The 113,393-nt window shown below is 35.5% G+C and overlaps 3 protein-coding genes across 5 annotated transcripts; 1 reads left to right on the plus strand and 2 right to left on the minus strand.

Annotated features, from left to right (window-relative positions):
• Nucleotides 1–32,506: 32,506 nt before the first annotated feature.
• LOC131158595 (transcription factor BHLH089-like) lies at nt 32,507–33,090 on the minus strand. Its single transcript, XM_058113462.1, has 3 exons — nt 32,848–33,090; nt 32,684–32,749; nt 32,507–32,563 (listed from the first exon to the last, which is right to left on the minus strand). Exons 1-3 carry the CDS (start codon nt 33,088–33,090, stop codon nt 32,507–32,509), a joined length of 366 nt encoding a protein of 121 aa, XP_057969445.1.
• Nucleotides 33,091–49,343: 16,253 nt separating this feature from the next.
• LOC131157136 (UPF0426 protein At1g28150, chloroplastic) lies at nt 49,344–60,553 on the plus strand. The gene is made up of 3 exons (XM_058111045.1): nt 49,344–49,535; nt 49,617–49,772; nt 60,102–60,553. Exons 1-3 carry the CDS (start codon nt 49,500–49,502, stop codon nt 60,273–60,275), a joined length of 366 nt encoding a protein of 121 aa, XP_057967028.1. The 5' UTR covers nt 49,344–49,499; the 3' UTR covers nt 60,276–60,553.
• A 10,825-nt stretch (nt 60,554–71,378) lies between these two features.
• Nucleotides 71,379–94,392, minus strand: LOC131157137 (uncharacterized). 3 transcript variants are annotated; one of them, XM_058111048.1, is made up of 5 exons: nt 93,950–94,392; nt 81,489–81,631; nt 73,894–74,078; nt 71,764–71,877; nt 71,379–71,670 (listed from the first exon to the last, which is right to left on the minus strand). In XM_058111048.1, exons 1-5 carry the CDS (start codon nt 94,214–94,216, stop codon nt 71,543–71,545), a joined length of 837 nt encoding a protein of 278 aa, XP_057967031.1. In that variant the 5' UTR covers nt 94,217–94,392; the 3' UTR covers nt 71,379–71,542. The 3 variants fall into 3 exon arrangements, with proteins under 3 accessions (XP_057967031.1, XP_057967032.1, XP_057967029.1); XM_058111049.1 differs by having other exon boundaries at nt 73,894–74,024; nt 93,950–94,317; XM_058111046.1 differs by having other exon boundaries at nt 71,379–71,877; nt 93,950–94,346.
• Nucleotides 94,393–113,393: the final 19,001 nt, after the last annotated feature.

Here is a 113,393-nt window from a genome sequence, read left to right on the forward strand (position 1 = left end):
AGGAGTCTCCATGTACCTACAAATAAGTCCAATTCCATAGAGTATGTCTGGTCTAGTGCACATCAAATACCCCAAGTTTCCAACCAGATTCTTGAAATATGTGAGGTCAACATCTCCTTGCTCATTTTTTTCTCAATTCCAATCCCATTTCAACTAGAGTTGTCACAGGATTGCATTTTCCCATCCCAAATTTCTTCAGTACTTCTTTTGCATAGTGGTTCTGGGAGATGAAGATTCCTTTCTTATTTTGCTCTACTTCTATGCCAAGGAAATGAGCCATCTAGCCAATATCTGTCATTTCGAATTCTTTGACCGTGCTCCTTCTGAAAGCAACAAACATCTCTAGATTGTTTTTGGTGAAAATTAAATCATCAATACGTAGGCAGGCAATCAACATGCTTCCATCTATCTCCATCTTCATGTATAGCGCATGCTCATAGGGACACTTCTCAAATCCATTTTTTCTGGAAATAGTCATCAATCCTCATGTTCCACGCATGAGGTGCCTACTTCAAACCATAGAGTGCTATCTTCAGCCTGTACACTCTACTTTCTTTTACCTTCTTCACATATCCAAGTGGTTGATCAATATAGATCTCTTCTTCCAGAAAATCATTCAAAAATGCTGATTTGACATCCATCTGGTAAATGTTCCATCCTTTTTGTATTGATAGTGAAATTAGTAATCTGATTGTTTCGAGCCTAGCAATCGGGGCAAAGATTTCTCCATAATCAATCCCTTCTTTTTGCCTGTAGCCCTTGGCGATAGGTCTTACTTTGTATCTATGAACTTCTCCTTGAGAGTTCTTCTTGGTCTTGTAGACCCATTTCACACCAATAGTTTTGTGGCCCTTCGGGAGATTTGTCAACTCCCAAGTCTAGTTCTTCTCGATGGATTGAATCTCCTCATCCATCATTTTTCTCCATTTTTCTTCTTCGTTAGCCTCCTTAAAGCTAACCGGGTCGCTGGTCAACAATAGACAATATAGTGTAACATACTCTTCTATTTGTTCATTAGTTTTATACAAATCAGCTAGATTACGAGCTCCTCTAGACCTCATGTCTGAGATTTCACTCTCAAGTGGTGATGGAGATTCATTCCTCTGTGGTGAACCATGTGGAGGTGTATGCAACTCGGGAACTTGTGACTCAATAGCCACTTCTCTTGTCTACGTGGGTTCTTCTCCTTTAAGCATCAATTTCGTATCTTTGGAAGATTCAGCTTGGTCCCACTTCCAAGATTTTTTTTTTTTTAAATGACATCCCTACTGTGAATAACTTTCTTTTTGATGAGATTGTATAGTCAATATCCCATGGTGCTGTCGTCGTATCCAACAAGGATATATTTCTCTCCTTTATCTTCCAACTTTGTCCTTTTTGCCTCTGGGATCTTGGCGTAGGCTATGGAGCCAAACACTCTAAGATGACTCACACTGGGCTTGTGAGTACTCTAGGCTTCATGTGGTGTCTTTGTATCAAGACTCTTCATAAGACACCTGTTAAGCAGATAAACTGCATATGATACTGCTTCTACCCAAAAACTCTTGGGCACATTCTTATCCTTTAACATGCTCCTGGCCATGTTAAGGATCATGCATTTCTTCCTCTCAGCTACACTGTTCAACTAGGGAGTGTAGGTCGATGTGAACTATTTTTGAATCCTTTGTTGCCTAAGGATTTCCAGGAAAGATTTGTTCTTGTACTCTCCTCCTTGGTCTGGTTAGAGTGACTTAATGTGATAGCCACTCTGTTTCTCCACAAGAGCTTTGAACTCTTTGAACTTGTCGAACACCTTTGACTTCCTTTTCACAAAGTAGACCCAAGTCTTCTTACTGTAATCATTAATGAAGGTGAGAAAGTATCGGTTCTGTCCATTTGAAAACGGCCTCAATGGACAACACACGTTTGTGTGTACTAGCTAAAGTAGCACGGTAGATCTCCAGTCGACTTGCTTTCCAAAGTTGTTTCTTTGTTGCTTACTCATAACACAGCTTTCACATATCATATTTGGGTGGTGGATGTTTGGTAAGCTTTTCACCATCTTCTTGCTTCCCAATTGTTTCAAACTTTCAAAATTTAGGTGTCTATACCTGAGATGCCATAGCCAGTCTTTTTCTTTGATGATAGCGCTCAAACACCTTAGCATATCATATTGAATGGCGAGCGGAAACATTCAATTCTTTTCCATTTGTACTCGAGTAACGAGCTTACCTTGAGCATCTGTTATCACCATCTGCTTATCTTTAAGGCTAATTCGGTAGCCTTTCTCCACAAGCTGTTTGAGGCTAAGTATGTTAGTCTTCATGACTGGCACATAGTACACGTTAGAGATAAAAACATGATCTCCAACCTTCTTCTTGATTAGGACATTCCCTTTCCTCGAACTAGGACTTTAGAGAGATCACCAAATGATATCTCTCCTTAAACTTTCTCATCAAGTTCATTAAATAGGTTCTTTCTACCAGTCATGTGATTGTTGGCTCCAGAGTCAAGGTACTAAACATTTTCGTCATGATGGGTTGAATTGTGTGTCATTAGCATAAATGATTCTCCTTCGGCTTTCTCCTTTTCTGCAAAGTTAGCATTTTCATTTACTTCGTGATTTTTGGGATTACCTATGCACTCATTGTTGTAGTGTCTATACTTATGGCAGTTGTAGCACTGAAAGTTTCTCTTGTCTACATTCGAACGGTTATTGTATCCCCCTCTTCTCCCTTGTCCTCTACCTTGTCGGACATAGTTCTGTTGATTGCGTCCTTCTCTAGTGGGACCTCTTCTGCCTCTGCCGCCTTCTATGGATTCAAAATTTTCATAATTTCTTCCACGAGATCTTTGGCCTCGTCCTTTTCCTCGCTGTGATGTACCCCCTTTGTTGTATCTATCTGTAGTGAAGGAAAATTTTGTTTGGAGGGCTTGCTCCAGTGCTTTATTATCACTCCTTCTGTTGACTTTAGCTCATGGGCTTAGAGTGAGCCCACAAGTTCTTCTACCTATATGGTTTCCAAATATTTTGTTTCTTCCATCGTCACAACTATATAATCAAATTTTGGATCCTAAGATTGCAAATTTTTTTCCAAAATTCTCTCGTCGTTGAGAGTCTCTCCATTTCTTCTCAATTGATTTGAAACTACCATAACTCGTGTATAATAATCAGCAATAGATTCAGCAGATTTCATTCTTAAAGATTCGAAATCACCTCACAATTTTTGAAGACGAATCTTCTTCACTTTGTAAACACCTTTGTGTGTTCGATGGAGAGAGTCTCAAACTTCTTTGGATGTCTTGGCGGAAGCGATGATTTTGAATGTGGTCTCATCAAGGCCCTAGTAGATTATTGTAACGACCTGCCTATTTTTCCTCATATAGATATTTTTTTCCATATAATAACATACATAATAATCCTACTAAACTATCATAGTTGTGATCAACCTGGACTCATGGGTACCAGGGATATACCTGTCATACAACTTTGATACCTAAGTAGCGGAAAACATAAAATCACATACATGTCATAAAATACCAAAAACCATACCAGAGTTCTACTAAATCTATTATATATATATATATATATATATATACATTCATCCACAAAAAAACCAAAAAGTATTCCTAGGATCTCAATCCAAAGGTCCATCTAACCTTAGCTCACCCACTTACCCTATAGACAGGGTAGCTCAGTCCACATCTACTGCTGCGGAGCTCTATCCACCCTCCTACCTAGATTTCCTGAAATGTTTGTATGGACAGGGTGAGACACCTCTTAGTAAGGGAGATAAATTAATATCAGTGTGTGGCAACATGAATATTTTTCGTGATATATACTTATAAACAGCACATAATTCATAACAGGTATAAACAGGTGTATCATATTTGAATAAAACATGATTTAACATGACACAGTTTAACATACTAAATTTCGGTACTGGAAAATCATCATATATAAACATATCATACTTAAATTATCGCCCAGGATAAATACATAGTTAGCTATCATCATGTCGTACCTCCCACATGATAGGGTTGTGCGGCCTGAAGGCTGGACCTAGGAATGGCTGGCCGACCATGCTAAGTCAATATTGGTACTAGTGTAAGTACGATGGGCCTGTTCTACCTGTGTTAGACTACCAGGGGAACTATGACACTCCCATAAAGCCACATCGACTATCATTTCCCGCACTCTACATAAGATATGTGGTAGCACTAACATAAATGTAAACGTACAACTATGGTACCATGCTTTATAAAACTAAACTAAGCTATCTGGGTTGTGATAACATATAATACATTTCATGATATTGAACATAAAAGTTTCATACTTCAGGGTAAACATAACATAAATATAAACATATTTTATAATTTCTTACATATCATACATAATCACGGAGTCAATGCCAACATAAATTCATAACGTAAAAATCACGGCATTTATGCTGGTATAATTCATAACGTAAAAATCACGGTATTTACACTGATATAATTAATAACGTAAAAATCATGAATTCATGCACTGTTTATCATAATTTTTAAAACCATAGTTTCGGTACTATTTTTAGGGTTTTCCTGAAATTGCCATAACATACTTATCTTGAAAAAATCATAATATTTAAATAATACATAAATTTCATGAAAATATTATACTCATGCCACACAAATGTACATAGCCTTATAAACTCATAATTTACTCTAAAATCATATTTCCATATAAAATGTGTTAAAATAACTTCCTTGTTCAACAACAGTATTCCCAAACATAGTTCTAAATCATATATATTTTCTTGAAAATAAATATTGTTTAATTCATAATAATTTTATGAAAAATGCTAACTTAATTTATCCCCTTACCTGGCTTACTAATAAGCCCACAAAATATTCCAAACCTACACTCGTGTGTTCCCCAACTCAACACCCTGAAATTGCATTTTTCCCAACTAAACTTCAGTATTATTCTATCTAAAGCATTTTCCTCAGTCAGAAACACTAAATACCTTATAAAACTCAAAATAACCAACTTACCTAGATTTTGGGATGGTGCCCAAGTTAGCCTAACCAATGAACTACTCCAATAAATTTGAAGAGAATCTTCCCAAGAGTAGCGTGGCGGCTTCCAATCGTCAAACCGGCGAAGGATGAAGCCAGAAACTTAGAGAGAATGAGGCTGAGGCGTTTTAAAGAGAGAGAGAGAGAGACAAACTTGCATGCAATTCCTTCGTTAAAACCCGAACTTAGGATATTTATAAAACAGAGATTCATCAATGAGACACGTCACCTCGTCGACGAGTCCATGAAGGGAGTTCATCGACGAACACTTATTCCTCATCGATGAGTTTCAGGCTCTGAAATCAGCCCTCTCGGTAATGTCTCATCGATGAGACACGCGTCCCCGTCGATGAGAGCAAGAGGCCTGCTTGTCGACGAGCACTTTGCACTCATCGACGAGACCCTGTTGAAACCCTTTTTGAAAAATTCTTTTCTCTCTTTTCTTTTATTATTTAATTACTATAATTCTTCAGGTCTCTACATTCTCCCCTTCTTATAAAATTTCGTCCTCGAAATTTACTATCTAAATTAAACACCATCCTTTGAGGAAAATTGGCTACTTATTTTATTACTTACCCTCACTTGTGGCGGAGGAATTTCGTGGTTACATTCAGGGTTCTGAGAGATTACAAATACATAAAAGAAAAAAAATTCTCTCAAACCAATATACTACCTACTAACAAAAAATTATTACATGTACTAACTAACCTGCACAAAGGAAGCTTAACATACTTACCTGCATCCCTTCCTGATTGTTGATCCCCACTAAATAGATGTGGGTATTTCTGTCGTATTTCTTCCTCAAGCTCCCATGTAGCTTCTTCCACTACATGATTCCTCCACAGGACTTTTACTAATGGAATTCTTTTATTACGCAATTCTTGTTCTTTCTTGTCTAAGATCTGCACTAGTATCTCCTCATAAGCTAGTGATTCTCTGAGTTCTATCCCTGCATAACTCACCACGTGGGAGGGATCTGGGACATATTTCTTCAGCATAGAAACATTAAACACATCATGTATTATGGATAAAACTGGAAGTAAAGTTAGTCGGTATGCAATTGACCCCACTTTCTTTAGTATCTCAAGAGGGCCAATAAACCTAGGGCTTAACTTACCCTTCCTCCCAAACCTCATAGTTTCTTTTAATGGCGCTATCATCAAAAATATATAGTCTCCCACTTTGAATTCCAATTTTCGGCGATGGTTATCTGCATAGCTTTTCTGCCGACTCTAAGCTATACTAATTTTTTCTCTAATAAGCCAGACTTTATCATATGCCTGCTGCACTATTTCTGGTCCCAAAACTTGTCTCTCACCTACCTTATCCTAATATAGAGGAGAACGACATCTCCTACCATATAATGCCTCATAAGGTGTCATGCCGATGCTGGTCTGATAACTATTATTGTATGCAAACTATACCAGCGGCAAATACTGGATCTAACTACCACCAAAATTCAGCACACATGCCCGTAACATATCCTATAATATCTAAATCATCCTCTCTGACTGCCCATCTATTAAGGATGAAATGTCATGCTAAATGACAACTGAGACCCTAGAGGCTCCTACAAGCTCCTCCAAAATTGTGACGTGAAACATGGGTCCCATTCTAATACTATAGATATTGGCACACCATGTGATCATACTATTTCTTGAATATATATTTCTGCCAGTCTGTCCATGGAGTAGTTAATTCTAATAGGGATAAAGTGAGCAGTCTTCGCCAGTCGATCTACAACCACCCAAATAGCATTCTGTCCTTATCGTACTGGCGGTAAACTCGTCACAAAGTCCATAGAAATGTGATCTCATTTCCACTCCGAAATGTAAAGTTGCTATAGTTGGCCCGCTGGCCTCAGGTGCTCAGCCTTAACTAGCTGACACGTCAAACACTGCCGCACAAACTTAGCAATCTCTCTCTTCATACCACTCTACTAGAAATACTCTCGCATATCTCTATTCATTTTAGTATTGCCTAGATGTACCGTGTATAGGGACCTATGAGCCTCCTTAAGGATCGCCTTTCTGATATCCTCATCTATAGGCACACACAACCTGGTACGAAACCTCAGAGCTCTATCATCATAAATACTAAACTCCTCTCTCTGTCTGTCCTACACCTTCTCTATCAAGTTCGTCAACTCTATGTCATTCTATTGGGCTGTTTTAATCCTTTCATATAGCATAGGTTACACCACCAGGTTGGCAATAAATGTCTGGTGATCACTCTCTACTAACTCCACGCCAAACCTCTCCAAATCCATCTAGATCAGGTGTTCAATTTCTGCTGCTAACTGTGCTGCTTCCCCTAATTTTTTACTTAGAGCATCAACCACCATATTTGCTTTACCTGGATGGTAATTGATGGTACAATCATAATCCTTGATGAGCTCTAACCATCTTCTTTGCTGCATATTCAACTCCTTCGGCATGAAGAAGTACTTTAAACTTTTATGGTCTGAAAATATTTCATATCCTTCACCGTACAGATAATGCCTCCAAATTTTCAGTGCATTAACCATTGTAGCCAATTCCAGATCATGAGTGAGATAATTCTTTTCATATTATTTTAATTGTCTAGAAACATAGGTTACTACTCCGCCCTACTACATCAATACACAACCAAACCCCCTCAAAGATGTGTCACAGTAGATCAAGTAACCATCACTTCTTGATGGAATAGTCAATATTGGTGTTGTGACAAGCCTCTGCTTCAACTCCTGGAGGCTCTGCTCATAACTGTCATCCCATTCAAACCTGACATTCTTTCTGGTTAGTCATGTCAGAGGCCCTGATAATGCTGAGAATCCTTCTACAAAACATCGGTAATAACCTACCAGTCCTAAGAAACTCCTGACTACCTGTACGTTCCTCAGCCTGACCCAGTTCACCACTGCCTCTATCTTGATAGGATCTACAAAAATTCCATCCCCTGATATAACATGCCCTAGAAATGCAACTTTCTCCAACCAGAATTCACATTTTCTAAACTTAGCATACAATTTCTTTTCCTTGAGCATCTGAAGTACTAGGTTTAAGTGTGTCTCATGCTCCTCAAAACTCCTTGAGTAGTCCAATATTTCATCAATGAAAACCACAACGAACTGGTCTAAATACAGGTGAAAGATTCTATTCATCAAATCCATGAACACAGTAGAAGCATTTGACAAACCAAATGGCATAACTAGAAATTCATAATGCCCATACTTGGTCCTCAAAGTTGTCTTTGAAATATCTTCAGTTTTAACTTTCACCTGGTGATAACCTGACTAGAGGTCAATCTTGGAATAGATATGTATACCCTGAAGCTGGTCAAATAAGTCATCTATACGGGGTAGAGGATATTTGTTCTTAATTGTTACTTTGTTTATTTCCTTGTAACCTATGCACATCCTCATAGACCCGTCCTTCTTCTTCACAAATAAAACTGGGACTCCCCAGGGCGATACACTAGGTCTGATAGACCTTTTATTCAATAAATCCAGCAGCTGATCCTTTAACTCTTTCAGTTCATCAAGGGCCATTCTGTAGGCACTTTAGATATTGGTGTCGGGTAGTTTCTCTAAAAACACATGGAAATCCACTAACTACCGGAATATCAGCTTATTTCAATTCTTCCTTTGACCTCTACTAGATATACGCAACATACTTCTAGAAACCAGTCCATATCAACCTTTCCACTTGGATAACCAACACTGACTATGGCGAGGCGCACACACACGTGATCCTACGAATTCGAATTCCTACTCACTTAGAGGTCTAAATATTACTTCTAACTCACTTCTAAAAATGAGTAGCTCAGAAGTTATCCCAAGTATAGGAGTACGTCATGTAATACTTAGCCTAAAAAGGCTAGATCGTCTCCTCATGAAATGCAGTTTGGTTTTAAACTTGTGTAAAAATTAAAAAATAAAAAATAAGAAAACAATTTCACTGAACATGATTCAGATTCAAAATCTTGGATTTTTTGAGATTTTATGATGAAATTAAATGACGCAAAACCTAAAATGTGAATCTAACACGCATAAACCAATCAACAACTCACTAATTAAACACTCAAATAGTAAACCAAAAGCAAGAACCTCTCTAATCAGAATTAAATGAAGACAAGTTAAACCTAAACCTCAACTATAACGTAAGAATAATAAGCTGACTCAACACAATGCTATGAATAAACTAAATGAGCGTAAACTATGACTCAACAATTACTTAACTAGATGAATGAAAACTAACTTAAACAATAGATAAAGCTCAACTGAATAAATAAACTATAACTAACAATAGATTAACTCAAACAACTCTTAAATAAAAATGACTAAATGTAAACTAATGAAAGACTCCAACAAGATATTTAAAATGACTTAGAGTAAAATAATAAATTAAACACAAGCTAATAGGAAACTCCAACAAAATTTTTAAAATGATATTAAAGTGAAAAAGAAATTAAACAGCAAGGTTCCAAAAGAATATTTAAAAATGATATTAAACTAAAAAAACAATGCAACTAAAATAACAGAAAAGTATTTTAAAAAACGACAATGAAGTAAACTAATACAACTAAATGATAACAAAGGAGAGAGAGAGAAAAAAAAAACTCAACAATACTTATTCAATGGATTAATCAACTTGAACTCAACATTAAACTATTCATTAATATAACAATAAAGTGCACAAGTAACTAAACAAATTAAAATAGAGAGAGAGAGAGAGAGAGAGAGAGAGAGAGAGAGAGAGAGAGAGAGAGGAAGGGGAGGATGGCAGTCATGAGGAGAGACACAGTTGTGGCGCAGCCCCCAATGTTGCCTGCTCCAAACATCCACACGCAACACCCTCTCCCGAGAAACCCTCTTCCTTCTAAGTAACCCTAGCTTCCCATCCTTTTCTCCTTTCTTTCTTTTTTCTTTTCCTTTTTCCTCTCTTGCCCTCCTGCCAACGTGCCTTCTTGTCTCCAGCTGCCAACCACAAAAACCTACACGCACATACAATGTTTGTTTTTAGTTTGCATGGTCAGGTCGCATCAAGGACCCGGCCCTCACTTTTTTTCTTTCATTCGGCTCTTTTGCTTGCTGCCAGCCCATCTCACCAGCCCACAAATTGCATGGCCTCACTTCATGGCCAGCCCACTGCCATGCACCTTCATAAACCCACACGCATGCACACACGAGCCAACTCTCCAACATCACTCTTAGAAATAGCAGTTCCTAAACAAAGTCCGTCAAGCAAGACCATGAACACGCCATGCAAGAATGCAGATTTCGACTCTAAACACTTCTCACTCAAATTAATAAAATCCATCCATGAAAATAGATCCTTCACATTTAGAACTCTCCCAACTTGTAACTAATTGAACTACCCCCAGAAGTGTAGCATAGGATCCACAAGGCATAATAGCTATGGTCTTAGAAATCCCTACTGAGTAATGCTTCATAATTCTCCAAATAGATAAATTGTCTTTATGGTCTTGATTTGGACTCCGACTCACATACACGGCTCTCCATGAACATGGATCGGCTTCTGAAAATTATCCTCAAACATGCGCACTTTGACGTAGACACGAGTTTGATCACGCGACCTCAACAAGTACATGTATCGCTCACTGTCATGTGCATGGCTTTACGTACATTTTTAATTTAAATTGTAATTTCCTGCAATGTTAAAACACAAATGGTCATAAATTTCTCAACAAAATAGGATAATTATTTCAAGATTATAAAAAGAGCTCAACATTAAAATATTAGACATAATTAGGCATTTAATTAAAATTATAATCTTGAATACACGATTTTAAACGCCTAGTTACGCAACATTCACGCGTAATCACACCCCCAACTAATGTTTTACTAGTCTCTAGCAAATAATGTGAATGCATTCAAACCAGAGGAGAAGAAACTAAAATTCCAATACTAATGAAAATTTCATACCATGGAATATTTTTAATCAGTTTAGGAACATAGGACATAGATTAACCCAAGCTACGCCTCAACTAAAAGATTTATACACCATTTAGTAAAACAACCAAGATAATGGAGTGTAACAAAGTTCACGTGTACAAGAGAGGATCAAAATTCCAAGATTGACCACCAGCAAACATTAATGATTTCAAACGCACCAATTAATCTGAGACAACCACACGATCTTACTCTAATTCAAAACCATTGTACTAACGGCTTTCACACTATTACACTTTAAAAGGTACCCACTTTTTTGATTAGTTAGGACCTCGAGCATATGTAGTCGTTTCTAGTGCATTAATGAACAAAGGTGGCTTCCACACTATGACACTTTAAAAGGTACTCATTTTTTTTTTTTTTTTGTTTAGTTAGGACCCCAGCAATAGGTAGCCCTTTCCAATATACAATTGTTCCCCTCTTTTTATTCCTTTTTTTTTTTTCTCTTTTTCTTCTTTTTGCAATTGATCCCTGGCTTGTTTTTTGTTTCCATTTGCTTCAAACCTTTTTTTTTTTCCAAGCCATTACGAAATGGTTTATTAGAGTCCCAAACAATTGAAGTGTATATCAACCAAAAATGGTCTAAGGTAGTCTTTCTAAGTCTTCTAACTTGTGTAGTGTGTGTATCAAGACTTTCAACATCCTTCTCTTGGTTACAACTAAATGAAATGAATAAAGCTCTCTTTTGATTCAAACTTTGATTGCACTACATCCTACACGTTTCATATCCTCAAAAAGAGAAAGAAAAAAAATTTGGCATGTAATGTTCACAAATAAGAAATTCAGCATGCTTTGAGCTCAATACCAGTATTTCTCAAAAGGTGGACCTAACCAACATGAAAACATCACATGCAGTTTTCACATTGAAATTCTATCACATGGAAGCACACAATTGCACACAATATCACATACAAATGCTCTCCCCCCAACTAAAATATAGCATTGTCCTCAATGTTTGAAAAGAGAAGCAAAAGAATGATAATGAGGGAAGTAAAAGAGTACCTGGGTGAAGCAGTAAAGGAAAAGAAAAACTGAAACTAAAGAAAAATGTACCTACTAATAAACTAAAATAAGACAAATTAAAAAAAAATAAAAAACAAAGGAAAGAAAAAAATCACAGTATGCCTAGTGGAGGCTCTGGATGAATTTTGTCTGGTGGGTGCAGGTCTATAAATTGAACCAGCGAGTCTCCAAATTTGAGTCGCCCTAATGAGTCAGTCTTGTTATTTGCATAAAAGTTAGCCTCAATTAAATCAATGCTCTATAAGGTACCAGACAAAAGATGTGCAGACTGTTTTCCTTGTTTTAACAAGAAAGGATCTTTATTCAGTTTATTTTTCAGGAAATTCACTTCTTTAAGAACTGGTCTTTGAGGCAAAGTTGTCAGAGCAGTTACCTTTGGTTATTCAGAAGCATCAACATTAAAAATTTTACCGAGTTCCTTTAAACGTTCACCATTCTTCTTACCCTCTTTATCAAGTGTACCCATCAACTTACCACTACAAGAATTCAGTTCAGATAAGTTTGCAAATTTATCAAGCAAGATCCCAACATTCAAGATAGGCTTGAAAGAAGAAGAACCGACTTTAATCCATGTGATAGAAGCTACAGAGGGGGGCGGATAGCCTAGTTGTTTAGTGTAGACTTTTTATTTCAATAAGTATAGGCATGTGGGCCTATTTCATGTTTCTATGGTGGTAGGCGTTTGGGCCTATCTAATTTATTAGGTGGGCTTCTTTTATTAGATATAGGCATGTAGTTTAGGGTGTTTTGGGCTTGAGATGTTCACCCCATGTCTTTTAATTGTTGTAGGCCTTAGTTGGCCTGAAGGTTTCATAGAGGGGTTTAAAAACAGACTTGTAGCCGCATTCTCCACATGTTGAACGTAAATGAAGTTTACTACATAAAGAATTTTCAATTTTCCCTACTTATTCTTGAATGAACTAAGAACTTATTAAAGGCCAACCTTTGTGGAGTTCTCACCGAATCTAGGTTATTGAAACAAGATTTCAACGGGTCTAGATCATCTTGACTTGATTCTTGGCGTTCTTGGGTAAGTTTTCAATTTTTTCGTGGGTTCAAAGGATTCCAATCTCACTGGTTCACATCACTTTGTATTTGTGTGTGTAAGGAATTGAAGAATGTGTTTGAGATGTTTTCCTTTAGTTGATTTCTTTCATTCTGTTTGTATGTGTATGGATTTCGAACTGTTTATGTATGGGAATGTCTCTTTCATTCTATTTGTTTGCATGTGAAATTGAATATTATCTTCATCTACATTGGAAGGATTTTTCTTGTCTACCATGGCCTCCCCAACAAAATATGACTAGCATGCATAGGAACTACATCACAAAGCACCTCATCACTATACCTCCCAATGGTAAAAGCTACCAAAACCTGCTCATTGACCTTGACCTCCCCACATTCATTCAACCACTGCAACTTATAAGGTCAAGGATTCTTTAGTAAAGGTAAGCTCAACTTCTTAACTAGGGTAGTACTAGCTACATTGGTGCAACTTCCCCGGTCTATAATCATACAACAAACATCTAGTATGAAATATGTTCTCTCTCTGCTACTCCATTTCATCTACCTTAATGTGCATATTGAGAACACGCCAGGCAACAAGAGATTCAGCTTCTATGGGATATTCCACTCCATCATCATCACTTGCATCGACCAACTCGAGCATCTCATTACTATCGTCCTCACTCTCAGTTTTCACCACTCCATTGTCACGCATAACCATCACCTGCTTATTTGTACATTGAGACACGATGTGTCCTAAACCCAAACATTTAAAACATTTAATATCTTGATTCCTTGAAGGTTGGAAATCTACCTTAGGTTTGTTCTTGCTAGTTCCCTCATCTTTTCCCTTAGGTGGTTCGGCCTTCCCCTTTACTATAGCTCAGTCATTTCTATCCCACTTTGGTTTCCAAGGAGTGTTAGAAACTGAAGTATACCTTGCGGCCCCCTTTCTCTTTAACTGCCTCTCCACTTTCATAACCATGTGCACCATGCCTTCCACCTCCACATAATGCTGCAACTCAACTACATTGGCTATGTCCCTATTCAAACCACTTAAAAATCTTGCCATTGTGGCCTCCCGATCCTCTTCTACATTAGCCCAAATCATAGCCACCTCCATCTCCTTATGGTAATCCTCTACACTCCTAAACTCTTGTGTAAGGTTTTGTAATTTTTTGTAAAGGTCTCTATAGTAGTGTCTATGTACAAATCTCCGCCTCATAAGAGCTTTCAACTCACCCCATGTTTCTACAGGTCTCTTATGATTCCTCCTCCTATTGGTCACTAATTGATCCCACAAAATAATTGTATAATCAGTGAACTCAATTACCACCAGCTTCACCATATTCTCCTTTGAATAATTGCAACAAGCAAAAATCAACTATATTTTCTTCTCCCACTCTAAATAGACTTCAGGGTTAGTCTTACCTTGGAAAAATGGTATTTTCATTTTGATGCTCCCAAGGTTCCTGTCTACCCCATCTTGGCCCCTTGGATTTCTCCTAGGTCCTCTTCCACTCCTACCTCTTCTAGGTCTGCCCATTCCACCCATTCAAACTTCAGATGCTATGCCCTCCTCATCCTCTTCTTCGTTCTCATACTCATTTTCAACGCTAGGCTCACGTATCCTCCTATCTCACCCACCTTGCAGATTTCTAATTGCTACCTCTTGCTGATCCATCCTATCCCTCACCTCCCCCAACACCAAATTCAACCATTCAAATTGTTGTTGCATAGCCGGCAACACAAAGAACGAGTTATCCGCCTCCTCCTTAGGTATTGAGTCACTCTTATGAGATAGTTTTAATATGCTGCAAAACAAGAATGTTAGTGGTAAAACCTCACACACTCCCTTACATGTTTACGCTCAAATATTGTCACTCCACTCATGTTTCACTCTTTTGGCCTTCCAATACTATTCTCACTCACTCTTGCCTTTTACCTCACCTATTTCCCCTTTCAAGTTCTTTAAGAACTAGTTGAGCTAAATTAAGATACAACCGTGTATTATTCCAACCAGTAATAGATTCAAGAAACAAGAAAGGAATAAAATGACATGGGTCCCAAGGAATTTTATGGTTACAAATTCAAATTCAATTAACGTAATAAGAAGATTAGAGCTATTAGATTGCAAATTTAATTTGTACAAGGAGAAAGAGCAATTAGGAAACAACATACTAAAGATGATATATACGACCCCTTTGAAGATGAAGATCAATCAACACCACCAAATCACTTCAATTTTTAGATTGCAAGGTATATCAAATAGCCATTTCTGAAATTTCTCTTCTTTTTTTTTTTAACTATGCAATAACCTTTGAATACACTACCCTTTTTTTTATACATATTTCAAAATTTTCTGAAAAAGCTTGCAATTTCAGCAACAATGATTGCAATTTCCAAAAAGATCGATCTAATCTCAACAACAAGAAATGAAAATAGAAGAAATCAAAGCAAAGATTATAGATCTAGAAATTTCATATCCAAATATTAAAGCAAAGATTCGTGTAATCAAGTAAAGAATTCACATGTCTAAATTCTTTAATCAAGGACACGAGTAATCAATTGTGAAAATCACATATATGAATTCAAACATACAAAATTAGAAAAAATGAAGAAGGAATCGCAGATCAAAATAGAAAACCCTAGAACATGCCTAAGACCAAAAAAAAAAAACAAATGTAAGAATCAAAAAGGATAAATCAAACGTGATTTGGAACCTAGCTCTAATATCAAATGATGTGAATCCGAGGGATTGGAATCCATTGAACCTACAAACAAATTGAAAACTTACCCAAGAGAACCAAGAATCAAGTCATGATGATCTAAACCCGTTGAAATCTTGTTTCAAGAACCTAGATTCGTTAAGAATGCCATAAAGGTTTGGCATTTGATAAGTTCTTAGTTCATTCAAGAACAAGTAGAGAAAACTAAAAATTCTCTATATAGAAAATGTCATTCACATTCGACTTGAAGAGAATGCAACTACAATTCTATTTTTAAACCCCTTCATGAAACCCTTGGGTCAAATAAGGCCTACAGCAATTAAAAGACATGGGTTGAACATCTCAAGGCCAAAACATGACCCTAAACTACACAACTATAACTAATAAAAGAAGCCCACCTAATAAATTAAATGGGCCCAAACGCCTACAACCATAGAAACATAAAATAGGCCCACACACATATACTTACTGAAATAAATAGTCTACACTAAACCACTAGGCTCCCCCCCCCCCCCCTTGTAGCTTGTATCACATAGATTAAAGTTGGTTCTTCTTCTTTCAAGCCCATCTTGAATGTTGGGGTCTTGCTTGATAAATTTGCAAACTCGGCCCACGTAGATTGCACCAATCCTTGTATTGCTTCCTCGATCTTCTTAGCTCTTGACCTTGGGATTGGCCCATCAAGAACTTGCAAGGGATCTTTAAGACTCGATCTACCATGGTGCCAATCACAAAGTGTTGGCTTTTTGAGTCTGGTCCCTATTTTAATGCTGACAAAGCATTTATATCTTATGTGTGCACATAGTGTCTCAACAGGTTTACATTTCAGCATGGACATAAGATATGAGAAAATGGAAGCCTAATGGACTTAAAGATTATGCATTTCACGCGAATTCCACGCAGAAAAGCAAAGAAGAAAGAAGACATTTGTTCATTTCAAATTGTAAATTGCATTTAGGTTTTTATATTTTGGTCTATAATAACTACATACATCCTGCATGATATGACTTAATGCTTAGATAGGCCATAGACAGACCTCAGGGCAAACTTTGGTTGACCGTGGATTTTTAGGGTACTTTAATAGCCCCAATCGACCGACCCATTTCAATTATAAACACATCAGTCGACCGAACACTCTGTTGGCCAAAAATTCAAAATATTGCCTAAGCCTTGAGCAATCGAACAAAAATGAACAAATCTTCCACAATCAACCGAACCCTAGTCATTGACTTTTTCACTATCCCCGACTGCTCGAACTTATAGTTCAAAATCTCCCTGAGCGACCAAATTGTGAGGCTCTATAGACCAAACCATTCAACAGGCAACCGAAACCACAAAGGTTTGGAAAATTGTTTGGCTCAGCTAAATTTCCCACAGTCAACCAAACTCAAAAAATTCATTTTTTTCTTTGTGTCTGTTCAGGCGACCGACCCTAAGGACTGGGCAACCAATACTCTCGGGTCGCTAATAATTAACTACGGTAACTATGGTTAAAATTTAATTAAAGAAATCTAATAATACCCAGTGTGTCCTAACGGTTATATTTTTGAGAAAAACTATAAATACCCCTTTCATTTGTTTAATTTTCAACTTTGATTAACTAATTTTTCTCTGAAAATTATTTTCTTAATCAAAGTTCCCCCACTCATATTTTTATTGTAAAATCATTTTTGGGGTAAATGTTTTCACTCTCCAAACTCTCTTTGATTCTTTCCTTGAAACATTTTTAAGAGAGTATTTTGTTTGGGCATTCATTTTGATTACGTTTATTGTAAAAAAAAAAAATTTGAGCATAAATCTTAATTTCTCCAAATACTTTTTATTACTAATCTTTGTTGGAGAAATATTTACTTTATTTTGATCTTTGAAGCATGTATTGCATATTTCCCTCAACATCAAAGATCACACATGTAGAGACCCGAAAAATTATAGCAAATAAATAATAAAAGAAAGGAGAGAAAAGGGGATTTAGCAGGGCCTCGTCGACAAGTGCAAAGTGCTCATCGATGAACAAGCTTACTGGGCTCATTGACGTGGACACGTGTCTCGTCAACGAGAACTTACCGAGGGTTATTTAGGGGAGCCTGAATTTCGTTGACGAGGGTTATGAGTTTGTCGACGAACTTCCTTCATGGACTCGTCGTCGAGGTGATGTGTCACGTCGATGAATCCGAGCCTTATAAATGCACCAACCTCGAGATTTCAACGAGAAAATTTCATGCAACTGGTCTCTCTCTCTCTCTCTCTCTCTCTCTCTCTCTCTCTCTCTCTCTCTATCTATCTAAACTCGTCCGTCTCCCCTTATTTCTAGAATTTTGTCTTTGTTAAAGCCTGGATCGACGATCGGATGGTACCATGCTACTCCTAGGAAGATTCTCTTCAAGTCTACTGGAGTAGTTCGTTGGTTAGGCCAACTTTAGTACCATCCCAAAATCAGGGTAAGAGATTTAAGGGTATTATGAGTTGCTTGGAGTATTTGAAATGTAGGTAGTTATACTAAAATTTTTTTTGGGAAATGAGGTGATTAATTTGGTAAAAAAAAATGATTTTTAGGCTTTTGAGTTGGGAATGCCGAGGAGCGTCAAATTGGGTATTATTGTGAGCATCTCAGTAAGCCAGGTAAAGGGAATAAATTATAGCAGTATTTTTATGTAAATTATGGGTTGAGAAATATGTGAAATGATATATGATATTTTACATGAAATTTATTTATAATATAAATATCATATGAAATTTGTGTGGCATATGAATTATGTTGGAAAATGTTTAAAGTGGGATAAATGAATTATCCGGTGGAATATGTGATATTGAAATGTGTTATAATATGAGAATTGAATTGTGGAAAAAAGATGAAAGTGAAATATGCAGGAAATGTATTTTCTGAGAAAATGAGGAAATGTGAAATATGTGAATGTGTTTGAGAAACACTAAATATTTGTGAAAAGAGATATTTATATGATAAATGTGGTGAAATGAATCATGAACTGAGAAAGTATTATTGAAATGATAAATGTGTTGAGAATCCTGGTTTTGAAATGTATATATTGGAATGTAAAACTCTGTAGTATGAATATGAGGAATGTGAACATATGAAACATGCTGATAAGAAATATGGAAAAGGGAAATTTGAATATTGCATGTTAATTCTGTAATATGTATTCTAAATTGTGAAAAATGAAATGGGGAATTCCGCACGGGGAGTACAGACATGAAATGGATGAAATGCCAATACCACATAATGAAGGTTGGTATGTGGCAGAGACATCCTGATGAATGGATATGGAAACCCTAATAATGAGTTATGATATTGAGAGCACGGTACCATTGCTAGTGGAGCAGTGCAACTACACGGGCTCGTGGAGCGTGTGGTGTGGCAATAGGCTGAGCTGGTGATAGAGCTCCTAGATAGAGCGAAGCTGGTACCCTAACTTATAGTGTGTATGTATAAACTAGGGGTGGATGATTCCTGTAGAGTTTTGTTATTTTGGGATGTATTTTGATATATAATCCTTTGGTTGGTTGACACTCAGGTATGTGTATTCGCTGTAGGATGTATATATGCTGTTAGGATTATGTATGTGTGTATGATGTATACCCGATACCCACTTGCAAGTCGGGTTATGTATTATGGTATCAATGGTTGACGTGGCCGATATGTGTAGTTTATATGAAAAAAAAATGGTATGAAAAATTAGGGTGTCATAGTTTGGTTTCAAAGTCTAGGTTTGCTAGGTTCTACAGACTTTAGTAAACAGCGGAATACAATACCAAAGTATAGGAATGAATATTGAAGAGATATAAGTAAGTTGTTGTTAGAGGATGAGATTAGAATTTAGGGTTTTGTCTTGCAACTTGGAAGCAAGGGGTTTCATGGTTGTTTCTGTGTTTTTCCTAGGGTGACGATTTCAGGAAAACCATTGATACTATCGTTGAGTTTTGTTTTAGGTGGTAGGATTGAATTCTAAATGGGAGTTGTGGATAATAAGATAGCTGATTTTAGAAGGATGTTTTATAAGTTATAGTCTGATGAATATATTGATTGTGTGATAATGATGGAATTCTGAGATCGGCGGTTTCCTTTTCAAGATGGACCCTAGGAACAGTGATATGAATACTAGGGGTGATGGAGCAGGACCTACCAGTTTGGGGGGGCAAAGATTCCGACGCAGTATTACACAGTGTCACTTTGCAAGTGATGGCTGAGATGGTTAGAGGTTCAGAGGAGCAGATCTGCATGATCAAGCAGTTCATGTGGATGAGACCCATGTCATTTGCTGGAGGAGTTGATCCACAGGTAGCATAGAAGTGGCTTTAGCACATAGAGGATATGCTAGCAATGTTGCAATGTACGGATGCGCAGAAAGTCTTATTTGCAACATTTAAGCTGACAATGGGAGGCAAAGCACTGGTGCAGGTCAGCGAGGTTGTTGGAGGAACAGAGATCGGACCCTGTGGTGGTGACATGGAGCTACTTCAGGGAGATGTTTTTCGAGAGGTATTTTCCCACTACGGTTATGAGTGCAAAGGCGATGGAGCTTCTACATCTAATGCAAGGACCGATGACAGTACAGCAGTATGCGGCGAGGTTTGTCAAAATATCTCGGTTTGCTTCGTATTTGGTACCTAATGAGGAGGAGAAGGTGAGGAAATTTAAGGAGGATCTGAGGTAGAATCTATTTGTGTAGGTTATAGGTTTTCGAGCTCAGAAATTTGCAGAGGTGGTAGATAGAGCTTCCGTCATTGAGGATGGCCTTCAGAGAGGCACCGCAGCATAGAGTCAGGGGAATAGGCTTGCATCTTCAAATATTTAGGTAGGGTCCAGTTAGGGACTATAGAGGAGGCAGGACAGCAGAGGTGGATGGAGACAGATAGTGAGAGATTGAGTTGTACAGGGCAGTCAGGTGCCCCCTCCTTGTCCTACATATTATAGGAGGCACTCGGGTGAATGTCGGCTTAGGGAGACAATTTGCTATCGGTGTTATCAGTCGGTACATATGGCGAGGGATTTTCATGCACCGCTAACGACAATGCCTATTTTGAGACCGTACAAAGGAGGACATTAGGCACCTCTATGTGGTCAGCAAAGGAATACTGCCCCGGCATGAGTTTATGCATTGACACCCAAAGATGCGGAGGTGACCGGAGATGTCGTGACATGTACCATTTCAATTCTGTCATTTAAAGCTACTACATTGTTTGATTTAGGGGCAACTCATTCTTTCATCGCCCAAGAATTCGTGAAATTGTGTGGGTTTGAAACTCAGCGGTTGGGGGTTAGTTTATCAATAGCTACGCTGGCAGGGGCCGTGGAAACATGTGATAAAGTACTTAGCAATTATCCAGCGTGTATTCAGGGGGGATTTTAACGGTTGATCTAGTTGTCTTGGATATGTATGGATTCGAAGTGATATTGGATATGGACTGGCTAGCCGCTCACTATGCCAATATAGATTGTCATCAGAAAGAGGTTGTGTTCAGACCCCTAGGGGGACAGGAGTACAGGTTTGCGAGATCTTGTGTGTGTACCCCACCACAGTTGTTATCTACCATTCAGGCGAGGCGATTGTTGTTAAATAGTTGTCAAGATTTTGTGGCCTCTGTAAAGTTGGTACCAAAGAGTGAGTTAAGGATGGATGATATCCCAACAGTAAGGGATTTTCTTGATGTTTTTGTTGAAGATTTTTTGGGACTTCCACCTGATTGTGAGGTGGAGTTTTCTATTGATTTAGTGCCGAGGACAGTACCGATTTCAAAAGCACTGTATAGGATGGCACCAGAAAAATTAAAAGAATTGAAGGATCGGTTGCAAAAACTATTGGATAGGGGATTTATTTGGCCTAGCGTGTCGCCCTGGGGAGCGCTAATATTATTAGTGAAAAAGAAAGATGGGTCGATGAGGATGTGCATCGACTAGTGTGAAATTAACAAAGTGACTGTCAAGAATAAATAGCCACTTCCCCGTATCGATGATTTGTTTGATCAGCTACAAGGGACACATGTTTTCTCAAAGATAGATTTACGATCTAGGTATCATCAAGTAAATTTCAGAGAAGAGGATGTTTCTAAGACGGCATTCAAGACTCGATATGGCCATTACAAATTCTTGGTTATGCCGTTTGGGTTGACAAATGCTCTTGCAGTGTTCATGGATTTGATGAATAGGGTATTTCACTAGTATCTACATCAGTTTGTGGTGGTATTTATTGACGATATATTGGTCTACTCAAAGAGCCCAGAGTAGCATGAAGAAAATCTGAGAATAGTACTTCAGATATTGAGGGAAAAAAAAGTGTTTGCGAAATTTAAGAAGTGCGAATTCTAGCTAGAGCAGGTTACCTTCCTTGGACATGTGATCTCCAGGGTGGTATCTCAGTAGACTCGAGTAAGATCGAGGTGATAGTAGATTTGGTATGACCAAAGAATGTGCAGGAAATTAGAATTTTTCTAGGATTAGTTGGATACTACCGCAGGTTCATTGAGGGTTTCTCTAAATTGTTGGGTTCATTGATGAGGTTAACCAAGAAAGGGATAAAATTTGAATGGTTAGATGAATGTGAGCAGAGCTTCCAAAAGCTGAAGCAGTGACTCATCACTGCATCAGTGTTGACAATTCCTTCGAGTGAGGAGGGTTTCGTGATTTATAGTGATGCATCGCATAAAGGGCTTGGTTGTGTTCTAATGCAGCAGGGGAGAGTTATAGTATATGTCTCACATCAGTTGAAAGATTATGAGAAGAATTACCCTACCCATGATTTGGAGCTGGCAGCGGTAGTGTACGCACTAAAGATTTGGCGGCATTATCTTTATGGGGGTAAGTGCAAAATTTTTACTGACCATAAGAGTTTGAAATACTTTTTCACGCAGAAAAAGTTGAACATGAGGCAAAGATGATGGGTAGAGCTGATAAAGGATTACGATTGCACCATCAGTTACCACTCGAGGAAGGCAAATGTGGTGGCTGATGCCTTAAGTCGGAAATCAGTGGTGCATCAATATCTGCAGTAGAGATCTAGCATTCGACTCAGATGGATCTAGAGGGACTGGGAAAAGAACTAGTAGAGGGTGACCATCAGGTCTTTATTGCCAATATGGTGTTACAACCAATGCTACAAGAAAGAATTAAAATGGCACAAAGGAGTGAAATAGAATTGGTAAAGTTGATAGAGAAAGTGTAGGATGGTCTGGAGGAGGATTTTAGTATCTCAAATGATGGGGCCTTGAGGTTCCATACTAGGTTGTGTGTACCTGCCGATCCTGAGATTAAGAAAATGATTTTGGAGGAAGCGCACCGATCCTTGTATACGGTACATCCTAGTAGCACTAAAATATATAGGGATCTTCGAGATTCATTATGGTGGAGCAGAATGAAAAGAGAGATTGCTGAGTTTGTAACACAGTGTTTGACATGCCAGCAGGTGAAAGCTGAGCATCAGAGACCGGAGGAGTCATTGTAGCCGCTGTATATTCCTAAGTGTAAGTGGGAGCATATAGCGATGGATTTTGTCAGTGGGTTACTGCCGGTACTTCATGGACAGGACGTCATATGGGTAGTGGTGGATCGACTTACGAAGACTGCTCATTTTCTTCCTATCAGAGTTAACTACTCCTTAAACAGATTGGCAGAGATATATATACAAGAGATATAAGAATGCATGGCATGCCTATGTCCATAGTTTCAGACCGAGACCCACGGTTCACATCCCGTTTTTGGAGGAGTTTGCAAGAGGCCATGGTTTCTTAGTTGTCATTCAACACTGCATTTCATCCTTAGATAGATGGATATACGGAGAGGATGATACAGATATTGGAGGATATGATACGTACATGCGTGCTGGATTTTGGGGGCAGTTGGTTACAATTTATATCGTTAGTCGAGTTTGCATATAATAACAATTATCAGGCCAACATAGGGATGGGACCATTTGAGGCATTGTATAGTAGGAGGTGCTGATCCCCATTATATTGGGATGATATTGGCAAAAGAAAGATATTGGGGCCAAAGCTAATAGAGCAGACTCAGGAAAAAGTTAGACTCGTCAGAGAATTGACAGAAGAGTTACACTGATACTCACCGGCGAGAATTGGAGTTTGACACAGGGGATCATGTGTTCTTAAAAGTGGCACCGTTGAAGGGTGTTATGAGATTTGGGAGGAAGGGTAAACTGAGCCCTAAATATATTGGGCCACTTGAGATTTTAGAGAGAGTGGGTTTAGTTGCTTACAGGTTTGCTCTGCCACCTGCTTTGTCTAAAATCCATGATGTATTTCACATTTTGATGTTGAGGAAATACATCCCGGGCCCCTCCCATGTGATCAAGTATAAGGAACTAGAGCTCAATGATGCTTTGTCTTATAAAAGAAGTGCTAGCGCAGATTTTGCATTGGAAAGAACAGGAGCTGCGTACGAAAAGTATATCGTTGGTAAAAGTTATGTGGCACAACCATGTAGTGAGGAGGCTTCTTGGGAGTTAGAGGAGCAGATGCGCCAGAGATATCTGCACCTTCTTGGTAGAAATTAGAGTTAAGGTATGTAATTTAATTTGTATAATGTAGGTTAGGTAGTATTTAGATTTTAATGGTTTTGGGGAGAATTTTATTTCAATGGTTGTAATCTCCCAGGACCCTTTGTAACCACAATATTCTTCTGCCATAAGTGAAGGTAAATAATAAAATAAGTAGCTAATTTTCCTCATTCGATGGTGTAAAGTACAGATAATAAATTTCAATGATGAAATTTTATAAGGGGAGAATGTAGAGACCCGAAGAATTATAGCAAATAAATAATAAAAGAAAGGAGAGAAAGGGGATTCAGCAGGGCCTCGTCGACGAGTGCAGAGTGCTCGTCAACGAATAGGCTTACTGGGCTCGTCAATGTGGACGTGTGTCTCGTCGACGAGAACATACCAAGGGTTATTCAGGGGAGCCTGAATTTCTTCGACGAGGGTTATGAGTTTGTCGATGAACTTCCTTCATGTACTCGTCGACGAGGTGACGTGTCTCGTTGATGAATCCGTACCTTATAAAAGCACCAACCTCGGGATTTCAATGAGAAAATTGTATGCAACTGGTCTCTCTCTCTCTAAACTTGTCCTTCTCCCCTTCTCTTTAGAATTACGGCTTTGTTAAAGCCTAGATCGACGATCGGAAGGTACCACGCTACTCCTGGGAAGATTCTCTTCAAGTCTGCTGGAGTAGTTTGTTGGTTAGGCCAACTTAGGCACCATCCCAAAATCAGGGTGAGTAAGAGATTTAAGGGTATTATGAGTTTCTTGGAGTATTTGAAATGTAGGTAGTATTATACTAATATTTTTTGTGGAAATGAGGTGATTAATTTGGTAAAAAAATAATTTTTTGGCTTTTGAGTTGGGAATGCCGAGGAGCGTCAAATTGGGTATTATTGTGAGCATCTTAGTAAGCCAAGTAAGGGGAATAAATTATAGAAGTATTTTTATGTAAATTATGAGTTGAGAAATATGTGAAATGGTATATGATATTTTACTTAAAATTTATTTATAATATAAATATCAGATGAAATTTGCGTAGCATATGAATTATGTTGGAAAATGTTTAAAGTAGGATAAATGAATTATCCTATGGAATATGTGATATTGAAATGTGTTATGATATGAGAATTGAATTGTGGAAAAATGATGAAAGTGAAATATGCAGGAAATGTATTTTCTGAGAAAATGAGGAAATGTGAAATATGTGAATGTGTTTGAGAAACACTGAATATTTGTGAAAAAAGATATTTATATGATAAATGTGATGAAATGAATCTTGAACTGAGAAAGTATTATTGAAATGATAAATGTGTTAAGAATACTGGTTTTGAAATATGTTTATTGCAATGTAAAATTCTGCAATATGAATATGAGGAATGTGAACATATGACACATGCTGATAAGAAATATGGAAAAGGGAAATGTGAATATTGCATGTTAATTCTGCAATATGTATTCTAAATTATGAAAAATGAAATGAGAAATTCCACACGGGGAATAAAGACATGAAATGGATGAAATGTCAATACCACATAATGAATGTTGGTATGGGGTAGTGACACCCTGATGGATGGATATGGAAACCCTAATGATGGGTTATGATATTGAGAGCACGGTACTATTGCAAGTGGAGCAGTGCAACCACATGGGCTCATGGAGCGTGTGGCATGGCAGTAGGCTGAGCATTGTAGAGTTGTTATGCCCCCTAAGTCCAGATCAGGGCTTTGGTCGGCCAGTCGTACTACAGATATGAGATATGTGATGAAATTTGACTTAACCGGGTCAGCCAGCTGCGGTTAAGTCCAACCTTCATGCCGCACAACCCTGACCATGGGGGGGAGCATAGCATGGAGAAAAATCCTTTGGGTAGCCATGAGTTACAGACACGACAGTGTGGGTTATCGGGGATACTCATGTGCTAGAAATGGAAATGGAAAAGGGAAAGAATTAGAAATGGAAATGAACATAAAAAGGGAAAAAGGAATGAAATGGAAAATGAATAGCGTGAGTTAATAAAATAATTAAAGAGAGGTAAAACACACTAACTGAGGGCTTACTAAGTAAGATGAGTGCTCTAATAAGTATCAATTCACTAAAAAAAAACTAGTTTTTAGTGACGAAATTATTAGTGAAGGTTTCAAATTTGTCACTAATAGCAAGGTATTAGTGACGGTTTTAGTAACCGTTACTAATACGACACTATTAGTGACGAAATTGAATTCGTCACTAATATGTTCGCCACTAAAAATTGAAAAATATCACGTGAAAACATTTTTCGCGCATAAATTATCCTGGGAAAATATTAGCGACGATTTTTGTGGTATTAGTGACGAATTAAATCTGTCACTAAAAGATAAACATTAGTGACGATTAAATAACCGTCACTACTATTATTTAAAGAAAATTAAAAATTTTAAACTCAGAGTATTAGTGACGAATTAGTAAATTCTTCACTATTGGTCCCTTATTAGTGACAGATTTGAGAACTGTCAATAATACTTCCTTTTTAAAAAAAATAAAAAAAAAATTTAAGTTCAGAGTATTAGTGATGAATTTGTAAATTTGTCACTATTGGTCCCTTATTAGTGACGGATTCGAGAACCGTCACTAATACTTCCCTTTTTATAAAAAATAAAAAATTTTAAGTTCAAAGTATTAGTGACGAATTTGTAAATTCGTCACTATTGGTCCCTTTTTAGTGACGGATTTGAGAACCATCACTAATACTTCCTTTTTAAAATAATAAATAAAAAAATTTACGTTCAGAGTTGTTGACCTTATAGGTCACGCCTGGTTTTGATAATGACAAATATTCATGTATTTAATGAATATCTAGTTCATGTGCAGGTCTATATTAGTAGATACATTAATGGCACGTGAAAGCTTAAGGCTTGAAGACCAGTTCATGTTTTTCAATTGTAATATATATTAAGTGGTGAAATTGGTCTGTAATAGTAATTAGGATATTTGGTTTGTAATAAGCACACACAACACATGCATGGTTTATTATGTAAGCTCAAACCAAATACGAACTAAAAGTGACCATAGAAAGACCCTAGGATTTACCTTTCGGTTGATCGAAGGTCAACCAACACCTAACTTTTTCAGGGTCTTCAAAATTAAACCCCAAGTGACCTTAGGACACTCACCTTTGCACTTGCATGTATTAGGAACTTGAACAGGGTGAATGAGTATTAAAACGGGACCGAAATGCACACTCTATACACTTTCGGTCGACCGGCCAAGGCAGTTCATTCTGGCCCGGTCGACCGAAACAGGTCTGGGTCAACAGTTGACCAAGGCCCTGGTCGACCAAACTAGTATAGTTCAAAACCCCCGGTCGACAGAAACTCCCTGAGGTCAACAAATTGACCAAGGTCAACAAATTAACCATCTGGTCGACCGAGCCAAATTTGTACACCAACTACCTGGTCGACCAAGGGTCCTCGGGAGAAATCCCAACGGTCTGGTCGATCGAACCAGCCAATTCAAAATGGCCCGGTCGACCGAACCTCGGAGAAATGGAAAATCGCCCACTTTCAGTCGACCGAGCCTTCAGTTCAAAAACCTCCTAGTCAACCGAACCATATAAACTCTTGTCGACCGAAACTGTTCTAGTCGACCGAACCTCTCGGGTTGCCCTGATTTTTACCGCAGTTAAATATTTCTTAAACAGGGTTAAAATATTTAAAATGTCATTAAACTTTTCTAATAATTCCTAATAGGTCCCCAACGGTCAAAAATCATAGGGTGTCTATATATACCCCTTCATTTGGGAAAAGTAGTGTGTTGATTAAGCAAACAAATTCAAATTTTTCTCTCAAGCAAAATACCTTATACTACTCATATTCTTTCTACAAACACTCTAGCTTACCTTCAAAAGTTACTAAATCATCTGTAAGTGTTCTTGAGTGTTTAAATAGAAAGGTTTACTCTCTTATTGTTGTGAGATTGATTCATTTTTATTGAGAGCCAAACCAAAAGGATTCTTAGGTGACTTTGATAATAAGTTCATCCTAAGAAGATTTTATTAGATCTTCTGAGATTGCACATTCGTTGCAAAATCTTGAGAAGCTCTTATTTGCTTTTGGTTGCGAAATATTTTCAAAATCATTTACAAATATCTATTGTGCTTTATCTTGAAAACCTTTTGAAGAGATATTTGTTTTTTAGGTGAAACATCTTTGTTGCAATATTTATTCACTCACATACTATTTGCTGAATACAAAGATTATCTATTTTGCAATCCAAGCATATACATATTCACGTGATTGAGATATTTTACTGATTGATATTCTTGAGGCTTGCTTGATATTCTATGTGAACACATTTGATTGAATTTTTTGAAATACACAAATTGTTATTGACACTCTCGCATACTCACTACACTGATAGAAAATACCTTTGAGAGTTGAACTATCTAGACCACACTAAGCTTACATTTTAAATCATTTGTGGTGTATGTGATTGAGTGCATTTGGGAACAAATTTGCTTTACGTGAAGGCACTTTTATATTGTACCATTTGATTGTATATCTGAGTGATTCTAGGCATGGCCTGAGGGGGCGATAATCCAGGCCGGTAAGGATTGGTGTAAAGGTTGAGGTCAGCCCTGTGCTGATTGACTTGGTTTGTATAGGTGCCGCTCCACCCATTTAAATGAGCAAGTTATTGTGCTAATCCTTGTGCTAGTTAGCCAAGGCGGGGACGTAGGTAGTTGGCCGAACCTCGATAACATATCTGCGTGTCACCCTCTCTTTACTGCTTTCTGGTGCTTGTGTGATTGATTAAACTACTTTATTTAATTTCTGGTATATTGATATTATTTGCACTAGATTGATCATAGGGTTATAAACATACTGCTGTTAGGAGGAATACCTAGGGGTTAAATTTTAAAAATACCAATTCACCATCTCTTGGGATCACGATAAAGCTAACAAGAGTATTAATGACAAATTTCTAAATTCATCACTATTGGCCCCTTATTAGTGACAGATTTAAGAACCATCACTAATACTTCCTTTTTTTTAAAAAAAAATGTGAGTTCAGAGTATTAGTGACGAATTTATAAATTCGTCACTATTGGTCCCTTATTAGTGACAAATTTACAACATCGTCACTAATACTTTAAAAAAAAAAAAATTAAGTTCAAAGTATTAGTGACAATGTTATAAATTCATCACTAAAAAGGGACTAATAGTTACGAATTTGTAAATTCGTCACTAATACTTCCTTTTTAAAAAAATTAAAAATTTTAAGTTCAGAGTATTAGTGACAAATTTATAAATTCGTCACTATTGATCCCTTATTAGTGACGGATTTGAGAACCGTCACTAATACTTCCTTTTAAAAAAAAAATTTAAGTTTAGAGTATTAGTGACGATGTTGTAAATTCGTCACTAATAAGGGACCAATAGTGACGAATTTGTAAATTCGTCCTTTTATAAAAATAAAATAAAAAATTTTAAGTTCAGAGTATTAGTGACGAATTTACAAATTCGTCACTATTGGTCCGTTATTAGTGACGAATTTCTAGATTTGTTATTACTAGGCCATTATTAGTGACGAATTGTGGACCGTCACTAATGCTATGTTTTTAAAAAAAAAAAATTAGAAGGAGAGTAGTAGTGACAATTTTGAAACCGTCACTAATGCCCAAAAACACTAATCCCTTTCTGCGGCATATTTTCCCACACTTTCCCCTCCTTGCTTCTCCCTCCTGCTCTAACTGGCTCCTCGTCCTCCCCTTTTGCTCCTGTCGAACCTCTCTCCTAGTCTCCCACTACTCCCGGCATTGTACGCCCTATTCGCCGAACATCTTAGGCTTCATCAGAGCCCTAGCGGACTCGCGACCCCCGTCAAACCTCTTTCCCAGTCTCCCGCTGTTCCCAGCCTTCTTCGCCCTTCTCACCAGACATCTTAAGTTTCATCGGAGCCCTAGCCGACTCACGACCCCTGTCAAACCCCTCTCCCAGTCTCTTGCTGCTCCCAAGTATCTCTTGAGACCTATACGCCTATTTTGTATTCCAGAAATATTTTGCATTCTGGTGGTGCTTTAGGGTATCTGTTTCTGTCTTGTTTTTGCTTTTGCTGCTACGTTTTTTATTTGTTATTTTTGAACTTTTGTGCGTAAAATAGTAGGAAATCATTTCATTCAAATGCTTTATTTGAGATTTTTTTTTTTTTAATTTTTGAAGTGTCCAAAATTGTAACACTTTGGAAGTAAAAAAATTTCACTTTGTTGGAATTGTTTTAGGAAATGGTCTGCAATGTTGTTCCTTTCGGTGTTCATAATTGGAAAGAAAATTAATAAAAGTTTTTGTGTCCAAAAGAGAAAACACTATACAATAGACATTTTGTTTTTTGGTTTTTATTTTTATTTTCACTTAATTTTTAATGCAAGGCCATGGTCTTTGAGTTTTGAATTTGGAGTTATAGGAAATACAAGAAAATCTAATACAATTTTATTGTGTGTGGATCCAAATTCACAACAATTCTAAATCGGTGGTTGGAATTTGATGATCCCAAATGCAGCATAAGCATTTGGTTTTATAATTTTTCAGCAGTTAAGAAAGTGCTTATTCATACTGACAATTTACCTGTGCTATACATTCTTAGAAACCTTTTGAGATTTGTAATGTTAACAACGTGGATGACAAAATGAGTAGTTCATCAACTACACTCACATTCAAAGTGACCATTTCCACATTAGTTCATGCTACATAAGGAGTTATTTTATTATGGTATGAAGCAATGTATTTGGGTTCCCATAAAACCCTAGACTCCACCAAAAAGGAAGTTCGTGTTCATCATCATTGCCCATTAGAGTGGCTAGTATCGAGTTTCCTAAAATAAAATTCTAAAAAATAGATTAGGGATTGAACTTCAATTTGTCATAAATGACCAGTCAATAGCCCTCTGAACTTTATTTACTGTGTGATGACTTAGGTTTCTAAGAATTATAACTGTAGTGACCAAATTGAGGATTTCTTGCCTTTCTTAGTTTGTAATCTCTCTTTTTGCTTCCTTAATATATTTCTTTTTCCATAAAGAAGTGGAATAATCTTAAGTACTCTTAAATCTTTGAAATGATAACATTCAATCCATTATGATAATCATGAAAGTCATAAATCTAAGATGTATAACTATTCTTCCATTTTAATTGAGAATTAAAATTAAATGAGTGCCATGTAATTGAGCAATTTGAATTATTCATTGTACATGTCATGTGCCTTGCATGTGACTCCAAATTATTCATTTTTATGATATGCCCTAATCTAATCTAATCTCATCTCATCTCATCTCACCAACAAGTAGTTTTCTTTCTTAAGTATTTGGGAATTTAATTAGCAGGCGGTGGGGGATAATTGGATCTCAAATTCCATAGATTGTGCCAATGAATTGAAATGACCCCCTATTCTATTCTATTCTATTCTATTCTATTTTATTCTATTCCTTCCTGCCTTTCTAACCACAGAAAGTGTGCTGGAAGATGTTCTTCCATTTTAATGGTGGGGCTCATCTTTGTCCATTCAACAGATCATGCACTGTACCCTTATCTTTTTCCCTCTGTTTTCTTTTTGCAGTACTGAAGGTGAAGGCTGCCTTCTGGAGTTTTTTCCCATTTTATTATTATTTTATAATAAAATATTTAAAAATACTTTGTTTGGGAAAAATTTTCCCGTTTTAATACATAATCTCGCAGGATGGTTCTGCAAGATTTAAACGGATAAGGACATTGGTGGGGTGGCACGTAGCAACCAAATCTTGCAGGACCATCCTGCGAGATTTAAATGGATGGGACACTTGTGTGTTGGCAAGCAAATCTCGCAGGTCCATCCTGGGAGATTTGCATGGGCGTGTTTTTGCAGGGAGCGGTCACGAGGGTGGTGCCGTTGTTGATAGTGTGGAGTTTGGGGCGTCGAAGTAATCGAGGAGGACATAGAGGCTGAGCATGATTTTTATGACCGCAAGGGAACATTGCTGGCCGGTAATGTTGGGCATGGGGGCATTGTTGAGGGCGAGGACGATGATGGGGACAAAAAAAATTTTCAGGAGCTTTGATTGTCAATCTACTTCGGAGAATGCAGAGGAACAATGGCAAGTGGAAACATTTCTCTGCAATGGCTCTCTGTTCCACCTCCGACGGCGTCTTCGGGCTCCCTCCGGCTCCCATAATACAGTATTTTACAAATTGTTTTTTGTCCCCTTTAATCTTGTACATCCACAGTCTCCCTTTCTCTCTGTGTTTTCTGCTAAGTGGTGGTTGCAGCAGTGACGATGATGGTAGCGGTAGGTGCTTTCCCGGTGACCTGCAAAGGAAAAATCCAGGCTAATTTGGTGAAATGCAGCATGCTCACCTTTTAATCTCCCCATTGTCAAATTCAACATAGCATTTTTTTTTTTTCTCTTTTTCCCCCAACTTCCCATACCTTATTGCAACCTAGTACTAGATCTTGTAGAAGTTTCATTCTTTCGCTAATCTTTTCCCTATGAACCTGCGGTAATTAATGACAAGATGAAAATGTTAAGGCTAATAATGCAAGTTGGAGTTGCAGCAATATGATAATTCAGAGTGTAACTTCATAGTTCTTACTCTTTCTACAAGACTATGGCTATCAGTAGCTTGACCCCTTCTCGCTCTAACATGAATGTAGTCTTTTGGGGGCTCGGGAGGCTTGGGAACAGGCTTGGCTTGCTTCTGATCCCATTCCTCTGCAGCAGAAGTGCATCCCTTCTTTGTTTCTTCCCCTGTTTTAACCGTTCCACTTTCATTTCCTTCGGTATTTTCAGCCCTCCTGCATCGTTTTGCATTTGCATCCTCGCTGGGTGGCTCCATCCAAGTCACTGCTCTTTATCAAAACACGCCCATGCAAATCTCGCAGGATGGTCCTGCGAGATTTGCCCGCCCTCCATGCCACGCGTCAACTTCCCGTTGGTTGCTCTTGTTAGCCTAACAAGGCTTAAAATCTTGTTATCTTATTTTGATGCTAACAAACAAGTGAAATTTAATGTAATTGTGTGAGTAATGATATTTCAGGATTCATATATGTGAAAGTAAGGTCAAAGTGCCCACAAGGATCAAATATGATGGAAGCAAGGTCAAAGTGCTCACAAGGATCAAATGAAGCTTAAATGAGCCAAGACATGAATTACTTGTTGAAGAACATGAGGACATGAATAAGCTGTTGAAAGCCAAGGCATATTAAAGTCAAAAGATTCAAAGAAAGGAAAAGTAAGAAAGCTTAAAGAATATGGAAGTTTGAAGAAAAGATGGATTCAATCAAAGGACAAAGCATGAAGACTCAAAAACTTAGAATGTTAATATTTTAGAAGTCTCATGTAAGTGTTTTAATGTTTAAAATATCATTTGAAATATTTTGAAGCTCTTAGGTTAACTTCTTAGACCTAGATACTTTTTAAAATACCTGAATAATATTTTTATATGGTCAAAAATTATTTTAAGAAGGTTAAAATCATTTTTGGAATAAAGAGCCTCAAAAAGAATTTTTTTTCCCAAATGCTGTCAGTTTTTATACAGCCGCATTGAGGTGAATTTTTCTCTATCAAAAAATCATTATTTTAAATAGTGATAAACACTAAAGTTGTAGGATTTTCTCTTAGCTTTCGTTTAACACCAATATCACCTAATTTGCAGTTATATAGAAAAAGTTATAACTAAAACACTGAAACGAGGTCACTGCTGTCAGACATTTAAAAATTGTTCAACGGGCAAATTTTTAAAATTCGAATGTTTTAAATTATAGCTGTTTGAACCTTAAATATTCTAATAAATAGGGAAATTCTTTAAGGAAACTTTTGCAAGTTTGAAAGCCTATAAATACATGGTTTTGCAAAACAAATAAAAAAAACTAAGAATTGAAAATTCTGTTTTGAGAAGCTGAAAGTATTCTTGTTCTTCCTAAGTTCTCTTGCTCACTCATTGGAAAATTCTTTTGCTGAGAACTTTGAAGTGTTGATCCTTCTTCCTTTGAATTCCTACTGCTAATCCTCTTCTAAGAAGGATACTGGTGAATTCTACACTTGAGCTTCATTCTATTTCCTATTGATATTTTACATTTAAGTATATAGTGCTGAAATTGTACTAACTTGCTCTTTGAGAGAGTATACTTGTACGTAGATTTTATCTTATGTTTCTTGTAGTTCATTGACGTTCCAAGGTGTTTGGATCGTTGGCTAAGCAAGGGGATATTGCTTAGAGAGGCAGACTCTAGCCTATGTAAAGAGTGACCGAACGAGGGAATATCGTTTGGAGAAGGCAGGCTCTAGCCTTAACCAAGGAGTGTTGTAATCGGTTTTGTTCCACCCGTCAACGGAACAGGTTTAGTGAATCCTTTGGTGGTTTGCCAAAGGTGAGGACGTAGGCTGGGTATAAGCCGAACCTCGTAAAAATCTCCGTCTCACTCTCTTTTTCCCTATTCTTTATTTTCAGTTCATATACAACTGCGTGGATGATTTAAATATCTAAATTATATATGCTATGCATATTTGGAAATTAAGTAAACTTAAAATTCAATTTTGATTTGGGTTGCGGAAACCGAAAGGGAGTACGTTGGTTACACCATATCTTGCGGAAACCATACGGGAGTACGTTACTTGGTTAACACCCCAAAGATAAATTTACCAAGAGTTTATTTGAATTCTAAATATTTGGAAAGAGTGATTGGATTTATTTATACAGGGCTTTACTTCAGTAAGCATAAATTATAATTCATAATCACAGGGCTTATATAAACAAATAAACTATCTCAAGATCTTATATTACCAAATTGCTGAATACTTTATATCTTGGTTTGGTTGTTTGTTGTTTAACTTGTACTTGGCAAATAAATTGATTGTTTGCTTTGAAGATTGTGTTTAATTGATTGGATAAAAGAACTAGGTTCTTGATTGATTAAGGAATTAAAAAATAAGTCAAGAATTGGTTAAAATAAATAAAAGAAGTTTAAGGTATTTTAAAAGGAATTAAAAGAAACTTTTAGAATCCAATTCACTCCCCCTCTTGGGAAGCTATTCCTAATTTCAGCTCTCTTTAAATCTCGCAGCTTGATTTGGTTCTCTCCTTGCCACGCGTCGTCTTTCTAGCGGCCCATCAGTTTAAATCTCACAGCTTGATGCTGCGAGATTACGTGAGCATTAGTTTGGGAAAATTTTTGCCAATCAGAGTATTATTTAATATTTTATTTATTTTTAATAATAAAATGGGAAAAAACTCCTGCCTTCAGCCCCTCACAAGAGTCCTAATTATAAGCACTGGGTGTCCGTGGGAGGTGCGCCAACCAATTGCCACCCATGGCTGAAACACACTCACTCATCTTTGACTTCATAAAATATTAGATATACCAAAATTATTTACCTTCTACAGCAGTTTCCCAAGATCAAATTTGTTTCATTCACAGTGAAAGTTACATTTATTTCATCACATGTGTGTATTTATTTCATCAGTGACTATAATGTTTGCGCTTTTAAGAGGGACTTTTGATTATTTATATTGAGTCTTAGGTCTTTAATTAATCTACATAATCATTAGGTGTTGCATCATTTTGAATGTTCATTTGTATAACTTTATTAGTAAGAAATATGTCAGCCAGTTTTATTTATCATGTGTTATTAAAGTGAATAGGAAAACAGTTTTTTAATTTAGCTTTTTTCATACATAATTGATTTCTTCTAAATCCTAGGATAGTGTAATAATATTTAATGTATAAATTTTTTACTTCCAAAAATTAATACATCAAAATTTTAAACTTTTAAGTATTTCACTTATAAAACAGAATGCAAAGGTAGCAGAAAGAATTTGACAAAGTTTTGGATTGTGTTTCTTAATGGGTTACCTCTAATTTATCTTTTATTGGCACCTATTACGGGTTCGATTAATTCACCTTGATTTATAACGAGGTAAAGGCCTGAAGGGTCCCAGTCACTTGAGTTTTCGCGTTTAAAAAATATTATTTTTAAATAAAAGTATTAATAACAAATAGTGACAAATCTATACATGTGCTAGATATACAAAAATATATTTAACAGTAGAAAAGACAAAAAATGCAATATTTATAAATATAGAGAATGCTAATATTAATATATATATATATATATATATATATATATATATATATTCATATTCACATTTAAAGGGAGTTTGTCTTCTTTAGCAGCTTTCAAAATATTGTCAGATCTTTTATATATATATAACAATATAAATGAATGGTTACAACCTTCCATAAAAAAGAAAAAGAAAAGATCTAACAATATTTTGAAAGCTACTAAAGAAGACAAACTCACTTTAAATGTGAATATATATATATATATATATATATATATATATATATATATATATTATGGTATGAATTAGTTTGAAGGCAATGAATTGTATATGAAATCAAGGCCTGATTCAAGTTAAAAGTAGTTAAATGACAATGAAAACAAAAAAATATCAAATCAAATTAGATAATTAATATAGTAGATTGGTTTATGTTTTTAAATGTCTAATAAATCAATTATAATATATATATATAATATATAAAATTAGAAAGAAAATGAGGCTAATATATGAGTTTTGAAGAGATTGTTCGAGTTCATTTCGAGTTTTATTTTATTTTAATTAAAATTATTTAAAAACAGTTCGGATGGAGCTTTATTTTCCAAATTGATCTACTCAAATACATGCTTGTGTTGAATGCCAACTGCATGGCTGATGCAGTACATTGTGAATTACATGCTGGTAGTGGATTTAGGTTCTCGCATACTAAAACTTACTAGTATCTGCATGATGCGTATTATTGTGATTTATTTGCTTGAATCTATCAAGTTTTAGTGCAGGAATTTTTTGGAAAATGTCCAATTTATAGACGGCATGCTGCCAAAATTTCGCTAAAGTTTTTCCATAATAAAACTATATACAAAGAAATGTATGCATGATCAGTTAAAACTTAAAGTCATTTTAACTTGCGCCTCTCGCGTATTGAAATTCGTAAGAAAAGATGCGATCTTAGGCTTATCATTGAAAATCTAAAACACTTGGCTAAGAACAACAATCTTAAGTGTATAGTGAAAGGTCAAGAACTAAATGTCATATGAAGTAAAATGCCAAATTAATTACTGTCATTTCATGTATTCATTGAAGCTTAGACCCGTTCAAGAACATTTACTATACATTCATACCTAATCATACATGTGAGACAAATCAATTGTTATAATTCAATTAATTATTAGTCATACTATGTTGACTAATAATCAATTGAACATGTTAATTATTTGTTACACTTGCGATTAGTAATGTTTGTATTTCAACCATTCTTGGATTGTCCAATGTGGACAGTTCAAAAAGTTGTATTTACATTGTTGTCATTGTTCACACTTTGTCAATTGTCATTATATATTTCGAGCGCGTCTCTACTTGTGTTCTCTGGGTGTATAGTGGGTGTCGTGACAATTTGTTGGTGATGAAAAACTAGCAACATGTTTACTTCCCCCATCTTGTGTACTTAGAGAGCCATACGGAGATGCTGCCAAAATTTATAATGAATATGATGAAGGAATTTGAGCGATTGATCACAAGTAAATGCAACATTCCTGAATGGGATAGGATCCATACCCTTTAAAGTATGATGGTTGATTATAGGATTCACGATGCATGCGTTATAAACATTATGAGAATGTAATGAACACCATTTACTTAAACATTTTATAGGGTAATTAATGAACATGGATAAGAGTTGGATGAACGCTCGGGGTAGGTTTTTTCCAGAATACATAAAAGGGGTACATGATTTCATAGAGTTCGTGCGTCCTCATGCAGACAAAGCCAGTAGAATAAGGTGTCCTTGCAAGAAATGCCAGAACATAACATTCAAACACATTGATTTGGTCTATTCACATTTATTAGACTTTGGAATGGAGAAAAGGTACACAACATGGGTGTTCCATGATGAAGATTACGCAATTCAGAGTGATGATGATAATGATGAAGATGAGGGGGCAAATATAGTAGGTGGTGATACATGTTTGGAAGGGGTAATTGAAATGTTAGGTGACTTGCAAAGGGGGATTGCAATGGACATGGACGATATTAGTTTGTCGCGTACTGGTGATGAATCTACTTCAGTAGGTACCATACCTTACGATGCTAGTACGTTGAATCGACTTAGTAAACCATTTGCTAATCTCATGAGGGATGCACGGTTGCCCCTATATCCAAACTGTAAAAAGTTCTCAAAATTAGAGTTTTTGATAAAGTTGCTTCATGCAAGGACAATGCATGGGTTATCTTAGAGCACATTCAACATGCATTTAAGCCTTATTAAGACGGCACTGTCTAATGGTGAAACACTTCCGAAGTCTTTTTATGAGGCGAAGACATACATGTGTGAATTGGGTCTCAGTTACATACATGCGTGTAGGTATAATTGTGCACTCTTTTATGGTGAACATGAAAATGCGAACGAGTGCCCAGAATGTGGTGAACCGAGGTATACAACTAATTAGAAGAAGGGTAAAAAGATCCCCAAAAAGGTTTTGCGATATTGTCCATTAATCCCGCGACTACAACGATTGTATATGTGCAAAAAAAACTGCTACTGATATGAGATAGCATCAAGAGAAACGTCTTCAAGATGTAAATACCCTTAGCCATCCAGTGGACTCCGAAGCTTGGGCCACTTTTGATAAAATGCATCCGTGGTTTGCTAGTGATCCTCGCAACATCATACTTGGCCTTGCTTTAGATAGGTTCAATCCTTTCGCTAACATGAACAACCCATATAGCATGTGGCCAGTTATGATGATGTCATACAATATGCCACTGTGGCTGAAAGAACCGTTCATTTATATGTTTCTGCTTATTCTTGGATCAAGGGCACCTAGTAATGATATTGATGTTTACCTGCGTTCGTTAATTGACGAGTTGAAAGAACTATGGGAAAAAAAAGTGGAGACATTCAATGTGGAAATCAAGACAACATTTCGGATCCATGCTGCAGTCTTGTGGACAATTAATGATTTCTCCGCTTACAGCAACCTGTCAGGTTGGAGGACAAAAGATTACTTAGCATGCCCAGTATGTAATAAGGATGCTGGGTCTTTATCCTTGAAGCATGGCCACAAGTTATGCTTTATGTGTCATCGTCATTTTCTATGAACTGGACATCCTTGGAGGACTCATGGCGTCAAAAGCTTCAATGGAAAACCTGAACGAAGGTCGCAACCAAAGCAACTAAGTGGGGAAGAGATATTAAACCAGCTAAGGTTGATTGGAGAAGTGAAATTTGGGAAACCACCAACTAGTAGAAAAAGAAAACGCGCTGAGTAGGAGTTGAATTGGACAAAGAGAAGCGTCTTCTTCGAGTTGCCATACTGGAAAGATCTTCCACTACGCCACAACTTGGATGTCATGCACATCGAAAAGAACATTTGTGAGAATGTCATTGGTACATTGTTGGATATAAATGGGAAGACAAAGGATATCGCAAATGCTCGTCGAGATATGGAAGATATGGGAATACGGCCTGAGTTGCTCCTGTTTTGAAATCAGTGAATTTCCCTGATGGATATGCATCGAACATAGCTCCATGCATAAACACGAAGGAAGGGAAGATGCTAGGAATGAAAAGTCATGACTGTCACGTCCTTCTACAATGGGTTCTACCCTTTTTCCTTCGTGGACACTTGATTGAATATGTTCGCTCGGTGCTGATTGAGCTGGGGATCTTTTTTCGACAATTGTGCTCCAAAAAATTGAGTGTAAACGTACTTGAACGGCTAGAGGATGACATCATGATCATACTATCCAAGCTGGAGAAAATATTTTCGCCAACATTCTTCGATGTGATGGTCCACCTAACCGTCCATTTACCAAGAGAGGCCATAATTGGAGGACCGATTCAATATCGTTGGATGTATCCCATTGAGAGGTAAATTATGAAATCCTTGTATAATGGTTGCGTGATTTCCTTCTTCTTTTTTTGTGTCTACAAGTCTATAATGCTATGTAAAATGCACAGGTTCTTGTCCACTTTGAAGGGGTATGTGGGCAATAAGGCACGGCCAGAAGGTTTAATCATTGAGACATACATTGATAGTGAATGTCTAGCATTTTGCTCAATGTGTCTACATGATATTGAAACAGGTTCACTCGTGAGGAGCGAAATGCAGATGTTCATGCTATTATTGTTGAAGAAGAAGAACCAAGGAGCTCTATATTTAGAGAAAATGTTCGGCCTCTCGGTGCACGAGTTTACGATTTCATTGATATGGACAACCTAAAAAAGGCTTATTTTTACGTCCTCAATAATTGTCATGAAACTGTTCCATATATCGAGTACGTGATTCAAAACTCCTTACCTTGCATTGTATTTACATATGCATATTTATATACTTAGGTGACATTAACATGTACTACTATTGCATATAGCGAACATAAAGCTGAACTTCTGGCCCAAAATGAACGGAATGTTGACGAAAGACATAAGAAGGAATTTATCAATTGGTTTGGGAATCGTAAAAGTAACAAATACTACTTAAGTGAGAAGCAATGTATGTTTTCACTATTGACGATTTATTCTTCTAAACTCATGTTTATTTAATAGATGAAAGTCATGTATTACAATAAAGAACCAAAGACAAGTAAAGATTTGTACGCATTGGCATGTGGCCCCGATTAACGAGTTAACAGCTACAATGGTTGCATTGTCAACGGGTTACAATTTTATACAAAGTCCCTCGAACTGCATAGAAGAACCCAAAATTGTGGGGTTGCGGTGCTAGGCACAGAAGGAGATGAAGAAATTGACTACTTTGGTGTGTTTGATGACATTATAGAGCTTAGCTATGGAGCCAACAGACTCGTCCACCTGTTCAAGTGTACTTGGTGGGACATTGGCAATAAAAAGACTGGGATAAACACAGATGTCTACTTTACCAGTGTCAATTTTAGAAAGACATGGTATCAAAATAACCTTTTTGTGTGGCAAAACAAGTGTTTTACCTTAAAGACACCAAATTGAAGGGTGAATAGCAAGTGGCCCAAAAGATTCCTCCCCGAAGTTTGTATGCTGTTACAGAAGTTACAGATAGGGAGAATAGTGCCAGTGAGGCTGCATTCCAAGAAGATGAGTCATCTGTCAATGCAGCAGTGCAATTTTCTTTCAATGTTGTTGAAGAAGGAGTCGATCATTTACCATTGAATAGGGATGGTGCCACGGCAGAACATGTAGGGACGACTAACTTTACAATTGAACCTTCTGTAGACGTTCACTTCATCGACGATGAGGAAACTGATGGGGAAAGTGAAACAAGGGTCGAGTATTGTAATGAAGAGGAAGTCACTTTAGAAAGTGAGGATGATACCGATATTGAGGACGTATAAGGGGGGTAAGCATGTTATGTTTGTCACTATGTATCTGACATGTGTAAATAACTAAAAATATATTCATACTTTTTATATTTACTTGTCTAATAATTTGCAGAAATGGCACTAGGAAGTCGAAGTGGTCGACTTCCTTCCAAGCACTCAACTACATCACATGAGGATGATTGACATCCTTGAGATCGGCGGAGGCCATCGGTCTTAATGCGGCGGCACCATTGTCTGAGCCATCAGCACCTTGGCCAAACATGGATGTGACTGATACGCAGGTTGAGTTGCCGACCATGATGAGCAGTGTTTTTAAGGATATGATTAATTTATTTACATTTCAACTATTGATGTTAGTTATTCATGTGTATGATTATAATGTTGTTCTTAATTTAACTCTGCTTTCAGCATCTACATCCACGGTGAGGTCAAGGCATGGTGCAGTGAAGAACATGTCATTGAAGAAGCACCTAGAGAGGACTAAGCAACGGATTCATATTGACATTCCTCCAAGCTACACCACCCTGCTTAATGATTGGTGCACCTTGTGGACTTGGGAGCTCGGCATTATATGCCGATAGTATGCTCTAGTCACGGCCTTCAGTTGGCCGCAGGAGACTCAGGAGCAACGCATGGCTCTTTACATGTGCATTTTGGTAAGTAATCTAGAACCTTTTTTTCTTATTTTTTTTTTAACTTTTAATATACTAGCCAAATAACAACTGTCTAACATTCTACTTGTATTACCTATGCAGGAAGAGTTCGATATGGACATCCTCGAGGCTGACCATGTGAAGAGGGCGGTGGACGTCCAATTGTGCAGTAAATTTAAGAGCTATTGCTCAAAAATGTGCGAGCATTTTCGGGTGATAGGAGATCAAGCAGAAGCGCGGCCATACGATAAGATATCCCAAGAGGATTAGGAGGTGGTGTGTCGCCATTTCCATGACCCACACTATCAGGTGATGTATTTGTATTATAATCACTAATTTTTCACATTGATGTCGCTAATAAATCGTCATTACAACTTCCTTGTAGGCCATATATGAAACAAATGCTGTGAACCACAGCAAATTCCCTACGACGCATTGCGGTGGGTCAAGGTTATTCATAAATCATTGACGGGTAATTACTATATATAAAACTATTTGACCATTACATGACTTAATACTAATGGTGTCTTATATGATAATGTAGCGTGATCCCAAGACTAGCACAGAGGAGCCACTGCCGGATCTTTATCAGAGAACACACCAACGGCGATCGAGAGAGTGGTACGAGGGTGCGCAGGGCAAACATGTAAGTGAAACAAAATATTTAATTTATTACTTGATTCAAAACATCAAAGTTGTATTCTTACTTATTCATTTTTATCATTTTCATGACTGAAATTAGGCACGGATGGTCAAACTGAGGGATGCACCTGTTTCAGAGGGGAGTCAGAAAATGAGAGATTTCCAGATAACTTCCTAGGTGCTTGGGGAACGAGCGAGGGGCTAGGTGAAAGGTCTTGGAAGTGGATACATCGCCCCAACAACATCATCATCCACGGGTGCGGCGGCTCGTGCAGACATGGAACGAGAGCGCCAAGATGCCGAGTCTCGTGCGGAGGAGATGGCTCGACGGATGCAGATGGTGGAAATGGAGAACTAGCAATTGAAAGACACGGTGTCCACCTTTCAAGCCCAGCTGCAAGACATGATGAATAGGCAAGTGCAGCTCAAGCAAATGATGTGTCAATCTCGACCAGATGATGCAGGTGGCTCCTCTCATTAGAAGGTATGTATGGTACTTATGGCTTAACAGAGTATTTGTGCAAAACTATTTTATGATTTTGTTTGTTTTATATATAGCAATATATGCATGTAATTTGGAATCAAATTTTGAAACTTGTACTGAATCTTTAAGACTTAATTCTTGATTCCCAAAATTGGGATTTCAATTCACATTTTGAATCTCGAGTTGATAATGATAAAAATAAATAAACTTGATGCTAGGTGCCATAATACCCATCTAATATACATTCCAATACAAGCCAATTTAAGAGTCAACTTGTAAACTAAATGCAGCACATGGTAAGAGAATAAGGCCAACAGTGTCTTTGACTAATATGATACAGATAACTGAATATGAGCTACAAATGATAACAAGCGCATTTATCCTTATATGATAAGCATATTGGCACTTGAACTCTTCAGTATGAATAGTGCCACTTAGCAATTTTCAAATTTTGAATCAATTTTGGATGTTTTTGCATTGTTTGCAGCAGAGTTTGGGAGTTATAGTTTTCAAAATCACAGGAAAGATATAGAATTATAGCCAAAAGGGATGGAAGTAATTTATCCAAAATAGATACATGTATAAATATGGTTTTAAATTTCAGCAAGTCAAAATTTCTACTACAGTTTCCGGTTTTCACCATCATCAAACAAAAAAGGTCATATCTGTCTTACAAAATTGCCTTCCAGATGTCCACAGATCATTTAAATTTTATCAAAATCTTGAAGCATTAGTAAAAATTATCAAAATTTCAATCACAATTTTGAATATGAGACAATATTTCATAAAAATGGGAATTTTGAGTAGAAATGCTCTCTGACGTTAAAACTCAATGTAGTAAATGTCATGTTTGATATCTTCCAATTATATAGAAGCTTCAATAATGTATATGTAAATTTAACATATTCAAAGAATTTCATTGAAAATGATAGCTTGAATTAGATGAAATTTTGCAATGTTTCAAAAAAATAAACTTGATTTTACAAGATTCCATGTCTCAAAAAAGCATTGAGACTTTTGACAATAAATAAATGCCAGCTTTAGGTTTTGGGTTCTTTGAAATTGCTTTACTCATCGAACAGCTTGCCCATATTGAATTACAATTTCACCAATTCAATGACATGATGCATATATTTTCAATTCAAGTTTATAATTTTTTTTCATCGAATAATATTATTTTTTGATCTTTGTTGTTTTAGAAAGCTCCATCAATGTTGCACTTTTTGGATGCATCATCTTTGTGAAAGCATCCTCCTTGTGGATGTGCCTATGCATCCTCTCTGCGGATTCAACCTCCTTTTGGATGCATCCTCCTTGTGGATGCATGCATCTTCGTTTTGGATGCGGCTTCGTTTTGAATGCGTCTTCGTTTTGGATGTGTCCTCCTTCTAAATGCATCATCCTTATGGATTCATCCTGCTTTTGGATGTTGTTATCTCTAATTATTTGATATGGTTGCATAATGCATACATGTTTTTTTTTTTAATTGTTATCATAATTGTATATCTTGTTTAGTTGGGAAATTTTCATATGATAAATATTCATCTTGTACGGATGATAGCTTTACTTGTTGGCATTTCTACATTAAGCGGTGGTTAGGAAAGCTGGAATTTGGCACTTGTTTGAGATAAAAATGTGCACTTAGTTGGGATAACACTGCTATATTCGGAAAGAAAAAGTGTAAATGATTGTTATTTGAATGTTATGTGATGGTCACTTTAGATGAATAAATTGCATAAAATTAAGAGTGTGTTCATGCATATTGTTTTGAATAAAGAATGTGTTCGTGCACCTTATGATCATGCATACATGTAAGACAACATGTGTTAAGTATTTAAATCCTTATTTGAATAAGGATGTGTACTGAGCTTTTGGTTCCTCATTCATGTCCACATGCCTAGATTAATAACAATACTACACTGAACTCAATGCTATCCACTATTTTCTACTATTTAAATTCCTAATTTGATGGATATATTATATATTGTGATTTGTTGATTGCTACCTAATTGCATGCTAGTCTAGAATGCCTCTTACATGGCGGATGCAATTGATGTTTATTGCATGTTGGTAGTGGAAATAGGTTCTCATGTGTCTTGAACTGAATTATAAATGACTTATTTGAACCTATCAGGTACAAGTTGTATGGGAAAATGTCCAATTTACGGACGGTATGCTGCCGAAATTTCGTTAAAATTTTTCCAAAATAAAACCATGTACAATGATAATTATGATAAAATGAATGTTAAAATATTTTTGAAAGGATGAGTGAAACTTAGGAATCATAAAAAAGGAGATAATGTAGGCTTAGTTCATTTAAAGAAGCATTCATTTATATATTTTTGGTCTAGTAAGCCTAAATCATTCATTGCCGAGTCTAAATCATTGAAAATATTAAAAACACTTGGCTAAGGATTTGAAAATTAGAAAAAGGCATAAGTTGAATATATACATAACTCAGAGGGAGCATCATTGTAGCGACCTGCTTAATTAAATGGGTTTTTTTTTTTTTTCCATACTATAATATTTTACATGTTCTGATACCATACTGGGGAAAAACTCAATCATAAACCTAAACAGCAAAAAGCATAAACTGAATAAACATGTCCATATCATACAATATCAATACCAGAGTGCTACCATGTTTTTCCCAAATATACACATATCTGTTTTCCCCAAAATTCCCGCAACTATACTGGGATGTACAAAAAAAAAAACACTCCCAAAAACATACCCACTCTCTAGCAGGGTACTACTGAAGTCCTTCTATTTGCAAGTCTGGTCTGCTCGCCTACCTGGATCACCTGAAAAATATATCAACACTGGGATGAGCCAACGCTCAGTAAGGAGAAATATGCTATTGCTAGTGTGTGGCAAATGAGCTTCTATATATCATGAAATCTATTTTCATATACACATGAATAACTGAGTACAAAAGTACAATACAAATAATAGAATACACCACCCATTTTTCCTATTGTTTAACATGACAGTATTATGATTATAATTCAAATACTCCTAAAGTACCTAAGTATAGTCCCTGTTACTGTAAATCCATATGTATGTAATAGTAACTGAAACTATTCCCTGTGGCTATCTATGTGTCATGACTTGCCCCCCCTCATGACAGGGTTGTGCGGCCTGTAAGCTGGATTTACCCTGGCTGGCCAACCAAGAATAAATCACTAAACTCTGTCAGTCGACCTATCCACCTCAACCCATATCTGGATGGGGAGCCTAACCTCTTCAAGGGCCTAGGTGGTCGACCTTACCACGTAATATCTGAATAGGTAGTTGCACTAAACAAATAACATAGTATCTGTAGCAACGGTACCGTGCTCTGGAGCTGCAAGTCCAACAGGGTCTGATATCATATAATATATTTCTAGATATATCTATATCTATTTGATTTGTCATGATTCTGAAGTACTGAAATGATCATGATGCTGCATAAACTGTAACTATAATTCATACGTAATACTGAGAACTGAATAATCATAATACTGAAGCTACATGATTATAATACTGAAATTCATGTAATCATGGTACTGAGATCCGTATAATCATGATACTAAAATCCATAAAATCATGGTACTAAAATTCGCATAATCATAATACTAAAATTCATAAAATTATGAAACTAAATTCGTAAAACATATCCCCGTACCATATACATATTCACAAGCCACACCATACTAAATACATAATTTTCATAATTAAATAAATTGTATCATATTTTAAGAAATGCCTAGCATAGCATATTTCCCTTACCTGACTACTGGAAAGCCCCTAGGGAATACAAGCCTAACACCCGCAGGGCCTCCTACAAAACACCCTGAAACCAACATATGCCAGAAAAAAATATCAGTATTCTTCCATCTATATCATTTCCTATAATTTCCAGAAAACCAAAAACTAGCTAAAAGGTCTTACCTTGAATTTGGGATGAAATCCAACTCTGTTTTCCCGACGATCCGTTCTGGAAGATATGCAGAGAACTCCACCAAGAGTGTCGTGGTAGCTTCGGATTGTTGATCCGGCGAATGGTGGGGCCGAAATCGAAGAGAGAAGGGAGAGGGAGACATAGAGAGAGAGAGAGAGAGAGAGAGAGAGAGAGAAGAGAGAGAGCTCGGTGAAAAATGATAAAAATCCAGGGTTTCCACTATTTATAGGGCCAGGTTCGTTGACGAGACACGTCACCTCGTTGACGAGCCCTTCATAAAATTCATCGACGAGACCCTGTGTTCGTCGACAAAATTCAGAGTAGTCCGAACCGTCTCTCGGTATTTTCTCGTCGACGAAGCCCTATGTTCGTCGACGAAATCCTTTATACCTTCGTCGACGAAACCCGGTGTTGGAAATTTTCTGAAATTTTTATTTCCCTCAAAATGCAATGTCGTCGATGAAGTCTACGGCCTCCTTCCGTTTCTGTATCCATTTTCTCTCCCTCTTATTATTATTAAAATGCTATTATTCTTCGGGTCACTACAATCATCTTCATAATTCTTTAAATTAAATGCTCTCATCATCTCATAACATTCATGTCCATATGCCTAGATGAATAACAATACTACACTGAACTCAATACCATCCACTGTTTATCTACTATTTATATTCCTAATTTAATGGATATATTATAAAAATTGTGATTTGTTGATTGCTACCTGATTGCATGCTAGTCTAAAATGCCTCATGTATGGCGGATGCAGTTGATGTACATTGCATGCTAGTAGTGGATATAAGTTCTCGTGTGCCTTGAACTGAACTATAAATGACTTATTTGAACCTATCAGGTACAGGTTTTATGGGAAAATGTCCAATTTATAGACGGCATGCTACCGAAATTTCGTTATAATTTTTTCAAAAAAAAAAATCATGTACAATGATAATTATGATAAAATGAATGTTAAAATATTTTTGAAAGGATGAGTGAAAGTTAGGAATCATAAGAAAGGAGACAATTTAGGCTTAGTTTATTTAAAGAAGCATTCATTTATATATTTTTGGTCCGGTAAGCCTAAATTATTTATTGCCGAGCCTAAATCATTGAAAATATTAAAAACACTTGGCTAATGATTTGAAAATTAGAAGAAAAAAAAAGGCATAAGTTGAATATATACATAACTCAGAGGGAGCATCATTTTCATAATTCTTTAAATTAAATGTTCTTATCATCTCATAACATTCATGTCCATATACCTAAATGAATAACAACACTACACTGAACTCAATACTATTCACTGTTCTCTACTATTTATATTCTTAATTTAATGGATAGATTATATATTGTGATTTGTTGATTACTACCTGATTGCATGGTAGTCTAGAATGTCTCCTATATGAGAGATGTAGTTGATGTGTATTGCATGCTGGTAGTGGATATAGGTTTTTGTGTGCGTTGAACTGAATTATAAATGACTTATTTGAACCTATCAGGTACAGGTTTTATGGGAAAATGTCCAATTTACAGACGGCATCTTGTCGAAATTTCGTTAAAATTTTTTCGAAAAAAAAAAAATCATGTACAATGATAATTATGATAAAATGAATGTTAAAATATTTTTGAGATGATGAGTGAATATTAGGAATCATAAAAAAATGAGGCAATATAGGATTAATTCATTTAAAGAAGCATTCATGATCAAACATGCCTAAAAGACTTTAAACACTATCACAAAAAAAAAAATAGTGATAGGTCCCTTTGAATTAAAAAAAAAAAAATTGTTTGAAAATGGGAAAAAAAAAAATAAATTTTACTTCTTAATTTATATTTCTTTATATCAAATGTTATTAAAAATAAAAATTCATTTTTAGTGTGATAAAAAAATTTATTTTTAATGTGATACAAAAATATTAGTTATGCTAAAAATTTAATTTGATCTTTACTAAATTATTTAACATAAAATAATTTCTTATATATATATATTTCTTGAATTTTCAACAGGCCTTCATAAATTTATTCTTTCCTCTGGACCAAACGCACAAGAGCATTCTTCTTCGGTTTCACCATCGAGAGGATAGAACGGGCGCGAGGTTGCGGGGGAACACGCTGGCTTTAGCTTCTCAGTTGTGCTTCCTGCAGACCCGGAAGAAGCTCCATGTCTCTCTCACCCTTGCGTCCAGCATCTGCACTGGTAATCCCCCTGCCTCTCTCTCTCTCGCCACTCTTGTGACTAGTTTTCTTGGAATTATTGCTAATAGTAGTAATGTGGCAGCCATGGCAATCACGGAAGGCAGTAAAGACAGTATGGTTCTCGCCGGCACGAGCTCGTTTGAGCGGTTTTGGTGTTAAGGCGCGTTCGGGCAGTCTTGCTGTTAAAGCGTTTATCTTCAACCCCATGGATGAACCCATCCTCAAGGAAGCTCTCAAGGTTATGATTTCATACTTGTATTTCTCTAAATCCTGTGATCCCAATCTATGCATTAAATTTACAGGATATATTTTCTATTAATTTCTTACTATGCATTCTAAACAATCAGATTTGTTTGGGTTTATCTGTTTATAGGTTTGCTAACAATTAACAGCTTCTTGAGTTTATCCTTCAATTCTATCCCTCTTCGCAACAATGTTTTTTTTTTGGAAAATGTTCGTCATCCAGAAACGAAGTAATTTTAGAAAACACAGTTGTTAACCGAGTGGATTTATTTTTGGCCATTTTCAAGTCTTTCATGAAACTCGCCTCCTCTTGACCAGTCTCATATCTTCCTCAACCTCTCCAGCTTCATCTCCCTTGAAACCCTATTAGTTGGTGGATTCCTGGTGGCCCAAATAGATTGAAATAAATGATGATATGGTGCTCAAACCAATCAATGCTTGTAGAGTGTGTTTCTCGAGACCACTCTGGTTTTGTAGAGGAATGATACTGCCTTACGTTGGGGAAGCAGTGGCAGCTCCTCCAGATGTAGTAAAGGCTTCAGTATGAAGTGTCAGAAAGTAATCTTCAATGGAGATGGATGAGAAATGGTTCAGTGCTACCAAATGAGCAAATTCTTCGTTGGATCTCTGGATGATCAGGCTTTACATAGATAATATTCTTAATTCCCCCAACTGGCCTCTTCTCCTACCCCCCACCCCACTCCTTCCCTTCTTTTGGGAAGTTTTGGAGTTGCATCTTTCTTATTCTCTGGCTTTTTCTTTCTCTTTCTTTCCTGGGTGGAAAATGAAGTGGAATAGTGGATCATGAGCTCATCTGGTCAGCAATATATTCTCTGGAACTATCCTTCATCCATTTCCTCATTGCTCAGGTAAATAGGGGAAAATTAGGGAAATAGATTTAGGGTTTGGGTTTGTGAAAGAAACCAAGGAATAGGTGAAATTAGGGCTAGAAAATTTGGGATTCTAATCCAATTTGGAGGTTATTAATCAAAATAATAGAGATGATAAGGTGTAAAACTTGTAGCATCACACTAATGAGTTCTAGAAATCACACCTAGAGCTAGAAGAAAGCTTAAAACTGTATAGGGTTTAAGAAATAAATCACAGCAAAAGTTGATGATTCTTGATTGACTATTTCTACAGAAAATCGGGACAAGGTTGTATATTCCTCTTGCCAGCTTAAATTAACAATATCAATCTCTATGGTGGAAAGTAAACTAATCTTGCCCATAAAAAACAGACTAGATTGTTGTGAAATAAGCCCTAGGGTCATGTGCCAGCACAAAAGCAAACTGCTTTAAGGTTTCAATCCTTGGTTAAGCATGTGGTTATATACATATATATAGTGCCCTATGTGAAAAGCCCCAAAATGCTCCATAGAACAATATAATGATACTACATACTAAATCAAAATACCATATTCACACATTGCAACCCCCCCTCCCTTCACCGAAAAAAAAAAGGCACAGGCCTTATTGGGAGGTTTTGCATATTTGAGCTGAGCCCTCCATGCCACCTTCCACTTATTTACAAACTTCAACTGAACCACCCTTCTAAACATGAGACACAACTCGCAATCAAAGATAAACCTCAAATTAACTCAAAATAAAGATTTAAAACACCCTTAACATAGGACCATAGTGAAATAAAAATAATCTAAAATTACCTCGTGCTAGAGTTCTCATTAATAATGCTTGCATTACTGTACTGTGAACTGTACTCGACTTCAAATTGTAATACCAGTCAGAGGTCAACCCCTTCTCACCATCGCCCTGCCAAATCTATCCCCATGGTGGATAAATTTGCCTCATTTTGTTTCTTTTTGCTGTTTGCTTTATTCTCAATTTGGAGAAAAACCCATCCTCGAGTTTTGTATTGGGAGGTTTTGCATATTTGGGCTGAGCCCTCCATGCCACCTTCCACTTATTTACAAACTTCAACTGAACCACCCTTCTAAACATGAGACACTACTCGCAATCAAAGATAAACCTCAAATTAACTCAAAATAAAGATTTAAAACACCCTTAACATAGGACCATAGTGAAATAGAAATAATCTAAAATTACCTCGTGCTAGAGTTCTCATTAATAATGCTTGCATTACTGTACTGTGAACTGTACTCGACTTCAAATTGTAATACCAGTCAGAGGTCAACCCCTTCTCACCATCGCCCTGCCAAATCTATCCCCATGGTGGATAAATTTGCCTCATTTTGTTTCTTTTTGCTGTTTGCTTTATTCTCAATTTGGAGAAAAACCCATCCTCGAGTTTTGAAGCGCACTGCAATTTAATTCCTTAATTTCTTGATTGCATACTTAGCACAAGATGATAGGCCGAGTTTGATTCCATTTCGCATTTGCTGTAAAAGTTGGAATGATGACTCTGAATAGTACGTGTCAATGATGCTATTGCATTGGTCAAGGTTTGCAAAATCAATGGTAGGGATTTTCATTTAGGAACTACTTTGGCTGTACCCTGTAAGATTTGTATCATCAGCAGTACCAATGAACTCATTAACTTATGTCTCTTGAAAATTCTCAGCAAACAATCTTCCATTGCTCTGGATTTTTCCTCTTTTAGGGCAGTGAATGTAGCTCGCTGAGGAATATATGGAACAGTAACTTGCTGGTCATCACCGAATCTTAACTTCTTCTCCCCCGCACCAACAGTGTCCTTAACTTCAATTTTGACTTCAAGTTTTTAATTGCCCCCATATTAAATTCTTGAAGATTTTCCATGGGAGAAACAACTACTTTTGACTTTACATATGCTGTTTGGAATGATTCACTTCTGGTACAGGTGATTCAGGGAGCAGCTCAAACTCCGCTAATTGATTTTCTTGCTGCCTAGGCTTTAATGCATGCTGTTTTATCGGTTTTGGCTTCTCTATATGCTGCTTTTGCGATGCAGTCACATGTCTGAGCTCTCAACTTCCTGGTTGGGCTCTTTGGCTTGTTTCTTGACTTCTTTGTCAGATCTGATGAACCTTATAAATCTTTCCCGCATGACAGCAACTTCATAGCCCCTCACCAGTCAACTAATTGTGCCTCAGATATTCATGCATTCACCACATCCATTCCCATATGAAGGATTGAAGCGGGTTTCTATTTTTGAGGATGATGATTTGGTTAATAAACGAAAGTGTAAGGACGGAATTCTGCCTACACTCATGGTGTTTACCTAGGAAGGGTTTAGAAGCTCAAGAATTAATGGATAAAATGGAATTAAAGCTACGTGATGGTGGGGGAAACAAAGTGTGTCTTGATGGTGGTAAAAATAAAGTGAAGAAGGGTTAGAGGGAATTAGCTAATTTGAAGTGCTCAGTAAATTAAGAAAGGAAAAGGATTGAAGAGGGGATTTCATGGTTGATTTTATTTAGTGTTTATTTTTCTGTTTTTACTTTTTTTTCGTTCTTTTTGAACTTTTTTTTTTTTTGGACTTCTGGTCCCCACTTAGGTCATAACTTCTCTTTTTCTCTATCTAATACATCTTTTTTTTAATCACATTTTTTTTAAAAAAAATTTTTGATTTTTGGGCAAAATCAATCCCATTGAAGCTACTAAGTTGAAAATTACAAAACTTTCCTCAGTAACAGTGAATTCCTTTTTTCCTCTTTTTTTTTGTCATTTAGATGGAAAAAAAAAACCATTTCTGAATCGAACGACTGTCTTTTCCTTACTTGAGGACTAAACCAAACTGATTTTACTGGTTTAACTGAACCATATTGGCTGAATATGAATGGTTGGGTTGGTTTACTCGGTTAGTTTACATCAATTAATGTACATCCCTGCTCCTGATAAAGTATCTTTTTTTTCTGTACATATCTTCAACTTCTCCTAACATGTTGTTAGGTGCAAAGAATCTCCCACGACTTGAGAACATCATGGTGGAACCAGCTCAAACACCAAATTGATGCAAGATGACTAAGGGGAAATTAGGGAAATTGATTTGTGGTTTGGAATTGCAAAGTGATTAGTGAATAGATGAAATATATCGAGAAAAATATTAGAGTCAAATTTTCTTTGGATGTAATTAATCAAAAGGCAAAAGACACTCACCTTTCCTAAGGTTAGACACTTTCCCCCCCTGAGAGTTCAAAAATTCCAGAGACCTTCCCTAAGGTTTCAAGAATTTCAAGGACCTCCCCTAAGGTTCACCAAAAAGACACAAACCTCCCCTTGGATTTTGTAAAAAGATAAGTCAAAGAGAGGTTTGTGTCTTTTTGACAAACCTCAAAGCGGCTCTGTGGAATTTTTGAAAAGATAATAGAATTTTTAAAACCTCAGGGGAGCCTCTGCCGTTTTGCTAAACCTCAGAAGAGGTGAGTGTCTTTTGCCCTTAATCAAAATAACAAAGACAGAAGGCATAAAACTATAAGCATCACAGTAATAGTTAAAGGAATCACCCTCTGATGGGGATTGACATGCACCTCGAGTATCTTTCGTGGATATTGTGACACGTGGATGACCACCCGAAGTCCACCATTGGATGTGAACTTTATTTGCATCAATTGAAGTTTTTCTTGGAAGCTAGCTTGGAGAGAGGATGACAACTTGCAAGTCAAAGAGTCTTGGTGTTTCAAGAAGTATTTATTTCATTTTAAATTCCTAGACTCCACTATCATAATTATTCTAGTTCCTAGGCACCTATTTCCTATGACAAACTATTTCCTATGAACCTCATTACCTATGTTTTAAATGTTTTATTTTAGTTTTGTATTTTCTTTAATATCTTAAGAAGTCATGTGCAAGTCATGTGCATGCTCATGTAAGGCTATAAATATGTCATCACTTGTATTGTAAAAAGGATCTTTGCATTATCAATTAAAAGAAGCCTTTGCTTGAGTTTGTGAAACTTGTTCCTCTCCTTGTGAGGGAGTAGTGTGAGGCTACGTTCCATCTCCCCGGAGATTGGGTGGTGAGAGACCACGACAACATCAACACTACACGCCCACTCCTCTTTCATAGCTCACAACCACAACCTTTCTCAAGCTTCATTCTTGTCTATAGACTCCTAAGGATCAACAAGCTTGTTTGTGGTGTGATCGAGTACTCGTGTGCCTTGGTGTTTGTCATTCTGAACCTTTTGGTAAGCTCGTTTCAATTCTTTGTTTGTGACCATCTAAAACTGCCCCTAAAAGTAGCGTGTAAGCCTTAAAACCCTACCTGAATCCTTGATTGAAAAACCTTGTTCATTCTCTGTGACTCTTCCTAGATTTTCAATATGAACATGCTTGCTAGTACCGTGCTTAAAGATATTTGATTTGTATGCTAGGACTTGTGATCTAAGACTTCTAATATAACATCTTTTAAAGTGAACTTGATTACTTGAATGAAATGATCAACTAAGGGCTTTTAAACCGAATCATATACATTTTCAAAATTTTAACAACTTGTGATCATTAGAATATGTTTGTGATGTTCATGCTTGGTTAATTCAATTCTTCCCATAGATTGTGATATTGTGTGTGTGCTACAAAGAGGGTCAACCGTAGGATTAGGGCTACGTAGAACCATCCTACATCACTCTCAAGGATTAGAAAGTCTCACAATTTCTCGAATTTAGGATATCTGCTTGCAACAAATGTAGATGATTCTTTATTGAAAATTTGTAACAAAAATCAGTACAAAGCTTATCATGCCCTGCTAGCTTAAAGAAAAAAAGGGAAAACAAACTTGCACTTGCTAAACTATATCATGATATTTTTAATTTTAAAAAATAAAAAAAAAAAAAGAAAAAAAAAAGGGACAAATCATCCACAAGCTTTCATTTAAGTTATGGTATTTTGAATTTAACAAACATTTTTTTAAAAAAAACTACTAATTTAAGGCATTTTTAGTTTCACATAAAAAATTGTTCACATGCTTTGAGTTAAACTTGCTATTCTAGACACAAAAGGATGAGAAAGAGATGTATATAAACTTGCTTGACGTAGAAAAAGAAAAAGTAAGAACTTGGGTAATGTAAAATGTATAAAAAATGAGGATGATACTGTCTTGGTTATGGAAGAAGACATAAAAGAAAGATGACAAAATCACTTTAATAAGCTATTTAATGAAAACTAAGTAGAAGACACGTAAAATTGAAAAAGGCTAAAAATATGAGATTTATTCACAAAATTAGAGTTAAAAAGGTTAAATTTTCAATAAAAAGGATAAAAAAAAAGGAAAAGTTATATGGCTGAATGACATCCAATTGAAGTTTAGAAAGTCCTAAGTGAAAATGGAATTATATGGTTCATTAATTTATTTAATACAATTATAAAAACTAACAAAATGTTAGACGAAAGGGAGAAAACACTTTAATACCCATATACAAAAATAAATGAGATATACAAAAATTGTAATAACTATCTTGGAATTAAACTTATGAGTTAGACAATAAAATTGTTGGAAAGGATAATTGAACAAAGATTAAGATTAGATACTGTTAGTCTACCACTTTATCTAAAAGGTTAAGCTATTAGGTAATGGACCAATTATCAACTTTAGCACTCCCCTGCACATGCAACCTAACGGAACATGGAGAGATAAACACACTAAATAAAACTCATGATAGGGAACTCTACTTTTTTTGAAACACCGCATGATAAATGCGGGCAACAAGACTAGATACAAGGACCTCTTGGTAATCACCTCTAATACCATGTTAGATTACCACTTTAGCTAAAAAGTTAAGTTATAAGGTTATGGGCCAACAATGAATATCAAGTTTTAATAGAAACGAAGATTTTTTAAAATCAATTTGGTTTTATGCCTCAGAAGCTTTATATCTTTTAAGAAGATTAATAGAAAATTTTAGAGAAAAGAAGAGGGACTTGCATTGATTTTTATTGACTTAGAGAAAGCTTATAATAGAATACTTAGGGAAGTTCTATGGTATATTTTAGAAGAGACAAAAGAAAAAAGAAAAAAGGAGTATGTAGTAGGTGTACTTTTTTCATTAAGGATGTATAACGATGGAGTTATGACTAGGGTTAGACTATAGGTGAGAGTTTAGGGAATTTCCAATCACAATAGGAGTATTTCTAGTGTCTGCTTTGAGCCCTTATCTTTTGCGCCAGTGATGGATGAGCTTACTAGGCGTATCAAAAATGAGGTTCAATGGTGTATATTGCTTGCAAATGATATTGTCTAGATTGATAAAATTAGGGGTAGAGTAGAACCTAAATTAAAACTATGGAGAGAATCTTTGGAATCTAGAGGCTTTAGCATAATTAGAATTAAGATAGAATATTTGAAATGTAATTTCAGTCACATATTAAAAGGAATATTGGAGAAAAGATTAAGCTTGATGGTCAAGAAATTAATAGCAGTAGTAGATTCCAATATCTTGGATCTATTATGCAAGCTAAAGGAGAAATTGAAGATGCAATATATAGAGTTAAAGCAGGTTGGGTAAAAAAGAGAAGTGCTTTGGATTTGTTTGTGTGATCATAGAATACCCTTAAACTTAAAAAGGAAAATTTTATAGGATGGCTATAAGACCAAATTTGCTTTATGGATAAAAATGTTGGGCAACTGAGAAATAACACATCCAAAATGTAATAGTCGTCAAATGGTACTGGGTTAAAAGATAAACTAAAGAATGAACATATTCGCATAGTTTTCAAATCAAGATTCAAATCGTGAATCGAAATTCTAATTTTGGGAATTGTGAATTGAGGATAGAATCGAATCATATGATTCAACACAAATTTCCAAAATTAATTCTAAATGACATGCATATATTGATATATAAACAAGCAAAATGGCATAATACATTTACATTTTGACAACAAAAAAAATCACATTTCATGTGTATCCTTTCCCTAAACAAATAAGAAGGGAATGAGTCAAGAAATATTAATTAATTAATTGAACATGCATATTGTTGTTTAAGGGAAGGAATCAAGAAAAAAATAATTAAAAACTGAACTTTTGGTGTTTATCAACAATTAAAAAAACACATTTCATGCATATTCTTTCTTGATTAAAAAGAAAAAAATAATTAACTTTAAAAACATAATAATTTAACAAAATACTAAAAAAAACAACTTGAATCTTAACGACATCACAAATTATGACTAACACCTTAACCGATGTGTCTGCCCCTACTTCTCAATGGCAAAGCACTATACTCTAAGAGTGAAGAATGGTTTTGTCAAAGCAACATAAGACCTAAAATGCTATTTTCTCATCTTCTTTAGCAGAAAAACTGACATAGAAAAAGAATGGAAGCTAATCGTGTTTTTGATTAAAAAAAAAAAAAACAATTAAAAAAATGGGGTTTTAAATCAGTCAAGCTTGTTAGGATACAATAGGTCTAGAATCCTGTGAATATTGAGATTTGGATCAATTTGCTAGATTCACGAGGTGAATTGATAGATTCAATAGTAATTCAATTGATTTTAGATTCGCTAGTAAGATTCAAATCGTTTTGGTGCAGAATTGATACAAATCATATTAATCGAATTGTGAATCGTAAGATTCTAACAACGCATATTTGTGATAATTTAAGTGTAGCTCCTATAGAAGGTAAGATAAGGGAGGGGCGGCTTATATGGTTTGGATGGTTGCAGTGTAGGCCAAGTAGTTCACCAGTGAGAAGGGAGCTAGTTACTCTTGGGGAGGGATGGGGGGAGTAGGAGTAGGATAGACCTAAAATAACTAGTAATGAAATAGTATGGATTTAATTCCCTAAAATTGTTGGAAGAAATTGTTCAAGATTGTGTAACTTGGCAGAAAATGATTCATATGGCGGACCCCACCTAGTGGGACTTAGTTTTGGTATGTCGTTTTGTTTTCAATTACATTTTGGCATTTTTAATATGGTAAAATTAGACAGTTAAGAAATAATTGTTTCTTGTACCCAGTTATCACAACACAATCTGTTTATAAGAGTGTAATAGTTTTTCCTATAAAAAAAATTAGCTAGAAAAATTTTAAATATATAAGTTCTTGTTTTCCCCGAAAAGGAAAAACTCAAATAATAAAATAATATATATTGATCTCCACTATTAGTTAAATAAAAGGAAGTAGTTTTCAATCGACATTTTTCTTATTATTCTTAGCCACTTGCCTTACAAGTTATCATTTGTTTGCAAGATTATGAATACATAAGTAATTTGATTTTTAAATTTTCAAGTAGTTTTATTACTCTCCCATTATCTGCATTAACACTCCCATTATTTACATATCTTCCACTCTCCCAATAAAGGGGGATGTGGAGCAGACAATAGTATGTCCCACAGCTAGTACATGTAGTCATTGAAGGGACCTAGGTTTGTACATTTGGGATAAATAATTTCATTTGATGGGGGTAGGTTTTGAATCTCACATTATACAAATTGCCTAATGTAACTGAAAATCTATTTTTATGCATGCTAATCATTAGAATAATGGGACTTGCAAATCTGTTCCCACTCGATTAATGTAAAAGAATCTCATCAAATAAATCGTTGATACAATTATATTTTCTTTTTCTTATGATTTTTTCACTTTTGAAAGAATCTTACCAAATCAAAATAGGAAAATAAGGGAAATCTTTTTAAAATAGAAGTAGGAGATATATAAAGAAAGCCTTGTTGGTCCGAGTATTATTGAACAGGAAACTTCAAAACATAGAAAGTTATGGATGAGTCTTTTGGAACCTTCTCGTGCCTTGTCATATAGAATTACTTTTCTATAGTATTTAAATTAGCAAACTAAATTCTTCTAGTAAGTTGTGTTCCATCTACCAATTTTTCAATATCCATTTTTTCTTGTTTGCATATTGTAAACAAGTATTCAGGCATTCATTCACATTGGTTATGGAGTTGACCACCTCTCATTGAGAGAAAAGACAATGATCTTTTCTATAATTTAGTCTCGAACAAATGAAAAAGAGCGATCATGTTGTTTGTGTTGTGGTTCAGTAGTATGTAGCACCTCATAGATTGTGTGAGGCTGCAGCAAAAGATGTGCTAATACTGTACTTCCACCCAAGTTTCTTGTAGCAGAAACCCATCAGATGTCACAGGGCTTGCGTGGAATTTATTCTTTATTTGAGATAGTTTAGAACTATTTTTCCTTTAATTTGAGGGATAGCACATGACACTTGACAGAGTCTACAAGTGCTTCTTAATGTCTCAACAATCAGACAAGCTTTATTTGATTCACTTATGACCCTTACACTTTGGCGAATATGTTTGAGACTACATTACTTTAGTTCAGCTGTTGGCTAGCCTTTACCTGCAGCAAAATGATTTCCTAACTTGATAAAATCATGGGGAGATAAGTGTAGTTTGACATGCAAAAATATTTGTGTTGTTTCCTCTGCAATCTGCATTTTGCTTATATTGTAGGAACCAGTTGCCTTCACGGGTGGTATGTTTGCTGGGCTTCTAAGGCTTGATTTGAATGAAGATCCGCTAAAGGAATGGATCACAAGGACTGTGGAAGCATCTGGTATTACAGAGGTAGAAGTGGATGCTGAAGGCTCACAAGAAGAAGCCCCACAACAGATTGAGATTGAATGACAGTTTATTACGTTCCTGTTATATATGGGGGAGAAGATATGTATTCTGTCTCTACTCTAATCCCATGTAGATGGTAATGATCGGATAAATAGGCCACCTTGATGATGATTTAGATTTAAGTGGCATAATTACAACACAAGATAGCCGCCAATACACGTTGAAGTCCATTCAGGATCTAATGTTGTCCAGTCAACCATTCACCCTCAAAAATTGTATAGGTAAAATCATAGGCATTCTTTTGCTTTTGAAATTCCAATCTCAGGACTTGTTTGGTTTCATTGCTTTTTTTCTTTTTTCCTTTTTCTTCTTTCTTTTTTCTTTTATGCACAATGAAAAAACATATTATAAAAAACTGTTGTTAGTTTTCTATTTCTATTGTCGGTTTTTAGCTACTTACAAAAACACTAAAAATCATATTTTATGATTTTCAATTATTTTGATAACATATTGTCAAATATTTTAATATCCAAAAAATTTGTTTTATTAAATCATTCATTTTATACACTTTTTAATTTAAAAATTAAAATAAAATTGTGATATAAATATTTTTATTATTTTTCAATTATCATGTATAGTAAGATTGTTATTATAAAGTTAATTTTTTTTAAAAAAATATAATAATTATATAAAATAATTATAAAAGTTTTTATTTTTATTTTTATATTTTTAGATTTATATTATTTTACAATTTTAATTATTTTAATCATTTTTTTGTAATATTATTTATTAAAGACAAAAAAATGAACATTTTTTAATTAAATATTTTAATTTATTTTAGTTTTAGAAATATTAGCTAAACAAGTTGTTGGTTTTGGGTTTTAGTTTCTATTTTTGATTTTTGGTTTTTGGTTTTTGTTTTCGTAATTTTTTTACAATGATACCAACTTAATTTTTGACAATCTTGAATTAAAAAAATTTACAAATGATTGCCTTGTATATTGCTTTCTACAAAAATTTAATGGAAGGAGTTCACATATATTTTAACATATCTCATGTTATTAATGTGGTAAGATTTTTTTTAACTAAAAAAAAGAAAGAAACAAATGAAAGTATTATCTATTATAATCTTTAATGTCCACACTATTCAATGGTTTTTTAAAAAATAAAAAAAAAAATTAGAAGCAAATGTTTATATATTGTACACACTAATACTATCTTTTAACCAACGTTAAGAGATTATTCTACCTCATCATTTATTAATAATTTTTTCTTTTTCACTCTTTTCAATGTGGGATAAACTCACATAGTCTTAAATGCTTCCCATGATTATTTTAGAAAATATTTCAACAATTCACACCTTCCCCCTCACCCCAAAGGTTTTTTTTTTTCTCACATTCAATATAATAGTATTTCCTTATAATTAATAGGTAAAAACCCCAAAAATACAAACATGAACACACAAACATAGTCATGAAAAAACAAACTAAAGGCGAAGTAAAAGAAATAAAAAGAGAAGGCATGTGCTAGGAAACAATAGAAGCCGAGACAAAGATTAGCTCCTTCCCAAACATATTTTTTGAAAAACAAAGAAAAGCCTTACTCTTTTTGAAGGAGACTCTGTTTTGCATCCCTACCAAATAATGTCTTCATCCCAGCTAGAAGATTCTTCTTGGCCAATATTGTCAAGCCTTTCTCACTATGTGGGCAAGTCTCTTATGCCATAACTCTATTGAAACCTCATTATCTATTACATTAATAATATCTTTGGAGAGTTTTGCCTACAGCATGTGCAAAGTAGAAAACTTCTGGGCTCAAGCAACAACCATAACACCTTCAGTGAGCTTCCACTAACCATTGCAAAAGGTGCTGTAATACCCATCATCATCAAGTTTACCTACAAAAATCAAGTTGCTTCACATCTCTAAGAACTAACTTCATGCCATTACTCATCTGCAAGCACATATCTCCAAAACCAACGATTTTGGCTAAGCCACCATTGACCATCTTCACTGTCCCAAAGTCACCAGCTGTATAGGACGTGAAGAAATCACGTAGAGATGTAACATGAGTTAAGGCACCACTATCAATCACTCTATTGGCATCATGGCATGCAAAATTATTGACATCATCATCATTAACAACGAAGAAGTCTCTAGAAGTAGTGATGGCAACTTGATCATCATTCTTGCCATCGTCATTCTTCGTATCCTTCCCTTTCTCTTTGTTCTCTTTCTTCAACTATCTGCAATATTTTCTTATATTCCCTTTCATGCCACAATGATGACACTCAACATCAGCAAACCTGTTGGACTTGTTTCTGCTTTTATATCTATTCTTCGGACCTTTAGTCTTCCTCCTCCCCCTTCTTTCCATAACCAAAACTTCTGACTGTGAAGAGGATCCCTGTGATTTTCTTCTCATCTCTTCATTCAATACACTGCTTTTAGCCAAATCCATATTGATTATACCATTTGGAGCTGAGTTAAATAATGACATTCTAAATGTCTCCCAAGAGTTTGACAATGTACCAAGTAAACACAAACCCTGAACCTCATCATCAAACTTGATACCCATCCCAGCCAGCTAATTAATAATTCCTTGAAAAGTGTTCAAGTGATCTATTAAGAGAGTTCCATCTTGGTATCTCAAATATATCAATTGTTTCATCAGAAACATTTTATTATTTCTGGTATTGCGAGCATACAACGCCTCAAGTTTTTGCCAAAGTGTGTGTGCGTGTGTCTCACTATCAATATGATTCAAAACATTATCATCTACCCACTATCTAAGATATCAACAAACTTGTCAATGCAACAAAGTCCATTCTTCATCAGATTTATTTTTTGGCTTCTCAGAAGCAAACACAGGTAAATGGACTTGTTTCACAAAAAGTAGGTCTTCCACTTTTCCTTTTCATATATGATAACTTGAACCATTCAAAGACACCATTCTACTTAGATTAGTCTCCATAATTCAACACAAGATATTTAACAGAATAATAACCACTTAAGGGGGCTCAATCAAACCTTGCTCTGATACTACTTTATTGTTAGCACTTGAGGAGCCCATGGGTGGGCTTGATACACATGAGTGAACACCAACTTGACCCAAAAGCTTAAATCTATTGGATCTTGTGCCCAATCATGTATGTGAGCATCCATCATCTATTCAAATTTTCCAATGTGGAACAAACTCACAAGTGAAATTCTCAATATATTTGAAGCATGACTAAAAATGCAAGAAAGAAACTGATGTTAGGTCCAGGAGCTACAAAAAAGAACACTAATAAATTTAATGGAGGAAATATGTTAAACAAAAACAAAGCAAAAAGTTTGAAACATGAATAATATGATCTTATTAGCATACATTATTGTTGTTTGATTGGCTGTGCAAATATGAACAATAGGAATCACAAAACATCAAAACATCCTTGTCATCATTCCAATATTAAAAACATTTAAGTAGGTGTGCTTGATTACATCCCTTGTCATTTAAAATACCCAACCAAAAAGGGGAAAAAGAAATTATATGTGGGCGTATGAAAAAGATGAAACCCAATTTTGTTTTCCTGTGTTTTTTTTTTTTTTTCCTTTGCCTTTGAAAACACCAATTCTACCCCTTCTAAAAAGCTCAGCTCATTCATCCAAACAAAGCCAAAACATTTAATGGTTACAATTGATAAGCAACAAAAAGCAACCACCTAAAATAACCCAAACACAAACTCAAAAAAATCCACCCAATGTCACGAGTCATGGAAACTTTGCAACTAAGGTTTTTTTACATGCCTGAAATTCCAACAATTGTATAACGTTCTCATTTCAACAACTCCCTCCGTTTTCTTGACATTGCATTTTCTTTGGAACCTCTACTTCATATATCGAATTCCAACTATTATGTTAAGTCTTCATCAAAATTTACATTTTTCTTGGGAATTTCAGAATTCATTCTCCACTGTCCATATATATATATAAGCGTGCGCACACACGCACACATAGAAGTAGACTTGTCTTGTAATTCATAGAATAGTCACAAAGAATAACAAAGAACAATACTAAGGATGGACTTCACATGAACCTGTTTAAAATCAAAACAACAGGCAGAGACAGAGGTATTTTCTTCAAAACATTTAAAGCCTTACCTAAAAGAATAAAGGCAAAATATATTAAATAGTAAATCGGGAAATTGTATATGCATAAACAAGGACAAATATATTTGTATTTCCCTATTTAGAAATGAGGTCGCTTTAAATGGTTGATCAGTAGCACATGCAATACAAAAAATAAGCTTTTGAAAAAGCTTAGGGGTTATACAATCCCAGCCATACTATATATTGACAAATATAAAATTTTATAATAAATTACCATAGATCAATTTTTGGAGTGCAAACTGTTGTTTTATATCCGTAGCTACATCTAGACATGTATAGTTTAAATATTGTCAAATGCGTGGACCGAGATCTCACACCTCAACAAGAATGGCTATTCAAAATGTATTCTTTGATTTGTTCTTACATTTTTCTTGTTCTACGAAGTCGTCACCAAATTTTTTTATTTAGGTATGATTAAATTCACCTAATTACTATTAATTATTTGGTCTCTAACTTATCATAGGGCTAAAAGAACTGATAGTCCATAGATTGTGTACCAAAACTAAACTTGGGAGTTCAATTATGTGAGCGGACGGTATTAGCAACCCTTACACATGTATCCATTCAAATAGTACCATGATAAACTCAGGATGTTTAAACATTAATCAAACACAGTCTTTGATCCTTCACTCTAACAAACCTTCATAATAGTCCACCCTACAATCATCAAGTACTCCATTAGAGTCATAAGATTTTCCTCACCTTGAGAATCTTAAGAAAAATGTTATCACACCACTTTCAACTTCATGGTCGGGTTGATTAGTTTGTACTTTTTTTTCACTCAATTTGATTCACTCCTAATTCTCTAAAAGAATTTCAAAACATGCTATATATGTCACAACTTATTTAAGATACAACTCATCACCAAGATCCAAATCCATGCACAAGTACATCCATAATAAACATAAAATGATACATCACCAAGTTGCAAAATGAAATAAATCAAGCACACATACTTGCCATCTAATCCAAACAACCAAATCTTGCAATCATACATCATCCATATGAGTCAAATTGAATTAATAAACATCTCTAATCTCTCACGCTCATGAAATAAGATGAAGCTAGCAACCTCTTATCTACCAAATGTAAAGCTAATTTGCCCTTAAGCCTCCCTTTTAACTTTTTTTTTTTTTTTTTTTAACCTTTTGAACATATCCTAAGACTGTATCTATGCCTTAAAAAACTCCTGAACTCTGAATAAAGTACTGTAAAACAACTTGAAATTTTTAAGTCGTCTATATAAATATTTTTCAATTTTTTGGTTTTTAATCAATTAATAATAAATAAAAAATGAACCAAAACTCAATAGATAAATTAAGCTAACTAATAAAAAAAAAAGGCTGAAGGACAGTAATAAATTCTAAATTTAAGAAAAAAAATTAAAACATTTTTTTATTTAGAAGTAACACAATTTCAAAATTTAAAATAACAACCTTTTAATTAAAAAACTAAAGAAGAGGAAAATAAAATAAATAATAAATTTTATTAAAGTTTTCCTAAAATTTAAAAAATGATTTTTTTTGGGGATTTTTCGCCATTTTTTGGGAATTTTTTTTACAAAGAAAAACTATTCTAAATGATTTTTGAATTTTTAAAATAGAATAATAAATAAGCACATAAATGAAAATAAAAAATAAAAAATAAAAAATAAAAACTAGTTGACCTATTAAAGTGGATCAGTCAACTGATAGGGGTCATCTTCTCCGCAAGACCTCATCAAAACCCTAGCGCACCCTAAGCCACTACACCCCTTTTCTACCCTCTCTAACACCATAAACACCATATTTAAATTTTGCAACATTTAAAGATGAAAAAATTGATTGTTGCTAAAGTTAAGTTTTAGGGACAATATAAAATTTTTATCCTCAATAAACGAACAGTTTGGGATGAAATTGCATTCGTAGATAAAAAAAATTATCCCAAAAAATTAGATTTGTTGTTGTGTTCTTTATATTTCTTTATTCTAGATTCATAAAAAAATTTCATTTTATCATTTATTTTATAGTAACAATATAATTTTTTATATAACTAATTATAATTAACATATTATAACTAATATATTATTAGGACGTTCTGTAAACTTAAAAAGAAGGCTATGGTCAAAGTTTTCAAAATCAATTGGTTGGATCAAGAGCCAGTTGCTCCCCATGTCCAATTGAACAGTTAAAAAAAAAAAAAAAAGGCATATGAATGGTCAAAATTCGACTTGAACTAATGATTCAATCGACTCAAGGTGACCCAAAAAAAAAAACCATGTTGTTTGCATCCTAAATTTAACGTGATACTTTTTGAGTCCCACAAATTAAGGGCATGTTTAATATCGTTGTTATTTTCTATTTTCTGCTTTCGTTTTTGCATAATGAATAAACAAATTATAAAAAAACGTTTGTTTATATTGTCAGTTTATATTTCTATTGTTGGTTTTAAGTTGTTTGCAAAAAAATCAAAAACCATATTTTATTGTTTTCAATTGTTTTAGTAACTTTATGTTAGAAAATTTTAATATTTAGAAATGGATTTTTTTTAATTAAATCATTCATTTTATATGCATTTTTTTAATTAAAGTTAGAATAAAATGATCACATGAATATAAATAAAATTAAAATAAAAATATCTATAAATTTTTAAAAATTTTAAAAATTACAAAATATTTATACTATTTTTCAATAATCATATTATGTCGTAAGATTATTATTATTATTATAAAGTGAATTTTGAAAATATAACAATCAAGTAAAAATAGGTCACCATGATATTGAAACTAAAGCCTTCCAAAAGCTTTCACCATTGCCCACCTAAGACCTCCAAATAGGTCGCCGACTTTTTCAAGGTATAATTACGAAAAGAGGCTACAATGAGGAAATTGCTCGTTCAGACAAGGAAATAGCATTACAAAAAATATACATAATATTAGAGAGAGAGAGAGAGAGAGAGAGAGAGAGAGAGAGAGAGAGAGAGAGAGAGAGAGAGATCTTCCTCTGTCTATACTGACGGATTTCTCGTCATTCATCAATATCTCGGCTATGGTTCCATATTGGTCAGCCTAACACAAGAAAATGAAGTACCCTCTCCTCGTCGGGGTGGTAGAGGAGAAGGTAAATAAGTGGATAGGGATGGAGGAGAGGTAGGCAGTGAAGAAAAAGATGGTGACGAAGATGGAATTTCTGTGATGTGGTCAAGAGAGGGAATAGGACAAGGTAGGACGGATTTTATGGGCTCAAGAGTAGATGATGCAAAAGGGAAGAAATCTTCATGAAAGAGAACATCTCGAGACACAAAGACTTTACATGCTGCAAGAAAAGGACATCAAGCTGCTCTTGGATTGAACTTAGATGGGTTTTTCGAGTGAGTGGAAGCAAAGCATAAGCATCCAAAAACTCGCAGGTAGCTTGTATGCAGGTTTGACATTATGCAATCTTTCATAAGAAGACAAACCACCTAAAAAGGATAAGGGGTTCAATTAATGAGATAAGTTGCAGTAACATCCCCCCCTCCCCCCAAAAGTGTTTAGGCATATTGGCTTGAAAATTAATGCAAGGGCACCATTAAGAAGGTGGCAGTATTTGAGTTCAACTACTCCATTTTGTTGGGGAGTGTTGACGCAACTAGTTTGATGTACGATGCCTTTGGGAGCATAAAATGAGGGCATGTCAAACTCAGATCCATTATTACTTGGGACGCTTCTTAGTGGTGGAGAATTGGTTTTCAACAAGGTGAATGAAGGATTGCAAGAGAGAGCGGGTGTCAGATTTGTAGCGCATTAAGTAAACCCAGGTACAACGGGTATAATCATCAACAATGGTGAGAAAATAGCATGCACCAATAGTGGAAGGGACACGATGACTCCCTTGAATATCAACATGCAATAGGTCAAAAAAGGAAGGGAGAAAATGGCTCCCCCAAATATCAACAGGCAATAGGTCAAAAGGTTTAAAATAAAAAATGGAACTAGACGGAAAAGGTGCACAAGTATGTTTAGCCAATGGACAAATTAAACAAGATTGCGAATTGGAACTACAAATTTTTGGGAATTTATTGGAAAGAAAAGAAAGATTTTAATTTGATAGATGACCCAAACGATGATGCCAAAGTTAGGAAGTGGATGTGGATGCAGCCACCTGACAACAAGCATTCCTGGTGTTGGTGAAGTGGTATAAGTCGTCCCGCTCAATTCTCATACCAATCATCTTTATCAAGCGTGGGTCCTGAATGAAACAAAAATCTAAAGAAAAAATAATGAGACAAGGGAGGGTTTCACACAATTTACGGATACAATTTAAGTTGAAATGAAAAATTGGGATGCAAATGACATTGTCTAAAATAAGATTGGAAGAAAAGTACACTGATCCAATATGAGTAACGGTGGCATGAGAGTCATCCGGTAATTGAGCAGTACGACCATGTACTGGGAAAGATTGGGTTAGAGCAGTGGGTGAGCAAACCATATGATCGGTTGTGCCACTGCCAAGAATCCATAAAAGATCATTATTAGACTTACCTAACAATGAAGATTCGACACTACCTACTTAGTGTTCCATGGATTGAGGGGGGACGGAGTTCCTGAGAATGGCCAGAAGTTGTTGGCACTGTTCAAGTGTGAAAGGAAGGTTGTTGGTAGATGGATTGGAAAAAGCTTGATGAGCACTATGCTTCGAACCCTAATTGGGCTTAGAGTTACAAGGTCCTGGAGGGAAGCCATGGATGCGGTAGCATTGATCCAAAGTGTGGCCCTCTTTGCCACAATGAGTACATTTAAGAGACTTCCTAGGTGGACCGAGGCATCCTTCCATTCGTGGGTGATAGTTGGTGGTAGCCAAAGCAATACCTTCAATGGATGGTGGAGACAGAATGCTATAAGAACGTTTTTCTTGAAGCACAAGGGCACAGGTGCGACTAAGGGTGGGAAGTGGATCAATCATAAGTATCTGCCCACAGATCATAGTGTAGGAATTGTTGAGCCCATCAAAAACTTCAAGACATGATCTAGTTCTTGCTGCGTGAGAGTCTCCTTGCGTGCCCTACAGCTGCAGGTAGACATCCCTTGAACTGCACGTAACTCGTCCCAAAAACTCTTTAGTTTGGCAAAGTATGCACTAAATGATAAAGATCCTTGAACAAGATTATTAATATATTGTTGAAGCTTGTATAAGCAGCGGCCATTGACTTGGGAGTATCAATCTTTCATTTCGTCCCATATGGCGTGGGCAGTTCACAATAGATTACAAAATTAGAAATCTCTTTCAAAATGGAATTGAGAAGTTAAGAAACTATCATAACGTTGCATCGTCTCCATTGTGAGTGTTCTAAGGATTCGGAAGATGGTGAAGGTAGCGTGTCATCAATGAAGCAGATTTTATTCTTCGCTTAGAGTGCGGGAATCATTGCACGGTTCCATGTGGAATAATTGTCCTCCATGAGTGGTGGAGAAACGAAAATCAATCCAGGGTGATCTGATTGTTGGAGGCATAAGTGATGATTAGGATTGTCATATTTTTCCACCTTGGTTGCCTTTTCAGCCAAGAGAAGTGAACCTTTTTTTTTTTTGAAAATACTGACTAGGTTAGACTGAATCAGGGTGAGATCTGAACCAGGGCGCAATCTGGATCTGGGGCGCAGGTCTGTTCTGTGGCATGGGCTAGGCTCAAATCAGAGTCTATTGGCTAAAATAAAATGTGCGGCCCAAAGAGAAATGGAATGGAGTGACTGTGTGCGTGGACTAGGCTTTAGCCGGGCTTTAGCCTAGGAAAAACAACCCAAAACCCACCTTCTTCAACCTTAAACGGAAAGGCAATATGCAAGTTGTGCACCCCAACTGTTCGATAAAATGCTCAATGAAAACAAAAATCAAATTGGATTGATTGATTAAACCAAGTGAAAAATAGAGAGCTTCATAATAATCCCACAATCAAGAGTAGTGGAATTCTGAAAAATAAAACTCACACTCAACATTTGACACTAACGTTAATGTGAGAAGATATGAGAAATACAACCTTTGTTTTGTGGTATTCAAAAATTAAAAAATAGAGGAACGAAACTGAGGAGAATTATCCTCAAACAAAAGTTTTACCTCTTAAGGATCAATTTGCTCTGATACCATGATATAACTAGAGCAAAAAGAAACGAGAGGGAAATAAAGAACTAAAGAGAGCAAAGAATGAATTGCTATTGATATTTATTTTACAAGCTCTATACAACCCTTATCTATACATGTAAATGGAGAATATAAAATTAAATGTGATTAATCTACACGATCCTATCCATACTTAGATGATTCGCTGACTCCTCTTAAATAGGAAGCTCACGTAATATCAGTCCCCAATTTGCTTGATAGTTGTCATGATGTTAGGCAAGATTGTTGCCATGAAGTACGGCCTTCCTCAACATCTTATATAGTTTGATACAAAGCATGTGTATTATTCATTCGAAGTATGACTATTTTGCTCCTTGTTTGCAGGAATCAAATGTGCACATTTGAATATTTTATGCTTCTCATTTAGGGTAAGTGTATGCTTACAATTGTTATATATTTAGGATAGAGTAAGGAATTTTCAGTTACCAATTTTTCGAAAAAAATATTGAAAGAGCAAATTCGACGCTTAAGTAACCTCTCAAACCTTCCTAGTTTATAAAGTAGTTCTCAAACAAACCCTTAGGACTATTCTTTCCAAATTTTGGAGTCAAAATTTATTTTTCAAAGATCGTTTATGATAAGAATTCCTTCTACCTAAAGTAGGGGTAGTGACCCTTACAAATCAATGCATTGATTAGTGCAATGGTTTAATTAATTTGAGCATGTTGTGCCGCAAACAGACAAAACAAGGCGGTGAATAAACAAATATCTTCACGAGAAATGGAAAACTTGCCACACCAGTCTCCGGCGCTGATCCAATTACTTGCTGCAGGGAGCTTTCCGAGCGTGGGGCACAAAGCATTTGGCAAGGCTGAAACTCTCTTCTATCTTCAAAACTTTCTTGGTCATAAAAAGTTTCCCAGCTTCAATCATTATAAGTACATTTGAAAACATAAATGTCAAGCTTAGATTTAGATTTATGTATACTTAAAAAATATTAATATAATTTTTTACTTTGTTCATTCAAATTCATACAAATCAGAAGTCAAGATCTTAACATCAGGCTGCCAAACGCATGATCAGTAACTTTTTAACTTTTCCCTCCTTTCACTTCTTCACCAATACATACATAACAACTCGTTGGCTGTGATAATCTGGATGCCACTCGCCCTGATCCACACGGCCAACCATGAAGTCCTTCATTGCAGCTTCTAAGAAATATTCAAGGACAGCATCTACCACAAAATATATATATATATATATATCAATAACAATAATGTTGAGATATTTGTAAGATGAATGGAATACAACAGAACGGCATTTATTACCATTTCGGAGTTCACCAGCCAGAAATACTGTTGTCTGAGCCCCACAAAGTTGCAACAGTGTAGCTAACAAATCCACTACAGCTCCCTCATTGTAGATTACATCTGAACCCAGCACTGAAATTTTTCAACAAGAAAAGAATCTATAAATAAATTGAGAATGAATGAAGTAGAAAAGGTAAGCACTGGAAGTTGCATAACTGGCCCAAAATGTGTAGGATGGGTCAAATAGAACTCTTTAAAATGGATGGACAAACAAAGCAGCAGAAAATCTGAATCAGGTCAAGAATAGTACAACAAAATATAAGCCGTCAGCCTATCACTTTGTGATCCTCAAACTTCAAACCAACCCAAGGTGTATAATGTTGAAATATTTTCTAAAATATATAATTTTATGGATTTTGAAAGTCTTCTATTTATGAATTTTCTAAAGCATTCATGAGAAGTATTTAATGTTATGTGGGTTTGTCCCACATTGAAAAAAGTGGAAAAGGAAATATCATTAATAAATGATAAGAGATGGAATAATTCCTTAAAGTTGGTTTAGAGAAAGTGTTAGTGTGTACTATAGTGCTCGCATTGTCCCATACACGCACTCGCGCGCATGGCGTGAGCTGTAGGGCGTTAGTGGTGCACAAGCACTTAGCACGCTTGCATCGTTGCGAGATCGTGACCGTTGATCATGATTGGATGACTTAAAATTAATCTTATATTTTTTAAGATCAAGTGGCGCGACTAGGAGACCAAGTGCGAACTGGTCGATGGTACCATCAACTAAACATGAATGAATAATTGATTTTCTAGAATATCTCAACCAAGGCTCGACCAAGTCAACCCCTGGTGCGAGCAAGTCAAATTTGCTTTGCGATTTGAACAGATGCAACCTTTTGAAAAAGGCATAATTCTATCTATTTAAAGAGAAAATTAACTCCACGAAATATACAGAAAATTCATCATTCTCTCCTTTTTCTTACATAAAACTTCCAAAATTAAATCTTTTTCAAATCTGAATTCTATGTTCTGCAGAAATAGAATTCCATAAAATTTATTCAAATTATTCCAAGGGTGTTTGTGATCAGTTTTCGTTCGTGTATAACGAAAATTGATATCAGATTATATTTTGCGCTTCATTGTATCCTGGAAACGTATTTGCTGACTCAAATACACACTGATCTGGTGGGGGCAAATGACGTTTTAGGGAAAATGACATTATAATGTGTCTTGAAGCATTTTCTAATCTGTAATATTTTCCTATCTTATTCTTACATATAAAACCCTACTACCAACGAGTGCCTAAATTATGTAACACAAATCCTAGTTTGGTTAACGGAGAAGCATATATAGATCCATTCTTGAATTCCAAGGGGCACCTTCATTTTGGTGCTTGAGAAATGCACTGCTCTTTACTGTTGATCACCTTATTGAAAAATCATATCACTAGGCAGGACCAAAACATTCGAGTACAAGTGTCAAAGAAATTTCCCAAGTCACTGAAATGTGGCAATTCCATTCTATGATATCAAACATTCCCATCAGCAAGCCTGTTTCCACACAACACGCAAGGTTGGCCCAGCGCACAAGGCTTTTAGCAGGGTCTGGGAAATAAAGCATGGCATACAGCATTACCCATTTATAGGGCGGCTGATTCCCAGTCCCAGGATTCAAACCCTTCCCATTCCCACTGCATTACGCAGAAGATAATTCACCATCACGCCAAATCCAAACTTATTTGCAATAAGAAACCAACCAAAGCAAGCATGACAGAATGGAATCTATCCTTGTAATATGATGATTACATGACCATTTTAACATTCGAAATGCAACACAAAGGTCTATTTACTTGTTAAAGACATTTTTCATATTCTGTTTCCACTTTCCAAATAATTACAAAAATTGCTACATTTTGTTCTCCAGTTTTCCAACATTTATATATATGACTTGGGAAACAATAAAAAGGCTGTTTCCAATTTTTCTCTACAAATGTTGAAAAGCTACAAAACAAGGTGGCACTCTCAGGATTATTTTAAAACTAGATATGGAAAACAAAACTGTTTTCTAGAATTAAAAAGGCCCTAAATACCAATCATTTTTTTTTTTTTTTTTTGTGAACAGGAGACAATGGAGGATTATTACCATAATCAGGCATTGGATCAATCAATGCTGGGTCAGGATCATCTCCCCATATGAGCTCACACACTGTTCCAGAACCTCGCATGTGTCCACATCCCAGATTAGCATCAACATTCTTCTTCAAAAGTCTTACTCTGTCAGGCATATCGGTAAGGACTACTTGAGCACCCAGAAGAGCTGCAATGCAACTGGAGTGAAAAAAAAAGAATAAAATACTTTTTAAGTAAGAAATCATGGACCTGGTCAACAAGTAAATCAGACCAGGGTTCCACACTAGCAGGATTCTAGAAGATTTATCTCATAGAATAATTTTGAGTTCTTCCATGTTGAAGGGCAAGCCCAGTAAAACTGTTAAGATTTGATTAAAAATGAACGACCTAACTTGAATATAGGTCTCTCCCTCTATTTATAATACAAATTTAAATGCATTCTAATGACAATAATACCCTCACTAGCTCTCACTTATTAACATACTAACAAATCAGCAAGCTGCATGTCCGACTTCACATAAGCGGCAGTTGTAATGAGCTTTTACCCAAGTTTCTTCCAAACAAAGTGGCAATCAACTCCAATGTGCTTCGTCCGCTCATGAAAGACCGGGTTGGAGGCAATATGAAGGGCAGCTTCATTATCACACATCAACTTCATAGGCTGAGAATGTAGAAAACCCAATTCTTCCAACATGTTCTTCAACCAAACAAGTTCACAGGTAGTGTGAGCCATAACTCTATATTCTGATTTAGCACTTGACCTTGTCACCACAGTTTGTTTCTTACTTTTCCAAGAAACCAAATTACCACCAACCAAAATACAGTAGTCGGCGGTGGATCTCCAATCGGAAGGTGATCCAGCCCAATCTGCATCTGTATATCCATGTATATAAGCGTGACCCTGATCATGAAATAAAAGACCTCTCCTAGGTACACCTTTGAGATATCTCAAAATGCGAATTACAGCGTCCCAATGACTTGTCCTCGGAGAGTCTAGAAATTGACTCATAACACTTGTTGGAAAAGATATATCCAACCGAGTAACTGTGAGATAATTCAACTTTCCAACAAGTCTTCGGTATTGTCCAAGATTAGGTAGCAAATCACCCATATTCGGCATTAATTTGCTGTTAGGATCCATGGGTGTAACAACCGATTTAGATCCCAACAAGATAGTTTCATCTAACAAATTAAGAACATACTTCCTTTGTGACAAAGCATTTCCGATTCGAGATCTCGATACTTCTATACCCAAGAAGTATTTCAATGGTCTAAAATCTTAGGTCTGAAACTAAGTAGAAAAAGTTTGAGACTCTAGATACCTTTATCATCATCACTTGTAATAATAATATTATCCACATAAACAACAATAAGAATCCTACCTAATGAAGTATGACAATAAAACACAAACTAGTCCACAACACATCGTCGAAGACCAAACTCAAGTACTACAGCCCTGAAACGACCAAACCATGCTCTGGAAGACTCTAAACTAGACACACTAAACCTGACTCCCTCTGAGCAACAAACACAAGTGGTTGCTCCATATAAACCTCCTCCTCAAGGTCACCATGCAAGAAGGCATTTTTTACATCTAACTGATGCAAAGGCCAGTGACAAGTAGTTGCCAAGGAGAAGAACAAACGTATTGATGTAAGTTTGGCAACTAGAGAAAACGTATCACAATAATCCAGACCATATACCAAAGTGTATCCCTTAGCAACAAGACAAGCCTTTAAACAAGTCACAGAACCATCAGGGTTGACTTTCATAGTGTAAACCCAACGACAACCAACCACAGACTTGTCAAAAGGAAGAGGTACCAAGTCCCAAGTACCACTATCATGTAAAGCATTCATCTCTTCAACCATAGCATCCCTCCACCCTAAATGAGCTAAAGCTTCCGAAATAGATTTAGGAAGGACAGTAGATGACAAAGTAGTGACAAAACAATAATAGGAGGGTGATAAGGAGTTATAAGAAACATAGTTGGAAATGGGGGTTGAGTACATATGCGTTTACCTTTACGAACAGCAATAATAGGATCAACATCATAGGAAGTATGGTCATTAGATGAGGAAACCAAAGGCATGGTAGTAAAAGCTAGAGGGAACTCTCTTCCTTGGAACAGCCATCGTGATTACACCTGCAAATTAGGATGATCAAGGTGATGAGAAGGACTCGAACCACATGGAGACTCAGATGGTTGGTTGGACAAGGACAACAACATAGAATATGGAAGATTAGGCAAAAGAAGAGACACATTGAGCTCGGAAGCACTCAATGACTGGGTGCAATAAGGTGTGGACTCAAAGAAGGTAACATTGGCAAAAACAAAGAAGCGATGTAGCACAGGATTATAACAACGATATCCCTTTTAAGTATACGAGTAGCCTAGAGAGACAAATTTTATATTATGAGGATCCAACTTATCCACCCCAGGAGTTAGTTGATGAACAAAGTTCACACACCCAAATATACGAGGAGTAAGTACAACATTACTCCAAAACACTTTAGGTACATGCATTTAATAATGTAAAGTGCGAGTGATTTCAAGGAGATGTCTATTTTTCCATTCTGCAACCCCATTTTGTTGAGGAGTGTGGGCACAGGATGATTGATGAACAAAATCAAACTAAGTCATACAAGTAGTGAATTGTGCACCAAAAAACTCTTTAGCATTATCACTTCAAAGTATTCAAAATGGCAAACCAAATTGAGTCTTTATTTCAGAACAACAACAACAAAACCAAGCCTTAAATCCCACTAGGTGGGGTCGGTTGTATGAATCCTTTTCCGCCAATTTATACGATCATGGACCATTTCTTTTAACAAATTCAGAGCTATTAAATTCTTACTCACTATCTCATTCCAAGTTATTTTAGGTCTACCCCTACCTATTCTACTACCCACCACAGTAACTAACTCACCCTTCCTCACGGGCGCACTATGTGGCATATGTTGCAAGTGCCCAAACCATCTGAGTCGTCCCTCCTTTAACTTATCTTCTATAGGAGCTACACCTAACTTACCGCGAATATGTTCATCCTTAATTTATCTTTCAGTGTTATACCACTCATTCATTTAAGCATTATCATCTCTGCAACTTTTACTTTTTGGATATTCTGTTTTTTCGTCGCCCAACATTCTGATCCAAATAGCATAGCTGGTCTTATAGCCGTCCTATAAAACTTCCTTTTTAATTTTAAAGGTACTCTACAATTACAAAGCACACTTGAAATACTTCTCCGTTTTATCCAACCTGCTTTAACTCTATGTATTACATCATCTTCAATTTCTCTTTCAACTTGCATGATAGATCCAAGGTATCGAAATCTACAAGTGTTATTTATTTCTTCATCATCAAGTTTAGCTTTGTCTCAAATATTTCTCCTCCCATCACTGAAATTACATTTTATATATTCTGTCTTATATCTAATTATCCTAAAATCTCTAGATTCCAAAACTTCTCTCTATAATTCTAACTTAGCCTCTACTCCGCCCCTAATTTCATTAAATCAATACAATATCATTTGCAAACACCATACACCATGGAACCTCATTTTGAATGCTCTTAGTCAGTTGGTCCATCACTAAAGCAAAAAGATAAGAGCTCAAAGCAGATCTTTGATGTACACCTATGGTGATTGGAAATTCTCTAGTTTCTTTATCCATAGTCCTTACACTAGTCATTACTCCATCGTACATATCCTTAATGACATCTAATATACCTATTACCTACTAATATAACTTCCCTAGACACCCTATCATATGCTTTCTCTAAGTCAACAAATGCCATATGCAAGTCACTCTTCTTTTCCCTAAACTTTTCCATTAATCTTCTTAAAAGATATATAGTTTTTGTGGTAGATCTCCTAAACATAAAACCAAATTGATTTTCTAAGACCTTCGTTTCTAGCCTTAATCTTTGTTCAACTACTCTTTCCTACAATTTCATCGTATGATTCATAAGTTTAATTCCACGATAGTTATTACAATTTTGAATCTCCGTTATTTTTGTATATAGGTATTAAAGTGTTTTTCCTCCATTCATCTGGCATTTTCTTAGTTTTTATAATTGTATTAGATAAATTAGTTAACCATATAATTCCGTTATCACCTAAGCATTTCCAAACTTCAATTGGGATGTTATCCGATCCTATAACTTTTTTCATTTTTCATTTTTTTAGTGCAAACTTAACTCGCTAAGTCTAATTTTGCGAAAAAATCTTATATTTTTTAGTCTTTTCCTCATTTGTCAATTCTAAGTTAAGCCTTCTATTTGATTTTCATTAAACAACTTATTAAAGTAACTTCGCCATCTATCTTTTATATCTTTGTCCTTGACCAAGACAATATCATCCACACTTTTTATACATTTTACATTTCCTAAGTCCTTACTCTTCCTTTCTTTAACTTTCTCAAGTTTAAATATATCTCTTTTCCTTCTTTTATATCTAATCTATCATACAAACTATTAAATGATCAATGTTTAGCTTCACTAACGGCCCTTTTTGCATTTTTTCTCACCTCTTTATACTTTTCAAAGTTATCCATGTTTCTAAATTTTTGCCACGTTTTAAACCAAATTTTTTGTCTTTACAGTTTTTTGGACATCTTTATCCCACCACCAACTTTCTTTGCTATTCGAGAATTTCCCCTTGATTCACCTAAAATCTCTTTTGCTATATTAATTTATTTCAGAACAAAAGGCACAAAATACATGAAATAACTCAGAACGATCTTGTATTAAATATAACCAAGTCACTCTTGAATAATCATCCACAAAGGTTACAGAGTACCGAAAACCCAACTTGGACACAACCCTACTAAGACCCCATACATCTGAATGAACATAAAAAGACTTGCAGCCCATTATTGACTCGGGAAGCAAAAGAAACACGATGGTGCTTTCCTAACTGACAAGACTCACAATCAAGACTAGACACAGAACTCTAACTAGGAACAAGACATTTTAACTTTTCCAATGAAGGATGACCTAAGCGACCATGGATTTGGAAAAGGTGTGGCAGCAGTAGTGTAGGCGGTAGAAGGAGATAGTGGCTCAAAGTGATAAGAGTCCACCAACTTCACACCCTCTGCCAATCGTCTTCCTCATCTTCAAATCCTAAATAACCACAAAATCAAGGAAGAATGTCATGGAACAATTCATGGATTTAGTAATTTTGTTAACGGACATAAGAGTGAAAGGAAATTTGGGAATATATAAAACCGACGAAAAAGAAATGGAAGAAGTGGGATTTACAATCCCAATTCCCTTGACTGCAGCAGTGGATCCATCAGCAAGAGTAACACAGGGTAAATTTGCAGGATATTGAAGTGTAGAGAGAAAGCTAGGTATACCAGTGATATAAACAATGGCAGCAAAGTCTATGACCCAAGGACTAGGACGAGAAGTGCTAGATGACAAGCATACAGTGTGCTTACCTGATTGGGCAAAAGATGCAATGGGAAGAGAAGCTTATTGTGACGCTTGATACTAATGGAACTTGAAATACTCTTCCTCTGACATAAAGACCATATGTTGCCCCCCACTCAACCCCAAAGGTGAGGAGTCGGTGGTAGCTGCATTGATTGCCCCCAAAGGTGTGAAGTTAGTGGTGGCTACAATGGTAACACGTGAAGGTTTGCCGTGAGGATCCCAACACTACTCAATACTATGATTATTCCATACACAATGAGTGCACTTGTGATAAGTACCTTTACCTCGTCCGTCTCTACTACCACAACTACTTGAACCACCACGATAACTTTCGAGGTTATATGGTAGAGAACTAGAATCACTCTGTGTAGCAAAGGTTGTCCTCTCAAAGCTAAATGCAAGAATAGGAGAATGCATGCTAAAGGGAGCACGAAGGACATGAGAATAAACATCAACAAATGATGGTAGCTCGGCACTACTAAGTATCTGGGACCGAACTGCCTCAAACTCAGGTCTCAAGCCCGCTAGAACATGAAGAACTATCACCTGCTCCCTCAGCTTGTGCATCTCACAAACATCGGCAGTTATAGCTTGCACGACATTAAGCTCCTCATGAATACGCTTCGTATCTCCAAAATAATCTGCAATGCTCTTATCTCCTTGTTGTAATTGAAATTACTCCTGGGATAAATCATAAATATGCGTAATGTTATTGGAGTAAAGAAGTTTGACAGAATCCCAAACCTCCTTGGACGTATCTAGATGCATACACATCGATGCAAACTGTGGCTCCATCGAATTCCATAAAAGGGAAACAATCAATGCATCTTCCTGAACCGACACGTCTTTTCTCTTCTCATCAGAAGACTCGGATGGGAGCAAGTGGTCAGATTTCCCTAATCCTGCTAAATAAATCCAAATAGCTTTAGACCATTAAACATAGTTCTTTCCATCCAACTTTTGAGTCGTTATTTGCGGTAGTGATGTAGAAAACAAATTTTTGGGATTCATAGATTCCATCCCAAGAAGGTGAGCTTAGTCGCAATGGTAAGGTTATTCAAGGCGTGGAAACGACCTCTTACAAAAATGCAAGGTAAGGCTGCGTACTATAGATCCATTGTGGTCCGCCCCTTCCCCGGACCCCGCATACGCGGGAGCTTTATGCATCAGGCTGCCCTTTTTTTCTTTTTTATAGATTCCATCCCAGCACTCACAAATCAGCAATCACACCAAGAAGAACAATCAAAACTAATCGGGACAATCACAAACTATGTAAAACACCGACAAAACGACGAACAAGGTGAACAACTCACCGATGGATATAGCGCTGCCACAGCACTCACAAATAGCAACCACACCAAAAACAAGAAGAACAATCAATAATCGGAACAATCACAAACCATGTGAAGCACTGACGCAACCACGGACAAGGTGAACAACTCACCAACAGATATAGCACTGCCACAGCCTCACAACTGAACATACAAACGCTGCCACGGCTCTTAAAAACTCACAAGGAAGCCTTCAAAAACCCTGAACAGAAATTAACGGAATACCGCAAGTGCATGGTCAAAAAAGGATGAATTTTTTAGCAAACAACTGGCCTAACAGCTTGATAATATAGTCTAAAGAAGGAATCGGAGCATGGCAGAAGGAAAAAAAAAAAAGTGGCCAGAACTGCTCTCACGCACTGGCGTGTGGGATCAGCCTTGCCAGCATTTGGCCAGCGCATGGGAGGCCCTCCGGCGATGGGGTTTTTTGGGGTGGGTCGTCTTAGGTGGGGGGCGGGAGGTTGATTATGGGTATATGGTTGGTTTGTGATTTAGAATGGAAGAACAGCCGCGGGAATGGTGTTTTCCGGCAATGGCAGAGGGAAATAAGGTTTAGATAGGATCATGCTCTAATACCATGTTAAGATTTGATTAACAATTAATGACCTAACTTGAAGATAGGTCTCTCCCTCTATTTATAATACAAATTTAAATACATTCTAATGACAATAATACCCTCACTAACTCTCACTAATTAACATACTAACACACTCAATAATAATAACACTAAAAGTCATATACAACCTCTAACAAAAACAAAATGATCGATAAATTTCATTAACAAACCATACTAAAATTAAGCAAAGTTAAGATGGACAATGTTCTTGTTATTACCCAACTAATCCACAGCCAGAGCCCAATTCAATGACCTTCCTTCCTTGGAGAAGCAGCATACCAGTGTCCGCAGCATGCTCCAAGAACTTCCCCAGTACAACTCCACTGTCCCACATCACTGCTCCAGTTACTCCAGGTGTGCTCTGCAGTTAAAATAAGTGAAAAAACTATAATAGTAATTGTAATAGTAATAACTCAAAAAATATTCTAATCAACAAAGAGAAAGAAACATCCCCATAGATTCAAAATAATAATAATAATAATATGACCTGTATCCATCCAGACTATACCACAAGAAAAACTTCCCCAATAAAACTGGAAGCTACATGTATTGAAATAGAGAGAGAGAGAGAGAGAGAGAGAGAGAGAGAGAGAGAGAGAGTAAAGAAGAGACGAAGAGGGTAAATAGAAGAGAGACAAGAAGGATCTGGAACAGAGAAATACAGAACAAGAGAGAAGGAAGAAGGAAAGGAGAGGGAGAGTCTACACGAGAGAGAGAGAGAGAGAGTAAAGAAGAGAAGAAGAGGGGAAAATAGATGAGAGACAAGAAAAGACAGAACAGAAGGATCTGGAACAGAGAACGACGGAACAAGAGAGGAGGAAGAAGAAGAAGGAAGAAGGAGAAGAAGCTGGAAAGGGAAGGGAGAGTCTGCAAGAGAAAAGAAGAGGAACTGAACAGGAGATTTGGATTCACTTCTAGAAATGTACTTTTCTGGAAAAAGTACTTATCTAAAAGTAGTGTAAGATTATTTTTATTATAAGTATTTTTCCAAACAAGTACTTTTTTCAAATAAGTACTTATTTAAGTGTAAACCAAACACTAGTTATTAAAATAAGTGCGTAATTTAAGTACTTTTCATAATAAGTACTTATTTTTTTAGACATTCCAAAAAGGGGCTCAATTTGGTAACTGACTAACACATTACAAAAATACTTATACGGCAAAATTACAACTAAAAGCATATAGTTACAAAAGTACTGCAACTAAAACATAAAATTACAAAATAACCTCAAAGTACTTAAAAGTTAAAATACTGAAAATAAACTTAAATTAACTAATTTCTAAAATAATCAGAATTTTTCTCAAACTAAAATAAAAATCCTAGCTACAGTATAAATATCTAAAGTTCTCCTTCAGAGTTCAGTGGTTCTGCATCACTAAGCTTATAAATTCTGATACAAAATCTTTCTTTGTTAAAATTCTGCATTATAATCAATGAATCCATGCCCAGCTACACAAGGTCATCATCAAATCCTTAACTGTGGCACATACTAGATATTCCAATATATCCAGCCGCACAAGGTCACAGGTACACCTGACACAAGGTGCAAGACATATGAAGCAAGCACTTTATCAAAAATCTTATCAATATTAAAATCTACACGTGCACACAAATTACTTAATTAGAAGTCATTTATCCTTTTAATTCATTTACTTAAGATTTCACATCTAAATAAAAAAACACACCTTCCATTTGAATACAATAAAAATTCTTTAAAAATATAGTTTCCAATGACTGAGAAGTCAACTCTCCCTTCCAAGAACAAAATTGAAAATTTTAAAAATAGTCTAATCTACCCCTTTAAGTTTGGCGACATTTTCTCATATGAAAGATCAAGAAAATTAACTAAAAATGACTATAGTTTTAAATGCCAAGAAAAAATTATATCAAACATGGTCTTTAAGAACTCACTTGAATTTCGATCAAACATAAAAGTCTCACTTAATCAACAACACATTCACTTGCCCTAAGGCCCCTAACCTGATTTGATATGTTCCCAAATACGTAAAGCCATGAACTAAGGCAAACCAACTAAGAAAATCATATTTCACACTAAGATAACAAGAAATAAAATCCTAAATTAAAAAAACTTGCATATTTTTAAAATTACTTTTTTTAAAAAAATTATGCTACAATAGTCATAGTCACAAGATATAGCCATGCAGATAATTGTGCCTTTTTCTTTTCTTTTTTCCTCCCTAGATGAGTAATTGAAATAGAAATCAAACAAAAATTGGAAATGCAAGGGGATCTAGTCCTCTACCACTCTGTAACTCTTTATACAATTATTTTAACAAAACGAGCCATTGGATCAATTTTTCTATCCATCAGGATCACACACGCATTTTAACAAGACAAGCCACTAGATCAAATTTTCTATCCATCAGGATCAACACGTCCACAGTAGTCGCAAAGGGTACTTGGAGCCTAGGCACAAGGTGCAAGGCAAGGGCGAGGTGCAATCTATAAACACTTCAGCAGTACAAAAACAACAAACCAAGCTTAAAGTCCCACTAGGTGGATTCTGCTACATGAATCCTTTTACGTCAATTTATACGATCATGGACAATTTCCTTCAACAAATTCAGGGCTATTAAATCCTTACTCATTATCTCATTCCAAGTTATCTTAGGTCTATCCCTACCCCTTCTACTGCCCCTCGCAGTAACTCACTCTTCCTCACTGGGGCACTATGTGGCCTACGTTGCAAGCGCTCAAACCATCTGAGTCATCCCTCCCTTATATTCTACAGGAGCTACGCCTAACTTACCACGAATATGTTCATTTCTTAATTTATCTTTTAACGTTACACCACTTATCCATCTAAGCATTCTCATTCCGACAACTTTTACTTTTTTGATATGCTGTTTCTTAGTAGTCCAACATTCTGATCCATATAGCATAGCTGGTCTTACAATCACTCTATAAATTTTCCTTTCAATTTTAAGAGTGTTTTACAATCACAAAGTATACTTGAAGCACTTTTTCATTTTACCCAACCTACTTTAACTCTATGCATTACACTCTTTACAATTTCACCCTCAACTTGCATAATAGATCCAAGGTATCGAAATCTACTAGTGCTATTGATTTCTTCATCATCAAGTTTAACTTTATCTCCAATATTCCTCCTACTATTACTAGAATTATATTTCATATATTCTGTTTTATTTCTACTTATCCTAAAGTCTCTATATTCTAAAGCTTCTCTCCACAATTCTAACTTAGCATTCGCTCTATTTCACCACCTAGTAGTTATGGAGCCGGGAAATCGATTTGGGTGAGTTGGTCCATTGCGAATTAACCTCAGTGAGTCCACTCCATCTCTAGTTTCATCAATCAAGACAATATCATCTACAAACAACATACACCATGGAATGTCATTTTGGATACTCCTAGTCAATTTATCCATCACTAAAGCAAAAAGATAGGGGCTCAAAGCATATCATTGATGTACACCTATTGTCATTGGAATTTTCTAGTCTCTCCACCTATAGTCCTAACACGTCATTACTCCATCGTACATATCCTTAATAACATCAATCTACCTACTACCTACACCCTTTTTGTCTAAAACCTACCATAGAACTTCCCTAAGTACCCTATCATATGCTTTTCTTTAAGTCAATAAATACCATATGCAAGTCCCTCTTCTTTTCCCCAAACTTTTCCATTAATCTTCTTAAAAGATATATAGCTTCTGTAGTAGATCTCAGAGGCATAAAACCAAATTAATTTTCTGAGACCTTCTTTTCTAGTCTTAAACTTTGTTCAACTACCCTTTTCCACAGTTTCATTGTAACTCATAAGTTTAATTCCATGATAGTTAATACAATTTTGAATATCTACTTTATTTTTATATATAGGTATTAAAATGTTTTTCCTCCATTTGTTTGACATTTTCTTAGTTTTTATAATTGTGTTAAATAAATTAGTTAACCATATAATTTTATTATCACCTAAGCATTTCCAAACTTCAATTGAGATGTTATCCGGCCTTATAGCTTTTCCATTTGTCATCTGTTTTAGTGCAAACTTAACTTCGTTAACTCTGTTCTTGAGAATAAATCTCATATTTTTAGTCTTATTCTCATTTGTCAATTTTAAGTTTAAGTCTTTTGCTTGGTTCTCATTAAGTCTCTAACTAACGTAACTTCGCCATCTTTCTTTTATATCTCTTCCTTAACCAAGACAATAACATCCTCACTTTTTATACACTTTACATTACCTAAGTCCTTACTCTTTCTTTCTCAGCACTAGCAAGTTTAAATATATCTCTTTCCCTTTCTTTTGTTTCTAATCTAACATACAAATTAATAAATAATCTATGTTTAGCTTCAATAACAGCCTTTTTTGCATCTTTTCTCGTCTCTTTATACTTTTCAAAGTTATCTAGGTTTCAACATCTTTGCCATGTTTTATACCAAATTATTTTTTTCTTTGTGGCTTTTTGGACATCTTACTCCCACCACCTTTGATCATTCTATCTTTAAATTTTATTATAATTTCTCCCTTTAGATTCCACCATCTAGTTCTCTTCCACTAGTTTATATTATCCTTTCTCTTCCATATTTTAATACATATATCTAACACTAAAACTATATGTTATGTGGTTAAGCTTTCACCTAGGATAACTTTACAACCCTTACACGATAAACAATCTACCCTTTTAGTTAAGAAAAAATCTATTTAACTTTTATTTTGTCCACTTTTGAATGTTATTAAGTGTTCTTCTCTTTTCCTAAAGCAAGTATTCATTGTAATAAAATCATGACGCAACGAAGTCTAAGATTATCTCTCTAGGCTCATTTTTGTCTCCATATTCATATCCTCCATGTATCCTCTCATAACCTTTATTATCCCTTCCAACGTGTCCATTCAAATCTGCTCCTATGAATATTTTCGCAACTCCTGATATGCCTTGTATAATACTATCCATATCTTCCCAAAATTGTCTCTTATGGTTTTCTGCTAAGCCTACTTGAGGAGCATAAGCACTAATGATACTTATTATCTCTTGTCCTAAGACCATCTTGATTTTTATAATCCTATACCCTACTCTTTTGACATCTACAATGTAATCTTTTAAATTTTTGTCAACAATAATTCCTACCCCATTCTTATGTTTTTCTTTTCTAGCATACCAAAGTTTAAATCCTTATTTATCCATTTCTCTAGCTTTCTCCCCCACCCACTTCGGCAATAATATTTGAATTTAAAATACCAAATAAATGCATAAAAATTATAAGTACCAAGTTCCAAAAGAAACAAGCATAGTTCAATATAAGCACACAAGAGTTCAAGATTCAAACTACCAAAGAAAATGAAATTGCCAAACCTATAGTCCAAAAGCATCAAAACATAGTTCAATATCAAAAGATAAAAGTACAATAAAAGATTTCAAAGTCTAAAATCTATTTGTCCGCATCTATCATCATCAACTAAGTCTACAAAGAGATTATCATAATCTTCTTCTTCATCAAAATTGTCTTCTTAAACATCTTCCTCCTCTTCGTCCTACTCTACACCAGCCTCTTGGATCTCATTCTCATCTATAAGTTCCAATGTTGTAGCCCTAGTAGTGCTAGATGAAGCTCTTCCTCTAGAAGATGATGACACATTTGCACTTATTCTTGACCAAGTACAATGCAAGGGCTCATTTACTCCAACACATATAGCAATAGCACCCCAAGCCAAAGAATCATCTTCAAACATACATTCATCGTTCTCATCGGACTTGTCATCTATCTTACAAATCAACCACTCATTATTATCATCAATATCCTTTAGAATGATGAGATCAATGGTATCACACCTATTGTACCAACGCCTCAAAGTTTGATCATATTTCACAAACTCCAAATCATTCAAGCATGTTTGGGCTAGCGTATTCCTGCTTTTTCTATGAAGCTGCAAGAAGTAAAAAATAACATAGTAAATAATGATTCTAAAAAGTAGTAGTAAACCAAATATTATGTTCTTTAACCCATGATATCCTAGTAAATCACATGTTGGAATATGCTCAAATTTCTTTCACAGCCAATATTCACAGCAAAATTTTGCAAATTGGAGTTGACAATCCAAATGACATCCACCATTTTTCTGTTATTAAATAAACTTCAAATGAATTCCTACTAGCTAAGTAGCTAAAATTGTTTTAAAGAGAAGGAGGTAGTAAAAATGCACGTAAAGACTACCTTACTAGCTAAAACCAAAATAAGTAAAAGTCATGTGCTTTTGTCTTCATGTGCCTCACAGCCATATCAATTCCAAAGAGGCCTTTAGCAGTAGTGTAATTTGCCAATTCATTTTGAAATTTTATCTTGCAATTCAGTCGATTGAACCAACCTTGCAATGCATCTGTACAAACCGGTCATGATTTCTTCATATTGCACAATGTTGGAGTTTGAATAATAAAAACTCTAGGTTCAAGAAGTGTGCAACTGCAAGCAAAAGTTAATGAAGTCGGCATCCCCATCTCCTGTCAATAATTTCAAATGCCTCCAAAAATTTATCCTCTCTCTTGTTGAAAACCCAGCAATTTCAAATGCCTCCAAGAATTTATCTTCTCTCTCATTGAAAACCCTAGCTATGGATTCCTTAGACATATCCATAGCCTCATAATACATCCCATTGCAGGTTTATTTTACCCATCAAGCAAATGAAGTACACAAACAAGTCGGTCTATCAATTTAAGGGTGTAAACAATTGTACTCCAAAAAGGTATGCATCAAAAAATACTAGTTGCTCTTTTGCTAGCCACTTTGTTTGCCCATTTACTAATATTCTAGTCTTCAGAAGTAAACATCTCGCTCAAGTGTATCTAAATGAAGAATGATTATGGTTGCTGCAGATCTTGTCACCGCATGCCTTAATAACTCCTTTCCTCCTATGAATTGCCTCATGAAGTTCACCACACCAATATAGTCATAAATATAACCGTTCAAAAATATTGCCCTTCTCAATGTTGCATGAATTGCAGGTATCTTCCCAATATCAAACCGAGGCAATGGGCAGCACATGATGTCCAATAGCAATGCTTTCAAATGCATTTTCAATGTGCGCCCTAGGGCGCATTTTTTGCCCAAAGCACATCAAGGCGCAAATCCTAAACGGTGCACACATTTTTCGAAGGCATTTTCAATGCGCGTCCTAGGGCGCATTTCTTGGCCGAAGTGCATCAAGGCGCATTTATAAGGCACAAATCCTAAAAGGCACACGATTTTTCCTATGACATGTATGGCCAATAGAAAAAGGTGCACCTTTCATGCCTCGCTGGAAAAAGTGTATGCATAATAGGAATAGTGAAACACGACTTCTCCAGCAACATAAAATGAAAAAAGGAAAATTGATTAGGGCTTGAAGCCCCATTGCTCGTAAATTCAAGACCAAAAACTCAAGGTGGGTTGAGGTACATGCTATTGGATTGATGGGAACTTCAACCTCAACAACTATCAGCCATGAGAGTCAATTTCCTAAGCTTCGTCCTCTTCATCGTCACCATAACAATCTATGTCATCAAAATCAGGCAATAACTCATTTTCCCCCTCTGCTTCTTTGCTCAACATATACTCCTTAATCTACACACTAGCATGAGATGGGCAATTAAGCATTCTTTTACATTTCAGAATCCTCCAAAAATATGGCTTTTTGCCTGGAACACTCCTCCCTTCGTTACTTTACCACAAAAGTTGCAAGTCACATTATTTCTATTTTTTTTATCATCCTAATATGCATAATTCCATGCAAGATCATTCTTCGCAAAGCCTTCTGAATCCATTTAAAGTTTTAAACCATGTTACCCCCTAGCTACAAGGAAAGTATATACTGTACTTTAGAAATAACATAAATAAATTTGAGAAAACGAATACTATAGTTCCAAAAAAATAAAAACTCAATAAAATATGTATATTGCGGTGTAGTTCCAAAAAGTGAATTATATATTCTCTATTGCAATCTCTATCTACCTATCATAAGAAGTACGATTAAAGTCTCTCATTAGTGACCTATTATGAAACCTGGACTGAGAGAGAGGAAGGAAGAAGCTGCAATATCCAAAACCTGCTTGGCTGTTTTTGGTCTCTAATCTTTCACCATTTGACCTAGTAGAGATAGAGATTCGAAGAAGAAGAAGAAGAACTAAGCAGTGAGCACTCAAAAATACTAGTTGTGACTTGAGACCAAGTTTCGAATAAGAAGAAGAAGAAGAAGAAGAACTGAGCAATGAGTACTCGAACATACTAGTCAAGACTTAAGACCGAGTTCAAAGAAGAAGAAGAAGGCTTACCTACTTGAAAAAGCCTCACGTTGGTTTCAACATGTAGAGAGCTCACGCTCAATGAAGACAAAGGCTCTCTAGCTAGCTCAAGTATGCAAAGAACTCAGCCCAGGGCACAAAGTGAAAAACTAAAAATGAGATATTTTTTAAGGCAAAAAAAAGAGTAAAAAGTCAGTACGCTCAAGGAGCACCTCACTGCACCTCTCACCCCCATGCGCCTTTGTGCACTTCGTGCAGGTCACCTTGCCTCAACACTCGAGGTGTCAACCTTGTTGCCTCTTTGCACCTTGCACCTAGGTACACCTCAGGCGCGCTTTTGACTACTATGCACATGCCCAAATATGAGGGGCTTGGATATCGATAAACATTCCATCTTAAGAGATCTCTATAACAAACTTTAAATTTATGCTCTAATAGATTTAATTATTTCCAGTACAATAGGATACAACAACAACAACAAGCCTTAAGTCCCACTAAATGGGGTCGGCTATATGAATCCTTTTCCACCAATTCACATGATCAAGGGCATTTTCCTCATCTAACTTAAGAGCTGTTAAATCCTTCCTCACAACCTCATTCCAAGTTATTTTACATCTATTCCTACCTCTTCTAGTACCATTAACAATAGCTAGCTCACTCCTCCTCACAGGTGTACTACTTGGCCTTCATTTTAAATGTCCAAACCATCTAAGCCGCCCCTCCCTAATCTTATTTTCTATCAGTGCTATTCCTAGCTTGTTGCAAATATGTTCATTCCTTAATTTATCCTTTTAATGTTTTACCACTTATCCATCTTAGTATTCACATTTTGGAAACTTTTACTTTTTAAATATGTTGTTTCCAGTACGATAGGATGACTAAAGAAATTAATTAAAGTGAAACTTGACGTGCATGACCTACATGCAACGAACACTAATCCAAAAGTATGATGAAATTGATAGCACAAACAGTCATGGAGTGGAGTAAAAATATCTAATTTTACACAAGGGGTCAGGAGTGTATGTTTGTATTGCACTTTGGTTCACTTAAGTCAGCAATTTTCCTGATCTCGTGCGATAAATAAGCCTATCGCCTAGCCCTTTTATGCTAGCTAACCCATGTGACACATAATGTAACTAAAGTCAACAAACTGTCTCATTAGCAAAATATGCAGCATTGTCACACCAAAGATGTAGTCTTTGGCAGATGAATCCATTCACTCGTGCCATTGTTTCCCTTGATTGTCAAAAACATAACAAGCAAAACCCCAAGGAAAACTTCACATGCTTGCTGGAAGGTCACTTGAGCATTTTCTAAGCTACCATAAATTTGCTAAATAGTGGCATCTTATTTTCGAATGCACAAAGACTTGTTTGGTACACGAGTGGAAAGGAATAGAATGGAATTGGATTTGTCATATAGTTTTTCATTTCATTCTCCTCCAATCACTTTATTCCAGCATACTGAAAATGGAATAGGATGGGAATAAAATAAAATGAAAATTTGAACGGAGAACGCAAAGAAATAAACAACAACAAAACCAAACCTTAGTCCCACTAGGTGGGGTCGTCTATATGAATCCTTTTTCCGCCAATTTATGCGATCATGGACCATTTCTTTTGATAGATTCAAGGATATTAAATCCATACTCACTATCTCCTCCCAAGTTATTTTAGGTCTACCCCTACCCTTTTTATTGCCCCCCATAGTAACTAAGTCACTCTTCCTCACATGTGCACTGTGTGGCCTATATTGCAAGTGTCCATACCATCTGAGTCGTCCCTCCCTTATCTTATCTTTTATAGAAGCTACACCTAACTTACCACAAATATGTTCATTCCTTAATTTATCTTTCAATGTTATACCACTCATCCATCGAAGCATTCTCATCTCAGCAACTTTTATTTTTTTGGATATTATGTTTCTTCGTCACCCAACATTCTGATCCATATAGCATAGCTAGTCTTATGGCTGTCCTATAAAACTTCCCTTTCAATTTTAATGGTATTCTACGATCACAGAGCACAATTGAAGCACTTCTTCATTTTACACAACCTGCTTTAACTCTATGCATTACATCATGTTCAATTTCTCCTTCAACTTGCATAATAGATCCAAGGTATCGAAATCTACAAGTGCTATTTATTTCTTCATCATCAAGTTTAACTTTATCTCCAACATTCCTCCTATCATTACTAAAATTACATTTCATATATTCTGTCTTATTTCTACTTATCCTAAAGCCTCTAGATTCCAAAACTTCTCTCCATAATTTTAACTCAGCCTCTACTTCGTCCCTAGTTTCATCAATTAATACAATATCATCTACAAACAACATACACCATGGAACCTCCTTTTGAATACTCTTAGTCAATTGGTCCATCACTAAAGCAAAAAGATAAGGACTCAAAGCAAATCCTTGATGTACACCTATGGTGATAGGAAATTCTCTGGTTTCTCCATCTATAGTCCTTACACTAGTCATTACTCCATCATACATATCCTTAATAACATCAGAATACCTACTACATACAGCTTTGTTTTTCTAAAACCCACCATAGGACTTCCCTACGCATCCCATCATATGCTTTTTCAAGGTCAATAAATATCATATGCAAGTCCCTCTTCTTTTCCCTAAATTTTTCCATTAATATTCTTAAAAGATAAATAGCTTATGTGGTAGATCTCCCAAACATAAAACCAAATTGATTTTCTAAGACCTTTGTTTCTAACCTTAATCTTTGTTCAACTACCCTTTCCCATGGTTTCATCGTATGACTCATAAGTTTAATTCTACGATAGTTATTACAATTTTGAATATCTCCTTTATTTTTGTATATAGATATTAAAGTGTTTTTCCTCCATTCATCTGGCATTTTCTTAATTTTTACAATTATATTAAATAAATTAGTTAACCATATAATTTTATTATCACCTAAGCATTTCCAAACTTCAATTGGAATGTTATCTGGTCCCATAGCTTTCCCATTTTTCATCTTTTTTAGTGCAAACTTAACTTCGTTAACTCTAATTTTGCGAATAAATCTCATATTTTTAGTCTTTTCCTTATTTGACAATTTTAAGTTTAAACCTTCTATTTGGTTTTCATTAAACAACTTACTAAAGTAACTTCGCCATTTTTCTTTAATGTCTTTGTCCTTAATGAAGACAATATTATTCTCACTTTTCATACATTTTACATTTCGTAAGTCCTTGCTTTTCCTTTCTCTAGCTTTAGCAAGTTTAAATATATATTTTTCCCCTTCTTTTGTACATAATCTATCATGCAAACTATTAAATGATCTATATTTAGCTTCACTAACGGCCTTTTTTGCATCTTTTCTTGCCTCCTTATATTTTTCAAAGTTATCTCCGTTTCTACATTTTTGCCACGTTTTATACCAAATTCTTTGTCTTTATGATTTTTTGTACATCTTTATCCCACCACCAACTCTCTTTACTATTTGAGAATCTTACCCTTGATTCACCTAAAATCTCTTTTCCTATCTTTATAATAGAGCTAGCTAATCTATTCCAAAAAATATTTGTATCTATCCCATCCTTTACGCTCCAATCCCCATCTTTGATCATTTTATCTTTAAATTTTATTATATTTTCTCCTTTTAGGTTCCACCACTAATTCTTTTACACTGGCTTATTTTATCATTTTTCTTCCATTTTTTAATACATATATCTAACACTAAGACTCTATGTTGTGTGGTTAGGCTTTCACCTGAAATAACTTTACAATCCTTGCATGATAAACGATCTACCCTCCTAGTTAAAAAAAAAAATCTATTTGACTTCTATTTTGTCCACTTTTAAAGGTTATTAAGTGTTCTTCTCTCATCTTAAAGCAAGTATTCATTATACTAAAATCATATGACATAGCGAAGTCTAAAATCATCTCCTCAGACTCAATTTTGTCTCCATATTTATATCCTTTACATATCCTCTCATAATTTTTATTATCTCTTCCAACGTGGTCATTCAGATCTTCTCTTATAAATATTTTCTCAGTCTCTGGTACGCAAAGAAATCAAGTGATAAATTAGATTCCCTTCCATTCGATTCAATTCCATTTCTATGAGCCAACTTGTGGTTAAGAGAATCCTTTCTTCAAATATTTAATCAGTAACTTAAATTAATCTTTATGGTCTAGATCTTTCTTCAAATTTTAAGTGAAGACAGTGCATTTACGGTTGAGTAAGCTCAAATTTTGTAGAATCAATCCTATGCCTTGTCAGGGGAAACACCCAGCAAAACTACACATGGGTTATTTAGCCCAATCAAAGAACCGGTAAAAATCAATTAAGGAAACCAAATCGCCCGCCCACGCATACAAGAGGAAAAACAAAGGATTTAAAAATACTCAATAATAATGAAAGACGAAGATTAAGCTGAAGACTGGAAGTACGTACCAAGGAAGAAGGGGATTGAAGGATGGAGAGGGAATGGCCGCAGGCGTCGAGGTGCAGATGAATGGAGGATTGGCGGGCGAAAGCGTTGGGTTTTGAGAGAGTGGGCTGCTGAATCCCCCACAGCAGCATCGTCTCCTCAGCGGCGGCAGTACATTCTCCATCAATGGCAACCAGCAGCCTTACCAATCCCCCGTAGGATCCTATCTTTACCATTCTCATCTTTTCCTCTTCTTCTTCCTCTACTTCTTCTGCCGGCTCTCCACCCATCGCCGCAACTAGAAAGAGAAAAGACAAGGTTGAGACTGATCCATTTAGCCTTCTCAGAAGACAGAAAGTGAAGGAAATAGAAAAAAGCGGACTGTGTCACTGCGGAGCGGCTTTGAGGACTCCTTACCTTAGAGGCAAAATTGATAAAAATTTGTTAACCATAACCCAATCCACCTGTTTAAACCAACTCATTGCCAATTCATATATTAAATCAATTAAATATGGTTAATTTTTTTTTATTAGTTGATAAATTTAAGATTTTATCTAATTAATATACTAATAATTAATATTTAAATTCATTAATAATCATACGTCCATACTTATTAGGAATCAATTCAATTAGCAAAAGTTCTCCATACTTATTAGAAATCAATTCAATTTGCATAAGTTCTATTTATGGAGACTTAGTTCCACACTCCTAACTCTTGTATTACTAGAAGCGTCTCTAAATCTTTCCCATACCCACATTCAAATTCATGTCCCAATACTCAATTTTTTCATCATCAAAATAAAAACCTCTAAATTTATGTTTTAAAAAAATAAAAATTTATTTATGATTAGTTATTAAATGTTTAACAGTTACCAAATTATAATTTTAAATATAATTTTAATTATTATGTTACAAAATAAATTGTTGCCCATTGGATGGTAAAAAAAAATTATATAAGAAATGGCAATAATGGATTATTCATCATTCATCACAAATTATCTCATATGAACTATCATAAATCCATAATTTTAATAAATCAAATATAGATTGTAATATCCTCAATCGATAATTCGCTTAATCTCACATAAATTATCCAACCTAATCCCTTACCTAATCCGCTTTGTCAGGTATAGTTATTCCTTGGTTCCTGCAAGCATCTTTGGGTTAGTTTAGGACCACATCTAAAATATTTTCATCTGTGTCAATATTTATATTTATCTCATAAAAATATTTTTTTTATTTAATTGTAAGGTTTTTAGATATGTACATACGACACGGGCTTTTCATATCAATGTTTAGCTTTGAGAAAATGATCATTATACTCTTGACATGTATAACTAATATTAGTAATTATAGTTTTTAACTCAAAAAATATTAAAAATACTTTATTAAATTTATATTTAAATTTTCAATAATTATAATTTTAAAAAATTAACTCTTAATAATTGATTAACCAAAATAATTGAATGTAATATGACAATACTACTTTTATTTAATAAATTGCGAATGTCAATTAAAAAGTAAATTAATATAAATATTTACACATTTTAGACATTTTAAAAATAATTTATATCATTAATTAACATTTTATGCATTTTTTAATTAAAAATAATTACTATTTATACATATTTTTTTATTAATAATTTATTATTTTAAATAGAATAATAAAGCATGATTATATTTTATTACAGGGGCATTATTGTCCAAAAGTCAAAATAGTGATGGCAATTTAGTTCAAAAAGTAGAATTCTCATAAGAATGAAATTCTAACAAAAATTAACCATAGGAGGTGGTGGGAATAGGATACCATGTTTCATAAAAATATTTTCATTTTCAAAAATGTGAACATCCCTACCACATTAAATTTTCATACTCAAAATAAACATAAGATTGAGATGTTATAAGCATCAAATTCTTAGAATTTTTGAAAGATGTCGCAAATCAAACGTCATCTTATAATAAATTATTACTATAAGTAATTGTTTACTTTTTGAGTCTAATCCCTATTTTGATGCTGACAAAACACAAGTTACTTATGCAAGTATTTAGTGATTGAACGGGTTATAATTCAACACACATATAAGGTGACTGGAAATGCAAGCCATGAAGGATGTAAAGATCATACACTCAGGCGCTTTCCATGAAGTCAGAAGAGTAAAGAAGAAGACATTTTGATTTAATTTGTATTACATTTAATTTTTATATCTTTGATATATAATAATGCATGCATTTGCATGATGCTCAGATTGACCATAAACAAACCTTGGGGCAAACTTCGGTCAATCGACGTTGGATTTTTTGGGTTAATTTAATAGCACCGGTTGACTGACCCAGTAATGTTTAAATCACCACAGTCGACCGAACACACTGTAGGCTAAAAGTCAAAATGTTGACCATGCCTCAGGCGACCGACCTAAAATGAACATACCTTTGACGGTCAACCGAACCTAAAATTTTAGTTCTCTACTGCCCCCGGCCTACCGTGTGACGCCATGATTTTCACACCATTTTTTTTCAATAAATAATAAATATTCATCAACATCGGCCATATCAAAACCATGATACCATTTAAACATAACCTAACCCGAAGTGGGATACTGGGTAATCGGTCCATCATATAATTACAAACCTAACAGCGGAAGTCCATATATACTCACCATCTAGAATACAAATAACCAGAGTATTAAACATCCATACACATATACGTATCTAACACATTCCCAAAAATCAATCAAAAACTCTAGGAGAATCATCCATCCCTAGCTCAAAACACTCACCCTGTCATCAGGGTATCAGCTCCCCTCTATCTCTGAGTTTTATCTCCTGGCCTATCATGGTTCTTTGAAATATTTAGATATTTGAGTGAGACACATCTCAGTAAGATATAATAAATTATTTACAGTGTGTGGCAGTATAAGTTTCATTATATCATAACATATATTCATTTAAGTGATAATACCTTATGAGAAAAATATACTAATTCTGCATTTGTAATTATATAGATATACAACACAAGCTTTTAAAAGCTTTAATTCCCTTTTTTTCAATCTCATTCACATGTAACTCATGTTTATCAACGGAAGTCCCTGAGGATAGGGGAGATTACACGCCCATACATGTAGCTCCCCTCTGCTCTAATATCATTTGTAACCTTTCCTGATTAACTCAGGTTCGACTACAATTGATACTTATCAGGGCACTTACCTTACACAATAAGCCCTCTAGCAGAGAGTTTTACTTCGCCCCAATTATTTATGTTATTAAACTCACACTCTTTCTTTTCACTTTGCATTTTATTTCATCATCTACCACATAAGTGTCCTTGGTAACTGGTACATCAACATTTGTAACTCATGACTGCCCTGAGAATATTCTCCACGCCATGCTTCCCCCTCATGGTCAAGGTTGTGCGGCCTGAAGGTTGGATCTAACTGCAGTTGGTCTACCTGATTAGATCAAAATAAACAATCCATATACTCGTTTGTAGTACGAATGACCTATCATAAACCTTGGTCCGAACCTAGGGGGCAAAACTACCCTTCTCACTAGCTCATTCAACTATCATGCCACACGCTCCACGAGTTCATGTGTTTGCACGTAATCACCACTAGCAATGGTACCGTGCTCAATATCAACAATCATCCATTAGGGTTCTCATTTCCACATTTCATCATTCACATTTCTCATTCACATTCTAGTATTCATAATTACAGTATTCACATTGCAATTTTCCACATTTCTATATTCACCATTCTAATATTCACATTTCACATTCATATTGCAGTATTCACGTTGCAATATTGACATTCTCACATTTGCACTTCAATATTCACATTTCAACATTTTCATTGCAGTGTTTACATTGCAATAATCGCATCATTTTCTATTTCTTTCTCATTTTTCAATACCCATTCCATTCTCATAATCATATATATTCTCATTCTGGAAATTTCCACATTTCTCAATAATACATAATATATTCTCATATTTCCCCATTCATTATAGATAAAATTTCCATAATCATATTTCATATCACAAACCATCACATTTCAGTATTACTCATATGCCACACAATTTCGTCTGATATTCATATCATAATATTCGAAGGTAAAAATATCATATTTTCCTTTTTACATATTCATTCAACCAATAATTTCATAAAACACTGTTATAATTTATTCCCCTTACCTGGGTTACTGAAATCTTGTCAAAATACCCTAATTCCTACGTTCCACAGCGTTCGCAGCTCAAAAGCGTGAAATTCATTTTTTCCCAAATTATTCAATGCAACCTTCAAAATATTACAATTTAGTATTCCCTAGGCCCCAATTACTCCAATTTAAAATTAAAACTAATATTTAACACCCTTACCTCAGTTTTGGAGTGGTTTCCCGGAACCCCAATTTGAAAATATGCTCCGCCTAAGTTGTAGAGAATCCTTCCTAAATCCTCATAGTGGTTCCAAATTGTCAAACCAAGCTTTAATGAGGCCAAAAACAAAGGGAGAGGGTGAGAGTGTAGAGACCCAAAAATTTATAGCCATTAAATAATAAAGAGAGAGAAAATAGGTGGAAGGAAAAGAAATTCAAAAAGGGGACAAAGCAGGGTTCGTCGACGAACCCTCTAGTCTTGTTGACGAACTCCTTCACTGGTTCATCATATGCTATGTGTATTGTCGACGAAAATGTACCGAGAGTGGTGAAGTCGGGCTTGAAGTTCATCAACGAAGGTTATGAGCTCATCGATGAACTCTCTTTTTGGCCTCGCCGACGAGGTGACGTGTCTCGTCGACGAATCCAGGTGTATAAATATGCCAAACTTGGGATTTAGCGAGAAATTTTGCGTGGAAACCCTCTCTCTCTCTCTTTCTCTCTCTCTAGAAGTTCGTCCCCTCTACCTTCTCTTTTCGATTTTGGCTACGTTCTTCGTCAGTTCAACGATTGGAAGCAGCCACATTACTCCTAAGAAGATTCTTTTCAAGTCTGCCAGAGTAGATTGTTGGTTAGGCCAACTTGGGCACCATCCCAAAATTTGTGTAAGTTGGTTATTTTAGGCTTTATAAGTTATTTGGTTAAGATTGTGGGCTTCTCAGTAAGTCAGGTAGGATAAACTAAGTCAGCATATTTCATGAAATTATTTATTATTATACAGCATTCATTTTCAGAAAAATATGTATGATATGGAACTATGTTTGGGAAATACTGTTGTTGAACAGGGAAATGGTTTTAATATATTTTATCAGGAAATATGATTTTAGTTCAGATTTTATGTTAAAACATTACTTACACTTGTGTAGCATGAGTATGATTTTCCATGAAATTATGTTATACCGAAATATTATGATTTCTCAGAGCAAGCATGTTATGATATTTTTCATAAAAACCATAAAAACAGTACAGGAACTATGGTTTTTAAATAATATATTAACAGTACAAAAGTATCATGATTCAATATGTTATGTTTTATACCGGCGTAGATGCCATGCTTTATACGATAAGATATGCCGGCGCAGATGCCATGATTTATACGATATGATATGACTGGTGCAGATGCCATGACTTACATGTTATGATATGCCGGCGCAGATGCCGTAATTATGTATGATATGTCAGATTTCATGAAAAATACTATCATGTCAAATATTTCTATGAATTATGAAACATTTATGTATCAGTATCATGAAATGTAGTATATGTTATTAGAACCTAGATGGCTTAGTTTAGTTTCATGAAGCACCGTATCGTAGCTATATGTTCAAGTTCATGATTATGTTAGTGCTACCACACATCTTAGATAGAGTGTGGGAGATGGCAGTCGATGTGGCTTCATGGTAGTATAGGTATCCCACTGGCAGTTCGGACCAGTTGAGGGCAAGCTCATTGTACTTACAAACTTATGTTGACTTAGCGTGGTCAGCCAGCCATTGCTAGATCTCGACTTTGGGCCACACAACCCTATCATATGGGGGGTAAGACATGATATCAGCTAGCTATCCATCCTAGGTAATATTTCAAGTATTGTACAGTTATAAAAGATGATTTAGAAATACAATATGATAAGTTATGTTCTATTCAAAAAATATACAGACAGTTTTTACTAGATAAGATTTATGTACTGTTTATATTTATCACGAGAATGCTATATAGGCAGTTTTACATGTTATACCATTAAGTACAGTTCATGTTTAAGTCACGTTAACACTCATGTTGCCACACACTGGTGTTAGTTTATCTCCTTTACTAAGAGGTGTCTCACCCCAGCATTACAAACATTTCAAGAAATCCAAGTAGGAGGGCGGGTAAAGCCCCGCAACAATAAAGGTGGACCGTGTTACCCTGTTAGAAGGGGTAAGTAGGTGAGCTAGGGTTAGATGGATTTTGAGATTATGATCCTAGGATACTTTTTGGGTCTCTTGTGGATGATTGTATATATATATATATGACAGATTTAGTAAAACTCTGATATGGTTTTTGGTATTGTATGACTAAACAAACATGTTTAGCGGTGATATCTATCAGTACCTCGTGTGTAGATACGAGAGCCACTAATCATATTTGTAATTATTTGCAGGGGTTCCAACAAACTCGCTAGTTAAGTGATGGGGAGATTTGCGTATTTATGGGAGATGGCACGAAAGTGTCAATAGTTGCAGTAGGAGATATTTGCATTTCTTTTGGTAGAGATAGGATTTTAATATTAAAAGACTCTCTTTATGTACCTTCCATTAGAAGGAATTTGATCTCAGTTTCCAAGTTGGTTGATCAGGGATATTCCGTTTATTATAATAACTTAGTTGTTATTAAGTTAAATAAACGTTTTATCTGTTCTACTACATTGGTGGATGGTCTTTATATTATTAATCATGTTTCTTCTACAGTGCAACTAAATGAATTGAATAACGTTAATAAATTACCATGTTAGAGAAAGAAACCTTCTGAACTAAACCAAACTTATCTTTGGCACTTATATTTAGGTCATATTAATCTGAGACGGATTTCAAGGCTGGTTCAGTATGGACCATTAAGGTTTATTAGAAGTGGAGGCACTACCAGTTTGTGAATCCTACTTAGAAAGTAAGATAACCAAGCAGCCATTTTCGGCCAATATCCAGGCTAGAGGTGGCGTTGAGTATTTCATTATTTTCGTTGATGATTACCCAAGGTATGGGTATATTTATTTGATGCGCCATAAGTCTGAATGCTTTGAGAAATTCAAGGTATTCAAGGTAGAAACGGAGAAGCATCAGGGTAAACGTATCAAGACACTACAATCTGATCATGGTGCCGAGTACCTCTTAGGAGAATTTGTAGATTACTTATCAGAGGAGGGAATTGAATCCCAATTCTCTGCACTTGGTATGTGACAGCATAATGGTGTAGCAGAAGGAAGGAGTAGGACTCTTATGGACACGGTCAGATCTATGATGAGTTATTCAGATTTGCCTAGTTCGTTTTTGAGGCACGCACTAGAAACGACAGCCTATATTCTGAACATGGTCCCATCTAAGTTAGTACCTACACACCCATAGAATTGTGGACTAGGTGCAAACCTAGTTTGTGGCATGTTTGGATATGGGGTAGTCCAGCACATGTTCTAAAAGGGAAAATAGATAAGTTGGAATCAAGGACAGATGTTTGTTTATTTGTTGGCTATCCTAGACGAACGAAAGGTGGTTTATTTTATTGTCCTAAGGATCAAAAGGTCATTGTTAGCACCAATGCTCGATTCTTAGAAGAGGACTATGTAAAAAACCACAAACCCAAAAGTAGGATTGTTCCAGAAGAGTTTAGAGGAGATATACCAACTACACCAATAGTGCAAGAAGAACCACCAAAAGACAGAGTTATTGACATCTCATGGCCTCATCGTAGTGGGAGGAATGTTGTAACTAGAGCTGAGTCTGACCCATCATGTGCAGCTACCATCAATACACCGATTGTACAACTAGGGCAGAATGATGGTGCACAATGATCAGGATCAACAAAGCAAAATGTGCCTCGTCATAGTGGGAGGGTTGTACACCAGCCTGATCAGTATATGTTCTTGAGAGAGTCTTATGACAAGATCCCTAATGAATTGGATATCGAACCTAGCAACTACTGTGAAGCACTTCAAGATAAAGATGCAAAACTATGGCAGAAGGTTATGAAATCGGAGATGGAGTCCATGTACTCTAATCAAGTATGGGATCTTGTAGAGCCACCCGAAGGGATAAAACCCATCAGATGCAAATGGATCTATAAGAAGAAGAGAGGAGCAGACCAAAGGGTGGAAACCTTCAAGGTTAGGCTTGTTGTGAAAGAGTTTACTTAGAAAGAGGGAATCGACTATGAGGAAACTTTCTCGCCGGTAGCCATGCTAAAGTCTATCCGGATTCTTTTATCCATTGCAACTCATTTGGATTATGAAATTTGGTAAATGGATGTCAAGACAACTCTCCTTAATGGAAGTCTTGATGAGTGCATCTGTAATGACCTGGAAATTAAAACTATAAATGATTGGGAAATATAATAAATGAAAAGGATAATAAGGGGAAAAGGAAATAAATTGGAGAAGGAATAGCAAGCCTCGTCGATGAATGTTATGTCTTCGTCGATGAGTGTCCTTCTAGAGATCGTCGACGAATTCTGTTCCTTGTTAATGGAGGAACCCCGAGAGAGTAAATTTTAAACTCTAAATTTCGTCAACGAAAGTATCTTCTCGTCGACAAAGTATCTTCAGTGACTTGTAGACGAACCCACATGTCTTGTCGACGAATCCACATGGTAGCAACATCTACAAAAAGGTCCAAGGTTGCTTCCACGTGAAGAAAATGAATTTTCTTTGTTTATCTCTCTAGAAATCCGGTTTCTCTCCCTTCTTTTTTTGATTTCAGGCTAGATTTGACCCGATTTGACGATCCGAAACCACCATGAGGTTTGTAGCATCGTTCTCTGCAAGGATGTAGGAGCTGATCGTTGGTATGAGAGGTTTGGGAAACATCCTAAGATCAAGGTAAGTGAGTTATTTTGGGAATCTCTTAAAAAATATTGTTATTTGGAGCCTAAAAAGTATTAAATAAGTATTTTTCTTAAGATTTGAGTCAGTTGGGGTTTATTTAGTTAAACTAGGGTTTCTTATTCAGGGTCCAAGTGAACGCTGTGGGTATCAGTTCGGAGATCTTGCCGGTGTAGCTCAGAAGTCAGGTAAGGGGAAATTGTATATTAAATCAGATTTTATGGAATTAAAAGTAATAAATTATGTTATATTTATGTATATGTTTTGGTGTGGATTATTAAAAATGCCAACCATGTAAAATATATTTTCTGAGCCTAGGATTGCTTATATAGCTATGTATATGTGAAAATAAACTGATGAAAGTGAAATGTATTTTATGGGAAATTATGTAAGAAATGAAAAGTATGTTCAACATATAAACGTTAAATGTGGGTTTGCTTATTTTACAAGAAATATATATGAATTATACAGCTAAATTGTGTGTGGTATGAGTAAATGTAAGTTCTGTGTAAATATATGTTAAATGTATGAGATGCGGGTTAAGTAAGTAAAGCATTAAGAATAAAATATGATATGAACTATACTGCTTGTGTATGTTAATGCAACCATGTAAATGTAAGACAGCTGAAAAGAGTCATGTTAGCAGATTCTAACACATTTCTATGTAGACTAACTGATGACAGCTAAAAGAAGCTATAAACTAACTAATGATGGCTAAAGACCAGTTGTAGTACAAATGAAAGAAAGGAAATTGCAATGAAATGACAATGAAATGATAATGGAATGAAATGTGAAATGTAAATGATATAAATAGAAAGAGTCATTTAAAGTGAAATGCAGTGTTATGTTTAAGTTATGAACACGAATAGATGTGAATGGTTGAATAATGGTAGAAAGAGTAATGTATTATGTTATTAGAAGTATTTATGCTAATAGAACATGTTACGATTGGGTGAGGCGTACTCTTCGCCTGAGGGCTTGCTGAGAAAGGCGAGTGCGCTAGTAACTTCAGATGTGGCAGTAGTTGCATAACGTACTAGGGCAGAAGGAACCTACTTGTATGGGCGGGTAGATTTCCCTATCCTTGGGGCCTTCACCGGTAAACTTTTGTTGAACTGTGTGAGTACGAGATCAATCTAATACTTAAGGGCTTACTGAGTAAGGTGAGTGCCCTGGTATGCTTTGGTAGTGACCTTTGGGTTGCCTAAGTATCAGAGCAGAGGGGTGCTACTTGTATGGGTGGGTAATCACCCCTATCCTTAGGTAATCTTGTGGGTTAAATCTTTTGCATGTGTTTGATTAGGCTCAGAGAATGATTTCAATGTTTATGGTAACGTTTTGCAAATGTTATTAAAATGATATTTATAAATCTCATGTTAGCCACACGCTATTTTTAATATATTGTTTCTTCCCTAACCGAGATGTGTCTCACCTGAATATGATTATTTCTTTTTCAGGACATCCTCGAGGTTGGGCTTAGAAAGCTCGAGGGTTTTTTAGCATTTTTGAGGATTATAAAGAGGAAGGGTATATTTCAGATAATACTGTAGGGTTGTATAAAGTTTAAGTTTATGTTTTATGTTTTATGTTTTAAGTCCATTGAGAAAAGAATGATTGTAAATACTGAGATGTTTTGGAGGTATGTATATATGGAAATGCAGGTGATGGATGGATAATATGGATTATAGATAGGAATAGTAAACTCTGGTATTATAGTATTATGTTTATATAGATTATGTTTATGTTTTCCGCTGCGTATATTATGGATTATGGATTATCAGGTATAACGCATCGGATCCGAGTTTAAGGGTCCGGGGCATTACAACATCTATATGGTGCAACTAGATGGTTTTGCAACAGTAGGCCAATAGCACATGTTGTGCAAGCTTAAGAAGTCCATTTATGGACTTAAGTAGGCATCTAGGTCTTAGAACATCCATTTTGATCAAGCCATTAAATCTTATGGTTTTGATCAATGCCCCTAATGAGTCATATGTATACAAAAAGCATGATGGAAATGTGGTGGTATTCTTGGTGCTATATGTGGATGATATCTTTCTCATCAGAAACGATGTGGGGGTATTATAATCAGTTAATATATGGTTATCCAAAAAGTTCAACATGAAGGACTTGGGAGAAGCCAGTCATATCCCTAGGATCAAGCTTTTGCGAGATCACAAGCAAAGGATGTTGGGCTTATCACAGGCTGCTTATGTCAATATGATTCTTGCCTGTTTTAGCATACAGGATTCTAAGAAAGGATTACTCCCTTTTAGACATGGAATCTCTCTATCCAAGGATTAGTGTCCTATAACACTGATTGAGGTAGAGAACATGAAGGTAGTTCCTTATGCATCAGTAGTAGGAAGCCTTACGTATGCTATGCTTTGCACTAGACCTGACATCTATTTTGCCGTAGGCATGGTCAGAGGATATCAGTCTAACCTAGGGTAAGAACACTGAACCGTGGTAAAACATATAATCAAGTACCTGAAAAGGACTAGGGATTATATGTTGGTTTATCAAGAAAATAGTCTAGTACCTATTGAGTACACAGACTCATATTTTCAATCAAATAAGGATTCCAGAAAATCAACCTCAAGAAATGTGTTTACCCTAGAAGGTGGAGCCATTAGTTGGAGGAGTATCAAGCAATCATGTGTTACCGATTCCATTATCAAGGCTGAATATGTGGCAGCCTCTAAGGCAACCAAGGAGGCTGTTTGGCTCGAGAACTTTCTATTGGATCTAGGAGTGGTGTTTTCGGTACAATCGCCTATTACACTTTACTGTGATAATAGCAGGGCGGTTGCTAACACAAAGGAACCTAGGACCCACAAGAGGGCAAAACACATAGAGTGTAAGTATCACCTAATACGAGATATCGCGCAAAGAGGTGATGTGATGGTAACCAAGATTGCATCGTCAAGCAACCTAGCAGCCCCGTTTACAAAGAGCTTACCAGTTAGGACTTTTGATAGTCATGTAGAGGGAATGTGAGTGAGATGTATGGTAGCATGGCTTTGAGTCAAGTGGAAGATTGTTAGGGATTTATACTGAAAGACATACTTTATGTAATCAGTTTTAGTATTTATTAATAACTTCAGTTATTCCATTTTAATGAAAATCTTTGTGATTAATGTTTGCTTGATATTATTTATTTAATGATTATGCATGTGTGTCTTTTATTCTATATAGTAGGTGATCTAGTGTGTAGAGTATGACTTATAAGTAGAAGATTAGATCATCGGTTCTTATAGAATATAAGTTTATTATTCATAGTCTTAAATAAAATTGGACACATCATTGGTAAGACTGTAGCACAAGGTTTTAATAGGTATGTTTTGACTATTGGGAATGGTATAGTTCTAACTCCTCGTGCTAGTACACTTTGTGTGTATTGAATAAGATCATCTTGGGGTAATCATTTTTATACTAACTATATAAAACAATTAATACCTCATGGTTATTATGAGTGCTTATGCTCTTAATCCTGATATGATTATTGGACACGTGCATATAGTGTTTATTACTTTGATTCATAGAAGAGTGAGATTCTTTATGGGTCAAAAAACTCAAAGAGTTAGGTGATGACATTTTGTGTATGGTGAACATTAATGATTGATGGAATCCACATCCTGGTATCAAGATTGATGATACCCCCTTGAGGAAGCTTATAAGTTTAGATTGTGTCAAACCTTGCAGGTGGATTTTGAATCCAACACATCAAATAAGTTAAGTGGAAGGTCATAGGGAATTAATATTTCAATTAGTTAAATTTTCAGTAATTTAATTTAATAGACGGGTATCTATAATCTTTACGTGGGGAGATAAATAAGAATTTAATAATAGGAGCTCGAAATTTAATTGTGAATATGATAGGGAGTGTAATTATAATTCTTTAGTGGTCTGATTTATAATTAACGTAATTAAGGATGAATTACGGTCGGATGAGGAATTCTTAATTACGTGGGAAGTCCTAGTCATATTTGCCTAAAGGTCCCTATTGTAGCCTATATACACGCGCTCCATTCAGTAGCTAGGGTGAGACGAGCGAACTCTCACAGAGGCAAACATTTTTTGTGAGAGAAGAAAACCCTAGCAGCCGCTTACGAGCCCACTCTCTTAGGAGCAAGGTGTGTTCAAGGAATACAGTAGAAGATCACTGGTCGTCTTCAAGAGCTCGTTTTCATACTTGAAGATTTAGGATCAAACCAAACAAATCTCGCAGGTATAATCCTAATCACGTAATTAGGGTTTGCATGATCAGATTTTTTTTTTGTTATCCGTATGCACTACAACCGGATCTTAGGGTTATTCCACATATCCTTTCAGTAATGGGGAGTGTGCTTGAGGTAGTATATTTTGTAACTCGTGCTCTTTTGTTTCATGCATGATTTCTAAGCAAGAGTTGAGTATTTTGCATATGCTTACTAGGACACATGAGTTTATAGGATTTCACCTAAAGTCACAAACTTAACTTTCATGGTTTTCAAAATTAAAATAAAGAGTTCGTCAAAAGAATCCTAAACTCAAATATGTTTTCAAAAGGGACAAGTGTTAAGTGGTATTTGTATTATAAACATCTACATACTTAGTGCCGGTTTTTCCAAAATATGTTTTATGTCCTAAAACCTCAAGAAAGTCAAGCATATTTTTATAAAGGACAAATTAAGCATATAAGATATCAAATGAGCTTTCAAATGTGTTTTCATAAACAAGATATCTTATATTCAAAGGGAAACTCATAAGTATAAGTTTTAAATCATATTAGTATTATAATCTTTTACAAACTTGGTCCCAGTTGGGTCTAAAACCTCAGTTATGCACCAATCAAATATCTTGAACACCTTTCAGTATTTGGGGCATAACTTTTTCTAAAAAAGTCCAAAAAGTAAGATTTTGGTAACTATGGAAATCTAAGAAAAAAAATTCCACAATGTTTGTGTTGATGACTTTTTTTTATTTGGGTAAGCATTGACGATTTGGGGTCATTCGTCGACGAGTCTAGGTAGAACACTAATAGTCGATGGATGTGGGCAATTAGTCGACGAATGAGGGCCAATAGTCAACGAATGGGGGCCAATAGTCGACCATTGGCATTAGGATTCAGTCCCCAACGACTATAAATGGCTAGTTTTCAATTTAAATATATAATATATCACCCCCAACGACCATAAAACATCTAGTAGCTTATTTTTCCTATAAATACAAGTCCATAGACTTGATTAAACATGGTTTTGGTGATTTTACAAATTATATAGTGAAAAAACATCTTTGGTATTCAAAACCTAGCGCTTTGCATTTTTGTTTATCATTCACAAGTGCTCATTCTCTATTGCTCAATTATCTTGTTTGAATAATTCCTTGAGAGAGTAGTATGAGGTTTGCTTTGTATTTGATATTAGCTCAATAAGGAGCATTTTATTGTAATCAACTTCTTGTAAAGGTTCTTTGTGAACTGTTTGGTGAAGGTTCTTGGTGAGCTGACTTGCAAAGCATCTTGGGGATCCATGTGGCTCTTAGTGAGTGGGTAGGGATTTGTTCCCGAATTGTAAAGCTTCTGCACCGGTGAAGGAGTTCCTTAGTGGATTGTGGAATCCTTGAGTTCGTCTCAAGGCGTGGACGTAGGCTTGGTGCCGAACCACATTAAAATACCGGTGTTAAACTTTCTCTCCCTATACTCTTTAATTTATGTCTGGTGCATAATTTACATTTTATATATTGGGATATAATTGCTTGCAATCTTACCAAAAGTTTTTATTTTTAATTTTTATAGAAAATCAAAATACGCAAAAAGAGTCCATTCGCCCCCCCTCTGACTCTATATACTCCCGAGCCGACGAGTGGTATCCAAGCATACCACCACTTTTAGAATTAAGCACAAGTTCATAGTTAACTCTAGGTATACCTTTAGTGGCTCGATTAGGTAGTGCTTGTGGAAATAATTGAGATTCAGAATGTACCTGGGGTTGTACTTGGGGTTTGGGAAAGGAATTGACCTCAGAGAACAATTGGTTAGATGGTACTTAAAGTGGAGTCGCTTCCATTTGATTCTGATTATTTCCCCATTCAAACGAACGTTCGTTTGGTCGAGAATAGGTTATTCACACAACCCGATTGTCACCTCTAGACATTCACCACTTTTATCCAAAAATTCACCACTTGTATCCCAATAGTCCAAAGAAAGATTTAGATTTAGAGTCTGCAATTCATTTCTTCTCTTCCCCTGAATTGAAGACTCTGGAATAGTATAGTACATGTCATTTTCATGAAAGACAACGTCAAGCGTGACATACATTTTCCGTGATGGGGGATGATAGCAGTTGTAGCCTTTCTAAAGTGAGGCATAGCAAATTAAGTCATTACACCGTGCCTTTGTATGGCCTGTCTCACCACAGCGAGTGCACAAACGTTCAGGTTTGGCAGCACCTATCTCATAACTGTCCTTTTCAGATCGTGCTTGGTCAGAATCAGTCTTTTAAGTGGATTGTCGAGGCTGGGGCTTAGCGCGTCGAGCCATTAGAGCAAAAGACTCAGGATTATTGGGTTCAACATTTAGGGTAGCTTGGCATATAGCATCTCAACGGACATAGGCATAGGTGTCGTTGAGGTCCATGGAGGGGTCTTTCCAAAGAACCTCTCCTCTAATCTGTTCGAATTTTGCATCCAAGCCAATAAGACAGATGTGCACTCTCAACCATGCAATAGATTTCTTATAAATGACAATATCATTGGGATCCTTCATGATAACTTTATCACGACAATCTAATTCTTGGAAAATTTTGACAAGCTCGCCGTAATAAGTTGATAAAGGTCAACCAGCTTGTTTGGTGGTGAAGGCACATTGATTAAGTGCAAAGATTTGTGTCTCATCTGATCCATCATAGAATGCTTTGGCAAAAGCACTCCAGATTTCCCTTGTGGTACGCAATCACAGATAACGCTTCATTATCTCTGGTGACATGGAGGTCAGCAACCAGCCCTTGACCTTTTGATTCTTTGCATGCCACTTTGCATAGGTAGCATCAGTTTCCTTTAGTGGATCAGTTTTACCCATAATATATTTGAGCTTCTCACGTCCTGCGATTTGCATCTCTAATATTTGGGACCATACATCATAGTTAACTTCGGTGAGGACAACTCTGACATGGAAGCCATAATTTTCGGATTAGATATCGATTACTGGGGTTGATATTTCGATAGTAGAGGATTCGAGAGCCATATGGTGGTTGTTGTTTGCTGCAATGATTGTTTAGAGTAGTTTCGGAGGCTTATGTTTGGATGGAGGTTTTCGGGAGACTGTGATACAAAGTCAAAACTTGGTTAATGAGAATCAACAAATACCATCAAAAGATCCATTGCATGTTCCTATTGGGCCCATCATTAGAGCGAGATCCAAAAAGATCAAAGAAGCACTTCATGGGCTAATTCAAGATATTTGGGCTTATTAAAAAATGGGGCACTCCAAGCTTGGCCCAAACAAGGATGAAGGCTTAATAAATTTAATCCATGTTTTTTATGGAGCTAATCTTGCTTAATGGCTGTAATCTCCTTATTAATGGTGTGCTAGTCAATTAAGGGATTTGACTTTTTGGCTTTTTATCTTTACATTTAATTTGTAATTTGCAAGACAACTTAGCTTGCATAGGTTTTAGTAAGTTGTGAGAGTCATTAATGTGTCTAGTAAGTTGGTATATTTAATGTCTTTATCTCCCATGTTTGTGTGGGAATTGCTAAGCATTTAATGTCCTTGTCTCCCATGTTTGTGTGAGAATTGTTAAGTGTTTAATATCCTTGTCCCCCATGCTAGCTATATATATCTCACCATTGTAAGAATTGATCATTGAATAGAAATCAAGAAAAGTGAGGATTTGTTTCTTCTTTGGTTCTTTAGAGAACTTGCGAACTTATCAAGGATTCTTCCTTGTGGCGTTCAAATTTTATACCTTCGGTTCATGATTAATCTATAATCATTGGGTCGGGGTTTGTTATGTTATACTTTCGGTTCACGTTTCATTTATAAACGTTGGGTCAGAGTTTCCTATCAAAATATGAATTTTAGCTTTCTTGAGCAAGCATTCCAACATTATTTGCTGGATCATAACGCGTGTCAATCGAGGTTCGCATCATTGGTATTATTCATTTGTGCTTTGCTTTACAATATTGTGGGCATAAATAGCCACTATACATAATTGGGAATGCTAAAGTTTAAGACTACAAATCTCTCAAACATTAGAGCATATCTCTAATTTAGGAAAACATATTTACAATTAATCTATATACGGAAGTATACCAATTTGGAAAATCAAAACTTCTAGAATCTTTAACAAGGTATTCCATCTCATCTCCCTAACATTTGTTGCATTTTTTATGACATTGAACCAATTTAGTAAGTTTGAAAACTTCATTTATAGAAATTAAAGTACAATGACCCAATCATATTTAAGTGACAAACTCAATGACCACAATTGTCTTTGCCCCTAATTATTTTATAATTTTTCTTTTATAAAAAGTTTTAACTTCATTCTTATTAATTAATTAAGTATATAATAAATCTATACTAGTATAATAAAACAACATCACACCCATCAAAACAGTCTAAAAATTGAATGATTAGCTACAGGAGAATTAACTATCTCAAACTTATCTATGTTGAATCTTGCAAACACTTTCACAATGCATTTCAGTTTCCTATGATAATCAAGACTTATTGGTTTTCTAGCTTGATTGATTGTTGCAAAGGATTTATTTTGCTGGCTCCAAGTCCTTCTAGGCAAAATACTAGGGTATTGTTCCTATTATGAATTTTGTTTTAAAAAAAGGCAGAAAAGAAAAAATAATGAAGAAAATTTTTTTCCTTCATTGTTTTTCTCCTTATATAAAATATAAAAAACTAAATATTTACTTGTTTATTGACTACATATTATATTTTCTTTGCTGACAACCAACATAAAAAAAAAAAAGGATTCCATTATATTTTTCTAAACTCTTTCTAATGCTTTTCAAGCACTTCAAAACTTTCTCTAACTAGTCAATCTCAAATATATCATGACCAACAATTAGAATATCATCAACTTAAAAGCAATAAAAATGAGAAAATAACCATGAAATATTTTTTAATAAAAAGAAGATGAATAGAAATAATCTTCCTGACAATCTCGTTAAAAAGCAATAAAATAAGAAAATAAACATTAAATATTTTTAATAATCTCTAGTTGCTATTTGTACATTTCATTTTTTCAAGTCATCAATGAAAGATTAAGTCTTCAAATCGATTCATTTTACCATCAAATCCATTCACTTTACCTTCAAATTATATGATTAGTACTATGATTACAACAGACCAATGCTTTATATTATTCACTTTTAATTTTAATTGGATGATTTAATTATTTTAGATGAATGCACACAAAAGTTCACAACAAAAAAGCAAAAATACATAAAAAGATTTGTAGAGATCATTAAAATACACTTACATTGTGTTTGACCGTATGAATTTTGTATTTTATTTTGAATTAGTGTAAATTTAGATAAAATTCAATACAATTGTATTTCATTTTACCCAAATCCACACACAAATCCCAAGTTAAGATCTAAATTTAAACTTTCCAACACAAAACTATTCAACTTTTAAAAATAGTCATGTTTCACTTTCTTTTCCCTTGGTTTCCTCTTCACTTATCTTATAATTTTTTTTTTTTTTAAAATAAGCTCGACGTTTCCTTTATCATCCTTCTTTATGAGTTCTTTTTCATCCCCTTCTCTCCTGCCAATTTTTGCTAAATCGAATACAACAGGGTTCGTAGATAGCTTCTTCCAAACCTAAACCCTTCAAACTAGGTTTCTTTTCTTTGTAATCAAATAATTCCTTGCTACATAGTTACTCAGAATGGTGACCATAAAAAAAATAAAAAACAGTCTAGTTCACAAAACTCTCGCGTATATGGGGTCTAGGAAAGGGGGTTGACCACCATGGATTCATAAATAAATATAAAATAACAAAAAAATTCCAGGAAACATGCAGCCACTGTGTACTCAAAACTCTTCCTTCACAAAAACTATAATTACATTAAACAAAAACTCAAATATGCTCAACCCAAATAAAAGATAAGACCAAAAAAACTTTCTATGTTTTAGAACTTAGCATACTTATCCCTAATTGATTCTGTGTCAAATTTACTGTCAATGGCTCTTCTTAACCACACCTACCACTTCATCTCCACTGTTCTATAATACTAATTTGACTCAAGAGTAGAGAGGTTTCCCTATTAATAAATCTGTTGACATCATATTCCCACTCTTCCATATGTAATAAGTTTGTGCAACTTAAATTGTCCTCACTATTTTGACTAATTAAATATCAATGCCCTATAGTATATTATTGTTACATGATTTTGACTAATTAAATATCAATGCCCTATAGTATATTATTGTTACATGTAGTTATTATTTTGCAAATGGCAAATT

Source organism: Malania oleifera, chromosome 6 (assembly GCF_029873635.1).
Source record: "Malania oleifera isolate guangnan ecotype guangnan chromosome 6, ASM2987363v1, whole genome shotgun sequence".
Classification (NCBI taxonomy): domain Eukaryota; kingdom Viridiplantae; phylum Streptophyta; class Magnoliopsida; order Santalales; family Ximeniaceae; genus Malania; species Malania oleifera.

Coding starts and splice junctions, on each gene's coding strand:
- LOC131158595 (XM_058113462.1), bottom strand. CDS start 33,090: ATGGAGCCACCCAGCGAGGATGCAAATGCAAAACGATGCAGGAGGGCT. Junction 32,750..32,847: donor GCCATAGTCTTGTAGAAAGA/GTAAGAACTATG, acceptor TAATTACCGCAG/GTTCATAGGGAAAAGATTAG. Junction 32,564..32,683: donor TAGTACTAGGTTGCAATAAG/GTATGGGAAGTT, acceptor TTTCCTTTGCAG/GTCACCGGGAAAGCACCTAC.
- LOC131157136 (XM_058111045.1), top strand. CDS start 49,500: ATGTCTCTCTCACCCTTGCGTCCAGCATCTGCACTG. Junction 49,536..49,616: donor TGCGTCCAGCATCTGCACTG/GTAATCCCCCTG, acceptor GTAATGTGGCAG/CCATGGCAATCACGGAAGGC. Junction 49,773..60,101: donor TCCTCAAGGAAGCTCTCAAG/GTTATGATTTCA, acceptor CTTATATTGTAG/GAACCAGTTGCCTTCACGGG.
- LOC131157137 (XM_058111046.1), bottom strand. CDS start 94,216: ATGGGTGGAGAGCCGGCAGAAGAAGTAGAGGAAGAAGAAGAGGAAAAG. Junction 81,632..93,949: donor TTCAATCCCCTTCTTCCTTG/GTACGTACTTCC, acceptor TTTTAACTGCAG/AGCACACCTGGAGTAACTGG. Junction 71,878..73,893: donor TGATCCAATGCCTGATTATG/GTAATAATCCTC, acceptor GAAAAATTTCAG/TGCTGGGTTCAGATGTAATC.